The sequence below is a fragment of the Haliotis asinina genome, chromosome 16, assembly GCF_037392515.1.
Source record: "Haliotis asinina isolate JCU_RB_2024 chromosome 16, JCU_Hal_asi_v2, whole genome shotgun sequence".
NCBI classification, from domain to species: Eukaryota; Metazoa; Mollusca; class Gastropoda; order Lepetellida; family Haliotidae; genus Haliotis; species Haliotis asinina.
Window position 1 is genome coordinate 43,745,963 of NC_090295.1, and position 107,856 is coordinate 43,853,818.

General features: G+C 39.4%; 11 protein-coding genes and 1 pseudogene across 11 annotated transcripts in view; 2 read left to right on the forward strand and 10 right to left on the reverse strand.

Moving 5' to 3' along the window:
* Positions 1–3,365, reverse strand: part of LOC137268528 (heparanase-like) — a 6,241-nt gene extending 2,876 nt beyond the window's left edge. The window contains exons 1-6 of the mRNA XM_067803099.1: positions 3,138–3,365; positions 2,517–2,644; positions 1,951–2,124; positions 1,443–1,617; positions 770–820; positions 1–62 (exon numbers count right to left, since the gene is read on the reverse strand). The exon at positions 1–62 is cut by the window's left edge and continues 139 nt beyond it. Coding sequence (XP_067659200.1) covers positions 1–62; positions 770–820; positions 1,443–1,617; positions 1,951–2,124; positions 2,517–2,644; positions 3,138–3,319 — 772 coding nt within the window. The 5' untranslated portion in view covers positions 3,320–3,365. The remainder of the gene's footprint in view (positions 63–769; positions 821–1,442; positions 1,618–1,950; positions 2,125–2,516; positions 2,645–3,137) is intronic.
* A 2,849-nt stretch (positions 3,366–6,214) lies between these two features.
* On the reverse strand, positions 6,215–12,305 carry LOC137268486 (heparanase-like). The gene is made up of 10 exons (XM_067803052.1): positions 12,065–12,305; positions 10,525–10,655; positions 9,774–9,947; positions 9,266–9,434; positions 8,908–8,958; positions 8,052–8,252; positions 7,577–7,700; positions 6,997–7,103; positions 6,684–6,827; positions 6,215–6,411 (listed from the first exon to the last, which is right to left on the reverse strand). The coding sequence occupies exons 1-10, from the start codon at positions 12,250–12,252 to the stop codon at positions 6,255–6,257; spliced, it is 1,446 nt and encodes a 481-aa protein (XP_067659153.1). The 5' UTR covers positions 12,253–12,305; the 3' UTR covers positions 6,215–6,254.
* Positions 12,306–13,369: 1,064 nt separating this feature from the next.
* Positions 13,370–20,847, reverse strand: LOC137268267 (heparanase-like). The gene is made up of 10 exons (XM_067802810.1): positions 20,652–20,847; positions 20,363–20,493; positions 19,816–19,989; positions 18,247–18,418; positions 17,703–17,753; positions 17,072–17,272; positions 15,933–16,047; positions 14,924–15,036; positions 14,277–14,417; positions 13,370–13,577 (listed from the first exon to the last, which is right to left on the reverse strand). Exons 1-10 carry the CDS (start codon positions 20,834–20,836, stop codon positions 13,418–13,420), a joined length of 1,443 nt encoding a protein of 480 aa, XP_067658911.1. The 5' UTR covers positions 20,837–20,847; the 3' UTR covers positions 13,370–13,417.
* Positions 20,848–21,613: 766 nt separating this feature from the next.
* LOC137268268 (heparanase-like) lies at positions 21,614–28,424 on the reverse strand. Its single transcript, XM_067802811.1, has 10 exons — positions 28,234–28,424; positions 27,932–28,062; positions 27,462–27,635; positions 26,977–27,148; positions 26,508–26,558; positions 25,001–25,201; positions 23,988–24,102; positions 22,604–22,716; positions 22,067–22,207; positions 21,614–21,767 (listed from the first exon to the last, which is right to left on the reverse strand). Exons 1-10 carry the CDS (start codon positions 28,416–28,418, stop codon positions 21,614–21,616), a joined length of 1,437 nt encoding a protein of 478 aa, XP_067658912.1. The 5' UTR covers positions 28,419–28,424.
* A 4,678-nt stretch (positions 28,425–33,102) lies between these two features.
* Positions 33,103–41,258, reverse strand: LOC137268374 (heparanase-like). The gene is made up of 10 exons (XM_067802934.1): positions 41,017–41,258; positions 40,610–40,740; positions 39,876–40,049; positions 39,510–39,678; positions 38,125–38,175; positions 37,562–37,762; positions 37,110–37,224; positions 35,605–35,717; positions 33,891–34,031; positions 33,103–33,322 (listed from the first exon to the last, which is right to left on the reverse strand). The coding sequence occupies exons 1-10, from the start codon at positions 41,199–41,201 to the stop codon at positions 33,163–33,165; spliced, it is 1,440 nt and encodes a 479-aa protein (XP_067659035.1). The 5' UTR covers positions 41,202–41,258; the 3' UTR covers positions 33,103–33,162.
* A 4,613-nt stretch (positions 41,259–45,871) lies between these two features.
* LOC137268401 (heparanase-like) lies at positions 45,872–52,402 on the reverse strand. Its single transcript, XM_067802969.1, has 10 exons — positions 52,120–52,402; positions 51,745–51,875; positions 50,511–50,684; positions 49,901–50,072; positions 49,255–49,305; positions 48,899–49,099; positions 48,127–48,241; positions 46,676–46,788; positions 46,325–46,465; positions 45,872–46,074 (listed from the first exon to the last, which is right to left on the reverse strand). Exons 1-10 carry the CDS (start codon positions 52,302–52,304, stop codon positions 45,921–45,923), a joined length of 1,437 nt encoding a protein of 478 aa, XP_067659070.1. The 5' UTR covers positions 52,305–52,402; the 3' UTR covers positions 45,872–45,920.
* A 1,116-nt stretch (positions 52,403–53,518) lies between these two features.
* On the reverse strand, positions 53,519–64,819 carry LOC137267604 (heparanase-like). Its single transcript, XM_067802093.1, has 10 exons — positions 64,629–64,819; positions 63,890–64,020; positions 63,184–63,357; positions 62,766–62,934; positions 57,141–57,191; positions 56,567–56,767; positions 56,257–56,371; positions 54,722–54,837; positions 53,967–54,107; positions 53,519–53,678 (listed from the first exon to the last, which is right to left on the reverse strand). The coding sequence occupies exons 1-10, from the start codon at positions 64,817–64,819 to the stop codon at positions 53,519–53,521; spliced, it is 1,449 nt and encodes a 482-aa protein (XP_067658194.1).
* A 3,060-nt stretch (positions 64,820–67,879) lies between these two features.
* LOC137267603 (heparanase-like) lies at positions 67,880–72,762 on the forward strand (annotated as a pseudogene).
* A 1,381-nt stretch (positions 72,763–74,143) lies between these two features.
* On the forward strand, positions 74,144–81,488 carry LOC137267605 (heparanase-like). Its single transcript, XM_067802094.1, has 10 exons — positions 74,144–74,334; positions 75,228–75,358; positions 75,992–76,165; positions 77,109–77,271; positions 77,726–77,776; positions 78,056–78,256; positions 79,305–79,419; positions 80,628–80,740; positions 80,947–81,087; positions 81,335–81,488. Exons 1-10 carry the CDS (start codon positions 74,150–74,152, stop codon positions 81,486–81,488), a joined length of 1,428 nt encoding a protein of 475 aa, XP_067658195.1. The 5' UTR covers positions 74,144–74,149.
* Positions 81,489–83,749: 2,261 nt separating this feature from the next.
* On the reverse strand, positions 83,750–89,507 carry LOC137267803 (heparanase-like). Its single transcript, XM_067802241.1, has 10 exons — positions 89,320–89,507; positions 88,618–88,750; positions 87,830–88,001; positions 87,370–87,535; positions 87,111–87,161; positions 86,627–86,827; positions 86,117–86,231; positions 85,015–85,130; positions 84,154–84,294; positions 83,750–83,909 (listed from the first exon to the last, which is right to left on the reverse strand). The coding sequence occupies exons 1-10, from the start codon at positions 89,505–89,507 to the stop codon at positions 83,750–83,752; spliced, it is 1,443 nt and encodes a 480-aa protein (XP_067658342.1).
* Positions 89,508–91,915: 2,408 nt separating this feature from the next.
* On the reverse strand, positions 91,916–101,179 carry LOC137267601 (heparanase-like). The gene is made up of 10 exons (XM_067802091.1): positions 100,935–101,179; positions 99,761–99,891; positions 99,179–99,352; positions 98,492–98,660; positions 96,811–96,861; positions 96,262–96,462; positions 95,782–95,896; positions 94,598–94,713; positions 93,815–93,955; positions 91,916–92,155 (listed from the first exon to the last, which is right to left on the reverse strand). The coding sequence occupies exons 1-10, from the start codon at positions 101,123–101,125 to the stop codon at positions 91,975–91,977; spliced, it is 1,470 nt and encodes a 489-aa protein (XP_067658192.1). The 5' UTR covers positions 101,126–101,179; the 3' UTR covers positions 91,916–91,974.
* An 824-nt stretch (positions 101,180–102,003) lies between these two features.
* LOC137267602 (heparanase-like) lies at positions 102,004–107,351 on the reverse strand. Its single transcript, XM_067802092.1, has 10 exons — positions 107,136–107,351; positions 106,482–106,612; positions 105,653–105,826; positions 105,173–105,338; positions 104,804–104,854; positions 104,242–104,448; positions 103,773–103,887; positions 102,901–103,016; positions 102,570–102,710; positions 102,004–102,241 (listed from the first exon to the last, which is right to left on the reverse strand). The coding sequence occupies exons 1-10, from the start codon at positions 107,321–107,323 to the stop codon at positions 102,082–102,084; spliced, it is 1,449 nt and encodes a 482-aa protein (XP_067658193.1). The 5' UTR covers positions 107,324–107,351; the 3' UTR covers positions 102,004–102,081.
* Between the last annotated feature and the right edge of the window lie 505 nt (positions 107,352–107,856).

Here is a 107,856-nt window from a genome sequence, read left to right on the forward strand (position 1 = left end):
TATCCATGAACGTCGCATTAGTAAACATCTCTTTGGTTGCAAAGTCTCCATTTCCAAAATACCTTGAGAAACATGATGAAGCTGTTATATCACCGATACACGTTACAGGTCAAACAAAATGAAGAAAGGGTTTTACTTTATTTCATCTGAATGGTCCTCAATGGCATAAACATCACTACAATTCGCACAGTGAGCAAGCAGTTTATTGACTTCATGATGTGAAATATAATCACGTTTTAGCAGGTTTCGCAATAAGTAATGGCCGATGGCATTTACAAACACCCTTATTTTCTGTGTATCCAGTACACTTCATGTTATTTTTGCATGAAGTAAGTACGTTCAAGAAATAATTGGTGTATTATTTTCTCAGTATGTAAGGGTATGTATCAACTGTGGGCACAGAGACAACGAACATGTATTACGTACATATACGTATGTTTAAAGGAGGTGTCCGTTGTACAAGAAACATATGCTGTGTACTTATGTATACAAACAGAGGCTGAGAATACAGATACAAGCAACATGTGTATATGTTTAAAAGATACGAGTCAATTGTACAAGTACATGGACATGTAAATGTGCTACCAACATGCATATATGTATTGGACTAACTAGTGCAGAATGACGAGGTTAAAGGGTGTGCTTCCTTATGAAGTATCCTGGCGATACATTTTACAAGCGATATCCTAGTAGTACGTTTTCCAAGTCCAACCATGTATTTGCTAGATTCGGGATAGACTTATCGACTTGAAGGTACACCTGTACTCACTGATGGAATGTTACCCCGTCCACGGCGCCTGCTCCGCCTGCAGCTAAAAACCTAAATACGAAATTGAAAAAAGAGATGTGACATACTATTAAAAATATCGAAAGGTATATCAATAGACGACGAAAGAATCTTTTCTTATTGTTATTTGTAAGATACATATTCTTTGAAGGAACCAGTCACTATGAAAAGATACTGACATTCTATAGAATTGTATATTAGAAATAAGAAGATTTTTGTTTCACTATTACTTCATTTCTTTGGAAAAGAAAAATGAATGTGTTCTTGTTTGTCAGACTGACCAGAAGAATTTTCAACACAAATTGAACAACAACCCAAAAGAAAAATGAAAATAAGAAAAAGAAAAAAGAAACGAAAAAACGTGAAAGAGACGAAGTAAGATGAAAAAGGCCATTTTACTCTGATTCCCAGCTCACCAGTCCATGATTTTTCCAACTAATATTAACCAACAAGCAGAGGAGGAATCAGACTCTTTGACGGTGCTTTGGCCTGACGTGGCTGGAAGACCGTACCGCCAACCTTCGACAACCTGCATAATCCTTACTATATTAATCGGGACTCATAACAAGAGCAACGTTAAACAATGTTAAACTGAACACCGTTAATACAGAGAGATAGTTGTGACTGAACTTAGTTGTAAGTGAACAAGACTCACTCCTCCACATATGAGACAGAATCGTTTGATAATATGCCCGAAACATCTGGCCCTAGAATACGAGTGTTGTTGAAGTATGGCCGATCTCTCAGGATCTTCTCCAGTGTTCCAAAATCCGTTCCAAGTTGTTGGGGGGTCACTGACTGGTTGAACTTCTTAGGGAACATCCGAGGCTCTAGGAAAATGAGCCTCAGTTCATGTATTAAACCCCCTTGAATGAAAGCTATTAGCATGATCACGCACAGATAAATCACGCCCCATGAGTGTCACTGTTAATCAAATTCTGCAGAGGGAAAGGGATAAAATATTCAAAAGTATTCAGGTAGGATCTGAGATAGTATTGCTTATTCATGTTTAGTTACATGCAGCTGTTCAACGAATGTCGTGGCAGACGACACCATGCATTGCTTTTAGATCAGCGTTGTTCTTATTATTTCCCCCTGTGAGTTGGACAAGTTTTTGTGCTTTCTTGTTTCTGGAGCCTAGTCACCCTTGTGTAGCAACCTACCGTTACCAAGTTCTAGACCATATAATTTATATCCCTTTTTGGAAGTGTAATCCAAGAATACTTCAGCGTTGGCAGGATCCCACTGTCCATCTCGCCGTTCAAGTACGTTCAGACCAAAGATCACATCCCATCCAACATTAGCCGTGAAAGCGTTGATTTCATCCCAAAGCCTAGCTGGAATATTATACAGATATCGTGACAGATTCACATGGGAACAACTCGAAAGTTTGGTGGTGGAAAAACTTATTTCGTTAAAACAGTTGTACGGTGGCTTGAGTACATGTTTTCAAAACGTCATTTCTCGAATATCTGGCAAAACATATTCCACTGGGCTATGACACAAAACAGAAAAAAACTAGTTGAAAGAGATTATATGAACAGACCAGTCAGTCTGTTTGTCCCGGATTGTCTGTTCATATTCGATTTATACTAACCCATGTAGCTTGAATGGTTTTCTTAGCAGAATTAAACCAGACAATTAATTAAAGCTTCTCCCCCAACGATCTGAATTATTTAACCTGATCTGTACGAAAATTACAGACAAACATTTTATGACACCGACATACCTGACAGATACCCATGGCTGTCTTCAGTGACGTTATTTGGGTCAAAGGAAATATCATCTTCGGCAGTCCCGCCGATTCTGAGGATGTTTGGCTGGAAGCCCCCAGCAAGATTAAGTAATGTTGGAGATCTAATTGTAAATAATATATATTGATAAGTTATCCATAAGAGTTCAGAGTAAAATAAGACAATGGCATTAGTATAGTCTTCAATGTACCTTGAATTTGGCAAATATGAAACGAGCTATCCTTGGTACCATTAATTCCCAGCTTTACCAAAATGACACGGTTTCATGCAGGGGAGAGGGGCGATGGGGTAGTCTAGTGGTTAAGACGTTCGCTCGTCACGCTGAAGACCCAGTTCGATTCTCCTCATGGGTACAATGCTTGAAGCTATTTTTGGTGTCCCCCGCCTTGATATTGTTGGAATATTGCTAAAAGCGGCGTATGCCCCCAAATAACAAACTCGCTGATTCACTCATGCAGGGAGGAGAGGCTTATCTTCCTCATGCCCTTTATATAACCATGTCAGTCAAGAATTCGAATCCGCAATTCTGCGGGACTGAACAGGATGAGCACAGACGCATACGCAACGACCCTGAAGAGTACAAATAATTCACTCACGAGAAGTTTAGACCGCTCTTTTCAAAAGCTTGAATAACACTGGAGTCGAGGGTGACGCCAACAAAGTTATCCTCAACTCTGTTGAGGACGACGTTGGTGTCTATGTAGATATTGGCAGTTAGACCCTTGGCAGCAGGGAATAACACCCCGATAAAAAATATCAGATAACCTAACGAATCCATGGACAAGTCTAAAACCAGTCTTTCACTGTCCTGAACAGATAACTTCATGTCTGATTACTTATCAGAGAGTTTCTATCTTTAGTTTGTAAAGACTAGCACCTTATCTTCGTCTTTGTTTCCATGTGTTTCAACATACGTTAATACCCGCAGGGTATCTAGGTCATTAGACAATTTCACTGCTGAGTCGGAACATGAGCAAACTCAAGGACGAAAGATTTAATAATTCCTTGACCTTAATCAAAGCCTTTTATTTAAATGTGGTATCAAGTCTGATAAAAGGGTAGTTGTCAGATTACGATTCTTGACAAAACATTCAATCATTGCAGATGTTTGGTCGTGTTTGGAACCTATATGAAACATAGCAAGGAAATGGTGCATTACATTGAGCTGGGTGCTTGTTACCACCATGTAGGAGGACAACCGCTACCAAATAAGCACTGAGGTTATTGAGTCATGTATGCCTGGTGGGCGAACAATACTATCGAAAATGACCTTCAGTTTTGTCGTGAATGATACGTTTGTCTTGTTTATGCTTCTACTAAAATATTTATATATTGACTCATGACACTGCATTGTTTCAGTACACATTTACTAGAAGTTCATGACATGAGATTTAACAATGATTAGTTGTCAGAGACTAGTTACTACCTGCTGTAAGCAATCGTGTGGACGCTGCTATATTTAGATGTTTTTTAGGTCAAAGTTGATGTGTAATTTTTCCGAAAAGCACATTTAACCTTGCATAGTACAGGAAATTCTGCAATGTTTCTGCTGCAACCAGGATAAACGCATGCCTGTATTACCTGACATTATATGGATCGATGGTTGAGTAAACATTTGTTTTACCCTGGATTTCAAGCCTTGGCCAACCTCGGAAATCTGACCAGCGAGGTGTTTTCAATAATGACTTCATTAACATTTCGACTGCTCATAAACTGTCATTGTAATTGTTCTGTCAATAATTTTGTACTACCACTCCATGTGCGATTCTATTAATTCATTCGTAGAAATTGATTTGTAAAATTTGTCATTTCTGAAAAGAAAACTTTTGCATGTATATTTCAGAGTTATTACGGATTATTTCTGTATTAATTTCCAAATCACATTAAGTACGTTTATACTTTGAATTTCAAAATACCTTCTGCAACAGTTACTCTATTCAGTAAGGACACAAACATGGTTGGCTTGTGCATTCCAGTTAACAATGATGTCCTATTGCAGTGTTATGTTTCCACTTGCCCCATCAGTTTCTAAAGTTAGACCAGAGATCAACAGTGTTTCCAGATCGAAACATTGACAAGAAAGGTATGATATTACCCGAATGTAATTAACTGTCAGATGTCCAGTGTGTAATCTTTTTTTACCTGTATACATACATACGTACGTACGTACGTACGTACGTACGTACGTACGTACGTACGTACGTACGTACATACATACATACATACATACATACATACATACATACATACATACATACATACATACATAGTTATTACAATTAGAGCAACAACTCTTGCTTGTGATTAATGAGGGGCGGGTTTGGTGGCCTGGTGGTTAAAGCGTTTATTTGTCAAGCCGAAGTTCCTGGGTTGATTCCCCACATGGGTACAATGTGTGAATCACAGTTTGGGCGGAATATTGATAAAAACAGCATAAACCTTTAGCCTATCACTCATTACGACTGGTGAATGATTTCAAGTAATCAGCTTGTACATTAACCTACCCAAACCGAAAAAACACCTATCCAAGCAAAACGGACACAGCCCCTCATCTGTTGATAAATACGATATTGATGGTAAGGCTCACCATAGATCCGATAGTAGTAGACAGGGTTTTCAATTAGTAAACGCTTGTAAGTTTACTTACGGCTAGGAGCCAGCATCTGCGTTGATAAAGAAAATTAATGCATATCGTGTTGTTTCCATTTTGTTTCAATCCATGGAATATCATTTTAAACGCTTTCATTGTTTTTTGTTAATCTGTTACTAACCTTTTTGATTGTATGCTTACAAGAATATGCCTTGCGTTGAGTTAAAACAGACGCTATCTGGACATAACAAAAGCTGCATAAATGCTGGAATAAGACTCCGTAAGCAGTATTTTGGCATTCGTACGGACACACAAAATGCAACGTTGTTTTCAAAGCAGTATCAAAGATTGAATAGTGTAGTAAAAACAGTAGTAGTTATCTTGGTAGTATGGATTAAATATAAAAGAATGCGGAATGTCATCACTTTAAAGTTCTAGACCACTTCAAAGACTCTCTTCTGAACATCCGGCAATGACATGCGAAACCAAAAAGTTTGTTTTATAGCAAGTAATGTGTTACTTGATCTTACTGTTATAGAGAAAAACGGCCAGGTAAATTTGCTTCGTCTCCATTTTTTGGGAACCGGCAATAATCTCCCTCAATTACGACATTGGATAAATACTACACTACCGGAACGATGACTGGATTTCATATATTGAAAACGTGTGGTGTCTAGTTAAACATTGAAGAGATGTAAAATCATTCGTTCATCAAAATTTGCTGAAGTGACAGCCTTGATGACCAGTGGAGGATCACATTCCAAGGATCACATTTTGTGCCACTTCATATTAAATTCAGGTAAACAGTTGAAGACTAAAGGCAGTATCTGAAGGCATGATATCATACTTTGTTACTTCGGTGATCACCTTATGCAGGTACACAATGACAGATCATTTCTCAGTTTCTAATCCCCGTGAAATTCATTGACGTCCCTGAAACAGATGCCATTATTTCGGCATGTAACTATTTATTTGATATTCCCCATATATATGTTTAATCCGCATGCTAACATATCAATATGTGTGGTACATTGTGTGATATTTCATTGCATATGAAGAGTACTGTGTAATTACAAGACAGAATGTTGTCTCATGGAAGAGTAGTTTTATTTCCTGTTTCCTGTCAGTGACAAGCATCCACATGTGCTTCGGGGAAGACAATAAATCCGTATGTCCTCGGGGGCAGGATGACCGGTCCTCCAGACTGAGATCTAGGACGGAACACAGGGATCTTGTTGTTGACCATGTACAGAGACTGTACCCGGTTCAGAAGTACGTTCCTGTGCGGCAACACGAATGTCAATGGGTAAACGTTGTACTTAACATATTCGTAGATCCACTACACCTACGGTCAATAAAGTAAAGGTATGATTAAGTGCCCCAGTTAAACATGTGACCTGACTGACTGGATTGGATAAGTTCATCCCATTAGTAGCCTCTTTTTCTCAAGGGTAGTGATTCTTAGAATATCAGAATAAAGTGCTTATAGTCTGTTTTAAGCCATTATAAATGGTACTATCGAGTGGTAAATGAATCTGTCGCTTTTACTTACTTTGCTCTGGGGTCGCCAGCAACAGGGGAAAGCCAAAACAGTTCTATGCGACTGTTTAATGCGGTTGGAAATTTCACGGATGCAGCTTTGGTGTCAAGGTTCATTGCATAGACTGTGACACTTCCCGACGGATAGCCATACTTACTGAAGTCAGATTAATAAACGTGCCTTGAACAGTTTGCATATTCAGTGGTGTAACATAAATGATTTTTGTTAGTATGCGTATTAAGAAAACTTAATTCAGCTATTCAATTCAATTCGTAACAGTATATTATGAGATTTCTATATAATATAAGAATATAAGTCATATTACTTTTTGTTCTTGGTACAATGGGCATATATCCTGATGTTGGTGGAACCCTTTGTGTCAAATACGACGTTGCCAACCAATTGCTTGAACAGGAGAGTAAGCCAGTAGTCCTAGGAAAACAATGTTTTGAATTGTAGTTACATATTCTGACACAGCTAATCTCAAGCATATAACTGGGGTTCCATTGCACATTGCACAATTCCCACATCTCAAGGACGAATGAAAGTGGAACTACACTGCCAGGCAACAAAAGACTGTACACCATTTATGACACATGACGATAAGCACCTTCAGTTGATTGCTACAAGCCATGACCCACCCTCCACAACACAGATGTCCTTCCTGATTGCACACCTCCTTCTCAGTTCGAATCAAGGATGGAATGTTCTTGGTTGTTCAGCTTCAAACCATTATTTTCAGCCAGACTGCACTTCGAACGTGTTTGTCAAATCCAATGTTCACGTGTATACTTTCTTTTGCCCGTCTGCATATTATATGTGACACCTTTAAACAATGTTCATATCAGTTTTTCTACACAGTATTTGTACTAAATTGTATATGAGATCATCGTTGAGATACTTACCGTCTCAGGATAGTTGATGAAAGGTTCTATCAAGTTATGAAAAACCCAACCCGGACCAGAGAAGTCTTGACGGATAACTTTCTTGATGCCTGACTGAGCTGACAGACCCAGTTTGTCCAACCATCTGCCCAAGATGAATTCAGTCATATCTATGCAACGTGACACATCCTGACATACTTGAGGAATGCAATGTGTTCACTGTTTTACATCATCATATTATATTAAAAAGCACATTGTGAACAATGAGGAATAATGAACCAGTGGTATTAGAGATCTTACGTTCACAAATTATATTTATCTCTAACAAGGTGAAGTTATGAATACATACTGAAATGCTAGTCAACTCAATATGCTGAAACTTTACATTTTACCTATTTCAGGTGTGCTAATGTACCATACTCATACTCTCTATCATCTGAGTGAAATATCCTTAAGTTGTACATGTTGCTAACAATGTCAACAAATATCAACGTACAAAAATCCGTCCACAAATGTATTGGTCATATTCATCACGCCATGGTCAAAGAATGACCCCGTCTCCCCGAGCCAAAGGGGCGTCCCGACAGGAGCGTCTGACGTAGCGTTATGCGCAATGTCCAGTGTCACCTTCAGCCTGTCCATGAACACAGGGTCTGTGAAGTCTGCTAATCGGCCTTCCTTCCCATTACCAAAGTAGCTGTGACAGGAAAGTCCAGTTCAGAATGCATGAGATATATAACCACGTTTAGAGAGTGGTGTTCAAAATGGACTCTATTATATCGTCTTAACGTGATGTGCTAAAACCCGTCTTGAAAGCCGCGAGGATGAATATGATGGCAACAAACCAATAAACAAAACACAACTACAGATTCAACACAGCAGACATGTGAGGGCTGCGCCACCTGTGCTTCTTTATCCAATTTTAAACATTATTGCAGTAACATCATGTCAGATTTATGTATAATGAATCACTGGCACATGTTGAAATATTAATATGAATGCGCATATGGTGTTGAAGGCAATATACCATCATTGATGAAGAGACTCGTGGCTTTGACCCACGATCAGCAGATCCTGACAAGCTATATTGCCTTGTGCATTCACACACTCTGTCGTTAGGGCGGTCAGTGGTGGAAGATTAAGTGAATCTACTGAGGATACATTTTCCTGCTGGAACTCTCCTACCCAATATATTAATGACATAATTTCGGACGTCCCTTCATGTGTTATTAATAAGAGGTTATGGCCATTGTCCATGAGTTGAACGTTTACATGAAGACGCGATCTGATGCTTGTGCCACGGGTAAAGGAAACATTCAATATAAATATTTGAGTATATGATTTTAGCTCACTGGTGGAATGTAATGGCGTCCACGGACCGAGCTCCTCCAGATGTCAAGAAGCTGTGGAACATGAAAACTGCATAGTAACACAGTATTTGTTTTGGTCTGGATCAGACTGAAAAGAATGTCTTCAACCGAACATGTACAGAAATAAATACAATGATTGTTTAATGAATTAAAGTCGACTCCAATGTATAGCACGTCCGTTGATGGCAATACGCAACACATGTAATCAAGAAGGATTCTTTTGTCGATGATAATGAAAACATCCTCTTTCAAGAATGTTAATGCATTCCTGTATATAGCTCTTTTATTGGTGATAATATAAAATACAGGAGCATTTTGTGAATAATAATGAAAAACATACTCTTTCATGAATGAGATCCCCCTCTCGATGTAGAATATATCCGGTCCAAGGATCAATGTGTCCTTAAAGTATGGCCGTTTCCGTAGAACGTCGTGAAAAGTCAGGAAGTCCCTTCCTAGCTGCGAGCCGGAAATGCTTGTATTGTAATGATCAGGAATACCGAGGGGTTCTGCAGAAAAACATAGCCATGTGCACGCTGACAGTAAACGGTTAATAGCACGTTAGTGTATCTTACAGTTTGACTTCAGCCAACAGGATAGGTTGTGTTTTTGGCAAAGAAGGTGTGTGGTGGTAGAGATCACCTTGCACTTTAAGGTTTTTCCATAATAAGGTATCTGAGATCATATTGGTCATTGGTCTTATTTCGAGTCAGTAAATGCTTCTTTAGTTCTGCAAAGGTCATGGACATATTTTTGTAGTTTTGGTTTACAAAAGTGCCGCAGGTTCCCAAACAACACTTTACACATTGTTTTTCTCGTCGTTTTATATGCTGCGAAAACCCTCATACCATTTCCCAATTCAAAGCCGTAGATGTCATATCCTTTCTGAGTCGTGTAGTCGAGTAGTTGGTCTGCATTGCTCGGGTCCCAGCGTCCATCCTTCCTCTGCAGCACGCTCAGGCCAAAGATGAGGTCCCAGCCTACCTCCTTGGTGAAATTGTTAATTTCGTCCCAAACGTGAGCTGCAGTGTGAACAGATACATTTATGTGCATTGCGAGTAAGTGAGTGAGTGAAAATTTAAAGTGACATCGAAAGTATTTCAGCCGTATCGTGACTAAGAAAGTTATACACAAAAATAAATGAATGAAAAGAAAGTAAGCAAGAATACTTCCCTGTCTATATAGAACAGTACAAAACGAGAATATCACAGAATTACATTTAAAACTAGTAATTAAATATAAAATGCATTGTAAAAAACAATATGAAATCGCCAACAACGGAAAGTAGATCACCATATTAGGGACTAGTGCATTACGAACTAAGACGAACAGTTATTTGATAATGGCATTTTGAGCATTCCAGTATATTCGTCGGTTATATTCGTCGTATATTCGTCGTATATTCGTCGTATATTCGTCGGTTATATTCGTCGTATATTCGTCGTATATTCGTCGTATATTCGTCGGTTATGCTTCTTTCAACTGCGCATTGATTCTGTATTTCAGATTGCATGATTCAGATTGAATGATAATTATCACCTCCAAATACTAACACGGGTCAGTATTTATTTAACACTATGCAATTGTTTACAATATCACCTGTGAGTACACTGTCGGATATACTTGGTGTCTTCCAGCTTTGGTTGAACCTTACACCATCCGCATCCGTGCCCCCAATACGGAGTGTGCATGGAGAAAACGCTCGAGCAAGTGTCTTTAATTGTGGTGACCTGAAAATACATTTTCTGGAAGGTCACCAACATATCATGTTACAATGCTACCGATGCATAAAAGCGACAAACTGTAATAGTCTCCAACGTCATGACGTCATGTGCAACTGCTGCAACTACATTGATCATCTTCATCATTTAGCATTCCAACAATATCAGTGAGTGAGTGAGTGAGTTTAGTTTTACGACGCTTTTAGCAATATCATGGCAGGGGGCACCAGAAATGGGCTTCACACATTGATCTCTTGTGGGGAATCGAACCCGGGTCCGGTGTGACGAGCAAACGCTTTAACCCCTAGGCTACTATCCACCCTCAGTGACTCGATAACGCCGATTTGAATTGTAGTTCATATACGTATACCTAGCAACAACAGACAGAGAGTCAAGACATGAAAGAGAGAAAGAAACATTGTCAGCAGCAGTATCACCAAGTCGAAAACAGGCAAAACCGCAGCGGTGTATTAAAACACAGCATGGGAAATGTTTCACCAAATGTCAATAGCAGTTAGTGTTACCGACCAATTCGGTCATTAGAGTCGACCCATCTCACGCCAGCATGCCATGCTCTGTCAAGGGAAGGATCTTGTAAAACATCCATTCACCGCAATACGGCAACGTTATGCTATCTGAAATGTACAACATTGTCCTGCGGAAACGTGATGTGTCTTCTGTGCATTTGCGCAGTGGGAAAAAACAAGATCTTGAACGGTGTTGTCCTGTAACGGCATCAGCAATGAGGGTGTGTTTTCTGTCATTCCACTTCTATCATTACACGTCCACTCCAGAGCTCACTCCACGCTATTGTCGCTTAAACCTTTCTTTGCCATCTAACGCATGACCATTTGAGCTATCATGTGATGAAACCTGCAGCCATCTATGGACCACGTACTGTCATTCCACTCCAGAGCTCATGACGTTGCATAACCCTATTGTTGCTTAAACCTTAAAGTTTCTTTGGGATCTAACGCATGACCATCGCTATCATGTGGTGAAACCTGCAGCCATCTATGAACAGCGTACTATCCCAGTCTTGTCTTCTGAACCATTGCTGGTGACGGCAGCACGAACATAAACTGATTGTATCTGTGGAAATCGAGACCGGATGTTGTGCTCCATCAAACGAGTCGGGCACCAGGTGCTGTCCCAGCTGTTGTAGTCACAGGTCATGGGAATCTGATGACGACCCAATCACTGTTGGCAGTACTCAATCAAGAGGTACTCATCTTGTTCCTAACAAACACACACAACGACCGAACTGTGCTTATAGCAGTCTGATGCATGGGATCGCGACCTTAAAGTCAGTCAGTTATCTTCATAACACCTGTTTCACTGTCGGTATCAATGCAGTTTAAGGACATTATGAATAATCATTAGATGCCTTTTCCCAGTGTATGCTAAAAACGTCTTACCTAAAATCAACACCAGTTTTTTGGAATCCATTGCGAATCAGGATGGCATCAAATGTGACGCCAACAAACCTGTCGTCTATTGTTTGTAACACCGAATCGGTGTTGATGTCTACAGACACAGACGACTTTCCACAGACAACAGACAAGGTGCAGAGTGTCCCCAATAGTAAAATGTCTGCGGCAACCATTGTTTGTTTGGAACAAGAGATAAGGCAAACCCGAACGCCGTGTTGCCCTACATCTCGATAACCAGAGTGAGAACTAACATTCCGAACAGTTCTGTCTTATCTGCTTCAGACATCATTTATAAAATGTTCCAAAACAACTCTTTCAGTTTGTAGTTTCATTCTCTCTATAACACCATACGTTCTGAATCAGCAAAATGCCGATCTTTCATTCTTTGCCAACAAAATTAACATCACTTACTTCTACCAATGAACTATTGACAACCAAAAATGTCCTGTGACACTAAGACATATATCAAGTAGTTGTTTTGTACCCCCAACACAGATACTTGAATACCTCTGTAACATACCTCTGTAACATGTAACCAGGTTTACAGGAAATGGTCGCAACACTACCAACTATTTGTTGAACGCCATTGAAAGACCATGATGGGAACAGTTGACATCTGCGTAAGTGTGGCCACTGAAGTAATTATAAATAAACATGATAAACAAGGAAACGTGCAAGATAAACAACTAAGATGACGCTCAGGTAATCGGTTCTAAACTTTTGATCGCCTTTTGATCCTAAGTAGTGGGACCAGATTCAGCAGAATCCACATTAAATACATCGTCAGATATTCGTTCACTATACTACTTTCATTCGCACTCTGATTTTAACCTTGGACAGTTGGACATCATTCTCCAGGACTAGTCATCCAAGCACCCGATGCCATATGAACATAGTGTTGATGGTAGCGCGGTATCTTTGAAAATATAATCAAAGTATTACCATGAATATGCTGCTCTTTACAATATTTTCCAAGCGAGGTGGGAGTATATATGGGTGTCCAATATAGCGTCGATAGTAGTGCGGTGTCTTTGAAAGGCGGAATCTGTTCATAATCAAAATATTATCATGAATTAATTGGTGATACAATATACACCAACTCAGGTGTGTGTGTGTGTGTGTGTGTGTGTGTGTGTGTGTGTGTGTGTGTGTGTGTGGCTGTGGCTGTGGCTGTGTAAAATGTGCATTCAGAACAGTACATTGGCAGACAACGTTAATTTCACTTTCATTATGTCATGCTCATATTTCAAGTTTGAGAACTAAGTGCAGAAAGACAAAAAATAAAACTTATTTGTAATGACATTGTTTTATATCGTGGGGCTACACATTACAACACAGTCAGTCCTGTGAGCAGACGTCCACGCCAGCATCAGGGAACACAACGAAGCCGAAGGTTGTGGCTGGAATCTGTAGGCTCCCACCATATGCTCGTTCAGGAGGCATTTCGGGGATGGTGTAGTTGATATAGTCCAGCCGTTTGCCATTTAGTGTCACATTCCTGGAATTACAACATCAGGGCCATTATTTGTAGCCAGAAGAATTCTTAACTTCGATCGTAGCTAATGTCTTAAGAATGGCCTGAAGACGTCAGCTGGGGCTACGAACGGTCGAGAATAACGGTCCAGGGTCGTAACATTTATCTTATCTCTCTGGCAGTATGAGACAACACCACAGTCGGCAACAAGAAGCCATGACTTACTCCCTCTGTATAAGTAATACCATGACATCTCTTGAGAGCGTGTAGCTTGAAACAATCTGGATATCAGAGCCCTTATTACCGAAACGTTCGTAGCCCTAAGAATTCTTAACTTTGACCGTAGCCAGTGTGTTAAGAATGGGCTTAAGAAGTTCGTAGGGCTAGGAACGTTTCGAGAATGGCTAGCCAGTGACAGATACAGCTTTTTGGAGGGGCGCTCATCCCCCCCCCACCCCATCCCCCCCCCCCCCCCGCCCCCTTTTTAACAGAGTTTGAGCTCATATACTAAAATTTCTTGCCCAAAACATGGGTACGGGGGATTTCGCCTGAGGGTGAAAACACTGGCTGTTCAAATGTTCACCGAATTCTGTAGCTTGTTTTTGCGATATCTTAATTTCACCTGTCAACTAAATAATCAGTGAAAGTGATCACGTGACAGTGAATGAATGAGGTGAGACAACAGTCAGCATGTGTCATGTGTTGATGATACATTATACTTACCTAGAAGTTAGGTCTTGGAACTCTGGGCTGAACCAGAAGACATCCATATTGGTCCTGAATTGTGGGAAGGTGACGGCGGTGGTGTAATTGTTGACGTTGACGATATAGATTACAACGGTGCCAGGTTTATAGTTGTACAGACTGTAGCAATATATTAAATACATTGTGAGTCAAGAGGCATCAGTCACACCTCAAAACAATCAGTTCCTCATGTCTATACCGACAGTTCACCATATCACATATGCTGAATGATAATGCACATATTCATTCTGCAGACGTTCGTGACTAAGCCTAACATGCTGATAATCAACGTGTCTGCCTCCCATCACTAATGTGTAAATATGGACTACTCATGAAAGAAGTGAGCAACAATGGCAACATCTTTATTGAGTTATTTTTAGTTGTACGTTCAAAATGGTAAAGAGAATCCATTCCATATTCCTATCGAAAAAACGACTCGGAAATATTCTAGCTGCTTGGGAAGAAACAGTGTAGCGCGAAAAAATAAATACGTATTTTCGTAAAATAAGTATGACACGTTGATAATCAACGTAACTTTTCTCTATCCTTGATTTGTTTTATTAACGATTCCGACTGGTCAAATTATGAACAAGGCCTGTTTGATGAGTACATATTCCAACATGTACCTTTCCTGTCTGGCACAGTGGGCATATACTCTGAAACTGTTGGTTGAGTTGGTCTGTACAGATAACACCTTGTAGCCAATCAGTCTCTTGTAGAGCAAAGTCAGCCAGTAGTCCTAGAAAGTGACACATTTAAACTAATGTGAAATATGTGTCGCACATATACTTCAAACAATCAACAAATACAAGAACACAAGATAATTCAAGCATTTCTTTCATATTTCTAGTTTTCATTTAATTTACCATCATTGAATTACACTGTGAAAGACAACCTGAGAATATATGAAGGAACTCTGCCTTGAAACGATGTTCCTGTATTTGCTTTCGTTAGCATTTAACGCTAACTTTGCTATGTCTATAATTCCTGTTGTAGTGTCCAGGTTCGAGTGGGTGAATATAGTTTTACGCCGTAGTCAGCACTATTCCATCCAGCAAGGGCACGTTAGAGAATAGCTCCTATGTGATCAAGCACTGACAAATTAAGTCAATACGTCTGTGATCAAGCACTGACAAATGAAGTCAATACGTCTGTGATCAAGCACTGACAAATGAAGTCAATACGTCACTGCTCGTAGCACATTAAACATGATGAGAGTGGGTTCAGACCAGCGCTGCCTTGAACGGTATTACATTAAATCAAAGCTTCAGACGAGGACAGTGTAATGGCAATTACATTTTGGCACAACATCTTCGACCAGTCACACATGTACACATACAGGGGATATAGTCTATTAAATATACAAATAACCAAGTATTGAACTTAGTGTCTAAATAGTGTGGAAATAAGAAGTCAGGTGAATACGTGAGAAAATGCATTTCCATAACAAGATAATTCTGTTTTGTTGATCACATGCACAATGCTTATCATTTTCATCACTACACTCAACAAAAACATCTGCGAGATGGAACAGTGATTGGTTCACAAGACAATGCGCTTGAAGGTTTAGAAGGGAACATTTTGTACGAATATTGTTTATATAAAGCTGACGAGATAGAGGGTATTCGTACATACTGGATACGGATCAAAGGTGTTCATCTCAACGAGTGAATAATTTCCTCCATAGAACGATTGTCTTAACACCCCTTTAAGTCCCATCCGTGCAGCAATCCCGAGTTTGTCTAACCATCTGAAATATTAACAACAACAAAACAACAGATTTGATGGTGTAGATATAAACCAGTCATGTCTCCTTCTCGAAGGAAGTTAATCATACCCAGGGGACGTTTTTGGTTTAATCACAACTTACCGTTATCAACAAACTAGCATTGTTCGTAAAGTTCAAGTTTGTTAATGCAGGCACTATGTGCATCAAACCTCGCTGAAGCAAGAACTAACGCATGGAGATTTATATTGACATAGTTAGATTCGCATATAATCATTATTGTCTCGAGTAATGCTGATCATTCGGGATGCTGATCATTCAAAGGCCGCTTGATGCTTGAATATTGCTGAGTGGCGTTAAACAAGGTTCTATAACACATTGCACAGAATGTCACGGAACAGTCAAGCGCTTTAGAAAACTAGAACACTGGCATGTACTTGTGTATACACTTGCTTGTATATAGTGACTCCGGAAGTTCTTTTTAGGCGCCTTGAGCATGTCACGGACATGGATATACGCACTGTATAAATAGTCTGTTACTTTTATTATTATTAATAGCGAATGTCGAGACTACAGATTCCATCAGCAATGTTGTGTCACCTGTTATTACAATTGGTCAAGTGTGCAACCCCCAATTGCGTACATCGATGCTCATACTGTTGACCATTGGATTGACCTTTCCAGACTCGATTATTTACAGAAAGCCGTCTTTGCTGCGTTTTGTGTAAAACTAGACTTACTCACTCCAATGTGCAACCAACCGAGGCGGTGTCTAACCTACATTTGCCATCCGTTTGTCACAAACAAGACCAGTGTGCATGGATAACATTCTTGATGTGGCATTCTTTAATCCTTCCCTGACTTCACTAACTACACAAATTCTGTCATCATTTCATTTTCCTAGTCAAGACTCGGTTATTTACTTTCCGTCCGTCTGTAGCTTAAATATTGACTTTCTGACAAAACAACATTCATTCAACAGGCATTGTGTAAGACACACCAAAAGAAACTGACTTTGTGTTTACTGACATTGCACTAACATACTCACAAAAAGCCGGCCACATATCTGTCAGACAATCCAGGGGCTCCACCTCCGGAGAAGGACGATGTCTCACCGAGCCACAAAGGGGTGTTGGGGTCTGCGGGGGTGGTGATGTTGCGTACAGTGTTAATAGAAATTATTAGACGGTCCATCACTTCCGGGTCAATGAAGGTGCCCAAACTGGCAATTCCTTCGAAGCCGTAGTACCTGCAAGTAATTAATCCAACATCCAAGATCTGAAATGCAGTCTACCTGCGTGTATAAGAAAACAACAAGAGCCAAAAGTTGTTATGAGGACGGGCATTAAACCGCCAGTTTTTTCGTCAAAGGGTAAACACTCCACCTAGACTATATGGGAGACTTAGCCGAAATAATGTATTTATGCTGCGCTCCATTATTGATTGAAGACCTCTAGGCTATCAGAAACCGCATATCTGAACAGTGAGTGAGTGAGTGAGTTTAGTTTTACGACGCTTTTAGCAATATTCCAGCAATATCTTGGCGGGGGACACCAGAAAATGGGCTTCACATATGTGGGGAATCGAACCCGGGTCTTCGGCGTGACGAGCGAACGCTGTAACCATTAGGCTACCCCACCGCCTTTTATTCGAACAGACAAATAATATTGCATACTCACTGGTGGAAGGTTATCCTGTCCAGCGGTTTTCTTCCCTCCCCTTCAAAGAAACTGTAGAACATAAAATACGAGTCGCTGTATAATGTCCGAACGGGAACGTCAACATTTTAATCTCGTAATGCCCAGGTTTAAATACTGGTTCATCCCTTCCAAGAACGTCGGATACTACGTCAATAAATACTGGATTGTGATTGGTTGATTTAAGTCATACAGAGGCATATAATCACGTTACATACACAGTACGTATTTGTTTAAAATCTTGATAACGCTGTAAAGAAACATACTTGGTGTGTAACGGTGTATAACTGTATATATCAAGGATTTATGTAACAGCTCTATCTTTGATTTATAACCAAACGCCAAGCTTGAGGTTTAGATAAAAAAAACTATAGCAATTACTATTTCCTCATATACCTCTGATTTTCCAACACATTTCTGACTCTCAATACGGAGATGATAGCAATACCTGTCATCAATGCTATGTCGTTTGCCAAATGACAATTACACTATTCTGCAGAACTTCTGTTTGTACGTTTTCACTCACTTTTTAAGAAATGTTAATTTATGCCCAAATACGGCTGTTACGTCGGGTCCAATCACCATCGTAGAATTAAATCCAGGAGTAGACTTGAGGATGTCCCTCAGATGGACAAAATCTCGCCCAAGCTGTGCTCCAGATACTGAGTTGTTGAAAGGTTGGGGGAAACATGCTGGTTCTATAGGACAACAACATTAGAGTACAGAACATAGGGTGTGACATTTTCATACATATGTATCTATTCATAAAGAACTCCACAGCTGACATTGATGTGTGCATGATTTACAAAGGACAGTGTGCTTTGGTTAGTAGCCTTGATGAAAACTTAACGAAGAGGGAATCGTGTACTCTATGGGGCTACAAACCTGACAACGATGGGTTACACAAACATCACTCAATCATCCCCCTTTATATCGATCCACCTGTCATGAGATGGTTGACATCGGCTTCGAACTCGCCAGACACGTACATCAGGAAGGTCAACGTGAAGGGTACGACTGTCATTAGTAACCACATAAGAAAATGGGAAATGACGATTTGTAAGAGACGGCACAACACATGTCCACCCTGCACAGATAAGAGCTGCACACAGGCGGTTTCTACCCGTCTGGCCAGTAACTCGTGGTCCAGTAGCCTTATGTACTTTTGCAGAAGTGTGAGTCGCTGTTTCACCTCGATTGGTTACGCGTGGTTTCGAATCAGTAAGTCCCGTACTCTTGCATATGGCATAAGACACCCTGAACATGACTGATCACCGACATAATAGCTTTCATAGAACCAGTTCAACATCTTAATACAACACACACGAGAACATTAAAGGACGTATTTGCCACTGTGATTTCGACCATTTCGTATAGTTGGAATATTGCTGGGTGCGGCATTACTCAACAAACAATCTTTGGCATTGTGCGCTGACTGCTAGGGAAACAAACAACCCTGCACGCTGTACAGATGATGTATCTCCAGTGCACAAACAAATCAAGTTCCAACTGCAGAAGGAGTGACTGACATAATAATATTCAGCAGACATACACTGACCTTCGTCGGAAGTTTTAAACCTGACATGTAGAAATGTAGGCCATCTAGACATTTATTTGGCTACTGGGTGAGTATCGCACTCGCAGTCGGATGTTTTAATGGAGAGTATTTACAGATATAAACATTTTTGCAAAGATGGTTCCCGTCAATAATTGTCATTGTTCTTTGGTATCATGATTCCATCCTTTATTTCCAACAGAACACTATATCATCAAATGGACCATAGAACAGTTGATTCTAAGAAACGCTTAAACCGATCCACAAAGCGTTCATGGCACTCCACCATTTGTGGTCCAGTTGGTGTTACCCTAGAGTAACAATATCTGCACAGTGTCAGAACATGCTGCAAATAGATGTGGTCATGTTGCAAAAAGGAACGGATCTATGAAATAAGAGTTCATCGCAATACAGCATTATCAGGCTTTTAGTTATACACACATATATACCCTCCAGGAAGACGGACGGATAATGTGGCATACAAAGGCGACTGGTACAATTATAGGATATTATTCAATGAACTATTGATATGTACAATACCATTTCCGAGTTCAAATCCGGGTATGGTGTAGTTCCTGGTATTGGTGTAGTTAATGAGTTCCATGGCGTTTGTGGGGTCCCACTGTCCATCCTTTCTCTTCAGTACGTTGAGACCAAACACAAGGTCCCATCCCACAGTCTTCAGAAAGTAATTCAGATCGTCCCACATAGCACCTGGTTGAGGAAAAATCGAAATGTATACTTCACAGCAAAACAGCAAGAATATTCATTCAAACAGGTTGTTAGCACAACTATGACGATATCCATGTATTTTCCATGTCTGATTCCTGTGTCATCATTGAGGTTGTTTTATTATCATCACAATTAGTGACGCCTTCTTTTAAACCTTCGTGAGATGAAATTACGTTTCACAGCAAATTAAGCTGTGAATCTTTTAATACGTAAAGCACTTTAGATCCGCATTCCTCGAAATGTAAATATAATGACGAGTGTGAATACTAGGTAAACCAAACGGTTGACAGTAATAAACCAGTTTAACATCATCAGTTACAGTTTTCATGACAACTCCCGAGACACAGAAACATACCAGTATATGTGGAGTTTGCACTTCCACCCCCACTACCCGTTGGGTCAAAAGTCATGAAGTCGCCAGGCGTACCCCCAATCCTCAGGTAGCATGGAGACATTCCTTTCGCCAGCGTCTGGACCTTGTGTGAGCTAGTTTTAAATATTTAGAAAAGTTTTAAAATATTCAGAAACTGGAAACAGTTGCTTTGTATTTTAAAATGTAAGATACGTATGCACGATATTTAAGCAATATATCATTTGCCTGAAGCAATAAGATTTATTTAACTGTATTATGTTCGCCCACTCACCTGAAATCAAATCCAAACCAATTAGCTGATATTGGCAGCATTGATGAATCAAATGTGATTCCAACAAAATGGTCATCTATCAATCCTATTTCTCTGTCTGTGGCAACATTGACTGAAACGGATTGACTGCGTGCACATGGAACGTACAAGGAACAGAGAATAACGAGCACACGTCTCACATTCATAGTGTCAGCAGTAAAGTAAATCGGATAAAGACATATTTCTTTAATCTGAAACAGCCATTTGGAGACCGGTGCATACTGGTGATAAGCCAGAAGCGATAAGGAAATAGTGAGCATTCTTGATGATGGAAATTTTCAGGTAACGTCTAAGGTGTCCATCGAAGTTCATTCATATAGACTACAGCTAAATACAACGGCGTTGTTACGATTCCACAATTTTAGCAAGTTCTGTTCGTATCCGACACAATATGGTGATACTACCGTTTATGTAAAAATGTTTAATCTGTTCTGAGGAGAAATGGTGGTCAACAGTAGAAAAATGATTTTGACGCACGCTTGTTACTGCTTGTACTTTTCAACTGCATTTATTATATGATATTTTCATTTAGGACCCGAGACGTCATTCTCAAGTCGAGGTATCTTTACATCAGATACCGTGCGTGGTGGGACTGAGTGCGGCATGTATGGAAATCATATTTGGTATACTTAATGTTTAACTATTTACATGTGGGTTCAAATCCCGGATGAAACTCCACTCAACAAAAGTACTAGCGTTTATATTCTACTGAGAAAATGTACTGATACATATAATATGTATTACAGGTAAGCGTTGGTAAATGGGACAAATACCTCCACAGTACTTATGTTCAGTTACCAGTATGCATGCACTTTTGAACAGTATGTACATTACAATTATTAATGCAGAATGCCAGCAACAACAACACCAAAGTTTATAATGAAACTTTCTTTGCTACATGTTACAACGCACGACATTCAGTATCACTTGCAGATGTCCACACCAGCATCAGGGAACACAACGAAGCCGAAGGTGTATGCTGGAATGTTGAGGGTCCCACCATACGCTCGTTCAGGAGGCATGTCGGGGATGGTGTTGTTGATATAGTCCAGGCGTTTACCATTTAGTGTTACATTCCTGGAATTACAACATCAGGTCATATCTGTCTCGCAATATGAACCCAAGCCACGTCCCAGCAACATCAGCCTTTAAATTATACAACTGTGACCAAAATAGTTTGCAACAGTATAAATCACTCTTGAAAACCTTTATCCAATGGCAAAAAAACTCTGCTTCCATTATCCTTCATGAGTTTAATATGTTCTGATTATCTTCCTTATCACTAATCAATGGTGCCTTATCTGAATACTGAGGCAAATAGGTGGAAGAGTTTTTTAAATGAAAATCACGGACGTGCTCTTAAAACTTGTACTCACCTTGAAGTAAGATCTGGGAACTCTGGTTGAAGCCAGAAGACATCCATATTAGGTTTGAATTGTGGAAAGGTGACGACAGTGGTGTAATTGTTGACGTTGACGATATAGAATACAACGCTGCCTGGTTTATAGTTGTACAGACTGTAACAATACATTTGGCACACTTTGAGTGATGGGCTAATGTTGTTAAGAACATCAGTAATCATTAAATGTCTTTGGAATCTGAGTGGACGTGTTTGCCATTCTAGGCAGACATGGTCTAATTTCTTTGTAGATATTCATTCAGCATACCTTTTATATTAAATCTGACGCATGCTGAAAATTAAAGTGCCTGTCACCCATTGTTGTTTTTCCTAAGCGAATTTGACTGTTGAAATAATCGTCAAGACGTATCCTAGATACTCAGAACAGCATCAAACAGGTTCCAATGGCTCAAATCGGAGATGCACTCAGACTGCGTTTCTAATTTTGCCACCATTTTGTCTGATGAAATCGTCACTGATTATCTTCTGTACCCTTTATGACATTCCAACATACTTTTCTTGTTTGGCACAGTGGGCATAGACTCTGAAACTGTTGGTTGAGTTGGTCTCCACAGATAACACCTTGTACCCAACCAGTCTCTTGTAGAGCAAGGTCAGCCAGTAGTCCTGGAAAGTGACCCATTAACTTCAGTTAATATCACAGAGCATAAAATACGGGTCACCACATTGGGAAATTTTCTTGGTATAGGGAGAAAACACGCCTCCGATGGTTTTACATTGTTTTCTCTAACATATATACTGTCAATGATGGATGATTACAATGTAGATGATCATTTAATGAAGCTACATAACAATAACTGAAACGCACGTAAAATCGATTTAACGACAGTAACTATAAGTAGACAATTTAACACCACCCCTTCGTTGGCCCGGTGGCCCTGCGGTAGGGCGTTTGCCCACGAGTCTGAGACTTGCGCTTCTAATCTCGCTTGGGTAAACCCTTGTGATTTGAGCTTAACCTTGAACGAGATTTTCTAACTGATTTCAAACACTCATGAATCATTTGAAAGTTGATGTTGATATAAGCTTAGGAAAAGTGAAACCTGGGAAGCGGTCTTACTAACGAAAAGTAAAATCTCGGGAGAGGTCTTTCTAGCGAAAAGTAAAACCTCTCCGTCCGAAACAAAAACATCAAATGCTTTTATTCTGGGTAAACAAGAGATGACATAATATATAGTAAGAAGCACACTTCAGGTCTATATTATCTGTTATTAGTCACGAGTCAGTGGTAGAACAACACGTGGACACAGGCTTCATTGCAAACATGAGGAGTCCGTGTCGGCAGACCAAATTACAGCCACAGTCCAGCATTAGTAACACATGTGATCTCCATCTCATCCACATTCTCTCAAACGCACATTCACAAGACTAAGTGCAATAGTACGTACTACATTTTAGTGTCTTGATAGTGATTCCGTTTGGGGTGAAAACAAATACATCCCTTCCATTATCGCAAGATGTCGCAACGGTCACACGGTACAATGTCCAGGTCACACGGTACAGTGTCCAGGTCACACGGTACAATGTCCAGGTTAAACAGTACAAGGCCCAAGTCACTCGGTCCAATGTCCAGGTCACATGGTTCAGTGTCCAGGTCACACGGTACAATGTATCTGGTAACACAGTACAACGTCTCTGGTCACACGGTTCAATGTCCGGGTGGCACACTACAATGCCCAGGTAACACAGTACAATGTCAAGGTCACATAGCACACTGTCCACATCACACAGAAAAATACCAAAGTCACGCAGTTCAATACCCAGTTCACAAAGTACAATGTCAAGGTTACCCATACAATGCCCCTGGTCACTTTGATGCCCCATGTGCATCACTGTAATGTGTTCTACAATGTATCCCCGAGATGAAAGCTACCTACCGGATAGGGTTCAAACGTGTGCATCTCGATGAGAGAATAGTTTTTCCCATAGTACGACTGTCTTAACACCCCTTTAAGTCCGATCCGTGCTGCAATCCCGAGCTTATCTAACCATCTGAAATATAGACGACAACACGACGACGATGTATATATACATACGTGTTGCGCTTTGTTTTAAAATGAGTACATCACCTACGCTACGGCTGTGCTATATGCTTCAGCCAACAGTAACCCAGGTAACTAAATTGCTCTCAATGTGTGCTGGGGATTAGGTGCCTGAGTCGGCGATTGTGGGTCCACGATGGGACTCGACCATGTACAAATGTAGTGGAATCTGTACATAACTCTGGCGGTTATTTTACAGGCCTTCTGTGTTCAGATTTATTTATTAGTTTATTTGCTCGTGTGGTGCAGGCACGTGAAGGTCCCGTGGTAGAATAGGCCTTCAGCAACCCATGCGTGCCATAAAAGGTGACTATGCTTGTCGTAAGAGGCGACTAACGGGATCGGATGGTCAGGCTCGCTGACTTGGTTGACACATGTCATCGGTTCCCAATTGCTCAGATCGATGCTCATGTTGTTGATCACAGGATTGTCTGGTCCAGACTCGAATATTTACAGACTGCCGCCATATAGCTGGAAAATTGCTGAGTGCGGCGTAAAACCAAACTCACTCACTCGTGTAGTGCACAGTTTACCTAAAATATCACGCATACGCCATACAAACTATAATACAATAAACATATCGAGAACTTCAAGTAAACGCGGGTTTGTACACATGACTGATGTGTTCGTTTTTGTTCGAAGTACATCCTCAAGTTTGGAGTCTTTGAGTTCTAGGACTGTTGTCACTGCATGGACAAGGTTCTAATGACAAAGTAAATAACACCTGACACAATGCATGGTGCCGAGAGTATGTCACCGTTCCCTGTGCATTTAATTCACTCATAAGATCATCCGCTGGTTTTCTGGTTTACTCAGTAGGCAGTTTAAAAGCATAGAAACATACTTACAGAAAGCCGGCTACATATCTGTCAGACAGTCCGGGGGCTCCACCTCCAGAGAAAGACGATGTCTCACCAAGCAACAGTGGGGTGTCGGGGTCGGCAGGGGTGGTGACGTTGCGTACGATGTCAATGAATGTTATCAGACTGTCCATCACTTTGGGGTCGATAAATGTCTCCACTTTAGCATTGCCTTCGAAGCCGTAGTAACTAAACATTCAATTGATTTCGAAATTAGTGTTTGGAAAATGCGGTGTTTAAGGTCTCAAGCGAAGGCGACAATAACACAAGCACTACATTTAAACATAACTTGGCACCGAGCTTGGGACAAGACCACACGGTTCCCGTCTTCCATCTATCTCAGTCTAAGGAAACTCCACCACTGAGTCTAACAAAACCTAGTAGAAGGTCGCGTCAAGTAACTTTTGAGCGACTTATAACCGTCCAATCAAACGCGAGACGGTTAAATATATTTAACCAATCAGACAACGGCTACTATTTAGGGATCGGAGGGACTTTCAAAATATTCAGGTCACCGACACAGATCTCTCCACAAACAATAATCCGGATATAACACAGTTATTTGACCTGCAGTATATACGCTTTGGGGTTTACCATTAGCTAATAATTCCGAAAGCTAACGTCCTTGAATACTGTCAACAACACAGTTTTCAGCGACTGTTTACTCACCGTAGTCATGGCACTACGTACGCCGTGTGCATCACCCGGAAGCTAGCGTACGCTAAACAGCATTCGGAATCGTTCGGGTACGTACCTTTTCGAGATAAAAAATTCAAAAGGTATGTGCGAATGTGCACTTTCAGGATTTGGTAAGCTGTGTTCTGATACGTCAATCTCAAAAGTTACCTACGCGACCTCCCATAAGGTTTTGTTAGACTCAGTAGTGGAGTGTAACGAAAATTACTGAGGATAAGTTTACTTAGGCTGCCATCTATCTACTAGACAAATTAGCACAAATTTAAAATATCTCCTGTAGTCCAGACCATTTAATGAACGGCGTTACTTCTGCAAGAGTGAGTGTGTTTAGTTTTACGCCGCACTCGGCAATATTTCAGCTTTCTAAAGCAATATTCCCCAGTACTTCAGACACATGGAGTCGCCGAAGGGAATTTGAGTAGTCTCCCTTTCCTCACAAAATAATGTGCAAGACAGTTCATCTTTGGACAGGTAGATGGCAGGGCGTTTATGAAGAATGCTGACATTGGATAGCTACTTATATAGTTCTTACATTCATATTGGACTTTCGAAATTCCCAGAATTTTGTTTATGAATTCACTTTGTTCATGGTGTGTCATGGTTTAGAAAATATTTTTCTGTTGCTCTATGATATACTCTACCAACGGACTAAACAGACCGCTTTCAGAATTTGAACGTATTTGAACGTATCTAGTCGGGGAATCCATAAGTAATACCATTAGAAAGCACCTTCAACGTTTATAAAGTATTTGATGCCAAGTAAGACAAACTAAACAGACAGTAACGGGAGACTACTCACTGGTGGAAGGTTATTTTGTCCAACGCTTTTCTTCCGTCGCTTTCAAAGAAACTGTAAAAGATATAATACGACTGTCCTGATAATGACTTTCCAAAACATAGGTATGTAATTGAGTGAATCTAGTTTTACTCCGCAATGAGCCATATTTCAGTTATACGGCGGCCGTCTGAAAGAAATCGAGTCTGGACCAGACAATCCTGTGATCAACAGCATGAATATCAATCTTAGCAATAGGGATACGGTGTCAATTAAGTCAGCGAGCTGATCCCGCAAGGTGCCTCTTACAACATGCATGGGTTTCCGTAAGTCAGTTCTAACCCGGATCTTCACAAGTGGCAAAACATAAAATATTAGGAAATACCGGAAAAGGCACGGTATAAAATCAGTAGACTATTTTACTTATCGTATATTATATCGGTTTGCCGTATTAATTACATTGTATGGATCACAAGAATTTTTGTTCCCTCACGTTTTAAACAGAACTGATTTTGGTCCTGAAATAGCTGTTACGTCGGGACCAATAACAAGGGTGGATTGAAACCCAGGCGTAGACTTGAGGATTGCCCTGAGATGGACAAAATCTCGTCCAAGCTGTGCTCCAGATACTGTGTCGGTGAAGGGTTCGGGGAAATATGCAGGTTCTAGAGAACAACCGAAGAATATACCTAATTTAGGATATGAATTTTGCCATTCACGTACTTGCATTTATGAACTAAACGTTATCGGGGGTTATCAGTTGTTAATACACATAGCTGAACACTCCAGGAAAATATATAATGGTAAACAAAGATGACATAGCTATATATATTATTACTTTGTTTCATATTTGCCTGTAAGCATTGTAGAATAGGTGAGGGTTTGGGATAGCTTGCACCCAATCCATTATTTTGAATCATTTTGAATGTTTAGATCAAATCCAAATCCAGTGATCCATTGAACAGTACAACGCAATACCATTTCCAAGTTCAAATGCGGGTATGGTGTAGTTCCTGGAATTGGTGTAGTTCATCAGTTCCATGGCGTTTGTAGGGTCCCACTGTCCATGCTTCCGCTTCAGTACATTGAGGGCAAACACAAGGTCCCAGCCAACGGTCTTCACGAAGCCATTCAAGTTGTCCCACATTGCACCTTAGTGATAAAATGAAGTTTATGTTTAAACTGAAAATATGAAGAATGCAACCCATTATTTATTGGATTGTCATTTTATAAGTTTAAGTTATAAGTTTTGGTATAGGTCCTTATATCTTTGTCAAGAAGAATGACAGAAATACCTTTCACAGTGTTATTTAACGATCGCACAGTGAGCACTATCATTCGTGTATGTTGAAAGGTGTGAACAGCTAGGCACTATTTATTTAGCATTGTGATGATACTATGGTAGAGCTAATCTAAAACCATATACGACACAGGACATAAAACTATACCGGTGTAAGTGGAGTTTGCACTTCCACCGCCATGACCTGTCGGGTCAAAGGTCATGAAGTCTCCGGGTGTTCCGCCTATCCTCAGGTAGCACGGAGACAGCGCTTTAGCCAGCGTCTGGACTTTAGGTGATCTAGTGTTAACATAAAAACCATTTTGAAAGTTGCGTTAATACTTATACACTTCAAAGAATATGCACCACATTTATGTATTTCCTTGAAAAATTCAAACACACAGAAGCTATTTGCCTCTATTATGTTTGTTGTGTGTTGTTTTCGTGATTATTCCATATAAGCCCACTCACCTGAAATCAAGTCCATACCAGTTAGCTGATATTGGCAACATGGTTGAGTCAAATGTCACTCCAACGAAATGGTCATCTATCTGTCCTATTTCTTTGTCTGTGTCAACATTGACGGAAACAGATTGACTCTGTATACAATGAACATACAAGGAACAGAGAATAACCAACACACGTCTCACATTCATAGTGACAGCAGTACACTAAATCAGATAAAGACGTATTTCTTTTACGCCGGAGCATTGACCTCGAGTCGAGGCCACGTTGCTGATAAGCGAGATAATAAAAAAGGTAGTTGGCCTGAAATGGAAACTATACGCATAAACATGGCCCACCACATTCATCGAATGCATCCATCGTAACATCTGTGTTCTATGCACGCGAGGTCTAGACAATTTTGAGAACGTGAAATCATACATGGGCACTCCCATCGATGAGCCAAAAACCTTCCCAAGAGAACGTTTGCGACAGTTCAGATTCTTGAATTATTGGCAATGTTGGGATAAAATGAATCTTCTCTTCCTGGGACTGCAGAACCATGGTGAAGCCGGTCTCCTGTCCTGGCATCTTTAATTTCATCCTACAGCACTTAAATTATGGTACTCATTAATCCATTATCAGTCTTAACTTCCCTTCGTGGCATTTTAGAGGCTGTGAAGAACAAAAGACACAAACATATGGATCACAAATTTATAATACGTGGCGCTCTCGAAATAAAGAAGTTATTATCCATAAAGGTTGTCTGTTTTCCAGTAACCAGTGAAGTAATGCCATTGCATAATATTACTGTCATCTTAGAAGCTATGCATGATTCTCCAGGACAACTCTTCCGAGTCATATCTGGTAAAATACCAAGTAAAGATTTACCGCCACAAAGTACAACATGACTTCCGCATTCCCAACGGGGTACATTGTTACTCGCCTGTAAGCAGGGCACACTGAAAATAACAGAAGAGCCCTCAACCAGTCAAGAAACTACATTTGTGTGTTAGGTAAGATATGTCGTGTCCCTCGCATGAAAACGGCTGAGATCGTTTCAGGTATCCGTTGGCATTTGCAACCTTTTGACATTAATATTAAACCGTAATCGTGTAATATTACCAGTGTACGCTTTTTTTCTTTGCGTTAGGTTTGCAGAATACAATAAAAAGGCAGCACACGTTGTAAGAGAACTTTGTTTCCGCTTGCTACACAGTGCAACAAATACCAGTCAACATCACTTGCAGATTGTCATTGTGAGGTTTCCAAGCACCCGACGCCAAGTGAACATACTGTCTATGGTACAGTATCATTTTTGAAAGGAAAGTTTAGCATGCAATCAAAGTATTACCATGAATTTGTATGTATGTATGTATGTATGTATGTATGTATGTATGTATGTATGTGTGTGTGTGTGTGTGTGTATGTATGTCTGTATGTATGTATGTCTGTCTGTCTGTATGTGTGTGTGTGTGTGTGTGTATGTATGTATGTATGTATGTGTGTGTGTGTATGTATGTATGTATGTAGGTAGGTAGGTATGTATGTATGTATGTATGTATGTATGTGTGTATGTGTGTATGTATGTATGTATGTATGTATGTATGTATGTATGTATGTATGTGTGTGTGTATGTATGTATGTATGTATGTATGTATGTGTGTGTGTGTGTGTGTATGTATGTATGTATGTATGTATGTATGTACGTATGTATGTATGTATGTACGTATGTATGTATGTATGTATGTATGTGTATGCGTGCGTATGGCAAGCCGTTTTCACATTTATTCAGGAATTATAGATATCTTCAATTGTTTTAAAGATATCAGCATTATATTTAAAGATATCAATAATGATTTAAAGATATCTGTAATTAATTTTACATATCCAAAATAGAATTATTGATATCTCAAAATGTTATAGAGATATCAAGATAATATTTCGTGTTATCTCTATATGTTTTAGAGATATCTGCAAAACAATTACGATCATAGTGTACATAATTGTATTAGAAATTAATTCAAGATATCTTGAATTCAATTCAATATATCTGGAATTCAATTCTAGATATCTTGAAATGATCGGTACATATCCACAATTGTATTACAGATATCTTCAATTCAATTAGAGATATCTCTAATTCAATTATTGATATCTTCAATTCTTGCTATTACTGAAATCTAAAATTGTTTTGCAGATATCTTGAATTGATTTGAAGATATCTTGAATTGAATTAGAGATATCTTGAAATGTATTATAGATATTTTTAATTGTAACGGTGTCAAGATATCTTCAAATACTTCCGGCTACATATCCGTAAATACTTCCGGTTGGAAATGGTTGGTGACCATGCATGTACAGCTCTTACATGCCAAGAGCCGAGATGCAGTCAAGACATGATCCTGTATCGCGGCCGAAAACACCGCCTATATGAATTCTACCCAGATTCTATTACCCCTCGTAGTATTTTGAGTCAGTTCCTGTATCAACGCTACCGAGCTAACACGTGTGGCAATGCGCCACATTCTTACAGTCTGTTTCTGATAGTGTTCTACAGTGGCGGTGCGCAGTGTTCATTCGAGCATTCATTTTCGCCGTTTTTTCACATACACTTTTAACTATTAACATCTAAAAGACTTCTGGTTAGTTTTGTGCGGAACACCAAATTCATTCTTTGAAAAACTTGTGGTTAGTTAATACCGAGTGATTAAAAGTAGCCTAAAGGTCGTCTGATTCCCTCTTGCCCGCTATAACGAAACCACAAACAGGTTACGTACATCTGTCGCCACAACACTGCAGCGAACCGCTGTGACGTCATGTAAGGAAGGGTTTTCGGTTAGCTTTACACATGTATATAAAATGTGTAACAAGTCCGTAATTTTGCTGATTTCTCGACGTCAACAAAAAAATGCAATCATTGCTTTGCCCTCAAACCAGGGGTCGGGTGATGGTGCCACCATGCACAAATATCCATAGGACCCGACTAGTTGTAGTAAATGCTTAATGACCAAAAGGAGTTTGACACTCACCTTGCTTTCAAGAGTGAAATTGTTATATTTTAATCAATGTCCTGCAAAATCCTATTGGACACCAATTAAATACGTATTTTACTTCCAGTAGAAAGTAATTTAGATTTTGTTACTCGGTGGAAATACACCTTAATGGCATTTATTCTCAGACTGGGGGATGTTAGCCACTGGGCGCTGCTACATTTTTTTCACAAATCGTGGAGTCACGGGTTAAAATCAATTTGAGAAATTGGTTTAGACAAACCAGTAAACAAGACAAATTATCCTCGGAAATGTACATGAATTCTACAGTGCCCCACATAGGAATAACTCAGGCCGGCCCTCAGATTGGTTGAATCGCGAGTTCACATTTGTCAATAGGGTCGATTTAAGGCATTTAAATGTCGAAATGAGTAGTTGTAATGACGGGTTTCATTTGTAACGATGCCAATAAATGATTTATACAATTGTAACACTCCCGTTCAAGGTATAAACATATTGATATTAGAGATAAAGCTAATGGATTCCCCAGTTCTAATTGTCTAAACAGCCTTGATTTAAATGAAGTACAAATATTGTCTCACAACCACAGCTCTTTAGAACATTGCCCTGTGATTTGGCACACGGGTCTGTGATACTGTAATGTAAACACCCGGTGAGTCTGTCCAGAGAAACGTACTTTATGACTGTTATAACAGTTACTATTGAATTGCTTATCGTGAATTTAAGTTTGCTTGGATTTTGAAATCTAACTCTGGGGAATATTTGCTAGCATTGCGTGCCGCCAATGCTGAACACATACAGAAATGGACTATAGAAACATGGGGCATGCGCACAACATATCAACAAGCCAGCTCGCTACCGTTGATACAAGAACTGAACGGTTTACCGGGCTATTATTATCTAAATTCATGGTAATAAAATATGACAGTTAAATGTATGTAGAGGGAAATTATCTGGGAGTACATCGATATCAATGTTTTAGTCAAAACCCCACGGGAAATATTTCTAGAACGTCTCGAGAAAATACGAGGGGTAGTCAGCCACGAGAATCTGAAGAGGGTCGTGGTGACTTTTTACGTCGCACTGGCATTATTTCAGCCATATAGCGACGGATCTGGGTAGGATGTACAAAGTGGTGTTCTCGGCCGCGATGCAGGATCATGTCTTGACAGTACAAGACTGCTTCTCGGCTCTCGGCATGTGCGAGATATACATGCATGGTCACCCGCCATTTTCCGAACCGGAAGTATTTGAGGATATGTAGCCGGAAGTATTTGAAGATATCTTGAAATTGAATCTGTTCAAGATATCTTTAATCTATTTAAAGATATTTCTAATGCAGTTTAAGATATCTTCAATTCGATTCGAGATATCTATAAAACAATTTCAGATATCAGTAATCCCTTAACATTTTTTCTCTATTTGAGATATCTTTAATTAATTTCAAGATATCTCTATTTCAATGCATGATATCATTAATTCTTTTTAAGATATCATTAATATGATTCAACATGTCCTTAATTCAATTCATGATATCTTTAATTTCATTGAACATATCAATAATTTTCTCAGTTCGAGATATCTTTAATTCAATTCAAGATATCTTCAATTCAATTCAAGATATCTTCAATTCAGTTTAAGATATCTTTAATTCAATTCAAGATATCTTTAATACCTTAATAAAAGTGAAAACGGCTTGCCATACGTGCGTGCGTATGTGTGTGTATATGTATGTGTATGTGTATGTGTGTGTGAATGTGCGTGTGTGTATGTATGCATGATGGATGCATAGTGAATGCATTTATTGACAGAAAATGTTAAATCCATTGTCATTAGATGTCTTTAGAAGTACATGTAGTAGAAAAAGAGGAAACCAAAACAATGAATTGCATGGCACTGAATGGCACTGTTTTATATCGAGGGGCTATACATCACAACACTGTCAGTCCTGCTTGCAGATATCCACACCAGCATCAGGGAACACAACGAAGCCGAAGGTGGTAGCTGGTAGCTGTAGGATTCCACCATACGCTCGTTTAGGGGGCATTTCGGGGATGGTGTCGTTGATATAGTCCAGTCGTTTACCATTTAGAGTTACATTCCTGAAATTACAAACTTTGTGTCATATCCTTCTAGAATCACGTCCTACCTACCAGGTATGCAGTTGTTCAATGTAGAACTTGACACATTGGAATTTATGTAGTGTGCTTTATACATGCCTTGTGACAATATTCTATTAATTCTGTCAATAATAATAGTGCATATTTCTCACGTGCAAATATCCACGCTCATAAGCATGCTCTTGGCGCTACATAGTACATTAAAATACTTACATTATATATACAGAGTTAAGAAAACTACACTGAATAGGTGCATAATACATAAACAATAATACATGTTGATGATAATATTGAGCTAAAAGGGGAGAGAGTTCAACAGGACCCTGGAAATTTAGGAGAAGGTTCTGTATCCAAATGTTTCAAATTTGCAGTTAGATACTGTCAGACACTGTTTTGCTGTTTTAGATACTGTCAGAAGGTTTTGCTGCTTTGAGCGAGCTGGACTGTAGGGGTTGATCAGACCTGCAATGCCTTGAATTATTGTTGATGTGATTTCGAAAGTAGAAAGCATCTTCTGTTCTAAGCAATTATCACGGGTTCATATACTCGCCTAGAAGCAAGATCAGGGAATTCTGGGCTGAGCCAGAACACATCCATATTGGTCTTGAACTGAGGGAAGGTGACGGTGGTGGTGAAGTTGTTGACGTTGACGATATAAGCTACAACACTTCCCGGTCTGTAGTTGTAGATGCTGTAACAATACATTGTGGACATTGTGAGTGAAGCGGCAGTGTTGATAGGACCACAAATTATCCAGTTCCTCTAGGCAACAATCGTCGGACAGGTTTGCCATGTCAGTTAGCTATGTTTTTATGTTAATACAGGTAGTCACATTGATGACTAAGCATTGCACATGTTGGTAACCAACGTGTCTGCCTCTCGTCACTAATGTGAAATATGGAATACTCCATGAAAGAAGTAAACACCGATGGCAACATCTTCTAATTATTTTTGTTTTGTTTTAAGCGTACAATGGTAAAGACAATCTATTCGATATTGTTATGGAAAGAAAGACTCGAAAAACTTTTCGCTGCTTGGGTAGCAACAGGGCGACGCTAACAGATAAAATTAATGTAAACTGACGTATTGCAACATTTTGTAAAATAGTCAGAAAGACATATCCATAATAGTTTAGCATATATTTTGGGGGGTATGTTTTGGGGGGGTTGACTGTTAAAGAGAAAGGGTTATGCCCACGTGAAAATAAGAAACAATGGCCGCCAGTGACAGACTGAAATATCTATATATTAGAAACTCTTGTAGTTATCGTTGTTTTTAAATTCAAAATCCAGAATGGTTACACTTGCAATTATATTTTTGTGGCAGGCATCACGCAGTGGTTGTTGCGTCAGTTGACCAAACAGGTGCCGCATTATCAGGGTGATCCGCGAGTTGTGTAATTTCGAGATCCAACCATTAACCATGTTTAACGACTGACGTATGCATTTTTAAGTCGCCACGTGAAACAGTTCTACTAGTGTTGATAACTGCAAAATGTTTCACGTACAAATTACACATGGGATCCGAACGTATAGAGGTTTCCAAACACAAAATAATTTAGATCCGAATACAAAAACATACAAAAGATTCGATTCAGGTCGAACTAATGACAAAACATATTATCATATAACATTGACATGGAAATACGTTTGGGTCAGGTCAAATTTGAGAAACTGAAAAAAGCTGCTTGACGTCATGTGTCTGTCAAGTATGGACGCGTGTTACTGTCACGTTCACATTCCTATATATTTTCTGTGTAGATAATGGTTACAGCCACGTAACAGATAATTGCAAATACGTAGAAAATACTTTAATTATACGTCGATGACATTTTACTTTCACGTTAATTACTCTTTCGGTATGTCAAATGTTCTATAACCTAATCGGTATTGGCTTGGGCGAAACGCTACTTAAAGCCTGATTCGGTATGAAATGGACAAGTTAAAGGTATTCGTGGATCAGGTACTTAATCAATACCTCAAGTGAAGTTTGCCATCTACCAATTTGTCAGCTGATTTTCAGTTCACGACTCCACTTGGCTACACGTTAGAAGCTTACATTGCCGTGAAATTAAGGATGCTGAATTAAAACTGCCCTCTAAATCCTAACCCTCGGAGTCTAAGGTCTTGAAAACATTTCTCGCACAAGTGGTCGAAATCATCCTCAGGAGATACACACAGGCAATGTGTCTAATTTTGCCACCATTTTGACTGATGAAATCGTCACTTATTATCTCCTACACCCATTATGACATTCCTACATACTTTTCTTGTTTGGCACAGTGGGCATAGACTCTGAAACTGTTGGTTGAGTTGGTCTCCACAGATAACACCTTGTACCCAACCAGTCTCTTGTAGAGCAACGTCAGCCAGTAGTCCTGGAAAGTGACATGTGTTATCAAATGTTTCATTAAATACGCGTCATAGTATATACGTACAACGATCTTATGCATTTAGGTATTATATAATAGCATTATGATATCATTGTTCCAGACATCGTATAGAAATATTTTAAGCTATTTAATATATTTCAAAGGGCTGACAAATAAATGACTACTAACAGAACTTCATCTGCAGTAATGTCTACACGCTTAGGGGTATTGTCAAGATTCTTTGAACAATATGACAATTTTACGACAGCTGCCTCGACTCTGGGTTTTCCTCATCTGGAATCTAAATTAGAGAGAACTACGAAGATTTAACCCAAAGTGAGTGAGTTTAGTTTTCACGGGGCGATTCATGGCTATTTTAATCACATAAAAGGATAAATTAAATTGGTCCTTACTGAACTATAAATTGCCAGAATAATGAAGTAAATCTAAGGATAGTGAAAACTATGCCAAAAAGAAATGCAGATAGGTCAGCTTTACAGCAGTATTTATGCCAGGAGATTTTCAACTAAAGTATACCGGATCTACATCATGTTATTATAAGTAATTCACGCAAAGGTCATACGCTTCATGGTGGAATTATGACCACATAATACATGACCACTTATGATGTTCCCAGCAATAATGTTCTGACATAGAAGTTTTGAACATTCTGTATGCAGTTTAAATTACCTAGAATTATAGATAGAATTCAAACATTTAGATGATCTATAGACACCACAGACATATTAATAGAAATGTCCAATTCCGACTTATAAAAAAAAGTGCAATTATAGGTTGGTGATTGTGAATTTTCGGTGATCATGAATGGATTTTCCGTTACATCAATTTCATAATCCAAACATTTTCTGCCAGTGTTTTAGAGATATGTGTCTTCTTTTCGCAGATGAAACAGCACATGCTTTTTTATGGTGGGAGATGGATCAAAATGCAGACTTCATATGCTAGAATAATTTATTCAATTATCTTTTTAAACATGTAAATTCATTATAAAAAGATATGAAAATTTGAACAATTTATGATATGACTATAATCAAGATTTTTCAGGGTAGTATAACTATATTCCTATCCTGATGGAATATAGCATTGAGCTAAACGTGGAATTAATTCCCTTAAAGTTGTTTTTGGACGTCTTGACATTGTCTCCTTCACATTATTGCACTTTACCCTCGACTTACAGTTGCCACAATCACAAAGACTTTGTTACAAACCATAAGTGTTTGTGGCAAAAATAACAAAGACTCAACTGTCACTGTAACAAAGTTCCCTATAAGTCATAAGTAAGTAAGTGATAAGGTTGTTTCCACGCCCGAGAGGTACATCGCAAAGTTGCATTTTAGCCAGTACTGACAAGCAAGACAAGATATTTTGTGTACATACTGGATAGGGTTCAAATGTGTTCATCTCAACGAGTGAATAATTTCCTCCATAGTACGATTGTCGTAACACCCCTTTCAGTCCCATTCGAGCAGCAATCCCAAGCTTGTCTAACCATCTAAAATAGTAAGGGAAACACAATGTATATGTACACGCTTATGTTAACACGAAAAAGTCACTTTTTTACTAATACGTTGATTATTGACATTTATAATCATACCATGGGTAGCAAACGTGGTAATGATACAAACTTATCCATCTGTTTCTTTAGTCTTTTGACACAGGGATCTGATTGAAATGTCAAAATACTTTGCTAGTGTAACTAAAAGACCACTAGCTGGACTGAGTAATCAACCCAACAACAGCATGAATACAATCACCGACTCTTTATAAAACAGTTGAATATGAAAGTATATGGCAACTTAAGGAGAATGGTATTCTGGCACGAGACTCACAGGAAGCCGGCCGCATATCTGTCAGACAGTCCAGGGGTTCCACCTCCATAGAAAGACGATGTCTCACCGAGCCACACGGGGGTGTCGGGGGCGTTGGGGTTAGTGACGTTGAGCACAGCGTCGATGGAAGGTATCAGATGGTCCATGACTTGGGGGTCGATACAGGTGCCCACTTTAGCATCGCCTTGGAATTCGTAATAACTAAACATGTAATCGATTTAGGTTAGCTGTGGAAGATGAGGGTTCAGGTAGCATGCCAAGGTAACAACATGAAGCGCGTTTTGCGCTGATGTTTAATATTTACTGAACGAGGCCGATGTCGATGGGGAACTGAAATCACCGAAATTCACCATTAGCTCAGTAGCAATTATCTGAATCAGTAACAAGAGACATGTGTGGTCTGACACATTACAACTGACCTTCCCAGTATCTACAGCTACAACGTTATTCTGTACTGGGGGACAGCTCTCGTAAGCCGAAGACCTCGTAACTTTTCTCTTATCAATCGTACTTCCTATATTGTGACATAGACTTCAGCAAGGAAAATGCTATAGCTTACTCACTGGTGGAAGGTTATCCTGTCAACTGCTTTGCTTCCCTCGCCTTCACAGAAACTGTAAAAGAATACATGTGAATCCCGCTAGTTCATCTCTACTGAGAACGTTGAGACGTGAATGAAAACAAGGGTGTTTTAATACTGGAGAATCAGTAAATAAAGAACTTTGCGTGTCACTGTAACATTATAACAGCCCGCATCTCTTTTGCTGTTAACAAACACAAACACCTTTCACTCAGTTGATGCAAAGCCTTGCGACGATGACGAACTGAATGTTTCGACCAACATCGCACCAAGTGACCTATTTACCAGACAAATCGAAACTACCACTTTCTAGCAGCCCAAGACCTAAGGCCGACTTTACGAACACATTTGACGAGGCTTACACTGGTTGCAATGACGTTTTCGTGGTCCATGTGGACCAACATGTCAGTGTTCCAGAATTCAACATCGGCTTTGGTTTAACTGATATATTCAAAGTTCCTCTAGTCCAGCAATCTGCGCTGTTTTTCAGTCTTCAATAAGCTTCATGGCAAGTGTAGTCATTAATACTTTCAACATCAACTACAACATAATCACAAAAGACGTTCCTAGATGAAACCCGAAATTCAGCAACAAGATGGCTGCTGTGCAGAGTCCAATGTCAACCGCCGTTTTTCTTTATGACCTCTATGACGTTGCCATCTGTAAATCAGTTACCCCGGTTAGTTTTGTCTTTTACCTGGCTTCAGTGTTCTCCCACAAAATGCATCACTTTGCGTAAAAAAAATTTAACGGCCCTTTCCAGGGCATTTCACTAGCGGAAACCCTCGCTTGCCTTCATTAGTAAACAACAGGAATGTGACGTCGCCCTTATATATATAATCCACACTGAATGTGGATTTGGCGTCTTGAACTGAGGCATGTAATTTCGCCTGTTAAGAGAGTTACCTCCCATCGTTTGTTATGCTTCCGGCCTTTTTCGAAAGACTGTTGATGGCCCGTAAGTTCTCGCTTAGCTAGAAATATCTAGGAATATATAATACTTATACTAGGGATGGTAGATGAGGTGAATGGGGGGACTACTTCGGATTTACACTCATCTGTTTCCTAATATAGACGTTTCCAGAGGCCCCGTCTTAATCGAACCTCGCTGTTGTCAACAATCTTCAACCAGTACGTCTGTTTTTACTGGGAACATCAATACTTTGGTGAGTTAAAATTTTCGATTTGTCACCTAATATTTTAGATTAGTGATGCAGGAGTATTGCATTATAAATCGTAGCGTAATTCCTTGCAGCCTTTCTTTTTTCAATATACAATTGAATGTTATCGTCTGTGTTTTATTGTACTGGATTAAAAGGGACGTTTATCTCAGTAATTTCTAAATCCTAACAATACATTTTCACTCACGTTTTGAGCACTATTGCTCTCGGGCCGGTGATGGCAGTTACGTCAGGTCCAATAACAAGGGTAGATTCAAACCCAGGCGTGGACTTCAGGATTGCCCTGAGGTGAGCAAAATCTCCCCCCAGCTGTGGTCTAATTGTGATGTTGAAGGGCGGGGGAAACCATGCAGGTTCTGCAGGACAACAACATTAGAGTGCAGATTTTATGCCATTCCCAATACACGTACATGTATTCATATAGAACACAGCTGCCTTGGTGGCATGTATGGTTTAGTCATGCTCTCGTAATACTACTATAAGATCTATAATATGGTATACAAAGACGACTGGCATTTACGTTTATCCAATGAGCTTGGGAATTATACACTACCATTTCCCAGTTCGAATGCAGGTATATTGTAGTTCTTGGATTTGGTGTAGTTCAACAGTTCTATGGCGTTTGCAGGGTCCCATTGTCCGTTTTTTTGCTTCAGCACGTTGAGGCCAAACACCAAGTCCCACCCAACAGTCTTCACGAATTCATTTAGATTATCCCAAATAGCACCTAAATGAAATACATCTTCCATTGGAGTGATTTAGATACAGTTTATTAGTCATTGGTATTATCTCAGCCACATTGTGACTAAATCAATATATGATAATTAAATGTAAACTATAAACATCTGTCCACTAAGGACAGTAAAATACTGGAGTTTCACATCTATTAATATAAAACTAGCCTTTCAATCTAAATATATCTTAACTATACATGACGATTCAGACTGCCAACAACTGAAGGGTGATCACCATACTATAAGGATCACTGTCTTCCCCTGGAAACACATAGATAATTTGAAATGCTTGTTAGTAAATTCAATTGACTGTGGTCGGAACTGTAAAGGTTTATGAGAGTTCGTGACCGGTTTTGTGGCTAGGTGTCGTGTTCTCACAAAGGAGAGTTTTAACACTAGAAACGTAATAAATTGAAAGCTCAACACTCAATATCGCAATAACCCGAAATGTAAATCTGGCGGCCCTTATGTTTGACAAAGATACAAATCAGTTCCTTCATTGCTCTTTTCTATGAGTAGAGCTAATCACAAAAATCATGACATATTACCATACCTGTATATGTGGAGTTTGCACCTGTACCCCCATGACCTGTTGGGTCAAATGTCAGGTAGTCTCCAGTTGTTCCGCCTATTCTCAGGTAGGATGGTGACATCGCCTTAGCCAGAGTCTGGACTTTAGGTGATCTAATTTTAGAACATAGACTTTTTTCGAGTCTTTACAAATTTTAACATTGGAAAATGTAATTTATAATGTGCATTGATTTCTTTCATTGTTAACCTCAAACTTATAGTGAGTGATTGAGTTTAGTTTTACTGACCACCCGATCCCGTTAGTCGCCTCTTACGACAAGCATAGACGCCTTTTATGGCAAGCATGGGTTTGCTGAAGGCCAATTCTATCGTCACGGGTCTCCTCAAACTTACAAAAGCTATTAATCTGTATTATGTAAATCCACTCACGTGAGATCAAGTCCATACCAATTAGCTGATATTGGTAACAATGATGCATCAATGGTCACTCCAACGAAACGGTCATCAATCAATCCTATTTCTTTGTCTGTGTCAACATTGACGGAAACAGATTGACCCTGTATACAATGAACATACAAGGAACAGAGAATAACCAACACACGTCTCACATCCATAGTGTCAGCAGTAAACTATATCAGATAAAGACGTATTTTTTAAGCTGGAGCATTGACCTTGAGGTGAGGCCACGTTGCTGATTAGCGAGATAATGAAAACGTAGTTGGCCTGAAATAGAAACTCTAGGTCAGAACTGTCCATCAAACGTCGCAGATGACAGAACTGTTCGTCTTGACTGTTGCCTCAATAAGAGCAATCATCTGTTTGTCTTTCAGATTTACCTTCCTTCAAAGAATAATCCTGTTTCTCACTTCACGACTTATATTGATAAACTGTGCAACATGTACGATGAATTTACATCGGGAACAGTAATACTCAAGGATGATCTAAATAATAAACTGCAATCTGGAAGCAGAGACCCTTCTCTTCTGAACGTCATTACTCTCTTATGACATAAGAGCAATAATACTATCACCAATCAGTGGCGGAGCTTCAGCTTCCAATGTTTCTTATGACAGGTATACAATAATCACTTATAGATCATTTGATCATACTAGCTGCCAAGTATGCCCATGTGACGCGCTGCACAATTCTAGATGATGGTGGTATGAACGTAAGCAACCATAGGCCTATCTTTTGTCTCTTTTTAAGTTCACACCAACCTGAACGTCCACCAAAAGGACTGTTGTAAAGCTTCTTATAATAAGCCAACGGACTTTGAAACAGAACAAGCTATACCATCTTATTGTGTGAACGTCTTACCGGCGGTCCTTACTTCTGGGATCAATTCGATTGAAGAAATTGATATAGTGGCAAAATATATCGCAGAATATGTCATCCAAACTTCAATGCCCAAAATGCGATTTAGACCCTACCTTAAGCCTTAATGGTCTAAAGAACTCAAGCAAATGCATAAAGAGATGGATAAGCGAAGGGTGGTTTAAAGGCCGACAACACACCAGATACTGTGCCTATATAATCCTCAAGTGTTCGTTTAGGAGACTCCAGCGCCATCTCATGGAGCAGCATCGTCTCAAGACCCTTTTTGAGGTGAAGCATCTGGCTGAAATTGACCAAAGTGACTTCTGGAGTGTTACCAACTCCAAACGTATGTCCCCAAATCTTGGTGCTCGTTCTGACATTTCCTTTGATGGTACAAGTACTCTGCATGGTCCAAAAGTAATTGCATTGTCCTGGAGAGAGCACTTAAGGAATCTGTATACTCGTGTACTTCATCCGTTGACTTTGTCTACCAAGTGCCAATGGAGTAAGAAAAGAAACCACATTCATATCACTGACTCATTCTCTCCCATCACTGTGGAACATGTTAAATCTGCTCGGAAATCTCTTAATCGTGGAAAGGAAGGGGTTCAAATGAACACCTCCTTAATTTAAGCGAGCTCCTTACTGACTACGTGACTGTCTCTTTCCATGCCTTCGTCGCCTTCGCCTATGTGCCAGCGAGCGTGATCAGTCCATGTCGTTAGTCGCCTCTTTCAACATGCATGAAGTTACTGATGGTCAATATCCTGACCCGGATCCTCACGGGTACTAAGTTACTAGATTATGGAATGGCGTTAATGGTGTTTATGAGTTCATCAAGAGTCTGTTTCCACCTGCAGATCCGCGTAAGCGTTTGTTCAGTCAAGAAATTCATTGTTGTGGTTTGTTCCTTAAAGTTCGTCAAAATTAAAGTTTGAATTTTTAAAATTAGTTGATATTTTCATCTTCGATAATGTAGATTCCTATTCTTTTATACGTTACCTGCTGAATAATATCGTGATGGACACCCCTCTATCAAGACCAGGTCACGTGAAGTGGACTTTTTCCTACGAGATTGAATTGTGGTTTGGCATACAGACAAAATTAATATTGCATGTGTATTTTATGTTACCTGAAAAACAAAAGAAAACATGCCACATTTTCGTTTCAGTTTGTTCAGTTGAATTGTATAAACTTTAAATCAAAACACTTCTTGAAACCCTTTATAATAGACACTGGTCAAATCCTGTTGTTTTGTGACATTTGATAACATGTTGATTGCCATGTTCATATTTCTAAATGTAAAAAAAGTCTGTTCTATAATGCCATTGACCATAGTGTGGTTACAAAACTAAAAGCAAAAATGCACTGACAGACGGAGTACTTAAAAATGTGTCTCATGGATACCAGTGTGTAGCAACTGCACCTGTAAGATTCGGGTTATCGTGTTCAACACCATATTTTTTGCGGAACAAAAAACCAAACTAGTTAAGAATTTTAGTGACCTAGTTTATATTCATATTTATTTTGGCATGGAACTTTTGTGACAGGTTATTCTGACAGTTCATGAAGAAGTCACAAATGGTATTGTTTTTGCAACAAACGTTGAAATATTATCTACAAAATAGCGTAAGGACTCAAAATCCTTCAATGTATGTTTCTTGTTATAGTTTGTGCCTATTTATGCCTCATTAACTCTAGTAAAAATGAAAATACAGTTTTTCGTCTCTCATGTGAGCGAAAAAATGACTGAGGTAACCCTTCAGTTAATGAACATTTAATATCGCGTTAATGCTTCATTAGAGTTTGATGCAACCGGTTTCTGGTCGTTTCCCAACGAATTCGGATGGAAGTGATGGCTGTTAGCATATTTGGGACAAAAGTGACAACACCCTCATTTCAGATTTACGTTTACATTACAAACAAAAGTGAAAACAATCCTCGTATCCTCTCAACATTGGCAGATTTGATAAAAATCATGATTGTAGAGGGCGATGGAGGTGATTACCCAATTTACAATGCCGTTTGTTACCTCTCGGACAGGAAACATATACTAATTCATGTACACCTGATGTCATCACTGTGGTGATTCGTTATACATGCTAAAGGCATCACCATTCTCTTCGGATAAAGGCCAGAGGGATAACCTACTAGTAAAAGCTTACGCTCGTCTCACCAAAGAAACAGGTTCGACTCGCCACATGGGTACAATATGTGGAACCCATTTCTGGTGTACTTCACCGTGATATTGCTGGAATAATGCTAAAGGCGGCTTTAAACTATACTCACTCACGAGTTTGATAAAACATGTCAGATTGTTTGATTCATCTGAAAATCCCAGGTATATATTGTTAGGGAATGGGCCCGGAGTCTTGCTGAATCCAATAAAGTCGCCTACGAATATGTTGCTTGGATACATGTTTCTCTTGGCAGTCTTAGTCATATAGTTGGGTAATTCTCGATAAGCATCAACTCCTCGTCAGAGGGACTTAGATCAGAGATAATAGTGAACAGTCTACCAATGAAAGTACAGATTCTCGTTTATGCTTAAGACATTATTAGTTTCGATAAACGTCCACGAGAGTCAAGTTTCATTTTCAAGGGTCTGCAGGGTATGAAAACTAATAGGGACTTTTTAAAATCTGTGACGAGTGTTTCTAAGCCCATTTGGTACCAAAAGATTTGAACGTGTAATATGTTGGTATAAGAGCCTTCTTTATGACTGAGTTATTTAAATACAGGGATATACTGCTTGGAACAATAAAATTAAAATGTGAAAATTAATGTGCCCCTATTATGGGGCAAATAAACAGTCATGTAGTTAAACAGATTTCTGATAGGTGCATGAGCAAGTCAATGAGGTACTGATATTTAGTTCTAAAGGTTCTGCAGTGACCACACAGGGAAGTTCGGGACATTGAGCTCCATGGTGAGTACAATTCCACCTGTTGCTGTAATCCGTGCAACTTTCCCTGGAGCGGAAATCCTTCATCATATCCATGTCCTTTCGCCAACAGTAACTCTGACTGTGATGGTTTTCGCTGGAACTGTTTTAACCTATATGACTATTGGGATGTCTGACAAATGGGAGGATACTTCTTACTCCAATAGTAACTCTGACAGAGCTGCGCCGACTGGGTGCTGTCCATGAAAGAGTTTTATTCCCAGCCTAAATGTTCTCTTAAACCTTGGTCTTACAAGTACAATCTTTCAACAGAATGTAATAAAACGCATGTTCAAGGAACACACCAGTAATGGTCCTTTCAGAAACGCTAATGTTTAGATCCGCAGACTGATGAATCCGTGTGAGTTTTGTTCAGCATATGACACGATGCATGATGAACGTTTTGGCGTTGTATAAACTAAGGCCCATTTTATTTCGTTTTCACATCTCATTTGAACCTAACTTAGATTATTATAATACGGATTTGGTGATGTAATATCAAAATGTGGAGTCATACATGAATATTTTCAGGACCACTTCTCGCACCCAGGTTTTACAAATTTGGAATCACAAACCTTTTACAAATTTGGAACATAATCCTGAAAGCGTCACCATCCACTCTACCATCAGATCTGGTTCGTTTAAAATGTAAGGCTACTTTAAGGCCCACCTGAAAACGCATCTACGTATTTAACTTCTATTTTAGTAATAAATTATCTTTTGTTCATGTAAGTTGATACTAAAAGGAACACACCTCGGATCTGTATTTAATGGTCTCATAATGATGCTATTGCTTTCAGCTACTGCCTGGCTGTGAGTCTCGTCTGAAGTAGCAATTAACGCGAACTATCATATTCCGTGTAAACGGACGTCTATAAATTGGAAAATCGAGTTTGCGGTGAGCTTCCTTGCAGAAGTAATTCAATCATCTTGTACATAAACTGACATCTGTAATAGTCAAACTGACCTATTATCTAGATGATGCAACCAAGTCACGCAGATTACAGCAACAAAACGAAGGCAAAGATTTGTAATGTTATATTAGTGTAATACCCGTATTACAAATTGTCAGTCACTTGCATATATCAACATCAGCATCGGGAAATACAGCAAAACCGAAGGACTTCGCTGGTAACATGAGGAACCCGCCATAGGCCTTTAGAGGGGGCATGTCAGGGATGGTGTTGTTCACATAATCCAGTCGTTTACCATTCAGAGTGACATTCCTGCAAATACATGGACGATGTCACACGGCCATTTTTATTTCTCTGCCAATACGATACATAGTAGCCTAGTCCATTGATATAAGTTGTTCATTTGTCCGATAGTTAGAGAAATGTCATTGACACATAGCACTTTTAGAGTATGTAAAGTGGAAGTCTCAGGGTTATTTTTGGCCTTTACGAGAAAGCATTTACGTTCTATTATATAAAATTCGTCTCACTACATGTAGAAACCACGCGTCCATATACTTGCCTGGATGTTAGTTCTATGAACTCTGGTTTCAGCCAGAAGAGATCCAAATGCTTCTGGAACTGTGGGAAGGTGACGACAGTGGTGTAGCTATTAACGTTGATTATATAGACTACAACACTACCTGGCTTGTAGTTGTACAGGCTGGAAACGTTGAAAACAGGAGGAACGCATTAAATAGTTGAGAAAATCAGAAGAGTCACACAATACTCATCTCTTTTTCGCAAAGTGTCCCCAGAGTACACTTTTTATCTCTCATAAACAGGAGTTCTGATATAATTAGAACCAGATTGAAACATCATCATCTGTGTCTTGTATATTGAGCATCCGTCAAAACACGTTTTAAGTGTCTACCTGTCTTGTCTGGCACAGTGGGCGTAGACTCTTAAGCTCTCGGTTGAGTTGGTCTGTACAGATAACACCTTGTTCCCAACCAGTCTCTTGTAGAGCAACGTCAGATAATAGTCCTGGAAAGAGATAATTGTCCCAGATTGAGGAAAGACAGATTACCAGTATGGTTAATACAGAATACCAGATACCTTCCGCCATCTTTGAAAACGTTAGGACAACGCAAACTATGTGCCCGGCTCGACTCGAGTTTTTAGTGCTTTGTTACTCTCGGTTGAGTTGGTCTGCACAGATAACACCTTGTTCCCAACCAGTCTGCTGTAGAGCAACGTTAGATAATAGTTCTGGAAAGTGACAATTGTCACACATTGAACACACTCGTACATACAGACATATATGTCATGTAAATTTCATTCATCACAAATGATACCCTCTGGCGGGAAATAGACGCAACACAATCATATTTAGACATGTCTGCTTGAAGTAGAATGGACTGTACGATTCGACCATACTTAGAGTATGGCAAAAGCGGTACTGAAACAATGGTACAATGGAACAGTTTCACAATGACACAGTGCTACAAAGACATAATGACATAATCGCACAATGGCATAGTGATGCGATGACACAGAGACACAATGACACAGCGACACAATGAAACAATGGCACGTTATACGTTGTTCACTGGTCGCGAGGAGGCCATGGGTTCATGTACCCTCGAGGTTTGTTTATGTTAAACAAAGCTCGAGGGTACATGAGCCCATAGGCCCCGAGGGACCAGTGAACAAAGTATGTATCTTACCGAATACCTGAATTATAATTTTAAACTGTTTGAAGCACTTCTGTTGAATGCGAGACCAATCGCCATATTGCAGACGACACAAGGTGAACACATTTAGAGTTATCTCCCTTCCATCATCGATGTTCAGTCGCAAAACATCGGTAATTTCCGTGCTTGATGCGTGATTCAATGTTATTCGAGATAAAAAAAGCACTACCATGAAGCACCAGAAGAGTTCGGATTTCCCAGCGGTGCACATTGAAAATAATACATCGCCTGTGAGCGGGGTACATTGAAAATAACAGAATAGCGCTTAGCCAATCAGAAAGCGACATTCATGTGTGAGGTGAGATAATACAACATGCCACGTCATTGCATTCTGATTTGCATCAGATGTATCAACATGACTAAGTACCAAAAGAGAAAGTTTGCTCAACACACTGAAACACAGACCATACTCAACTGTGCAATGTTAATGGCATTTGGTGTATCAAGGAGAATAGAAAGTCATTACTGAACATGTATTTGTGGCCACAAGAAAGAACGTTTTCTCGAAATCAAACGAATAATTCAACTTTATGACAGTGACAATGTGTGCATGTATGACTTTGTGATAGAAACACCTAGGGTAAAGTTGCATTGTAGAACACACATGGGATATATCTATTGTACCTACCGGATAGGGTTCAAACGTGTTCATCTCGATAAGAGAATAGTTCTTCCCATAGTACGATTGTCTCAATACCCCTTTAAGTCCCATTCGTGCAGCAATCCCGAGCTTATCCAGCCATCTGAACAATAAGATGCGTATAGATAAAATGCAGTTACGTTTGCTATTCAAAGTGAATTCAGAACGTAATACGGTCACGCTGCTTGTACTTGTGAGGTGAGGTTGCACATCCATCCATACATCCATCCATCTATTGTGGAAGACTTTACAACAAATATAGTTCATAATCCTGAGGAACCTACAATCTATGGGCATTACAAGCAGTCATCACATGTTGGATGTTGTAGACCCTAAGTGGGAAATGCTTTGCAGAACAGCGGAGAAGATGGTGCTTGATGGCCGAGCTTGGTGTCTCACAAGCAGTTCGTGTGTGCTTAATTGAGAACAAAATTGTGTATGGCAAATAGAGGAACTCATTGTGTATGGTAAATACAGAAACTGATTGTGGGACACCAATCTCTGTCGGCTTCTACAGTCAACATCTGGTTTGCCTGATAAGGCTATTTTACAGTCAGTCTCATTAAAGCTCAACTGTAGTTTACTGTTTTAAAATTGCAGACCCGGGAAGGAAACCGTTAGTGCAGCCCATTTCTTGTGTTTTATTTATGGGACAAATCCAAAGAATACTGTAAAGAACCATATCCAGTATGTGACTCGTGCACTATACAGTGTAATAAGCTAGAGTGTAGTTAACCTGGAAAAGATGACCAGTACTCACAGAAAGCCTGCTACGTATCTGTCAGACACACCAGGAGTCCCACCTCCATAGAAGGATGACGTCTCCCCGAGCCACAGGGGCGTGTCGGGGTTGGAGAGACTGGTGACGTTACGGACTATGTTGATGTCAGTTATCAGAGCGTCCATCACTTTGGGGTCTGTACACTTTTCCGGTGTACCAAAGGCTTCATAGGCATAGTACCTACACAGTCAAATGATTTCTGACGCCAAAAACGCTGTTTACACAATATCTAATCTACACCGATTAATATATAAAGTAAAATAATATGCGAAGTTAAAAGCAAACAGTACAACTGATGTAATTGAATAAGAATAACATTTCAGCTCAAGACTCACTGGTGAAAGGTTATCCTGTCCACAGCTTTAGCTCCATCACCTTTGAAAAAACTGTAAAAAGTAGTGTATAAATCCAGGCATCAGACTCCTTAGAATACAAAATGTCAGTGACTCTTGGTAAGAGTTCGATTTAGTTTAAACTTATGAAAAAAATGTTTACTTCATGGTTATAATGAAACAGCCATAGTTCGCCTATCTAGCTTTTGGAACACGGGTTTGTTAAGGTACGGGTTGTTGACAGAAACTTTATATGAAAATACTTGACATAAAGATTGGAAATTCATCACCCAATTAGGTCGTCAGATATCATTATTAAATGAGCGTTTTTCAGTCAGATACCTTTTCTTGTTTAAAATCGTGTTCCAAAAGTTTGGCTGACGAACTATAATGACGAACTATGATCCGGTGTAGAATTGGTCTTCAGTCCCCATGCCCACGTACTCCAATTGCCTTGATCACTGGATTGTCTGGTTCAGACATGATTATTTACAGACCGACGCCATACAGATGGAATGTTGATGAGTGTGGTATTTAACAACAAGCCAACAAAACCTGAAGCACTTGGAGACATTGTTCTATTCATAAACATATTCCCATTATATACTCAGAACAGTTTGAACCAATAGTGACTGGAACCTTCACTTACTCTCGGAATATCAATGACTTCTTCCCAGATATACCTGTTACGTCAGGTCCAATTACCAAGGTGGATTCAAACCCAGGCGTAGACTTGAGGATTGCCCTAAGATGAAGAAAATCTCGTCCAAGCTGTGCTCCAGATATAGTGTCAGTAAATGGTTCAGGGAAATATGAAGGTTCTGGAAGAAACACAGAAAAAAACAATGATTCACAGAAGAACACCCAGGAGAAAACTCTAGGTACATCTGCCATGGAATGTTGCACTGTTTTAACTTCAGAATTGTTCCAATCCATCACGCCTATTGACGGATGTCTCTTGACGTGAAGTATTTGCAGACCTATACTTGTTTCCTCAGGATGTTTGTAGTTAATAATTGTCAGTTCTTTGCTATCAGCAAGTATGATCTTGCCGTATCCTGATTGTTTACTTCCAAGGGAAAGCTTATATTGTCAGATGTGCTGTAGAACAAACTTTTACTTAAAGGCAGAGGTGAAAACTCTAGTAAGAGGGAAATATATATATATATATATATATATATATATATATATATATATATATATATATATATATATATATATATATATATATATATATGAACCGTTGACATATACTCTACCATTTCCCAGTTCAAATGCGGGTATCTTGTAGCTCCTATCATAGCTATACTTCATCAGTTCTTGGGCGTTTGTAGGGTCCCACTGTCCGTCCTTCCGCTTGAGGACATTGAGGCCAAACACCAGGTCCCATCCAACGGTCTTCAGAAAGGCGTTAAGCTTGTCCCACATAGCACCTCAAACATAAACATTGTTTATCGTACACGTGCTACGCTCTCAGCACGATAAACCAACGGAAAGACATGTTGCCCTGATAAATATTCTATTCCACAAAGTTGACGTAAGAACTGGTTTCATTGTTTACAAACACAGAGACGTCGTAATATATACTCTTCAGAAGAAGTAGGGGATCTTCATTTTTTTGTATATTTACGATTAAATATATTTAGGAGATTTATCGGAGTCAGTCAATGTTGATATAATATTATTGAATGTTTTGAGAGTGCATCACCATTTGCACTTCCTTACAACCATAGTTATTTGGAATGTAGCCGCTTTTGAAAGATGATGGTGTATGGGATGTAATTTGCATCCATACGATTTTCATTTTAAACCAAAAAGACAAGAAACAAACACTAACAAAAGTGTGATGCTAGATGAGTGTCAAAATTAATGTTCTAAGTGATTTCTTGACCTTTTTGAAAAACGTCAAAATCAATTTTACCTCGTGTGGGGCTAATGCGTTGTGTTAGGGGTGGTAACAGAGGGAAATGGTGGTGCGTGCATAAGATGTCTGTCCTTGAAACGTTTGTTAACGTTTACACTTACTATCCAAACTGAAAGTTCATTATCCCATAACTGTTTTGAGGAGTATAATTACAGTCCATTTAAAACGCCAATCTTTAGGGGATCGCTGATTTCATCAAGCAGGGTAACTGGAAAGACATCGACCATCCAGACTTGAAGTGCAGAAATTTGAACTGAGCTTAATCTGGCTATTGTTTAACGTTCATTTAAGCGTATCATTTTATGGCTGAAAAAATCAAAGATCCACGTCACCCTTGAAGGTTTAATTACGGCTAATGAATATGATGAAGCTGTGTAAGGTCATTCAGTTGTGACCGTCTTTACTGTGAATACAAATAGAATATATGTGCCGCTGGTTCTTCCATGTGAAAATGTATGCCAACTCAACGCGCTGATTTTTGTTTTTAAACAAAAAGAGCGCTATGAAAGAATTCAACACGATTCATTTCGCGTGTTGTCATTGATGACACCTCAACAATAGGAACATACCAGTGTAAGTAGCGTTCGGACCTGTACCCCCATGACCTGTCGGGTCAAAGGTCATGAAGTCTCCAGGTGTTCCGCCTATCCTCAGGTAGCACGGAGACAATGCTTTAGCCAGCGTCTGAACTTTGGGCGAACTACAAACAAATCTTACAATGAACAACGCACCCACAAGACAGTGTATATGTATTTGAAATCTAAAATTTATATTAAATAGCATAAACATAACAATAACAATTAACTGAATGAAATTAAATCAATTAAATGAACTAGTATGCTTTCCTAAAGTCGAGGCATATTGGTAGGATTTCCGAATCAAGTATCACGCCAACAAAATTTTCATGTAAATGCTACGTATCAACACAATGTAAATCTACTCACCTGAAATCAAGCCCATACCAATTAGCTGATATCGGTAGCATTGTTGAATCAAAGGTCACTCCAACAAAATGGTCATCTGTTGTTGCTATCGGCTTGTCCGTAGCAACAGTGACCGAAACAGACTGACTCACTATACATCGCACATGCAGGAAGCATAGTATAAACAGCATAGGTTTGATAGCCATGGTGTCAGAAGCACTGTATGCAGTTAACCTGTATCCATAGAAAGGAATTCAGATGTATTTCGAACGACTAAACCCGATCCAGCGACAACCAGAAGTTACTGATAAGATAGAACTGCTAAAAACTAGTTTACTCTATCGTGATGATGGAAAATTTTGAAAACAGCGTCATACCTATATGGATCGAAGTATATTTAATATAAACAGTGTACTGGGCTAGTTGTACAATTAGGATTCACAGTTCTAAATGCTGTCACATTTCTCTGGAAACTGTTAGTGTGACTCGGAAGAGAGGAAATCGGTATGATTATGCCGAGACAGTCTTATTTCACAAAAACAATTTATCATCCCGAACTGTGTCCCACAGAAGATATCACTTGTGTGAGATCAGACGATATCTCCTGGAAGATACCATTTTGACAGTAGATTTTGTACAATGCCCTGACAATGCTATGTCGTCATGACGTCACAATGCTATGACATCGCTGCACTGCCCATCTAACGGCAATGCTGTGATCAGAGATGTACATTGAAATGTACAATGCTGTGTTCATTGAAAACTAATGAAGAATGATTTTGGATGATTAACAGAATCTCACACTCGTGTGTACTGATATCAATTACATCATCACTCTTTGGTAAAGGTAAAAATATCCTCGGCAAACCTCGGACACAAACAAACAAAAATAAATAAATAAATAAAAACATAATTAACAAATAAAAAAAGAAGAAAAAACTATTCTCCACATTGTATCTACTAGTACTTGGGGCATTCCCACATTGTATCTTTTGGAAAACTGAACCTAAACCTTCAGACTGACGAACGGATATTGATTCCAGTAGGCTGCCCCTTTCCCCCCGACGGCAGCTTCAAGTACTAGCTGATACTAGTATATACTCGCAAGGATTTACATGCTGATTCACATCTAAGTCAAAGACTACCATTCGGAACAATGGATGTACACGGCATACTTTACTCGTGTAAATGTGACACAAAATTATCATGTCAGTGTTGACTCTTTTTATAAAGATAAGAACCTATAATTTTGCCATTTTAATTGAAATTTGAAACTGTTAATATTACTCTGTGTGCATGCAAGGATTCAGCTTGACTACTATTAGGGAAACATATGACTAAATTAAGAATACGTATTCCAGTTTATTTTCATAGCATAAGCAGATGGTACAGTTTCTTCTGAATCATTCTGTGAACATCCTCACTGGCTGCTGCAGGCGGCCACATCAGCCTCGGGGAAGACAATGAACCCGAATGACTTCCCAGGGAAGGTAAGAGTGTTTGTCTCCATCCTGTTAGGTTTCAGCTCCGGCAGCGTATTATTGACCAGCTTTATCGGGTTGTTGTTCAAGGCCACAGTCCTAAAATGGTGAAGATTAAACACGTTCCTTGAATTTTACCTATATTACTTTTTTATTCGTACATGATATGTTAATAGTTTTGGCCACTCACATAACGTTTTTTCTGTGGTTTTCCAGAGGCATCTCAGTTTATGTTACCACCTCTGTCATCAGTCTTTTGTAAATTCCCTGTTAGTGAGTATATCACTTGATGTGAATCAGTAAGTGTCTGTAGAGTGACGGGAGGAAGTGTTTGCCAGTGAGTCTACTGGAGTGAACTTGGAGACTTCAGATTTGAGAGGGACTTACTTGCTGGTGAGTCCACCGACTGGCGTCAGCCAGAACACATCTACAGGTTGGCCGGGAAATTGTGGAAACGTCATGGAGATGGTGTTATCCGTGGGCAACAGGAAGTACATCGTCACACTACCGGGCACGTAGCCATAGGAACTAAAACACAACAGTATATATCAGAGGGCCCTTTCCCTCGACTGAACATGAATCTGACCTTGTTACATGTATCAATTAGTCCTGTATTTTGCATTGGTTATGTGTCATTCTCCATGGCATACGGAAGGAGGCCTCTCTCGACAAAAGGCTGGCAAACCAGACTGGGTATCCATTTCATCACATCGGAAAACATCAATATAAAGTACATTCTATGTACAGCAACCTCATGTATTGTGCACACATTCATCTGGCGTACAATCATTTGGTTAATCCAATTCAGTCCTTGTATATATCTAACCGACTTCCAATCCACTTACTAAATCTGTAATAAAAGCTCTTACACATCAACATCTACACCATATAAACCCCATCCAAAATCTATTGTAAGAGCAACACACATATATATTTTCTCACATTTCCTCTGAATAGAATCTGTGTCGAAACGTTGCCTTTCAAAGAATAAACTTGTAGAACCATATCCATCCGTTCATAGTTTCGTGACACCTAACCTCTCATGTGTCCCATTAAACAGACGATTTCTTCCTACTTTGAATTTACATCTAGACAGGCTAATGCATTAAAATATCTGTCTGCATTATGGTGTTTGAATTTACATGGATGGCTTTGTACAGTGGGCGTAGGCTCTGATGGTGCTGTTGTCCACGCTCGCCTCCACTGAAAACACAGCGCCTCCCACCAGTCTCTTGTACAGGACAGTTAACCAGTAGTCCTGCGGAGGAACACATGAACAAAACAAACTTATATGCTTACATCTATATAGATAAAATATAGGAACGACTGACTTCTCAACAACCATATTTGGGTGAGTTAAATGTTCAGGGTCATTTATTGCTTAATGAATATTAATCTGTGAAATGTTTGAGAAAAAAACCCATCACAATGAATTAGTCTTAATATTTGTCATTGTTTCAGCTATTCCGTGCAGTGAATTTTAATTCTGTTACCTACACCGATAGAAATAATCGCCGAGGACCGTCATCGAGCCGTCAGTTGCAAATATTTGCAGGCCAAGGCGATCTTCTGTGAATTGTCTGTCATTTTCTTCAATCAGAATCGTTCCCGTGTTTTTCATTATCGTTCGAGAACCATCACTGGCAGCACCAGTCTTTACCAAAATAAAAACTTCTGTGTGCACCATAGTCTCCCCTGACTGATTTTGTAGATACCGCATGAAACTGTCTAAAGTGCAGTGTATTATGTTTTTATTGGTTTGTCTTTAACAAATTGTGCCTGCAGATTTCTTTCAGTGCCTGTAGATTTTAAGGTCTGCAGGCCCTGATGGCTGACTCGCAAATTGAAATATTGCAAACAGTGGTTACACACCATCATCTGCAGTCGTCTTTGGCAACGAAAACATAAATATCCTTCATCGTCATCGCAGGAAACGGTTTTCCAAAAGATGTGTAACGGAATATGAACTTCTACCCGGCAGACGCCATTATGACTGAGAACACGTTTCATCAGTGCTCCAATCAAATTCAGTCTAGGATGGTTACCTTTCTCATTCCTTGATAGAAATGCATAGCGTTCATCCAACTTTGGATTGTTTCACTGCAGGTTTTAATAACCTCAGTCGTGAATAATACACCATCATCCCACATGACTCGTACGTAAAATATCAGACGTTGAGATTAACCAGGCATGAACTTTCAATGAAACACTCATATTTGGCTTAAAGGCAACACTGTGGTGAGTCTATAAAACAAGAGTGCATCACAGAAAACGGTGACTTATTGTTGTCGGTGTTACATATGTCTAGTATCCCGGTGATATGCAGTCCTCGCAGGAGGATGCTGCAATGCCCAATCCCATTCCTATACACACTAGTCACATCACCTGACAATGGTTTGATTTACAAGACTGGACGTTTCTTAAACCAAAACACTATCCTAGGAAACATTTGATCCAGCAGCAAAGAATGTTTAAACCCAGTGGGTTGTGCACCGTGTCCATGTAGCATATATATACATGAACAAAATATCAGTTTGGTGCATGCAGGCAATGGGCCAAAGGTCGTCTCTATTCTTACAGGCAATGGATCAAAAGTCGTTCCTATTCTTACAGGCAATGGGTCAAAGGTCGTTCCTATTCTTACAGGCAATGGGTCAAAGGTCGTCTCTATACTTACAGGCAATGGATCAAAGGTTTCATCGTCAATCAGTGGATAGTTGTCAACGTAGAAATCCTGTCTGAGGACTACTTTCAATCCCATCCGGGCAGCAATCCCAAGCTTGTCCAGCCACCTGAACAGTTCACACTTTCAAAAGGCAGTGTTGATCTTGCAATATGTGCCAGTCGGTTTACTTAACTAACGATTCTATAACTGGGAGCAAATGTTACCTTGAGCTACTTATTTTGTAAATATCACTTGAAAAAAATATCATAAACTACCATCAGCCATCATTATGCGAGTATAGGTGTGTTGATGTTCTACGCACAGAAATCCGGCGACATATCTATCAGAGATTCCTCGAGCCCCGCCATGATAACAGGAGGACGTCTCTCCCAGCCAGACTGGAGTCAGTGGGTTGGTGCGTCGTGTCACATCCAGCGCTGTCTGAATATTAGTGACAAGTGTGTCCATCAACTTGGGATCGGTGAAATTAGAGAGTTGTGCGGTGTCGCCGTTGGTGTAGTAACTGTAAGAAACAAGGATAAGTTTGACAGTATTTATCATCTTTCTTGAGAGGTTGGAAGTACAGCTGTTAAGTAAATGTGACAATCTACTTAGCTGCATGGCTTTTTCATACCAGCCGTCACGCCTGACATTGTGACCTTCCACGACTGAGGTTAAACGACTATATTTCAGAAAGTAATTTTGAAGTCATTTGTATGTAATAAATGTGGACTTTAGTATAATATTACACATGAACTGATTAATCTTTCAGTAAGTCATGACAGTATTGTCAAAATTGTATCACAGAATGAAAAAATAGGATTGGAATATAAAACCATATTCGAGGAAGTATTTGAGCAGAGTAGAACAAAGATAACAAAATCACTTGCACGTACTGGTGAAAAGTTATTCTGTCCACGGCCTTGTCTCCTCCTCCAGTGAAGAACCTGAAAAGCAAACATTAATGATCATTGAAGCCTGCGTGGTTTACTGTAAAAATAATATGTGTTCCTGGTTCGGTAGCCGAACATTATCACAAAACACTGATAGCCACGCACAGTAATGCTACGCTTGTTGCTGTGTTGTTTTCTTTCTTCTTCTTGCAAATGTGGCTGGTGAGACCGACGCTTGCAAGATGTCTTCATAGTTCATTAAGTTTCAGTGGTCCGTTCATTAAATGTCCACTGTTATTAATTTGCTCTTTTCACCTGGCGATTTTGTTTCTGAGGGAAACCATGGTTACGTCTGGACTGACGATTCCATGTACTAAATGTGGTGAGCACCGAGAAAACTCGAAGTGGAATGCTGGTCTACCTCGCTGGTGGCATCTATGAAATATGCTTGGAACAGTTAGACAATAAATACATATGTCATCATAACTGGTAACCATTTATCCTCCCCTTCCTTCACACCAGTTGCAATGGATATGAATCGGAATATGTGCTGGGATGGGTCAAATGAAAACAAAGTAATGTGGTTTGGTCGTCCGAAAAATATTAATCAGCCAGTCCCCACTGAGTTGTTGGCATGCCAAAATCAGTGAAAGGAGATGACTAAGCCTTATTTTATTCATATTTTGGTCTTTTCATGCAGAGTCAGAGAGATCGTTAACTCTCCTAAAGACTGTGTGACAAGACGCATGCATTCAATTTTCCGGCACTTATGATTTCAAGCCCTTCCTTTGGTGTTTATATTTCAGAACGCTTTGTGCAGAATGGAACATGCCTTGTTTGCCAGGAGTGTGAGGCAGATTTTCTGTGAGCATGTATTAGTGTCAGTGAACCTCCCCATGTGTCAGTTATCCTCGTTCGTATGTTATTCTCATAAATGATGAGTAGATGCGAGAACAATATAGAAACCATAACTTGATGGCTATTTTTTTATGTAGAGGCTAAGTCTTTTACCATAGATTAAAACATTTCAATAAGTTTCTCTAAAACTCCATATATTCAAACGACCTAAATATTTTAATATATGTCCAACGTGGCCTGAAATTCCATCTCGTTTGTCTGTTTGATATATTCGCAAACATTCGGTGTATCCACTCTTATTGTAAACCGCCTCCAGACAAAACCCTTGTTTATCAGTGTTATCAGTAACTGTCAGTCAACACCTCTCTGATGTTTCTTACGTGTATATATGTGAACAGGTTATGCCATGTGTATAAATCCTGACTGACGTGATCAGCCGGAGACACGAGACGAGACGAGTGAAAGAGATGGTCCGGATCATCAGTAGACACATTGTGCAGCTAGTTGAGCCTTCGACCACATCGTCGTGAAAACAACGACTATGTCTTTAGAAGAATCGCTGTCTGACTTCAACATGTGTGTTACCGAACCCCACAGCGGGAACACTGGCCACTTTGTCCCGCTGTGCATTCATTCACGTGGCTACTATCAACTTGTACCATTTGAACCGTAATCCCCCACCCATAATAAACATTGCTACCGCTGACTTCACCTCTACCGTTGACGTTTGACTTCCGTCTGTTGTCAACCATCCTGAACTACCTTCTTTAAACATTACAAACGAACGTTGTTGGTCAGATGGTGGAGAATCTGGGTAGCGTGATTTAGGATTTATTCGCCAACCCTAACTTGCAGCAAAGCAATTGGTACTTCAGAGATGATGGTAGACAGGAGAAGCGTTAACGTCAATCACTATCTTTGGGGAAGAACGGAGAACTAACAGAAACCAGCCCAGCCAAGCCAACCCGGCGAAGCAACAGACCATGCAAAACCAGCCGACTTCACAATGTCATCAACAGCAACAGCCAGACAGAAGAAAGTAGATATAATTGACAGAACACCTTTGAACGCAACCTTTCAAGTTGATGTCAACAAGCCTCGACATTCGTCATCAAATGCTCCCCGTCATATGTGTGCAAGTGAAAACACTGATTACAGAACAGACTTGTTTACTGTTTACTGAGTTCCGTCCTATTGCACAACCGGTCCAGAATTTTGAGAGTAATCCATTTAACTGGATACATCACTATTAATCAGTCTGGTCTGCTACATCTAAGCATTTGTATATTGCAAAACTATGTCCCTTCTGATACCTTCTAATCGTACAGCGAGCTCTGACAAACGGAAAGCTGGAAATCTTGGAAATCTCAAAACGAGGCTCTGTCGCTACTAAACTCTGGCGGTCTGGTACTGAAATGATATTATATCAATCTAACTGTGCGTTACAGAACTGAATAAGGGCTAAAAAATACGTAACAGGTGTAACCAGTGAATCAGATGCATTGTGAATCATTTTACGACCTCATCAAACAATGTCAGTCTGTGATTTCGTAGTAGAGGTATGTTGCCCAAAACACGAGATAAAAAAGTATAGAAATACGATGTTATTAAAGTTTATAGGTACATTTCATTTGCAAATACCATTTTCTTTTGAAACAAGGAATTGTAATTCAGCGTAACAGGAGTTGTTTGAGGTGTCTGTTCACTTTCGCACGAGACAAATCGGATCGACTGAGATCTTTGTCTGAATAGGTTAATGAGACTCATGTTTCTGTATACAGAATGTATGTTAACTTTTGTTTGCAAAATTTGAAGGTTTTGTCTTTACGTGTACTCTCTCGGACATAATTGTTCATCCCAGCTACGTGGACTGTCCTCCAGTCATTGTTTATATTTATCGTAGTTTTCATCTACTCAGTATGTATTGCAATCTGTTTGAGCGCTGTTCATGTGGTAATGGCAGTCGTGGAAGTTCGACAGATTTGGGCTTACCGAGCTTATTTAGTGGAGACTGTTTAACCATACTATATCCTACTTCTTCGTTTGGCCAACGTGTTTATGTGCGTAACTATGACACGCGAAAATTTGATATCTTTGTGCGTAATACTTTTATGATCTCGGGCATACAATATACTACCATTCCAGGAAATTTTTCATAAAATTTCGGTTAGACTGGCGAAGTTGTTGGCGTACTTTTTTTCATGCCAGGTCTACTTTTAATACAGATCACATCCACTCAGCTAGACTTGCCGAGGCTAAGCTCATCAGTATAAGACTAGTCCCCAATTTCAAAGATCTTACTGTTGTCATGAAAATATTAAATTCATTAAGTAGGACGACTCATTATGCACACTGTGTGTTTACTGCGAAACGACAGATATGTACTTATCCGCCATATGTCATTTATGCGCTCATCCGTACGTTATTGTCCCGATAGGTCATATATGAACTTATCAGTCATGTATTGTCCCGATAGGTCATACATGAACTTATCAGTCATGTATTGTCCCGATAGGTCATATATGAACTTATCAGTCATGTATTGTCCCGATAGGTCATACATGAACTTATCAGTCATGTATTGTCCCGATAGGTCATATATGAACTTATCAATATCAGTCAAGTATTGTCCCGATAGGTCATATATGTACTTATCAGTCATGTATTGCCCCGATAGGTCATATATGTACTTATCAGTCAAGTATTGTCCCGATAGGTCATATATGTACTTATCAGTCATGTATTGTCCCGATAGGTCATATATGTACGTATCAGTCATGTATTGTCCCGATAGGTCATATATGAACTTATCAGTCATGTATTGTCCCGATAGGTCATATATGAACTTATCAATATCAGTCAAGTATTGTCCCGATAGGTCATATATGTACTTATCAGTCATGTATTGCCCCGATAGGTCATATATGTACTTATCAGTCATGTATTGCCCCGATAGGTCATATATGTACGTATCAGTCATGTATTGTCCCGATAGGTCATATATGAACTTATCAGTCATGTATTGTCCCGATAGGTCATATATGAACTTATCAATATCAGTCAAGTATTGTCCCGATAGGTCATATATGTACTTATCAGTCATGTATTGTCCCGATAGGTCATATATGTACGTATCAGTCATGTATTGTCCCGATAGGTCATATATGAACTTATCAGTCAGGTATTGTGCCGATAGGTCATATATGAACTTATCAGTCACGTATAGTCCCGATACGTCATATATGAACTTATCAATCAGGTATTGTCCTGATACGTCATGTATGTACTTATCAGTCATGTATTGTCCCGATATGTCATATATATATGAACTTATCAGTCATGTATAGTCCCGATAGGTCATATATGAACTTATCAGTCATGTATTGTGCCGATACGTCATATATGAACTTATCAGTCACGTATTGTGCCGATAGGTCATATATGAACTTATCAGTCATGTATTGTCCCGATAGGCCATATATGTACTTATCAGTCAGGTATTGTCCCGATAGGCCATATATGAACTTATCAGTCAGGTATTGTGCCGATACGTCATATATGAACTTATCAGTCAGGTATTGTCCCGATAGGTCATATATGAACTTATCAGTCAGGTATTGTCCCGATAGGTCATATATGTACTTATCAGTCAGGTATTGTCCCGATAGGCCATATATGAACTTATCAGTCATGTATTGTGCCGATACCTCATATATGTACTTATCAGTCACGTATTGTGCCGATAGGTCATATATGAACTTATCAGTCATGTATTGTCCCGATAGGCCATATATGTACTTATCAGTCAGGTATTGTCCCGATAGGCCATATATGAACTTATCAGTCATGTATTGTGCCGATACGTCATATATGAACTTATCAGTCACGTATTGTGCCGATAGGTCATATATGAACTTATCAGTCATGTATTGTGCCGATAGGTCATGTATGTACTTATCAGTCATGTATTGTCCCGATAGGTCATACATGAACTTATCAGTCATGTATTGTGCCGATACGTCATATATGAACTTATCAGTCATGTATTGTCCCGATAGGCCATATATGTACTTATCAGTCAGGTATTGTCCCGATAGGCCATATATGAACTTATCAGTCATGTATTGTGCCGATACGTCATATATGAACTTATCAGTCACGTATTGTGCCGATACGTCATATATGTACTTATCAGTCAGGTATTGTGCCGATAGGTCATGTATGTACTTATCAGTCATGTATTGTGCCGATAGGTCATATATGAACTTATCAGTCATGTATTGTGCCGATACGTCATATATGTACTTATCAGTCATGTATTGTGCCGATAGGTCATGTATGTACTTATCAGTCAGGTATTGTGCCGATAGGTCATGTATGTACTTATCAGTCAGGTATTGTGCCGATAGGTCATATATGAACTTATCAGTCAGGTATTGTCCCGATAGGTCATGTATGTACTTATCAGTCACGTATAGTCCCGATACGTCATATATGAATTATCAATCAGGTATTGTCCCGATACGTCATATGTGTGTTTGTCAGTTAGGTAACCCGACTGCATGGATTTGCCACTCGCTGGAAACGTCCGATGTTTTGTTTGCACGAGCTGGACCGCATAAATTCCTTTGAACTTGTTATTGGTATTTTGTCCAATGTTGATATTTCCATTTACGCATTGCGTTGGTTACTTATACCAAAGATGAAACTCAGTATAATGTGATTCGGCTCACAATATCTGTATGGCAAAAACTCCGGCGATGTACTCACTCAGCAAAGAATGCTTCAGATCCAGTAACAGTGGCCAGGTCAGGTCCAATCACTGGTGTTGTCTCATATCCAGGTGTCGATCGGAGCAGCTTCTTCAAGCTGTAGAAGTCCATGCCCATCTGACTGCCACTCACGGTGATGTTATATTGCTGAGGGAATATGTCAGGTTCTGTAACAATTAACACCTTTCTGAGAACATAACAGGAAAAGTTGTTCATAGTAGTGGGAACTGTGACATTGTAGCATTGGAGTAGTGTAGAGAAGTGGCACACGTTCTCGAATTCAGCCAAAAATAGTTATGAGATTTACACATTTTTGCACATTGTATTTAATTCTGTATTAAATTCGAGTCATACTTTACGGAAGTAACATGGTAACTTTAAATCACATATGTCCATGCATATGGTTATGTCAATACCATTTCCGAGTTCCAGGCCTGCCAGTTGGTACCCCTTTACACTGTTGTATTGCAGCAGTTCTTTTGCGTTGGTAGGATCCCAGTTCCCCTCTTTCCTCTTCAGAGCGTTCAGACCGAATATAAGTTTCCAGTTGACATCCTGGACAAATGTGTTAAGAACATCCCAGGAGGCTCCTGCAGACATAACAGACCGACTCATCACAAATATTTACAATTTGTATATTGTCCTCAAAAGATGATATAAAGATCTGTATTTATTTATAAATCTTCATTCCTCTTGTTGACAGTGTTATAATAAATCACTATGAATAGCGGTGAGAGACCTATGCATGCTTCTAGCCGTACAAACCCGGAGTATGGGCAACGTTGAACATGTGCTTTTACGTAGAGCAGACGACTAGAAGGGAGATCACTCTAAAATGACGTGTAATTTGTGACCTGAACATAAAGCGAATGAAGCGCTTGTAAAGGATAACAATAAGACCATGATGGGCAGCTACGGCGACTTCAGAATGGAACACAAAGGCATGTAATTAATGCATACAAAATAACTAAGTGACCCTAAGTGGGGCACCACAATTCGGGAATATTCGAAGGAAGGGTTATTGCGACCCTCACCCCGGGAAGAAAGAGCTGTATTGCCCTCAAGGATATGCACATATGCAATAATTAGACAAACTGTAGGTATAATACGAGATATACACACCCGTAAATGTATGACTAGCATCTGTTGTGCCATGGCTCGTGGAAGCAAAGGTCAGATTGTCACCCCCAGTGCCTCCAATCCTCAGATAGCATGGAGACAAACCTTTAGCCAGAGCCTGGACTTTCGGAGAGCTGGAGGTAAACAACAGCTTGGAACAAGGACTATCTTCCCAATAAGTTACCAGCTTGTTATATATTGGCGTGATAGCAGGAAGAGCTGAGTTCAGATACCACACATCTAGAATGTAGTAACGGACAAAACACCAAAACTGAAATGGCATAATGCATTTACACATATTCTATTTCTCCAATCAGTAGTTCGGACACAGTGTTCTTACATACATCTTTGTTGAACGTGGTTAGGCTTATCATGACCTTTGGTCTGTGTTTTTCAATGATTCAATAATGAACATTTGAAATATGACGTGCTCCAAAGCTGAAAACTCCGAGCTGAAAAGTTTTTAAATATACTGTGTCCCAGAGCCCAAAACTATGTTTGTCTCCGTGAGACCACAAGTTGAGTTTTAATTCTATCGTTCGCTATGTGTCGTTCTAAAATATGCAGCATGTGGTTGGGACACAAAACAACAAACAAGTGGTTAGTTGTGCTCGTTAGTTCTGTATGAACGTAGCGTACTCTATGAGTGTTGACCGACTACTTTTTAATAACTTCAAATGAAACGAATCGTCAAGAAAACGATCGCTGTTGTCCTCCGTGCCGATAACCTTGACCTACTTACTTGAAGTCTAATCCTCCCCAGTGCGCTGAGGCGGGCAGAAGATGGGAGTCCAACGTGACGCCAATAAATAAGTCATCAATAAATGAAACTGCTTGTGTTGTTGAAACTGTGACGCTGACATTGACTCCTGCCGTTCCTGTGAGGGATATGAAGGTGGTGACCAAGAGAAGCGCTGACAGGGCTCCCTTCATTGTCTCAGGTTCTTCTTATCGCAATGTGCGTCCCATATAATCTGCATTTATATGTACAGTGGAACCCGTCCAAACCAGTAGTCGTTGGGACTAAAGAAATAATCTGGTTTGAACAGTCGAAGAGCTGACGTGGTTATTTAGAATTAGAACCGAACAAAATTTGTCTCTCTCATATTCACTTTTATTCACTTAATATTATAATCATGACACGCATTTGAAAAAACTTGGTTTGTTTCTTTACAGTTATAATATCCCATAAAACAATATCTTGAGTCATTTCAGGCATCTTGTATGTGACCCAAAAATAAAAAGTACTAAATATGATTTAAATATGACGTTCTTTGGCTGGAGACCTTGCCATATTGACAAACACTCGTTGTATCTTTCTATGTTCTCCGGATCAATTGATGGAAGGCAGTGTATTCGGGATAATAGTGATGCAAACAAAAAATGAAATAATCTCCTTATGAGTTCAGCACTGACAGATCTGATAAAAATCGTAATTAATTTACGATGCGGTTTACCACCTGTAGTACAGGAATTGTATACTATTTCCTATACCTGATACCATCACTACTTACAATGACTAGTTACACATGCTCAAGCCATTCATTGCACATGCTATGTCACGTTATGTTAGGATATCATCACCACTCTCTTCGCATAAAGGGCGGTGGGGTAGCCTAGTGTGTAAAGCGTTTGCTCTCAGCGCCGAACACCAGGGTTCGATTCCCTACATAGGTGTGAAGCCCATTTCTGGTGTCCTTCACCGTGATATTGCTGAAATTTTGCTAAAGACGAGGTAAAACTAAACTCACTCACTCTTTTGATGAAACATGGTACAGACTGTTTGACTTCATCTGAATTCCCAAAGAAATATTCTCTTAGTCTGGGTCCAAGGTTTTGCTGAATCAGAAAATAGTCAATAAGGAATATGTTGCTTGGATACGCGTTTCTCTTGGTACTCTTAGCAATATAGTTGGGAAATTCTCGATAAGCAACAACTTATCAACAGAAGCGCTGAGCCAAAACATAATAGTGAACACTTTTCCAGTGAAAGTGCAGATTCACATTGTGTTATAGACACCTTTTGTGTCCAAGGGTCCATGAGAGCCAAGTTTCATATTCAAGAGTTTATACGGAATGAAAACTAATTCGGCTTTATAAATCTGTGACGAGTGTTTGGCAATCCCATTTGGTACCAAAAACTTGACCGTGCAATACGTCAGTATAAGAACCTTTTTTTATGATTGAATTAAGTAATGCAGGGGTATGCCGCTTCGGAAAGTAAAATGAAAAAGTGAAAATAAATACGTTAGGGGTCAGATAAATAGTCAGAGAATTGAGCAGCTATCATCTTCTGACAAGGGTCATGAATATGGCAATGGGATGCTGGTATTTAGTTCCACACAAGGAAGTTCATGACACAGAGTTTTGTGTACTTACACCCGGGACATTATTCCTCTATACTGAACATTAAAACTGAAACAAAAATATTTCTTATCGCATTTTGATAAGGACAACTTCGTTTACAAGTGCAGAAGATGTTTGAACTCATGGTTGATTTGTCCGCGCACGCCACTCCACATGCCTTCCCACTTTCTGTTGATGTTAAAACTCGCATGATAACGTGATTAAAGTTATCTTCAATCTTATTTTCTAGCTTTATGATCTTCGTTGTGAAGGTATTCCCAGCTGTGGCTGGATTTCATGTATCGAGAATATTCATTATTACACTGGTTTAACTCATGTATGTCTTTCACAGTCACCTATTTCATATATATTTGTATATCCTATAATCAGACCAAATATGTTAAAATTTAAATCATTCTTTACATGTAAAATTTAATCTGTTATGAAAAAATATCAGTAAATTCTGAAAACTTATCATGAAAATTGCAACATCTTTAACCTGTCTGAGTATTGGGATGTCTGACGTTCCATTAGTTGGACCCCCCCCCCCCCCCCCCCCACACACACACACACACACACACACATTGGCAGACACTGAACTAGGGATTAATTAGGACAACACCTACATATAAAACGGAGGATGCCGTTACGATATTGTATAATACTTTTAAGAGAGAAGTAAGTTACTACTTCTTAAGTAACAAGTAACCGCTCCTCTTTTCATTGTAGTTCATCGGAAACTGCTGTTGAATGTTTTCTTAATATAACAATAAACCTATGTTTCAGATCTTTCAAGAAAGAAAAACACTTGAAAAATTCAAACACCGTCGCTGACCACCCTCGTAGCGGATGTCCACGTGTAACGTCATACCGACAAGAGCACATTGTGAAGCCTCATTCTCTAAATCAGCTACTATAACAGCCTGTAACACCATAAGAAGACACAGCATGTCCGTCAGCGACAATACTGTACGTCATGTGGAGAATAAACAAACTGAGTGCCTTCTTTCGAGTTAACGTTGTCGTTTGTAAAAGTAAAGTTAGTATTCAAAATATCATGTCTTCACTCACTGTCAATAACATCATTTCATACTATTTGCGTTTTTTTAGCGGTGAGTATATATCAGTTTGTGATACATGTTATTAGTCATGAAACAGAGCAAAATGTTTCAATGATGTACAAAACAAAGTGTATGAAAGATGAAACAAGTGTCAGCAATAAAACAACACAGTATGAACAAAAGACATTAGAAAGTAGCATATCTAAATCCTGGGTGAGCCCTGGAGTGAAAGGGCCCCACATGTGTTAATGGCGACACAACAATATATCTATAAAAGATGATACATAATGAAGGTTTGCTGTTACCAACACACCATTATACATGTCCGTCATGCTGACATCCACGAAGGAAATACGAAGACGCATCACAGACTTTTCAAAGGCATTTAGAAGTTGGTGTGGTAATACAAGACAAATCTTATGGGTAACAACTTCTGGGTTCATTGTCCACAACGTTTCTGGGCGAGTTCTTCCCCGTTCGTCAGGTGTATATTGACACAACACAGTCTATATGCATGTAAGACCACCTGAGATAAATGCAGGCAGATTACCTCTGACACACATTCCGATAAGAAACTCCTGAGACAATGAAGGTAGCGCTGTCAGCTCTCCTTGTCACCACCTTCATATCGCACACATCAACAGAAGTAGTCAATGACAGTTTCAGCAAATGTTGTTTCCTTTATTGATGACTTGTTTATTGGCGTAACACTGGACTCCAGTCTCCTACCCACCCCAGAGCACTGGAAAGGACTGGACTTCAAGTAAGTAGGTCAAGGTGATCTTCAAAGAGGTCAATAGGTCCCGGATATTTACACCTTCATTTATGCAAATCACACAGCAGCAATGCCCTAATTAGGTCAACTCCCTCAAACAAGTTCATATTAACAGATGTCTGCAAGAACGTTGTGTCAACACCCTTGAGCATCTTTGTCCCTGGTTTGATATATATTAAAACAGTAAACAACGTTTCTTGTTGTCTACCTCTAGCTCTCAGAAAGTTCAGACCCTGGCTAAAGGTTTGTCTCCATGCTATCTGAGGATTGGAGGAACTGAAGGTGATAGTCTGACGTTTGACCCTACAGGTCACGGCACAGTAGACATCAACCGTGCATTTACAGGTGCGTTGCTCTATGGTATTGCACACGTGTATAACTGAGAGGTTAATGCAGTTGGGGATTTGGGGGCTTGGGATCTACACTGAATATGGGAATATTATACGATTTTGTGATCTCACTCGTTAAACTCGTTAAGCTTGACGTGTCTACAGGGGCTACCTGGGATGCTGTTAATACATTTGTCCAGGATGTCACTTGGAAACTTATATTTGGTCTGAACGCCCTGAAACGGAAGGAAGGGAACTGGGATCCTACCAACGCAAAAGAACTGCTGCAATACAACAGTGCAAAGGGGTACCAACTGGCAGGCCTGGAACTCGGAAATGGTATTTATAAAAACTGTACATATGCATTGGTATATATGACGGATCGTTACTATGGCATTTTTATAGAATGGCTAAAGCTCAACATGAAGAATCAAATCCAATGTACAAAACTGCAAAGCGCTCAAACATTATTTTATTCAACTTTATTTTAATTTGAGTACTTCTCTCACATACTCATACTTCTAAAACAATAAGGGTACAGTTCCCATATTTTATGTCTGCAATTTCTGACGCTATGTTAATTGTGACAGAACCTGATATATTCCCTGGGCAGTATAACATGACTGTGAGTGGCAGTCAGTTGGGTATGGACTTCTACAACTTCAAGAAGCTGCTCCGATTGACACCTGGATATGAGAGAACACCAGTGATTGGACCCGACGTAGCCTCTGTCACTAGGTCTGAAACATTCTTTGCTGAGTGAGTACATCGCCAGAAACTTGAGAGCAGAACTCATTACTGAGTACTATCTCTGCTTTATCTTTGACATAAGATAAGAGTGAACCGCACTTAATAAATTGTTACTCAACTTATGATTTGAAAATTATTCGTGCATCTGAATGTACTTAGAATCTGTGGATTAGCCATATGAATACAGCATTGAATCTCTATTCAAAACAAGGGTCTTCCTTCCTCATGATGAAGGATTTTTTACGTTATTTTTTGGAAAATAATATACGAACGAGAACAATTGATATAGGAGTGTTAATTGACCGAAAAAATCGAAAATAAAACTGAAAACGGCAAATTTCTTCCCTAAAGTTACAAACAGAATCAGCGAATCATTTCCAAGCTCACACTAAACCTCTCTCATGAGGAAACGTGATTGCATCGGTCATCCAACCGTCCTGTGACATTCTTGACAAAAAAATCCCAGAGCATGTTCGATTCTACCTCAAACATTCTGAAATGTAAAGACTCAAACTACTGCTGTTAGGATTCAGTAAACGTCCATATGTTGGGATAGTATTTACTAGTGAGGAACGTACATTACCATCCAGTGTATATAGTGGTGTGGAAGTCATTTGTAATCTATAATGCTTAATGTTTATAAACCTAGGGACACAAATTATTTTTACAGTAAACCACGCAGATTCCCATGATCCATCCTCTTTCTTTTCTATTTATTTCAGTTTCTTCGAAGGAGGAGGAGACAAGGCCGTGGACAGAATAACATTTCACCAGTACGTGCAATGTATTTGATATTTATGAATCGTTCCACATTGATAAAATACCTGTTCCTGTATGTTTTAATATTATAATTATTTTTCTTAAATACGTTGGTACTGTTCTCATATATACGCCATATACACGCCCCCAGAGTCCACATTTGTTGCAAGAAAATTACAAGAAAATTATACATGAAAATGAAGCTCTGAAATATTACCTCTATCATCAATACTTTCATTGCGGGAGGCGTGACAGCTTTTACACTGTGTCGTTATAGATACTACACCAATGGTGCTACTGCACAACTCTCTACGTTCACCGATTCCAATTTGATGGATACGTTGGTCGACACCATAAATACAGCATTGAGTGTGACACGACGCACCAACCCACTTACTCCAGTGTGGCTGGGAGAGACGTCCTCCTGTTATCATGGTGGTGCTCCTGGAATCTCCGACAGATATGTCGCCGGCTTTCTGTACGTAGAACATCAGCAAGAATATACCACATACACTTTGTACCTTAATTGTCCCTTAAAGTGGGTGAGTAAGTTTAGTTTTACGCCGCACTCAGCAGTATTCCAGCTATATTACGCCGGTCTGTAAATAATCGGTCTGTGATCGACAACATGAGCATCGATCTGCGCAACTGGGAACCGATGACATGTGTCAACCAAGGCAGCGAGCCTGACCACCCGATTCCGTTAGTCGCCTCTTACGACAAGCATAGTCACCTTTTATGTCAAAGAGGGGTTGCAGAATTCCCACTCCGGACCTTCACGGGTTACTTGTACCTTATACTCGTATAATGATGATCAATGGTAGTCCATGGTAATTCTTTGTGAGAGATACTTATAAAATAAGTTGCCAAAGATAAAGGTTGTCTTCAGTTAAGAGACATATATATATATCACATCAGCACCACCTTTTGAAAGTGTACACTGTTCAGGTGGCTGGACAAGCTTGGTATTGCTGCCCGGATGGGATTGAAAGCAGTTCTCAGACAGGATTTCTATGCCGGAAACTATGGACTGATTGACAATAGTACCTTTGATCCACTGCCTGTAAGTATGAAACTGAGCAGGTGTTCATGTATATATCCTATGTACACTTCTCCGGTTTTACCCATTCCACGCTAATGGATCAAGTTTAGTCTTTAGTGGAGAGCATCTATTTGTTTACAAATAGGACCAACCACTAAATCAAACCATCCTTGTGGTATGTGGTTGGGGTGTTGGGGTTAGGTATGGAAGGAAAGTGACATCCTCCTATTAACGATGCAATAAGAAAATCAGAATTTAAGGACAGTGGGGTATGGTTCAACGAAAATTCGAGACTGATTAATTAATTTTGAAACCAAGCGCGTTTGATATTTAAAGTCAGATGAATGTGATGAATATTTAGATCATTTATCACATATTATCATCATAAATATTAAGAAATAAAATAATTGCCAAATGAATTGTTATATGTAAGTGATACTTAGAGCGCTTTGGAGCCAGATTTCTAATGAGGCTTTAACCGATATAATCACTCACACACTTTCAATGATTTAAAATAATCATTTTCGGATAATGTCTTTTCGAAATATCAGTTTGCGTGATAACGATAACAGATGTTTATGGTTTTATTGCCCAAGACGCGAACAGATGATGGTGCGTAACAGAACAGAACTAACCACACTAACGGTGTGTTGAGTAGATGTTAGGCAAATAGTTAGGCAAATAGTTAGGCAAATAGTTAGGCAGATTCAGTATAGTGCTTTTTTCCTCAATAAGCAATATTTTTTCTTTTAAGCAATAAATTAAAGTGATCATTTAACACAGCAAAATATGGTTTTAGTGAATTTTACCTTTCCTGTACTTTCATATGTATCAGTGTAAGGCAATGATAGTGTTTTATTCATGTGTTCCTCTGCAGGACTACTGGTTAACTGTCCTGTATAAGGGACTGGTGGGTGGCGCCGTGTTTTCAGTGGAGGCGAGCGTGGACAACAGCACCATCAGAGCCTACGCTCACTGCACAAAGCCATCCATGTAAATTGCAGAATCACAGGTTTAACTATATGTTGATATAAACCTTTCTCCTTTCTCATATTTATAACATTAAGCTATCAGATGTTCTCATTTTCCTTCATTGTTATGCAAGTCCAAAAATAGTTAGAGTGAACATAAACAATACTAACTGTAGGAATGAAACATAATAGGGTCAAATGTATGTTGATGTCAATGGAAACAGTCTTCTAATACTTAGTCTTGTGTTTTAGTTCCTATGGCTACGTCCCCGGAAGTTTGACGATGTACTTCCTGCTGCCCACGGATAACACTACCTCAGTGACGTTTCCACAATTTCCCGACCAACCTGTAGATGTGTTCTGGCTGACACCAGTCGATGGACTCACCAGCAAGTAAGTCCATCCCCAATCTGAAGTCTTCAAGTTTACAGCAATAGACCCACTTGCAAACACGTCTTCCTGCTAACCTTCACGCCAATCAGTAGGCTCGCTACCATGGGATTTCCATAACGACAGTCTATATGGATGTTACAGGTGGTAAATTTCAGCATTAGATGAATGAGACAAAATACATGTATTTGCAAAGCTCATGTTCAGTGTTTACCATTTTAGGACTGTGGCCTTGAACAACAATCCCATAAAGCTTGTCAATAATACCCTGCCGGAGCTGAAACCTATCAGGATGGAAACAAACACTGTTACCCTCCCCGGGAAGTCTTTTGGGTTCCTTGTTTTCCCCGAGGCTGATGTTGCCGCCTGCAGTAGCCAGTAAGGATGTTCACAGAATGATTCAGAAGAACATGTGCCATGTGCACTTGTTGTGAAAATAAATCTCAAAGTGAATTTGTGAGTCGCTTATCTGTTACTCTAATAGTGCACAAGCTGTAATCTTATCAGTTTCCATTTCGAATCAAAAATTCATTTTTGTATAACAATGTCAACATTTACATGATAATTTCACATGGAAAAAAGTATGGCGCGAACAAAAATACTTCGAACCTAAAGTAAATATACTCCGAATAGTCGTATCTGTCATAATAAAGAAGTAGAGATCCATAAAATTGTTTCCTTAATGTGTATCACATCTGAATGCCCTTCAAACAATACAAGAATACTTAGGAAATAAAGCCTTAGCTGTAAACTAATTTATTACCTAGGGGGTGATGTAGTGAGGGGGGAAATACTAAATATATAATAAATACTAATACTAATATCAAACAGTCATACTGAACAGTCCTAATCTGAACATACTTTCACCAATTTCTCTTCAACATGTCAATCTGATTCACTCTTAGTGTTCCCACGGAAATGTGATAGTATTTAGAACGGCGAACCCACATTATAATGAAACTAGACATGAGAAAATAGTCATGGATAAATCAATGGTAACTTGGTGATGAGGCAATTTCCACTCAACCAGTTTATGAGTTTACTTGTTCTTTTGTACGCCCAATTGGGTACGATGTCATGCACTTAACAATACATACCGAGATACCGCATGATGTATAACGCCATCACTTACAACCCTCACGGTTTGTTGGGGATTCCCCTGGCCGCGGACCAGGGAACATGTTTGTGAGCCTCATCGGGCCATTTGGTCACATTTCAACAATGACTATTAAGTGTACTGTAAATAAGTGAATGAATGACGTATTTACAACGATCAATTGACACACATAGAAACCTTATTCAATTCAGTGTTGGGAATACTGACATTTCTTCCACTTGTTAAGGATCTTTCATCGTGACCCGCGAAGGTCAAGGGTACAATCAGCAACCCATGCTTGCCATAAAAGGTGACTATGCTTGTCGTAAGAGGCGACATTGTTGACACATGTCATCGGTTCCCAATTGTACAGATCGGTTCTCATGCTGTTAATCACTGGATTGTCTGGTCGGGACTGTATTGCCAGAGTATTGCTGAATGCGACGTAATACTAAACTCACTCACTCACACTTTCATCGTGTTCAGCCCGTATAATTATAACGGCTGCAATTAGCCTGGTACATTGGCGCATTTGTTTACAGAAATATTAGATATATTGAGGTCCATATAGGCATGACACCATTTTTTTTCAAAATTTTCCATCGTCACGATAAACTAGTTCTTTTATCAGTTCTGGCTTATCGGCAAGTTCTGGTTGTCACTGGAACGAGTCCAGTCGTTTACAAAAAATCTGAATTCCTTTCTACAGATACGGGTTAACTTACATTCATTTCGTCTGACACTATGGCTATCAAACCTATGCTCTTTATACTATGCTCCCTGCTTGTGCAATGTATAGTGAGTCAGTCTGTTTCGGTCACTGTTGCTACGGACAAGCCAATAGCAACAATAGATGACCATTTTGTTGGACTGACCTTTGATTCAACAATGCTACCAATATCAGCTAATTGGTATGGACTTGATTTCAGGTAAGTTAATGTACACAGTATCGATATCGCATTTGTTTGCACCAACAAATGACCATTTTGTTGCCATGACCTTTGCTTCCCACATGTTATCAATATCGATTAATCAGACGGGGTTCGATTTTAGGTGAGTATATTAGTGTATTTGTTTCTTTACATTATAGTAATATACTCATGGAAAGATTTAAGGGAACGCATGTTTCTTAGAGCAATTCTAAATTTCTGTTTACTAACTTCCGCGCCGTGTATTATCGTTTGCGTGAAGAACAGTTCACTCAAACTCACCATAATGCTTTCCATGCACGAGCACTACCTGCTCCTAAAGTTACATGCACTTAGATGTACATGTGACATGTATGTGCACTGTCAAACACAACGGTTAAAAACATTGTTAACAAGGCGAGACAGTACTTAACTTTGGAACAGAAATGGGAGGCAACTGCCATGGTTAATGGTGGAAGCTCATTACGACAGGTTGCAACAACTTTTCACAAGTCTGTTAGCGTGATATCAAGACCTTGGAATCTCTATAGAGCGACTGGTGACGTCAAAATGAGGCGTGGTCGGGGACGGAAAAAGAAAACCACCCCACGGGATGACAAACGTCAGAATTTGTGCACGTACACTCATTCGCAGCATGCCACGACGATGCCAAGCAGTTCTCCAGAAACATGGGTGACACACCCGATAGTCATTTTCATCTCTTGGCCTTTTCATCTGTATGAACTTTTCTCTTGCTGATTCAAAGATTAAAAGTCACAGCTATTTCATGCGTTCCCATATATTTTTCGGTATATCTCGGTATTTGATATAAATATGTGTAATAATGTTTTCAATTTTCAACTAAATATACTCTATATTGTTAGTGTACAGTTCATACTACGATTTGTTTCCAGCTCACCCAAAGTCCAGACGCTGGCTAAAGCATTGTCTCCGTGCTACCTGAGGATAGGTGGAACACCTGGAGACTTCATGACCTTTGACCCGACAGGTCATGGGGGTACAAGTCCGAACGCTACCTACACTGGTATATTTCTATAGTGTCATCAATGACATAACAAACATAATAAATACTTTTTTTAAAACTCTTTTATCACGGTGTTTATTTAAAAACTGTCAACGCTTTGAGTTCGCCTACATTTACATCGACTGATTGAGTTTAGAAAGGCGCTTCACATATTGTACCCATCGAACTCGGGTTCGGATGTGGTCTACAATGCATATGCGTACTGACTGACAGCACTGACCGTCAGAAGTCTGATTTGATTACATAGCATATATATACAGTATATGTTAAAATTGTACTGACTGTTCGGGTCATTGACGAAAATACCTTGAATATGTTTAACATATTCATTAACCATGGTACCAGCTGGAAACTCACTCACTCACTCACTCACGCACTCTCTCACTCAGATTTCTGGACCTCCAGTCCGAGCAATGGATGTTTTACCAGTCACCCGTCATGTTGAAATCAGCAATCTTCATCAAGGCTGACCTTTTTAAGTGACTGCATTTACTCTTATTACCATGTTTGTAAACACTGAAACCGATTCTAATGAACTTTGTCCTTTAGCTTACACACATCGGTAACATTCCGGTTCGTTTGCCTTAACGTACTGAGAACTTGTATAAGAAATATGTCTATTTCATTTTTGAGGTGCTATGTGGGACAAGCTTAACGCCTTTCTGAAGATCGTTGGATGGGACCTGGTGTTTGGCCTCAATGTCCTGAAGCGGAAGGATGGACAGTGGGATCCTACAAACGCCCAAGAACTGATGAAGTATAGCTATGATAGGAGCTACAAGATACCCGCATTTGAACTCGGAAATGGTAGAGTATATGTCAACGGTCCATCGGGTAATATACACAAACAGCTTAGTTAAGCACCCCCACATTTCTTACGATTGAATGCGCCACGGTTTTCACCCTATAGAACATATCTGGACCATGATTGGTCTCTTCCTCTACAGAACCTGGCCCAACTGGAAACTGCTTTACACGGGGCTTTACATAGACTGCCCTTTCAGAGGATCAGGAGGCTGACAGGGCGTATGAGGAGGAGAATGTGTCTGTCATACAGCCACATGGAGGTTACACTCAGTATTGACCTATGTTCGCATTCATCAATAAATTTAACATTGCTTGTAAAATGAGATGATTTTTAATGAAAAGAGGGTTTTTCGGGTTTTTTTAAAATGAGCAACTATCATCATAATATAACATAAATTCCAATCATTTTGTCGTTTACGTTATGAGTAAAAGGAACATACAGATCAGAAAAACACGTTCTCCCATCGTGGTCACCACTAGAACTTTTATGTATGAGCTGAAAACCTATCATATCAATACAGTATCAATACAGTATCAATACAATATCAACGTATCATATCTATGTGTATATGTAAAAGTTATTACCTGTTACTGCGTGGGTTAAATAAACTTTTTCCATAGCATATAAGTGTCATCTTGGAAGCAAACAGTGGGATCAGGATGGGGCAGGATCATACTCGCTGATACCAAATAAGTGAGAAAATTATCAACGAGAGACACCCTAAGGAAAAACGTTTAGGCCTGAAAATTTTTCAATTCAAAACACATCAGTAAGTGGACACAATGAAGTGAAATAGTTTTAAAGCTAAAACACTGCAACATTCCAACACAGATGTGCCTAGAATATTCTACTGGGCATTCCTCTGTGACTTAGGAGTGTGTACTTTAATTTTGGCCAACAACCATGTCCTGGAATCATTAATCTTCTCTGTTTGTCCTTCAGAACCTTCATCTTTCCCGAAACCATTCACCGGCACTATATCTGGAGCACAGCTTGGACGAGATTTTCTTCACCTCAGGACAATCCTAAAGTCTACTCCCGGGTTTGAGTCCACATTGGTTATTGGACCCGACGCCACAGGTTTCTCAGGGAAGATATTCCGAGAGTAAGTGAGTTAGTGAGTGAGTGGGTGAGTTAATAAATATTCAATGTCGCATCGGCAATATTTCACCCATATTGGGACGAGACACTGAAATGCAAGATGTCTGTATTACAAAAACCTGTAAAACAGTAAAAGAAACTAATAACACTATTTGGAGAATACAATATGAAACGAGCTATAGATTGCCAACAACTGAAAGTAGATAACCATTCCAGCGTCTTTGACTGGTATTTTTCTTCTTCAATATTATAGTCAGTAAACCGATCCATTTCGTCGCCCCTTGCGATACGAATGATTTGCTGAAGTCAAATTATATCCCGTATCTTCATTGGCGTCAGTTACTTTATTACAAAACATTTATAAGTAACTTGGACACAGTTCTTGCATAGAGTGAATGATTCGATTCTAACGATTCTGATACCTGGGTTTTATGTAAATTAAATACTTTTTTTTACAGTTTCTTCAAAGGGGATGGAGGTAAAGCTGTTGACAGGATAACATTTCACCAGTGAGTCTTGAGCTGAAATAATACTTCTGTTCTATTCAGTCACATCAAAATAACTGTTCGCTTTTAACTTCACGTATAATTTAACTATGTCTCTTAATAGGTGTAGAGGAGAGTTTGCGTTGAGTTGCGATTGAAAATATGATATTTCGTTGATACTGACATCTAATGATCGAGAAGAAACGCAAAGAGTCTCTGTGAACAGCCCAGCTGGAACTCGGCGTTCTATAAATAGATTATAAATAAACTAAATGTCTGCAGAGAAATCATTTGATTGTGTAGGTACTATGCTTATAAAGCCTTCGGTACTCCGGAAATCTGTACCGACCCCAAAGTGATGGACGCTCTGATAACTGACATCAACATAGTACGTAATGTCACCAGTCTCTCCAACCCCGACACGCCCCTGTGGCTCGGGGAGACGTCATCCTTTTATGGAGGTGGAACTCCTGGTGTGTCTGACAGATACGTAGCAGGCTTTCTGTGAGTACTACTCGTCTTTTTCAGGTTAACTATATTCTAGCTTATTACACTGTATAGTGCTCTAGTCATTTACTGGATATGGTTCATTGCAGTATTCTTCGGATTGATCTGAGAAATAAAACTTTGGGGAACACAAGAAATGGGCTGCACTAAGGTTCCCTTCTTGGGTCTGCAGTGGGACGTGTGATTCAGTATCCATCTTCTACCCCATGGGGTCGATTATTGTACTTAAACGTTTTCTTATGAAACAGTAAAATACAGCCGGGCTTTAGTGAGGTGGACTGTAAACTAGGCTTAGCAGGGAAACCAGATGCTGACTGGTGCAGCTTTATGTCCCACACTCACTTTTTCGTATTTACCCTTAGAAAATCGGTTTCTGCATTTACCATATAGAGTCCGTTTCTGTAGTTACTATACACAACCAGTCTCTGTATTTACCATAGACAGTCAGTGTCTCTATTTACCAGTCACATTCAATTTCTGTGTTTACCATACACAACCAGTCTCTGTAGTTACCATTGACAATCAGTTTCTGTATTTACCATACGCAGTCAGTTTCTGTAGTTACTATACACAATCAGTTTCCATACACAATCGATCAGTTTCTGTATTTACTCTTCACAATCAGTTCCTGTATTTACCCTTCACATTCAGTTTTTCTATTTACCATGCACAGTCAGTTTCTGTCTTACCATACATAATCAGCACCTGCTCCTCGACTCTTCTTCCAGTCTTTCCCATCTTAGTGTCTACAACATTCCAACACGTGCCGACAACTTCAAAATGTACAACCCGACAGCATCTAGGATACACATAGACGTTGGCACGGCTCATGACTCATAAATTTCACACGGGGCAGATAATTCGTCATTCCTCGTAGCTCGTATATTATTGTTAGGTGTGATATAGTGTAGGAGTCTGTACATTATTCCTCTGGACAAAGATCTGGCTTCCACAATGAATGAACCAAGGAAGGAAACAAGGAACAGAAAACGTACTTACATTGTATCTGCACGCACCTTGTCCATGAATGACTTGAAAATTTCAGATGGTTAGACAAGCTCGGGATTGCTGCTCGGATGGGACTTAAAGGGGTGTTAAGACAATCATACTATGGGAAGAACTATTCTCTCATCGAGATGAACACATTTGAACCCTATCCGGTAGGTACCATAGGTACGTCCTATTTGCGGACTAAACCACAACTTTATGTTAGATGTTTCTAGAAAAAATATAACAACTGTGCACATTGTCTTTTGTCATAAAGTGTTAGCGAATATATCGTTCGATTTAGTGAAAATTGTGCAGCCTCGTTACATCTTCATTAATGATGTCCCTACTCCGAGGAAAGGTGACACATATTTTTGTACTTAAGGTCCATATACAAGTAATACAAGTATTTTTTCATATCAGCACATGTCAGAGACATTTCAAGAAAGAAATTACACTTCAGATAAGATATAGCTCCTTAGGATAACAGCATGTTTTACACAGAGGGCAAACTTACGTATCACATTTTCGACTCTCGAAGTCCATGCGTGTCTTTCATACACCAGATGACGTTGATATAGTACATATCACGTTGAGTATGGTCTGGTTTCGATTAGTATCAGTAAACATTCTCTGTTGCCACTGACTCATTCTTCTCACAGTGCATTCCATGTAAACCAGAATGTTGTGGCATCTGTGTCATTCTGGCATGTGTCGTACGCTGTTGTATCATTGTCCCTCATGCAATGCTATTAGTGTGGATAAATCGTACACTCGACTCTGCTTTAAGCAGACATTTGTAAATAGGATTTTCACTTGTCATGAATCAATTTTACATTATATTTATGTGTGCATGTGTGGGTGTGTCCAGTCTGGGTGCACCTACAGAATAACGGATACCTATCAACCATTCTGTAGTGCCACGTGCACATCCTATCACACGGAAACTCAAGCCGCAAACTTCGAAATTATACGGGAGCATTACAGTAGAAAATAGCCATTAAAATTGGGTTATTGGGACAACGTCAACTAAGCAGAGATTTTGAAAACGACAGGTAAGTTATCAGAAAATATAATATATATACGTCTTTGAAAACACGGAGATGCGGTGGGAGTTGGAGAGAATGTGGGTGCCAACCTGCAAATAACCCAAACATTAACCCATATTCGTTAAACTAACTCCAAAGCAGCTAGTAATGGATGTCCAAGGACTAACAATCTAGTACCTTGTGATAACAAAGCACTGAAAACTCGAGTCGAGCGGGGCACTTAGTTTGCGTTGTCCTAAAGTTTTCAAAGATGGCGGAAGGTATCTGGTATTCTCTATTAACTATACTGGTAATCTGTCTTTCCCCAATCTGGGACAATTATCACTTTCCAGGACTATTATCTGACGTTGCTCTACAAGAGACTTGTTGGGAACAAGGTGTTGTCTGCACAGACCAACTCAACCGAGAGCTTAAGAGTCTACGCCCACTGTGCCAGACAAGACAGGTACACACTTAAAACGTGTTTTGACGGATGCTCAATATACAAGACACAGATGATGATGTTTCAATCTGGTTCGAATTATATCAGAACTCCTGTTTATGAGGGATAAATATTTTGTACTCTGGGGGCACTTGTTTAGTATTCAGTGATTCTTCTGATTTGCTCAACTATTTAATGCGTTAATACTTCTATTTTCAACGTTTCCACAGCAAGTACAACTACAAGCCAGGTAGTGTTGTAGTCTATATAATCAACGTTAATAGCTACACCACGGTCATCACCTTCCCACAGTTCCAGAAGCATTTGGATCTCTTCTGGCTGAAACCAGAGTTTATAGAACTAACCTCCAGGCAAGTATATGGACACGTGATTTTTACATGTAGTGAGACGAATATATAATGGAACGTAAATGCTTTCTCGTGAAGGATAAAATAACGGAGTGACTTTAACTTTATACATACTAAAATTGCCATGTATCAAAGACTCATATTATCAGATAAATGAATAACAACTTACATCATCACTGGACTAGGGTACTATGTATCGTATTGGTAGAGAAATAAATATGGTCGTGTGACATCTTCCATGTATTTGCAGGAATGTCACTCTGAATGGGAAACGACTGGATTATGTGAACAACACCATCCCTGACATGCCCCCTCTGAAGGCCTATGGCGGGTTCCTCATGTTACCAGCAAAGTCTTTTGGTTTTGTTGTATTCCCTGATGCTGATGTTGATATATGCAAGTGATTCTGACGGATATTTTGTGATATAGGCTTTAAACTAATATAGCATTACAAATCTTTGCTTTCGTTTTGTTATTGTAATATTCACATGAATGTGTGGCACCACTTGGTCTCGTCACACATGTTATTGTTTACAGATGACCGTTTATGTAGAATATGATGGACTTGCGTTATTTGATCCGTGAAGATTCGTGACTGAAAAGGTCTTCCGGAACCTGTGCTTGTCGAAAGAGGCGACTGACGGGATCGGGTAGTCAGGCTCGCTGACTTGTTACCACACGTAATAGATTCCCAAATTGCGCAGATCGATGCTCATGCTGTTGACCACTGGGACAAGTGGAGTTGGCACGTGTTCCAGAAAAAAATCTTGCATGACGCCACCTTAATATCTTACGTTACCAGACCCGAAATAGGATATTCTAATTTAGGTTCAAATAAAATTCAAAGAAATAAAATGGCTCTTGGTTTATACAAAGCTAAAATTTCATCACCATTACACCTTCATATCACATGTTTGACAAAACTCAGACGGTTTGAGGATTTACATTTTTTCCCAGTTCATCGGACATGCGTTTTGTTACATTCGTCTGAAAGATTGTAATTGTAAGAGCAAGGTTTAAGAGAACTTTAATTTGAGACTGGGAATGAAGCTCTTTAATGGACAGCACCGAGTCGGCGCAGCTCTATCAGAGTTGCTATTGGAGTAAGAAGTATCCTCCCATTTGTCAGACATCCCAATAGCCATACAGGATAAAACAAGAAACCATCTGTTACCTCTAAATGAAATTGGAGTGGCACGTAAAATACATAACAGGACCGCATTGTATTACACTCAAGGAAATATCAGGCCCTTGTCCACTGTATGACAATTGGGATGTTAAACTATTGGGACGTCTAACTAATTGCCTCGTAAGCAATGGTATCACAAACAGGCTAAAGAAACCATAAAATCTACTCATTAATATAAATCAAACTGATGTTATCTGATGTATATCAGATAACAAGACTCCATCACGATATTATTTTTGAAGCTGAGAGATTAAATAAAGAACGGTTTGACACCGTTTCTAAGAGTCTATTGTGATCGTAAATAAATATGGCTTTGGGAACAAATTACAAACGCAACGTCCTGTATTGTACAAAATGAAAAAAAACCAAAAACTATCTGTTTTTGTCCGCTGTCGTAATACTATGGACTATAATGTGATAATACAAGGTGTCGTTTTAAGTGAATACATAATAGGTCAATATGCGGATGATACGGATTTACTTTTAGATGGATCAGAGAACTTTCTTCAGGAAGCAATAGAATAGATACTTTTTCAAGCTTCTATAAAATGTCTGGACTGAAAATAAAGGTTGATAGAGCCAAAGCAACTTGGCTTGGGTCACTTGCCAAAAGGAAAATAAACTCACCCTTGACCTTAATCTAGATTGGTGTGTAGGAAACTTCGACGTATTGGAAATAAAACTGGAAGTGTATTTTAACGATACTTAAAGCCATAAGTGACACATAAGTCTTACCATTTCAATACAAATTCTTGCCTATAATAACTGATACCAAAAAGGAAGTACTAAAAATAAAATTGATTGACTCCGATTTGTGCTCTTTCTGTGAGTCAGTAGGTGAAAGTACTGATCATGTGCATATAAAATGTCCTTTCGTCAAGTCCTCCTGGGAGTATTTTAACAACTCTGTTCATATGATGCTGGGAAAACGTTCAAATAACAAACCATGGCATTCTTTTTTCTTCTTGTATTGCCAGTTTATTAACACTACTGATCCTTCTAGCCAATCGACACATATTTGTTATGAACATTAAAGGGCCTAAACCGTGTAGTAATTCATTTAAAGTTACCCTCAAATACGTCTTCACAGCAGAAGTATAAGATGCTACTAAAATGATAGAATCTTTGCAAAAGAAAATGGAACGTATTACAAAACATGATTTGACTATATTTAGCCCATGTATCAGGGTTCGGTTCTGTTGCCATTTATATATGTTAAATTCAGCTGGCTTAACTGATCAGCTGTTACTACCAGTGTCAGTGGTGTTCTTGATATTAGTGCAGAGTCATTAGTTACAGTTGTTATTGTTGTGTTGCTATTATGAACTTACTTTGATTATGTAACTCACTGAGTGTAACAAAGAGAAGGAAAAACTATAATTTTATACAACATAACACATTACTAAATCATGAATGGATATTAAGATTTATTTTTTTCAGGTTTACATGTTCTTCTGAATCATTTAATGACCATCCTCACAGGCCACTGCACACACCCACATCAGCCTCAGGGAAGACAAGGAACCCAAAAGACTTCCCGGGTAAGGTAACAGTGTTTGTTTCCATCCTTTTAGGTTTCAGCTCCGGCAGGGTATTATTGACCAGCTCTATCGGGTTGTTGTTCAAGGCCACGGTTCTGTGATGGTGAGACTGATTATGAACTTTGCATGATAATTATATGTTGTATCATTGCTAAAATGGATTCCGAAATGGTTTACCAGAAGAACATTAGTGACATGAACAACATGTCAGATCAATCTCAGCTCTCGTTGTGGAAATTCCCCGGTAATGAGCCTAACTGTTGGTTGAAGGAACAATTTGCCGGTGTGTCTATTGAATGGTGTTAACCAGAAGACGTCTTGGCTGGAGGAGAGACTTACTTGCTAGTGAGTCCACCGACTGGCGTCAGCCAGAACAGATCTACAGGTTCATCGGGAAATTGTGGAAATGTCATGGAGGCAGTGTTATCCGTGGGCAGCAGGAAGTACATCGTCAAACTTCCGGGCACGTAGCCATAGTAACTAAAACACAACACTAAATATTTAAGGACCACTTCTCTTGGCGGAACATGAATGTGAACATGTTACATGTATGCTTTACTCCTGCATTTAGCACTGATCATGTTTCATTCTTACTGGCACGCGAAAGGAGACCTATGTTGACACAAGTTTTACAAATGAAGGAAAATGTAAAGAAATGTTTGGCAAAATGGTTGAGCGTCCAATGCGTTCCCTGGCCTGGTTATATAAAGACACGTAAACATGTAACTTTCTGTTCCCCTACCTGGTGCTCGGCGCAACTTGGATTAGACAAGTGCTGTTTGGCTTGGAGTCTGTGACCTTGGTAATATGATATTCACGATATTTTGTGACATGGTATTCCAGCGTCCCAGAAGGTCCATATCATCCAAATAATTTTATATCCAACACTATGATCAACGTAGAATATTTGTTATTTTACTGTTCGCGCAATTTGCTAACTATGCCCAGGGACTGAGAGAAAATCCAACTGGGATCCATGTAGGTAGCAAAAGTTCCAACGCTATCTAGTAAGGTATATATATGCCCGTTTTCTCTCCTGTCGATTGAATAGCGAATATCTGTAAAGTCAATTTTCTTGATTCAGAGCCACATTTCTGGGTATCTAACCTCAAACATGCCTCCACCATTTTCAACAAAGCCATTTCTTATGTATACATAATGCAGTATGATATACTGCTTGCATCGTGCGGTTGAATTTACCTGGATGGCTTTGTGCAGTGGGCGTAGGCTCTGACGGTGCTGTTGTTCACGCTCGCCTTCACTGGAAACACGGCATCACCCACCAGTCTCTTGTACAGGACAGTTAACCAGTAGTCCTGCATTTGATGACATGAATAAAACAGCACCATTGCGTAACATTAATACATGTCAAAATACAGTAATGATGGAAATCACTATGCGGTTTGCTGTGTTTAATGTTCACATTAATTTATTGATGACAGCATAATATCCCGTGAGAAGTTTGAGAAAAAATCAAGACACTGAACATTTATTTACGTGCATCCATATGTAGCAATGACAAAAATACATTTCTTTCATCATCATCGGAGTTCCCAAATGAGGTATAACGGAACATGAATATCTACTAAGAAAGACTTCCATATAACAAAGGATATAAACTAGCGGGCAAAAGAAAAGTTATTTCAAAAAGAGGCGCATACCCATACATATGTTATTAAAAGTTACTTTCATTTATCACAGTGGTGGTTTGTCGTATTGTAATATCAATGATTTCGAGTTGGTATCGTTTCTCTTGTCCGTTAATCTGTAACATTATTAAAGTGTGTGAGTGGTTATATGTCTTAACGCCTCATCAGAAATCTTGTACCAATTTCATATTTAATATATAATTGTCGTCTTTATTCAAATTCATTGCATTGTGGGTAACTGGTTGATTCATTGATATTCACGCGTAACATTAATTGCACTTTAAATTGTTTCACCATCTCTTTTAATAAAGCTCATACATCAAACGGAAGCACATCAGCAACGTTAACGCTTACATATATCAAACGCTTTTGGTTCCAGATTAGTTTGGCTTGGGTTTTCAGTGAATCTCTCCCTACTCGTCTTAAAGTCGAACCTGCGGTACATTCTGTCAGATTTGGTCATTGTGATTCGGTGATTGATTGCTGTGGGTGCTACATGCGAGTGACGTCCCCAGAACATGGTTATCGCAGCAAGTGAACACAACCTCTCCCACCTCCACCCTTACTTACCCTTGTTGTACGAAATCGTTGAAAACTGGACACTTGATCCACACAAAATATGTACATGACCAGATCGTCGGTTGCATACTTACAGGCAATGGATCAAAAGTGCTATTGTCAATCAGTGAATAGCTTCCGGCGTAGAATTCCTGTCTGAGAACTCCTTTCAGTCCCATTCGGGCAGCAATACCAAGCTTGTCTAGCCACCTGAACAGTGTACACTTTCAAAAGGTGGTGTTGATACTTTAGGTAAATGTACGACTAAGTTATTTTACTTAACTAACATTCTCACAACTAAAGACACGTCTTATCTTGTACTACATATGATAAAAGACTATGTTTCTGTAAATGTCACTGAAGAATTATCGTGAACTACCATCGGTGCGAGTAGGGGGTTGTGGGGGAGCCTAGCGGATAAAGCGCCCGCTCTTCGCGCCGAGGACCCGGTTTCGATTCCTCACATGGATACAATGTGTGAAGCGCATTTCTGGTGTCATCAGCCGTCCTTTTGCAGGAATATTGCTACGTTATCAAACAGAACTTTTGATATAGTCGACTATATTAAGTGTATACTGGTTATATTGAGACGATACTTTACGCACAGAAACCCAGCCACATATCTGTCGGACATCCCTGGGGCACCGCCATGAGAACAGGAGGACGTCTCTCCTAGCCAGATTGGAGTCAGTGGGTTGGTGCGTCTTGCCACATCCAGCCCTGTCTGTATATAACTGACCAGTGTGTCCATCAACTTGGAGTCAGTGAAATTGGAGAGGTGTGCAGTTCGGCCATTAGCGTAGTATCTGTGCGAAGCAATGTTCAGTGGCTTTCACAGTAGTTATGATGTTCCTTGTCAAGTTGGAAATATTGCAAACAAACAGAACGTGATACTGTACTCAGTATCATGGCATTTTGATAGGAGCAGGTCATTTTCAGGCCACAATTGTGGATAATTACTAACCGACATTATTTAGTTGATTTTCCAGTACGTCAAGTGTTGGAACTGTATGAAATAAATAAGATTGGAATATTAATCTGTACAGAAAACATATCAAACAATTCATAAATATCAATAACTTCACGTACTGGTGAAAGGTTATTTTGTCAACGGCCTTGTCTCCTCCTCCTGTGAAGTAACTGAAACAAAACCAAGAGGAAAATGATAGATACATATTGTAGTGGCCATTATATGTATAATATATTGTAAACAGTGGCCAAGATTCCCAAACTGGTCAAGGATGGATATCCTACGTGGGCATAGACAGTTCGCGATTTAATAGAATACGTACGGCATATCTTGCTGGATATGCATATGCAAAAATATACGTCTCACCGATGTACTCACTCAGCAACGAATTTGCTTGATCGACCTACGTTCACATCAGGGCCAATGACCAGTGTTGTCTCATAACCGGGTGTCGATCGGAGTAGCTTCTTGAAGTTTAAGACGTCTATACCCAGCTGTCTGGGACTCACAGTGATGTTATATGTCCCAGGAAATAAGTCAGCTTCTGTAACAATTAACACTTTTATGAGAACATATCTTATTGTTATTATAAGTAATACATACTTTGAATTTGATGGGATGTGAAGTGAAACATCAAAAAGGTATGAAATTTGCAGATTTGGTACGTTGAATTCGAGTGATTTTGCGGTAATAACAAGGTAACTTTCAGTCATATGTTTCCTTAGCTGTGTTTATATTCCCACCATTTTTAGTTCAAGTTCTGCCAGATTTGGTACACTGTGTTCTATAGAAATGTCATAGTAATGTTCAGTGCACATGTACATGGTCATGTTAATACCATTTCCGAGTTCAAAGCCTGCCAGTTGATACCCCTTTGCACTGTTGTATTGCAGCAGTTCTTTTGCGTTGGTTGGATCCCAGTGTCCTTCCTTCCTCTTCAGTACATTCAGACCAAATATAAACTTCCAGTTGACATCCTGAACAAATCTATTGACAGCATCCCAGGTAGCCTCTGCAGACACAACAGAGTTATTATTAACCATAGTGCGATCACCTAATTGAATCCTCTCCATAATATAAAAAAAACAAACCCAAAAAACCAAAACAATTACTTTGTGTTCATGATTCAAGTGATATATATACACACACACACACATAAGACAAAAGTCTGAAGATCCTTCCTACAAATATAACATCGTCAGGTCTAATCATACCTCGGGATAGTTTGGCCCCAACTCCTGGGCAAGAGTTATATCCGCTTATCAAATTTAATTTGGGTAACATATTTTCTTATTTTTTAATATTAGTCTAGCGTGAATTTACTATATGAAATTGATTTTATAAAAATATCCTGTTATTTTAAAAATCGTTTCTTTTTCCTTAATAAATTAATGCTACATATTGTCTTGAAAATTAATTTTCCTGCTTTTTGTCATAATAGTCCTGAATAATTAGATTCGGGACGCATTTGACTACAAAAATATACCAAATTTAGCAATTTTTGGACATTCTGATATTTTGTATCCAACCTCCTTAAAGCAACCTGCACGGCTGATGTCTCATGTAAATCAAATCCTCGTATAATTCTTATGTAATGAGACCTCGTGTAGTATTTTCCTTTAACACACCTGTAAATGCACGGTTGCTGTCTATTGTCTCATGACCTGTAGGGACAAAGGTCAGGTTGTCACCCTCAGTCCCTCCAATCCTCAGATAGCATGGAGATAAACCTCTTGACAGAACCTGGACTTTCGGAGAGCTGGAGATAAACAAGTGACACAGGGACAATCTTTACAGCATGTTACCACCTTAATACATATTGGCGTCGAAGCAGAAACAACGAACTGAAGCACCACAGACATGCAACATATTTGCTGACAATATAAAACTGAAATGGCATAATGTATTGCCATACTTTATGTTTCTTTGCTTAACGGTGTGGACAACACTACTCTTAGAGACATCTGCTAATTTGAACTATGTCCAGTCTGTGTAAAGTGCTTAACTTCAACAGGTTCTTCCAGGGCTGCATCAGATTTGTGATTTATTTTAAAAATGAAGATTTAACATATGACGTGCCCAAGAGCGCAAACAGAGTATATTATATATTCTCCCAACGAGGCTATATAGTTTAGTTCGTTAAACATAGTTCGTGTCTCTTCTCTTGAAGGTCTCTTGAATGTCTCTTGAAGAAACAGCAACACAAACACTTCGATGTATCCGTCAGTTCGTCATAAACGTAGTTTGCAGTATGAGAATATTTAGTATTAACCTCAAATGAATGTTCAATCACTTGAAGTCTATTGATGATCTCTTTCACCTACTTACTTGAAGTCCAACCCTTTCCAATGCTGTGTGGTGGGTAGAAGACTGGAGTCCAGGGTTACACCAACAAACAAGTCATCAATATATGAAACTACGTTTGCTGAAATTGTGACACTAACATTGACTACTTCTGTTGATGCGTGCAATACGGAGTTGGTGACAAGGAGCAGAGCTGACAGCGTTACCTTCATTGTCCTGGGATTTTCTAATCTGAAAGTATGTCACAGGTAATCAGCAGTTACATAAGGTGGTCTCACGTGTCTTGTGTCGTCACGTTTCCTTCATGCATATGACCGCATGTGTATCACGTGTATCCAGAAACACTGGCGGGCGTCCGATCTCGTTATTCATATTCACGCTAAATTCTCTTGTCGAAAAATGCTTTACGTAAAAATAACACACACACCCCCCACCCCACCCCCGCCAAAAACCCCCCCAAAACCCCAAAAACAAAAACCAAAAAACAACATTATGTCGCCCTCATTGATTTTACAAAGGCGTTTGGGATTATGTAAATGAAATAAACTTTGGTTTTGCCTCAAACAGAACGGTTTAGAGGGGAAAATGCTCTCAGCACTCAAAGCAATTTACAGATCCGTACAGGCTTCACGACAAACTCCCAACGCTATTGTGTATAGCGAATGTGGTCGCTATCCAATATATGTAAATGTTGGCTTACGGGTTTTACAGTATTATCTAAATTACTTAAATTGAGCGACTGTAGAATACCCAAGAAAGCGTATTACATGTTAAGATATATTAATGGCATTGGAAAAAAGAGTTGCGTATCGTTTATAAAAATATTTTGTTTTCTCATGGCTTCGGATACATCTAGATTAGCCAAACTGTTGGTGATGAACTTTCTTTTGCACAGTTGTTAACAAATGCACTGTTAAATAAATTGTCTAAAAGCTGAATCTCCACTTTGAATAACAGCCCTAGATACGTTATGTAAAAAGGATATAAATTCATATGTGAACAAGAAAGATATCTGTATATCATATTAGAAAAAAGTTGGGCTTTACTTACACCAAATACTGATGCAATGCCTTGCCACTACACTGTTACGAAGGAATGTGGCAGTCAATCAAAGCGGGTTTACGTTTCTGTCCCATTTGCAACACCGTTGTAGAGGACGAGTATCATTTCACACTTATATGCCACTGTACAATGAATTGAGAATAGCTTTTTCTTCCGGAACATGGAAATTCCCTTCTATACATATATGTAAAAGCCTCTTATATCTCAGAGAATCTAATCATACGTGTACAGTGTCATATTTACCATGCATATATAAACAGAAATCTGTATTTAGAAACACTCTAGACTTCATTTGTACACTTTTGTTAACAAGGTTAGTATATCGCGCATGTGGGCCTTGGCATCGTTACAAATAAACTCCCTTGACTTGATTAGTCTATTGAGGCTGACATCGTTGTTTCATTAAGCGCTTACATCCTACATCTTACATGTGATAAGACTGTGGGTGTAAACCGTGAACATGTTCATGTTGGTGTATTAAGGAATATATTGCTAGCTATATTTACACACATTTTAAGTGACATGGCCACACAAAGACCTATATCACTTTGTTACGTACAGATGCCTTATGGTATAGTTATAGTTAGGCCTTTAGGCCTTGCCCTAAGTGAAATGCAGATACTGATATTTCAGGTCATATGGACAGTTGGTTTTGCATGCCTGAGTTAATAACTGTAATTTCTAAGTTTGAAAGGTATGAAAAATCGAGGTGGTATGACTTTCATTCAAATCATGGTGATTGGTGCACAGTCGTGGATATCTGAAATATCGTGAATGTTAAACGCTTAAGTACATTTGAATTCCATTAAAAAGAGCAAACAACTGAATAAAAAAAACCATATTTCAGGGAAGACGAGGAACCCAAAGGACTTAACGGTAACAGTGTTTGTTTCCATCCTGTTAGGTTTCAGCTCCGGCTGCTCTGTTGTTCAAGGTCATGGTCCTGAGATGGTGAAGACTAATTATGAACATACTGCATGTTAATTATATATTGTAGCGTTCCTAAATCATATTTGCATGTCGACATAATAAGTGTTGTCTATATATCACCAGGTGATGATGACAAGGAATATGCCAGGTTCTTTAACAGTTAACACTCTTCCGAGAACATATGAAGACATGGCATTTTCAAGTTTTACCTAATACTGTTTTGATCATGATTCCAGTTATGCCACGTTGTTTGCATACTAGAATGGTTACAGCAATAGAGCATGGTAAAACACAATGCCACTTAGTGAATGTACGTGAACTACCTAAGCTACAGAATGATTCTTTGTGTGACAGTAAGAGTGTTTAGCCTGTGATTTAGCGGGACGATACATCCTTGTTTCATGCACGACATGAAAACCACCCCCCAAAGAGAGAAAAGGTCAAGTTGGTTAAAACGTTTCTTTGTTATATCCCCTATTGTAAGCTGTAAATGTTACTGTAGTTCTAAAAGGTGTTTATGAATAGGTGCTTTCGTGCGACACGTTTAAAATTTACTTCTGTGTATGTCAAGACTTGGTCTCATCTCTTGATGGCTAAAGTAAGTCGATAAATTTGTGCTCACTCTTCATTGAAAGTTCTTGTAGATATGGTGAAATATTTATTGTAAGATCAATTACATTTCCGTGGCTAGCCAATTATGGGGCTCTGAGTGTGCTTTTTACATGCTGCGACATTAGCGCCGGGTATTACAATGAACCCGAATGACTTCCCAGAGGCAGTCACTGATCCAGAAGTGACAGTCTTCGGTGGAAGACGAGGCAGTTGGCTATTGACTAACGCTAGTAGCTTTCCATTGAGACGGACCTTCCTGAAATAAAACTCCATTTAGTAACTATCAGACATTTAGATATTGTTCCGAACAGAAATCTTTAAGACAACATTTTTTACACCGAGAGAAGTAGCCACCTTTTTTCATATTTCTGAATCATTCTGTGTATATTGTAAGCATCCTTTATTATATCCCATTGTAAGATTCCCAGCATATGATGAGGATCTGTTCATAAAGCACTGTGGTGTGATGATCATGCTAGGTATTTTCAAGAAGATGGCTCTCGTTCCAAACGCATGAACAAACACAGGGACTCATCCCACCCGTTATTTGAGAATTGCATCCGACATCTTTGTTCCCCCTACAACGAATTAGGAAAGGTGTTTCACATGTCTGATACACAACTTGTGAAAGCTGTAATGATGACAAGCTAGCTATTTGGCAAGATTCAGCCTATGCTATACGGAGCTGAGCTTTGGGGATGGGAAAAACGTAAACCAAATGAAAGGGTTCATTCAAGCTTGTGTGAATCTGTATTACAGAGTGGCTCTAGGGCATCAAGTAAAGCCGTGCTGACAGAATGCGGTCGTTATCCTATTGAAATGATGTGCCTATATTAGCCTTCTGTTGTTTTGGATGAGGATTTTACATCAACCGCCATAGAAATTCAAAAGAAATGTTAGTAAATGTTAAAAAGACTAGATGGTAGTGAGGGTGAGACCTGGGTATCAAAGTTAGTGTATTTGTATTTAGACATGGTTTCGGTTGTGTATGGATAGCACAACATGTTGCTAACGAGAAATGTTTTCTCCATAATTTTAAACAGCATTGGAAAGATATGTATTACCAAGACTAGCATCAATACATATTTTTTTCCGAATCCTTGACGTTCTATTCAACCATAAAGACAGACTATTCTCTTGAAAAATATGTTATAACTACAGGTATTAGTTCAAAAGATTTACGGAGATGTTTGACAAAATTTTGTTGTAATGTACATAATTTTAATATTAATTCGTTTACATACTCCAAAAAATATGAAACTGCGTTTTGTAGTTCCTGTAGGACTGAACTAGCAGATGAATTCCATATTGCGTTAGTATGTCCTCCTTGCAATGATTATCGTGCTAGATGTTTGTGTGAATACTGTCGTAAGGGACCTCGTGTTCCAATATTTATTGAACTGATGAAAACAAGCGATAAGAATAGCCTTTTAAAATTATGTAGCCTTCTTAAATCTTTCTTATGTCTCTATCTTTCTTGTAATATGATCTACACTGTCAGTGTGGCGATATGGATGTCTTTACCATACTGTTTTACACATGCCGAACTGTTGTCATGGACATTTATACGTAATAAAGGATGAACGATGACAGAGATATGACGCTCGCTGAGAGGTCCGAAGAAAGACCATGGTTGATTAGATCTTAAACGTTACCACATGTAACATCAATCTAAACTCATATTGTAGTGAGCTTACATATTGACCTGGGCCCACTTGCACAAAGCAATCTTAGCGCTACGACTGTCTTAAGCCTATGTTGAAGAATGGGAGTTACAATCATTGTAGCGCTAAGATCGCTTTGTGCAAGTGGGCCCTGAACTAGAAAGTGTCTGTAGGTTGACCGGAGGAAGCATTTGCCAGTGAGTTTGTTGAACAGTGTGAACTAGTAGACTTAAGATCAAGGAAGAATTTACTTGCTGGTGAGTCCATCGACTGGCGTCAGCCAGAATACATCTACAGGTTGACCGGGAAATTGTGGAAACGTAATGGTGGTAGTGTTATCTGTGGGCAGCAGGAAGTACATCGTCACACTGCCGGGCGCGTAGCCATAGGAACTAAAACACAACACTAAATATTAGAGGACGGTGCCCTTGACTAAACATGAATGTGACATTATTATATGCATTTTTCAGTCCTATATTTTGCACTAATTATATTTTGTTCTAAATGTCGCACGGAAGGAGATCAATGGACACATGCTATACAAAATAAGGAAATGTAACCGGCGCTTCTCCAGCCCAGTACCAGCAGTCTGCACAAACATGTCTGTCCATCCGTTCATCCGTTCCATACACGAAGATCGGGGTTAGAACTGATCTTCAGTAATCCTTGCATGTCATAAGAGGCGACTAACGGAATCGGGTGGTAAAGCTTGCTGAATTGGGTGATACATGTCATCGGTTCCCAGCTGCTTTGATCGATGTTCAAGCTGTTGATCATAGATTCTGACACTTTTATTTACAGACCGCCGCCATATAACTGGAGTATTGCAGCTCTGGGCCTAAAACGAAACTCACCCAATCACGTATTCGTCAGCAACTGTTTGTAAAATCATTGATTTTGATTCCGAACCACATTCCTTGGAATGTAACATCACCTTGACGCTATCTCATTCAACAGAGATTTTTACAATTAATCTACCTGTAAACAGACTAATGCACTGTAGTATCTGGCTGCATTATGCGGTTTGAATTTACCTAGATGGCTTTGTGCAGTGGACGTAGGCTCTGATGGTGCTGTTGTCCACGCTCGCCTTCACTGAAAACACGGCATCACCCACCAGTCTTTTGTACAGGACAGTTAACCAGTAGTCCTGCAGAGGAACATATGAACAAAGCATCATCATTACCTTACACAAGATTACCTTGCAGATCAAAAGACAGAAATGACAGAAGTCACTACAACCATAGTATGTTGTGTTAAATGTTCACTATATATTATTGGTGACAGTACTTTATCTTGCGAAATGTTTGAGAATAATTCATTTGCCTAAATAATTTGCCTATATATATTATTGTAACATCTAATCAATATATATAACAACAAACTATATATATATATCGTTAGCGCGGAAACTACTGTTTCCAAATGAAGTGTACCAGAATATGAATCTCTACTAAGATAGACGCGCCCATATGAACAAGCATATATATATATAAGTGAAAGTGTGTGAGTGATTACATGGCTTAACCCCCTCATCAGAAATCTTTCATTACATTCGTTGATAGACGTGTAATGCTTTTATTGCTTGGTATGAATGAATAAATGAATGAATGAATGTCTTTCCTCCAGAATTGAATCCGAAGACCATACAAACGTACATGCATAATTTACAATACATCACATACATTTAACAAAAAGGAACATTTGTAAGGATAGGGAAGCATATGTTAGACACTTTTAATAACCTTAATCATAACATCACCATAGTTACCGCATGCATGAAATATCAAACACTACTGGTTTCAGATTAGTCAGTGTTGAATTTTCAGTGAACTACATCCCACTCGTCCTATAGTCAAACCTGCGGTACATTCTATCAGATTTGGTCACTGTGATTCGCCGAATAATTGCTGTAGGTGTGACACATAGGTGTGATATTCCCAGTACATCGCTATCCCAGCCGGTGGACGCAACCCCTCCCAAGTCCACCCTTTCACGCATCATCCACATCACCCGAGAAAGGTTTCATTTTGTGGGTTGTAAAAGAAAAATAATATCTTGAAAACTGGACATTTGATACATGAACACATGGGTCTAGATTTTCGAAGCTCTCTTAGCGCTAAGATAGTCGTGAGTGTCATACATTAACATTAACGTACCACTACCGTAGCGCTAAGAGAGCTTTGAAAATCTAGGCCCTCGTCATTTTCATACTTACAGGCAATGGGTCAAAGGTACGGTGGTCAATCAGTCCATAGTTTCCGGCATAAAAATCCTGTCTGAGAACTGCTTTCAGCCCCATCCGGGCAGCAACACCAAGCTTGTCCAGCCACCTGCACAGTATACACTTTCAAAAGGCGGTGTTGATGTTACAGTTAAAGATAAATCTTATCTTGGACTACTTATTTTGTAATTGTCACTAAAGAATTATCACCGGTTATCATTTTGCGACGGGGGTGGGGGGCATGATACGGCAGCCTAGTGGACAAAGCGTTCACTTCCCATGCCAAAGACCCGGGTTTGATTCCCCATATGGGTACGATATATGAAGTCCACTTCTGGTGTCCCCCGCCGTGATATTGCTGGAATATTGCTGTCAGTGGCGTTAAACAGAACTCACTCACTCACCCATCATGCGAGTATAGTCAACTTAGGTACAAAGTGTATACTGGTTATACTGAGACGATGTTTTACGCACAGAAACCCAGCCACATATCTGTCGGACATCCCTCTGGCACCGCCATGATGACAGGAGGACGTCTCTCCCAGCCAGACTGGGGTCAGTGGGTTGGTGCGTCTTGCCACATCCAGCCCTGTCTGTATATAACTGACCAGTGTGTCCATCAACTTGGAATGGGTGAAATCAGAGAGGTGTGCAGTGTGGCCGTTGGTGTAGTATCTATAAAAAGCAAGAGAGGGTTTGATCGTATATACCACTTTTCTTGTCAGGCTGGAAACATTGCAAACCCATGTTTTGACTTTTTAGTTACAGAAGTCACGCCTGCCATGATGAAAATAACAGAAATATTTCAGAAGGTCATTTTCCTATCATTTACATGTCATTTTCACATAATAAATGTGGACTCTAGTAATTAGACATCAGTTATTGATCTTTCAGTAAGTGAAGAGATATTAAATGGAACTGTATGGAAGTATGAACGAAATATGATTAGAATATTAAACCATACCGAATACATATTTGAGCAATATAACAGAATCCATAAATATTAAATATAACTGCACTAACTGATGAAAGGTTATTCTGTCCACGGCCCTATCTCCTCCTGCTGTGAGGAAACTGTGGAAACAAAGAAGAATGACGTAGGATTAGCTGTAAAATGTTAGGTGTCCATGTGTTGATCGTTGAGCATGTTGTTACAATGCAGTACGTGTTGCCATATATTCCGTTGTAAACATTGTAAACAGAGGTCAAGATTCCAATACCAGTCAAGGCTGGATATCCGGCGTGGACCGCTGGTCTTGATGTAATAGAACATCTTGCTGGGGTAGACAGTAGATGTTAAAGGAGATTACAACTAACACTTGATTCCAAACCTATGAATTTATTGTAACTTCCACACCACTTATCACGTTCCATGGTATTGTATTCCTTACATGTAATTAGATATGAACATTGACTGAATCCTATCAGAAATAATGTAAAATTCCCCACAATACCTTGTTCTGCTGTGTTGGAAATCTAGTTATTCAGAAGACGAAACCTTTCATACCTGGGTGCTACCTTTTCCGAGCATGTGTTTTTTTCTGAATCGTATCATTGATTGAACAGGATACTAGTGTCATCACTAGGTAATGGAGAGTCGTAAACGCATCAACATTGTATAGTTTTGGGCAGGACATGCTTACCCTTTGCCGCACAATGGACGTCATCATCAGGTGATAAACGTCTATATATGACGCATTTGTTTGATCGTGAAGAATGGTAGTTTTTGTAAACTATCATTGTAATGTGAGCTGGGTCCATGTTTGTGTTGTTGGCCTTGAAGTCTTCGAATTTCATTAATGCCTATTCAGTCAAAAAGGAACTGACTGACCCACAGCATTAAAGTTGACCCCGTCTGTGGTTTCAAACAAATTAATGTCTATGTTTTTTTCCACCCTGAAACCCCGGAATCCTAGAATGTCTGCACAGCAGTCATATTACTAAGTTAACAACAGGCATTTCTGCGTCATCGACCACACTGATTACAGCCCTGCTGTTAGACGTGGGATTGTAAATACTTGAGTTTCAGGCAAATTGTGTGATTGGTAAGTGCTACCGACAGGGTAAGACATCTTCACAGTTTTCGAGAACACATGCTGTTATCACTAAGTTTCTGTGGTCCATTCATAAAACTGTTACTTTGCTTTCTGATTCTGTTTCTGAGGATGGCCAAGACTGGATATCCTTTTGTACTGTCGTTTCATAATTATAAAACATTGTGAGCTCAGATCCTCTTTGTTTTCCTTTCGTATACACTGAGAAAACAATGTGTGGAATGCTGGACTACCTCGTTGATATACATTTAGGGCAAACACATTTTGAAAATGAATAAGCGTAACAACTGTAAATACGTTGAGATTTGCTTCTTTCGATACACAATGAATCAGAATTTCTGCTTCCGTGAGTAAAATCAAGGCAAGGCAATAAGATTTGACCTTATTTGACTTTCATGAGATTATATTATTTTTATGGGGATTGCCATACCTGACCAAAGTGTTAAAGGAAATGAATGGCGTCGCCTCATCTGTTCCATGTAACGGTTTGTTCATAAAGAAGGTTGTGTGACAAGGGATAACCGCTTTCCAGCAGTCATATCCAGCACATAGATCCTGTCTACGGTGTTTATGTTTCATAACCTTTCACGTAGAATCGAGCATCTCTCTCTGATTTCAAAAGGTGCCATACGTCTCACTGATGAACTCACTCAGCAAAGTATTTTCTTGAACGAGCTACAGAGGTCATGTCAGGTCCAATTACTAGTGTTTTCTCATATCCGGGCGTAGATCGTAGCAGCTTCTTGAAGTTGTAGAAGTCCCTTCCCAACTGACTAGCACTCACGGTGGTGTTATGCTGTCCAAGGAATATTTCAGGTTCTGTAACAGTTAACACTCTTTCGAGAACATATGAAGAATTGTTATTTTCAAATTAAACATAATACTGTGCACTCTGTCTAACTCGGGCTCGACCCGTGAAGGTCCTGGGGTAGAACAGGCCTTCAGTAACCCATGCTTGCCATAAAAGGCGACTATGCTTGTCGTAACAGGCGACAAACGGGGTCGGGTGGTCAGGCTCGCTGTCTTGGTCGATACGTGTCATCGGTTCCCAATTGCATAGATCGATGCTCATGCAGTTGATCACTGGATGGTCTTGTCCAGACTCGATTATTTACAGACCGCCGCCATATAGCTGGAATATTGCTGAGTGTGGCTTAAAACTAAACTCACTTACTCACTCACACCAAGTGGGAACTTATTGGCACAATTTCTAAAATGAAAGGTTGTCAGTTTTGTCCACATTGTATTTGATTCGGTAAGTTGAAATCGAGTGATTTTGCGGAAATATCATGGCAGGTTTCAGTTGTGCCTTTCTATGCATGTGATCATATTGTTACCATTTCCGAGTTCCAGGCCTGCCAGTTGGTACCCCTTTGCACAGTTGTACTGCAGCAGTTCTTTTGCATTGGTAGGATCCCACTTGCCCTCCTTCCTCTTGAGAACATTCAGACCGAATATAAGTTTCCAGTTGACATCCTGGACAAATTTATTAACAGCATCCCAGGTAGCTTCTGCAGACACAACAGGCTTAACGATAGCTAGATAACGTTATGACATTTGTTTAGGCTCTTATATTTGATGCACCTAATGTTATCCAACAATGATGCTTATAATGATAACGGTTTCTTAAACAACCCCTGTTGCTGTGACGCATGGCAGTTTTTAATAGATGAAAAGGTGTTTGGGTACAGGTTATTCATAAACATCTTGCCCAGTAATATTTATTTACTGCCTTTCTAAACTGATTTATGGGAGCAATTCATGGGGACATTTTCTAGTCAAACAGACTGTAGAAGTATATACACCCACCTGTGAAATGTGAATGCATGCCTGACACTTGTTATGTCACTGCATTTGTCTCACAGATTGGCAAAAGTGCAATACCATAGCTCGACAAACTATTTTATATTGTAACGCACCTGTTAATGCATGGTTGCTGTCTACTGTGCCATGACCTGTAGGAACAAAGGTCAGGTTGTCGCCCGCAGTTCCTCCAATCCTCAGATAGCATGGAGACAAGCCTTTGGCCAGGACCTTAACTTTTTGAGAGCTGGAGGTAGGAAACTACGTGGCAAAGGGACATTCGCTTACAATCTTTTAGCATAATATGTTTGCCGTCGAAGCAGAAACAACGAACTGAAGCACCACAAATCTAGAATGTATTCACTGACACCACACCAAAAAAGAAGTGTCAGTGTGCAGTGACATACATTACCTCGTTAAGCGGTTTGGACACCATTGTTCTTACAATGATTAGTTTGATATTGTACTTTTGTGTGTATTTTAAAAGCGCAAAAAGAGTACATTGTGGTATTTCTCAAAGAGATCACATATTTTAGTATGTTATAATTGTAGTTCATTACCTGCTGCGAGTTACAGGATGTTCATTACATGTAGTTCGTTACATGTAGTTCATTAGATGGAGCGTTCCAGTTACATGTAGTTCATTACAGGCATACCGTTACATGTAGGTCTTTACTTGCAACCCGTTACATGTAGTTCATTAGATGGCGCCAGTTACATGTAGTTCATTACAGACATACAGTTACATGTAGTTCTTTACTTGCAACCCGTTACATGTAGTTCATTAGATGGTGCCAGTTACATGTAGTTCATTACAGACACACAGTTACATGTAGTTCTTTACTTGCAACCCGTTACATGTAGTTCATTAGATGGTGCCAGTTACATGTAGTGCATTACAGACACACAGTTACATGTAGTTCTTTACTTGCAACCCGTTACATGTAGTTCATTAGATGGCGCCAGTTACATGTAGTTCTTTACTTGCAACCCGTTAGATTTAGTTTATTACACTCAACCCGCTACGTGTGGTTCCTCACACGCAGCGCGTTGCATGTAGTTCATTAGATCGAGCCCATTACATGCAGTTCGTTACGGGAAACCCATTACCTCTAGTTCGCTAAATGCAGCGCTCTACATGTAGATTGTTTCGGCTAAAATATGCATTAGGTGGCTGGAAGAAACAACAACACATTAACACTTCGATGTATCCGTCAGTTCGCCATAAACGTAATTTACTGTATGAGTGTGTATAGAATACAAATTATGACGTCAGCTTGACCTACTTACTTGAGGTCCAGCCCTCTCCAGTGCTGTGAGGTGGGCAGTAGACTGGAGTCCAAGGTTACACCAACGAATAAGTCATCAATAAAGGAAACTGCTTGTCTTGTTGAAACTGTGACACTAACATTGACCACTTCTGTTGATGTGTGGATTATGAAGGTGCTGACTACGAGCAGAGCTGACAGTGTTACCTTCATTGTCCCACGATTTTCAAATCTGAAAGTATGTCACAGATTATCTGCATTTATATAAGTGGTCTCACATTTATAGACTGTGTTGTGTCGTCATGTTTTCTGCATGCGTGTGTCAGCATCGCTGAGTATTACTTCGTGTCTTTCATATAAATTGTGTTGTGCTGTTATTGATACATGTTGTTTGTATCATTATAAGTACATATTGTCTTGTTTCGTTACCGACATGTAATATCGTTCACATTTATTGTGCTGTGACTGGTACATGCAGTGCTGTGTTGTCTTTTAAGACAGGCAGGTGTGGGTATTTTATCTTTCATATCTATTGCGTCATTTCATCATTGCACATACCGTCTTGTGTCATGACTGATGCCATATTATTGTGTGCGGGCAGTGATACGTCGCGTGTTGTGCCTTATAAATGCACAGATAGTTTTGTCATACCTAAAACATATCCTACAGGTTGGAATTATAATGTGCCCGCCTAGATGAGTCTATTAAGGTTGCACCGTTGCTTTCTCACGCACTTATATCCCATATCATACATAACACTGTTAGTGTCAACCTCGTACAGGTCCGTATTGGAGTAGCGACATCGGTGGTGTACATACGGATGGTAATTGTTACCTTCAGATACCTCATGGCAAAGTTGTATTGATGCCTTCAGACCCTGTTCTGTTGCTATACAGCATATTTCAGGTCATGTGGACAGTTGGTTTTACATACGTTGTACACGTAAACATATATATTGGTTCAAAAGGAAACAATCGAGGTAGCATGACTCTCATTAATACCTTGGTAACAGGTGTACATTCATGTATATATAAAATAATGTGACTGGCAAACACCTAAACATGATTAAATTTAATAGCAAAATAGCTGAATCAAGAAAAAAACAGCAGCTTTATTTTCACAGCAAAGTCAACGATTGGAGGTTCTTCTGAATCATTCTGTGAATATCCTCACTGACTACTGCAGGCGGCCACATCAGCCTCGGGGAAGACAATGAACCCGAATGACGTCCCGGGTAAGGTAACAGTGTTTGTTTCCATCCTGTTAGGTTTCAGCTCAGGCAGCGTATTATTGACCAACGTTATCGGGTTGTTGTTCAAGGCCACGGTCCTGGGATGGTGAAGACTGATTATGAACTTTGCATGCTGATTGTATATTGTATCATTCCTAAAACATATTTGCATGTTTAGTGTTGTCATGATAAGTTTGTCATGGCAGGTCACTTATAGCACGTTTTCAAGTTATTTTCTGTGGTCTTCCAAAAGCAACTACTAATGCAATTTTACCACCTGTTGCACATGGAAAAGCCATGATAGTGAATCTACCATTTGGTGTAAACCAGGATGTGTTTATGGATTGACGAGAGGAAGTGCGAATTCGTGCTCGCATGTCTGTTCGGTGGTATGAACTGGAATATGTTTAAAGGGGAGGCACTTACTTGCTGGTGAGTCCATCGACTGGCGTCAGCCAGAACACGTCTATAGGCTGGTCGGGAAATTGTGGAAACGTCATGGAGATGGTGTTCTCCGTGGGCAACAGGAAGTACATCGTCACACTACCGGGCACGTAGCCATAGGAACTAAAATACAACACTATTATGTTACTGGACTGCGTCCATTGGCTTTAACATGAATCCTATATTAATTATTGTTTATAAAAAAAATAAAAACTAACCTTATGATGGAAGAAAACGTGAAAATTCGATAGCTGTATTGAGACATATATCGCAAAAGAAAAATTCGGTTCACCATTTGTGTTTTGCAATTTACCTGGATGGCTTTGTGCAGTGGGCGTAGGCTCTGATGGTGCTGTTGTCCACGCTCGCCTCCACTGAAAACACTGCGCCTCCCACCAGTCTTTTGTACAGGACAGTTAACCAGTAGTCCTGCAGAGGAACACATGAACAAAACAGACTCATTATAATTTGTCATTAACATATTTTACCACGTTGAACGTTCAGTTTAATATTTGAAAGTTTGTATGTTCATTGGTGTTAACGGCTTTATGACCCATTGTGCATTAAACGCTCAGAACAATTCAACATAAGAGAGTTTACAGTTTCCCTCGTTTAAAGACATGCAAAATATGTTTATCTAGATTACTGATTTCGAAATTTCGACAGTTTACGAGAGAATGAATAGATATGTAATGTCTATCGTCTTTCTTTGGAATGAGTTATGTCTACATATGTGGTGGAGTCGTGGAATATATGACTATCATCTTCGAGGGATAAACATGTCCTGCACAGTATACTGATATTATTTATGTGCTCAGTCCTCTTCTTCGTGCCATTTTACCAATCGTCTCGCCGCCGGGCCGATATTGAAAAAAAACTGATTATAACACTGATACAGGTATCTGTTTACAGGCAGTGTTATTATACGGGGCCATACCGACCATGACATGTTGTTGAAATTGATTTACGTGTCAAACATGTCTTTGAAGAGGGAGGCAGTAACCACACTGACTGTTCTGAAAGATGGATACTTGTAAAATCGACTCAATATTATAAGTAAATATAGCACGAAATCAGTGCAATTAGAGGCTTGATGGCGGACAAACAGTGATATGACTGTCCAAGAGATATCGTGTGATTATTGGAGCAAGAAGGAAGGAAGAAAATGTTCGTCTCTATACTTACAGGCAATGGATCAAATGTACCAGTGTCAATCAGAGCATAGCTTTCGGCATAGAAATCCTGTCTGAGAACTGCCTTCAGCCCCATCCGGGCAGCAATACCAAGTTTGTCCAGCCACCTGAACAGGGTACACATTCTAGAGGTGTTGTAGGAAATTGCATTTGAATGTAAGTCAACGTCAATTAATTTAACTAACGTGATAAAACCTGAAGATCTTATCTTGGGCAAATTATTTCTTAAATATCACTCGCAAAGAATTATCATGAACTACCAGGTGTTTATAGCGTTGTCGCGCGGAAGTCTCGGGTTCGATTCCCCACACTGTATGAAGCCCATTTGTCTTGTCTCCCACAGTCTATTTGCTGGAATATTGCTATAGGTGGCGTTAAACAGAAATCATTCACTTATTGCGAGTTTGGAGGACTAAGGTATAAAATGTATACTGGTTATACTGAGACGATATTTTACGCACAGAAACCCAGCCACATATCTGTCGGACATTCCGGGGGCACCGCTAGGAGAGCAGGAGGACGTCTCGCCCAGCCAGATTGGAGTCAGTGGGTTGGTGCGTCTTGCCACATCCAGACCTGTCTGTATATAACTAACCAGTGTGTCCATCAACGTGGAATCGGTGAAATTAGAGAGCTGAGGGTGAGGAGTTCGGTCGCTGGTGTAGTATCTGTACGAACACGTTTTTGTGATTTGGCTTGCTAAGTTGGAAATATTGCAAACAAACAGAACGTGATACTGTGTTCAGTATCATGACGTTTTTATACCAGCAGTCACGTTTGCCATGATGACCTTCAACGATTAATGATAAAAGCCTATATTTCTGAAGGTCATTTTCATGCAACAAATGTGGACTCTAGCAATTAAGCATTATTTAGTTGATATCTCAATATGTCAAGGGCATGTTAATCGGAACTGCATGCACGGGAAATATGAACGAAATAAGGTTAGGGTATTAAACCACACACTAAACATGTTTGAGCAATATTAAGTAATTCATAAATATCAAAGATAACTGCACGTACTGGTGAAAGGATATTTTGTCCACGGCCCTGTCTCCACCTGCTCTGAAGTATCTGAGGACACAAAGAAAAATCTGCGTGATTAACTGTAAAATGTTGGGTGCTGATATATCGATTGTTGAGAATTATGATCCAAAATGATAGGTACGTACTGTAGTGTATACACCATTTATTAACTTCCACTGATCACATTACATCGAAATACTTTCCTTCCAATTAATTACTGTTACAACACATAAACCTGTACTCAGTCCTAATCGAAATAATTTTTAAAATACCCACAGCATTGTTTAACATCCATGGTGCATATTGTTTCTTGTACACTGAGAAAACAATATTTGAAAGTGCCAGACGTCTCACTGATGTACTCACTCAGCAACGAATGTGCTTGATCGAGCTACGTTCACGTCAGGGCCAATTATCAGTGTTGTCTCATACCCGGGTGTCGATCTGAGCAGCTTCTTGAAGTTTAAGACGTCTATGCCCAGCTGTCTGGGACTCACAGTGGAGTTATATTTCCAAGGGAATAAATCTGCTTCTGTAACAATCAACACTTAACATATGGCTTACTGTTATTACTGAGTACTTACTTACATACCAGTAGGAACTACACTTTGATTTTGAAGTGAAGTGAAACTCTGCCTCAAAACATTTAAAGGTGTGAGATTTGCAGATTTGGTACGTGGAATTCGAGTGATTATGCGGCAATAACGAAGTAACTTCCAGTCATATATTTCCTTGGATGTGCTTATATGTATGCCATTTTCTCGTTCGAATTCGAGCCCTTCTATAGAAATACCACAGTTATGCTCAGTCATATACATTTATGAACATGTATGGTTATATTGATACCATTTCCGAGTTCCAGGCCTGCCAGTTTGTAACCCTTAGCACTGCTGTATTGCAGCAGTTCTTTTGCATTGGTAGGATCCCAGTGTCCTTCCTTCCTCTTCAGTACGTTCAGACCAAATATAAGTTTCCAGCTGACATCCTGAGCAAATGTATTAACAGCATCCCAGGTAGCCCCTGTAGACACATCAAGCTTAACGACAGTGAGATCACAAATACTTATAATGTTCCAATAAACGATGTACAAGCCCCAAATACCCAACAGTATTGCTCTCTGAGATGTGTACACGTGTACAATATCATAGATTAAAGGGTTTGGAAACCGTATTTTGACGGGATATGACAGTAGGAGCATATCCGTCAATTTATTTGTTTTAATGTTCCACAGTTATGTCCCTTTGTCTTGCTTCTAATTATACCTCAGGACAGTTTGGCCACACAAGCAATTATCCTGGGCAAGAGGTATGTCCCTTTATCAAGTTTAATTTGAGTATGGGATGCCCTCTGGTAACATATTTTTCAATTTTGGAATACTCGTCTAGCGTGAATTTACTATATAAAATTCATTTTATAAAAATATCTCAAATCTTATAAATGTCTCAAATTCTATATACTGGCTTGAAAATTGATTTTTCTGCTTTTTCATATCAGTCCTTAATAATTCAACAGATTTGACTACAAAAATGATACCACATTTAGGAATTTCTTGACATTGTAACATTTTGTATCCAACCTCCTTAAAGCAGCCTGCACGGCTGATGTCTCATGTAAATCAAATCCTCGTATAATTCGTATGTAATGAGACCTCGTGTAGTATTCTCTATAAACGCACCTGTAAATGCACGCTTGTTATCTGTTGTCTGATGACCTGTAGGGACAAAGGTCAGGTTGTCACCCACAGTGCCTCCAATCCTCAGATAGCATGGAGACAAACCTTTAGCCAGGGCCTGAACTTTCGGAGAGCTGGAGAAAAACAGGTAACACAGGGACAATTTTTCCAGTATGTTACTGCTTTAATACACATTGGCGTCAAGGCAGAAACATGAAGATGAATCACCACATTTATTGACAACATATCAAAACTGAAATGGCATATCTTACGTTTCTTTGCTTGACGGTGTGGACAAATTGCTCTGAGAGACATCTGCTAATTTGAACTATATTCAGTCTATGTAAATTGGTTAGCTTTAAAATGTCCTTGGGACTACATCAGTTTGTGAAGATTTGACATATGACATGCCCAAGACGGCAAATAGAGTAGATTATGTATATTCCCAAAGAGGCTGTATATTTTAGTTCGTTATTATATATGTAGTTCGTTTCGGGTACAAAAATACTTAAGGTGGCTGGAAGAAGGAACAACACAAACACTTCGATGTATCCGTCAGATCGTCATAAACGTAGTTGTGTTCAGAATTCTAAGTGTTAACTTTAAATGCATGTTCAATTACTTGTAGTCTATTGACGGTCTCCTTGTCCTACTTACTTGAAGTCCAGTCCGTTCCAGTGAAGTGAGGTTGGCAGAAGGCCAGAGTCCAGAGTTACGCCTATAAACAAGTCATCAATATATGAAACTACGTTTGCTGAAATTGTCACACTAACATTGACTACTTCTGTTGATGTGTGGGATACGAAGTTGGTGACAAGAAGCAGAGTTGACAGTACTACATTCATTGTCCTGGGATTTTCTAATCTGAAAGTATGTCACAGGTAATCAGTTGCATAAGGTGTTGAGTCGTCACGTTTCCATCAAGCATGTGGCAGCATGTGTATCACGTTGTGTCGCCATAAGCAAATAGTGCTTAGATATACTCTTTCAAATATTCACAATGAATTTAGTTGAGCTTCCCCTGACATATCTCACGACTGAATGAACCCCGATCGTAACCCTTTGGAACATATCTGGGAAATGACTGGTCTTCATGTGCGGCAAAGGGATACTCAGGTAAAAAACCCAATCAATTTGGAAGCTGCTTTAAGAGAGTCAGGAGGTTGACAGGGTGACTTACATAGTCATATCCAGGTTACACTGGGTATTGAACTTAAATCGTGAAAAACACACACAATGACATTCATCAATAAACTCAACCTTTAAACATTCCATGGCCATACTTGAACAGGCATGGTTTTGTATGAAATTAGTTTTTGGCTGAGCAATTATCATCATAAAATCAACATGATTTGCTATCATTTTGTCGTTTTCTATG

Coding starts and splice junctions, on each gene's coding strand:
- LOC137268401 (XM_067802969.1), bottom strand. CDS start 52,304: ATGGCTATCAAACCTATGCTGTTTATACTATGCTTCCTGCATGTGCGA. Junction 49,306..49,900: donor AAGTCATTGATATTCCGAGA/GTAAGTGAAGGT, acceptor TACTTTTTACAG/TTTTTTCAAAGGTGATGGAG. Junction 46,075..46,324: donor TTCATAGAACTAACATCCAG/GCAAGTATATGG, acceptor ATGTATTTGCAG/GAATGTCACTCTGAATGGTA.
- LOC137268267 (XM_067802810.1), bottom strand. CDS start 20,836: ATGAATGTGAGACGTGTGCTCGTTATTCTCTGTTCCTTGTACGTTCCA. Junction 19,990..20,362: donor TGCAAACTCCACATATACTG/GTATGTTTCTGT, acceptor TTCCTCAACCAG/GTGCTATGTGGGACGATCTG. Junction 18,419..19,815: donor CGGATTTGAACTCGGAAATG/GTATTGTACATA, acceptor GTTGTCCTATAG/AACCAGCATGTTTCCCCCAA.
- LOC137267605 (XM_067802094.1), top strand. CDS start 74,150: ATGGCTATCAAACCTATGCTCTTTATACTATGCTCCCTGCTTGTGCAA. Junction 75,359..75,991: donor TCCGAACGCTACCTACACTG/GTATATTTCTAT, acceptor TTCATTTTTGAG/GTGCTATGTGGGACAAGCTT. Junction 76,166..77,108: donor CGCATTTGAACTCGGAAATG/GTAGAGTATATG, acceptor TTTGTCCTTCAG/AACCTTCATCTTTCCCGAAA.
- LOC137268268 (XM_067802811.1), bottom strand. CDS start 28,418: ATGAATGTGAGACGTGTGTTGGTTATTCTCTGTTCCTTGTATGTTCAT. Junction 27,636..27,931: donor TGCAAACTCCACTTACACCG/GTATAGTTTTAT, acceptor TTTATCACTAAG/GTGCAATGTGGGACAACTTG. Junction 22,717..23,987: donor ACACGTTTGAACCCTATCCG/GTAGGTAGCTTT, acceptor GTCACTTTCCAG/GACTACTGGCTGACCTTGCT.
- LOC137267803 (XM_067802241.1), bottom strand. CDS start 89,507: ATGAAGGTAACGCTGTCAGCTCTGCTCCTTGTCACCAACTCCGTATTG. Junction 88,002..88,617: donor GCAACCGTGCATTTACAGGT/GTGTTAAAGGAA, acceptor GTGTCTGCAGAG/GCTACCTGGGATGCTGTCAA. Junction 86,828..87,110: donor GACAAAATAACCTTTCACCA/GTACGTGAAGTT, acceptor TGCTTCGCACAG/ATACTACGCTAATGGCCGAA.
- LOC137267602 (XM_067802092.1), bottom strand. CDS start 107,323: ATGAATGTAGTACTGTCAACTCTGCTTCTTGTCACCAACTTCGTATCC. Junction 106,613..107,135: donor TGGAACGGACTGGACTTCAA/GTAAGTAGGACA, acceptor GTTTTTCTCCAG/CTCTCCGAAAGTTCAGGCCC. Junction 102,242..102,569: donor GTCGATGGACTCACCAGCAA/GTAAGTGCCTCC, acceptor TCACCATCCCAG/GACCGTGGCCTTGAACAACA.
- LOC137268374 (XM_067802934.1), bottom strand. CDS start 41,201: ATGGATGTGAGACGTGTGTTGGTTATTCTCTGTTCCTTGTATGTTCAT. Junction 40,050..40,609: donor TGCAAACTCCACATATACAG/GTATGGTAATAT, acceptor TATTTCATTTAG/GTGCTATTTGGGATAATCTA. Junction 37,763..38,124: donor GACAGGATAACCTTCCACCA/GTGAGTAAGCTA, acceptor TTACATGTTTAG/TTATTACGAATTCCAAGGCG.
- LOC137267604 (XM_067802093.1), bottom strand. CDS start 64,819: ATGAAGGGAGCCCTGTCAGCGCTTCTCTTGGTCACCACCTTCATATCC. Junction 54,838..56,256: donor AAACCTTTGATCCATTGCCT/GTAAGTATAGAG, acceptor GTTCCTCCGCAG/GACTACTGGTTAACTGTCCT. Junction 53,679..53,966: donor GTCGGTGGACTCACCAGCAA/GTAAGTCCCTCT, acceptor TCACCATTTTAG/GACTGTGGCCTTGAACAACA.
- LOC137268486 (XM_067803052.1), bottom strand. CDS start 12,252: ATGGTTGCCGCAGACATTTTACTATTGGGGACACTCTGCACCTTGTCT. Junction 8,959..9,265: donor GGGATCTCATTCATGAAAGA/GTATGTTTTTCA, acceptor CATGTTCCACAG/CTTCTTGACATCTGGAGGAG. Junction 7,701..8,051: donor ACATTTGTGGACGGATTTTT/GTACGTTGATAT, acceptor CATCTTGGGCAG/ATGGTTGGACAAACTGGGTC.
- LOC137267601 (XM_067802091.1), bottom strand. CDS start 101,125: ATGAAGGTAACACTGTCAGCTCTGCTCGTAGTCAGCACCTTCATAATC. Junction 99,892..100,934: donor TGGAGAGGGCTGGACCTCAA/GTAAGTAGGTCA, acceptor TCCTACCTCCAG/CTCTCAAAAAGTTAAGGTCC. Junction 99,353..99,760: donor CAGCAACCATGCATTAACAG/GTGCGTTACAAT, acceptor TTGTGTCTGCAG/AAGCTACCTGGGATGCTGTT.